The sequence below is a fragment of the Rhipicephalus microplus genome, chromosome 1, assembly GCF_043290135.1.
Source record: "Rhipicephalus microplus isolate Deutch F79 chromosome 1, USDA_Rmic, whole genome shotgun sequence".
Classification (NCBI taxonomy): Eukaryota; Metazoa; Arthropoda; class Arachnida; order Ixodida; family Ixodidae; genus Rhipicephalus; species Rhipicephalus microplus.
In genome coordinates, this window is record NC_134700.1 from 138,000,318 (window position 1) to 138,144,496 (window position 144,179).

A 144,179-nucleotide genomic window follows, 5' to 3' on the forward strand; every position below is an offset into this window, starting at 1 on the left:
TTTGCCAACAATACACAGTAAGACTGCTTATAATGTTGATAGTTGTGAGGTGGGCCCCAATTATTTCTGCTGAGGAGTACGATAACCGTGAAAAGCGAACGCACGTGCTGACGTTGAACAAGTGATCGGTGAAATCTAGTTGACAGTTGAACTTCTTTTTTGATATTTTCAAAATTGGGCAACACGATACAGTGTAGTGCTCGCGTGGACTCATTATTTCTCAGGTCACATGGGGCTAACCCAGCAAGAGTTAGAGACTGACACAATTAAAAACACATTGATATGTGGGCGGTGACCTTAAGTGATCCTTAAAATGGATCTCTCTTCAGCAGTGAAATGAAGTTGAACTGATTCCATGAATAGTTCCGGGATACTTCCTGAAAGTCTAGTCAACCGCCCCCAATCTAAACCACAGAAAACAGCAACTTCAGGTGTATGACTGCGTACTATATTCTGAACTGATTCGGTAGTCTCTAACTTAGGTATTCTGGCAGGGTTCCCACGGCATTCAATTAATGGCTTATTCGGTTGCCCACTCTGGCCTTCTGGTTCAGCACCGCCAGATGCATAGGCAACCCGCAATCGGAGCGTGAAAGACAGCGTACCAACCGAATACATCGGCGATCTAAAGACTTAGGTACAACCGAATACATCAGCGAGCTAAAGACTTAGGGGCTTTAGAAAGCAGCGCGCCTGTAGCGTCACCGTGCAGCCAGCGCAGGAAGCCGCCGGGTAAACATTGCTGCGCCGCGTCAAGAAATGGTGCCGATCAGTTCAGTAGACATCTCTGACAAGTCTGAGCTTTCTTATGTTCTTTCTCTCTCTGAGATGTCTGCATGTAGCGAAAGCCTTCTGAGCGTTGTACATAAATCTGGCGATCGTCCTCGTCCACGCTGCTATCTTCAAGGCGAATCACGAGGCTGTGTACGAACTGCTGTAACGACAGCATGGACGTTTCCTCCACCTTTGCTAGCCGCCTCTTTATTGACATGGTCCATTTATCGCTTCGTAGATGGGAATTCGCACCCCCCCCCCCCCACACACACACATGAAAAAACGCCCTTAACAACGCACGTGCACGAAGTATTACACTCCTAAATGCACGCTCACTCATTAATCTGTCAGCAGCCACGTGACTGGCTGGCTTGTGTCACGTGATCTGTCCTGCCGATCAGTTCGCGCCACGCAGGTGTACTGTGGCAACGCTCTGACTTGGAAGTCGGAGCAGTCGGGAGTGCTCCGAGTCAGACGCTGACGCTGCGAAAAAACCATTCGAGGGTAGTCCGAGTGCTCAAATTCTACCAACTGAAGGCGCATCCACTTTTCAGAGCGCTCCAGAGTGCTAGAAAACGCCCGACCGAATACGCCACAAGATGACTCGAAGGCATACGCATCGACTGCAAGCCGTCTCGTTAGCCTCTGTAGCGTTACACCGTAAATAAACGAAGTGCACGTTTCCGCCATTGAAACACATAATGGCTGCTATAACCACGGCAATGATTATGGCGCACGCCATACAGTGGAGGGCGCCGGCAGTGTCGACGGTCTGGTGTTTTTCAACGTGCACTGACATCGGACAATACACATGGGCTTTTCGCCTCCATCAATATGCGGCTGCCGCGGCCGTGATTGAATCTGCGTTTTAAATAGACTCGACTTTTGGGGCACGTAATCGGGCGAGTGTTTTGCGAGCGTTCGTGCGCGTTGCACATCGCAATGCACTGGCCCTGTCAGGTCAGGACACTTTAAGGCAATGTGCGGTGTTGTCGGCACGTCTCATGTGTTCAACGATTGTAGTCAGGGATGGTTTGATGCAACTTGCTGTAAGTGCAGATAGTATTTACAAAAAAATATCCGAGGGCACCGAATAACGACCGTGCCAACGTCGAAACTATGCCATGGATCAATAATTGCAGCAACAAAGTCACGTGATCAGCGTCGACTGCACATCTTCCCGATTGCCCCGCCGCGGTGGTCTAGTGGCTAAGGTACTCGGCTGCTGAGCCGCAGGTTGCGGGATCGAATCCCGGCTGCGGCGGCTGCATTTCCGCTGGAGGCGGAAATGTTGTAGGCCCGTGTGCTCAGATTTGGTTGCACGTTAAAGAACATCTGCAGGTGGTCAAAATTTCTGGAGCCCTCCAATACGGCGTCTCTCATATTCATATGGTGGTTTTGGGGCGTTAAACCACACATATCAGTCAATCAATCATCTTCCCAACGGCTACGTAGCCTTTATAAGCACATATTCATAGCGATGGTGGCTCTGCTGAAGGTCTATTTATTGCGCGGGATTGTCAAGCCATGTGTGACATCACAATGTGACGTCATCAATAACGATTGTTTTCGTAGAAGAATATAGAAAACTGTGCTGGATAATTGGCAATGGATCATTTTCAGTTTAGAGTAATGACTGCGCACACTTGTTTCGTTCTATCTTCTTTCGCAAGTACCTTTCGCACCTATATGCGTTTTCACGTATCGAAAATACTAAAAATAATTGATGGAGATCCATGTTCACCTATTATTTTCAGTGTCATATTCATAACTCATCTCAAGACACGAATGACTGTAGGGTAGCTATACGTACAGTCGGCACGTTTGTGAGCACGTTTGTCACAGCGAGTTGCAAGAGTGCCTGAGGGCCGGCGGCAAACAATCGAACGTCTTGATTAATTATGAAGGGGGAGGCTTTGTGAAACAAACACGACGGCGAACGAACGTAGCCTTTTGGCCCAAAATTCGCAAGCGAATCGTGGCAAAAATAGCAGTGATATGACCCATATTCTGTCTTGGCTGTCATGTGCCTCATGATATTGATGATGATTTTTTTACATGTAGTGTTTGACGTCCCAAAACAACTATATGATTATTAGAAACGCTATAGTAGAGGGCTCCAGAAATTGCGACCACCTGGGGTTGTTCAACGTGCGCCCAAATCTGAGCACATGGGCCTGCAGCATTTTCACCGCCATCGAAAATGCAGCTGCCACAGCCGGGATCCCATCCCGCGTCCTGTGGGTCAGCAGCCGAGTATCTTAGCCACTAGACCACCGTGGTGGGGTAAGGACCATGCAACCTATTTTGCTACCTTCATAGCGGCCGTGCATATCCGCTGATGAGCTGGGTGCCGACGCCATGACGTCGTTCACACTGAACAGGAGCCTCGGGGCTGGCGGCTTTTTCGTGAGCGCAGAAGGAGAGAGCTTCTACTATACAAGTTATACTATCATATTTTACCATAGAGGAAAAAAAAGAGAGAGCGTGACATCATGCAGCCAGCCGTCAGCCAAGTTGTTTTGAAGGCACCATAGGCGGCCCAACACATGACATTTCCCGGCAAGATAAAGCTAGCAACGACACTTGCTGATACTTCGGGTTCTGACTGCAGGTAGCTGTCAATCGAACAGGGCTGGTTCGGTGAGACCAGCCGGTTCATGCATGAAGTTCCAAAGCGAATAGTTACCAAGACTGCTCAAGCCTACCGCAAGCTCTGACATTGTGATCACATGTGGGGCCGACATGGTGGGCTTCACTCGTGTGACGTAATGCTGCCTCCTTTCTATTTTTCTTCCTCCATGCATTTTATATTCCGAGGAACGTCGCCTAGAAAGATACTAAGGTGAGCATCCCACCATCTGGAGATCATTCCTGTGTACTTTATAGCGCAGTGGTTTTCCCATTTCGCCTTTAGCTAGAAGAAGCCGCCATGACCGATAATCGAGTGCACGTCCCTAATGCTTTGTGGCACAACCTGGTGGCCACAGAGTCGCCATGGTGGATCCTCCACTGAACCAGCACAAACGATGCTACTCTGAGAAATAGCAGGCTAAGCCATGCTGGTAGATGACGCAGTCCTAAATTAGAGCAATGGAAACCCGAAACGCTGTCAGAAGAAGGAGGAGGAGTAAAAAAAAAACTTTATTATAAAATACGGTGGCCTCGGTGGTGCAATCCCGGCGTGCTCGGCCCGTTGAATTGCCCAGAGTTGTTCCTCAGAGTCGGAGCTGAGCAGCATGGTCTCCCGTGCACTGCTCATCATTATCAATTGTGCGATCCTGTCGGACCACCTTTGAACAGGCCCACTGGATGTGGGGTAGGTCCGCCCTTTCGTTACATAATTTCCACCTGTCGGTGTATTGACCTGTGTAGTAGTGGCTATATGCCACCGGGTTCGAGTACGTGTTTGGTTGAAGGAGGCGTCAGGCCATTGCTTGCTGCTTGCTAAGTGTGTGTTGTGCGGGAAGATACTGGGCCCTTTCCAATCAGTAATGGTTTAGGATTTCCTTGTAGCCGACCATGCGATATCCTCTCCTGCCTAGCAGGGGCATCTCAGTGGCTTGGCTTGTGAGTCCTCGGGCCATGGTGTGAGCAGCCTGGCTCCCATGAAGAAAGAAGCGTGCAGGCACCCAAAATGTGTGGCATTTCTGTTGTCTAGAGAGTTGACCACGCTGTCAGAAAAGGCTTGCTATAAAGCGTTAGAGAAAACATGAGACGCTAGGATGAGCACCCCACAGGAACGCGGGTTTTCACACTGCCATAATGAAGTTCCAGAAATGCTTAACAGCAATAAAGTTCGTATCGTTGATCAATTGTATTTGTGAACGCTGACGAAAGGGCAGAAATAACCTGATCAATAAATTATGCACTACTGACGTCTTGGGAATAACTTTAACTAAGATAGCTTTGTGCACAATATTTCTGAGCAACTACTAGCCGAGGAGTTTGCAATCGCACTGGCACTAGCGATCCCGGATTGCCGCACGGTCCTCAGCGACTCGAAGACGGCAATAGTCAACTTTGCTACAAACAACGTCCATGGAACCACTGCAAGAGTATGTTCAACTATAGCAAGACTGGAAACCAAGATTACCGTCAAGTGGTTCCCTGCGCACGCCGGGGAGCTGGACGTGGGCTGAACCGCAACGAGGAGGCAGATACGAAGGCACACGCGCTAACTAGCCGCGGGTCTCTGTCAACGCATTCCTCGGAGCCGCAACGACCCGATGCCGAAGACGGAAAGTATTTTATCACAACCTACGCCGACGTTCTGCAGTGGTACAGAACGAGCAGACGCCTCTACCCACCGCCTCATCGAGACCTACAACGCAGAGAAGCAGCCACACTACGGCAGTTGCAAGTACAAGCCGTATGGACCCCCGTCTGGGCAAAGCACATTTGCCCGGAGGTTTACACTACCGATGTATGCCAACACTGCAAGAAGGCGCGAGCCACCCAGAGACACCTCCTCTGGGACTGTGCACCACCGCCGGGTAACCAAGAAGTAATGCCAACTGCCATAAGCAGCAAAATCATCAGCCGAGAGCCAGGCAACCAAAGAGACGTGGTCCAGCACGTGCTTAGCATCCTGGAACGCCAGTGGCCGAAAGCGGCACCCCCACGGGTTTGACGCGAGTAGGTTGCTGCTCTGGGACGTCCGAGCACACTAGTGTCTCGCTTTAATCCTCCTACTTTTCCCCCTTTATGCCGGATCGTCAATAAAGTTGTTTCACTCACTCACTCACTGAGCAACTACTACTTTTTTTTCGATATGACGATAAAACAAATCTCTGCAATGCACAACCTCAGTTACGTCGACGCGGTTGTGTTGTTATGCTGACGTTTTTCATTGTTGTTTGCGCGTAATTTGAAATAAATTGCTATGAATGGTGATTGCCATGTCCGGAAGGATTGTTACACTGTCGAAATACAGGAGGCGAAGTCATGTGAGTGCCACATTTCATTTTTTAGTCACGTAAATGCCACATAGAAAAATTGACCGCTCAGTTCACGCACATTTAGCCACGCGATATGAGCTTGATCTTGTGAATGATGCGTTGTATTGTTATACACGCCAGCTTCATCATTCTCATAAAGCTTTTGTAGCTGAGGCCTTAATAAATAAATAAATAAATAAATAAATAAATAAATAAATAAATAAATAAATAAATAAATAAATAGAAAGATAAATACATAGATAAATAGATAAATAAAACGATGAATGGATAAATCAATTGTGAAGAAGAAAATGTGCCTGCAGCGAGCAGCATCGCCATTATATTTCCATTATTTTCATTATATTCCATTATAACGTAGTGTGGCCAATCGCCCTTGTGGGTATGAGCTAAGATCTTCTAGGCGACAAGACAAGACAAGGCTCTCTCGGTTCGTGCTTCGGTTCGCTTCTGTTAGAGTGTACTAGAACAAGGTATACTCTACTGCTGTGGCGATCTCTGGACGGTTCTCCACGCTGTCTTGACGCTGTCCTTAACGACTAATAAACGTCTTCACATTTAGCTGAGGGTGCTGTTTATCCCCGTCGCCACACCCTGCTTATACTGCACCATGAGCGGCACCACCAGTCGCCAATTCTTGGAGGGCGCCCGATAACCGACCTGATTTGCTACGCCTGCTCCCCTACCGGACACGTTGCCCGCTACTGCCACCATCGATCTCAGACGTTCGGCAACTATGCCTGCTCGTCGCAACCCGGACACCAACCCTTCGCCCAATATGGGCCGGGCTCGTCACCTCGCTATGCCCCTACTGACCACCCCGACTTCCAGCTGCAGCACGCACCCTCTCCTCGTCGGCGATTGCCCTCCCCTATGCGTCGCCGGCCTGGACTCTCCGACCAGGAAAACTAAGCACTGCAGTTCAAGAGGCAAGAACTGCACCATTTTCGAACTGCCTAGGCCCTCGCTCCTCTCCTGCTAACGTGGTCGCAGTAACTGTTGAAGGTTATTGTACTTTCGCCCTTTTCGACACCGGCGCCGCTGTTTCTGTTATTGCCGCTAATCTCTGCCGTTTATTACGCAAAGTGACGACTCCGCTTTCGGGACTGTCGCTCCACACCGCAAGCGCACATCAAGTAACGCCTCTCACAGCCTGCACTGCAAGAGTGTCCATTGAAGGCATTCTTTCCATCGTGGAGTTTATTCTTGTCGCTGTCCGCATGACGTCATCCTCGGGTGGAACTTCCTATCCCACCATAATGCCGTCATCGACTGCGCACGCACTGAAGTTTAGTTTTCACTCTTGTGTGATGTCACATTACTTGACGCTCTTCATCAGCCGCCAAAGTTGCTCGTTCATGAAGATACCGATATTCCACCTGGAAATTTCGCACTTGTTCCCGTTTCCTGCAACGCCTACGCTAACGCTACAGTCCTTTTTATGCCTTCCGATATCTTCACGAGTCGTTGAGCTCTGCCGCTGCCTTTCGTAACGATTGACCTTGCCACCGGAAGAAGCAATATGTTCGTACTCAATCCACTTTCCACATCTGTCACTTTGCTTGCGGGGGATTGTCTCGGCCACGTGCAGGATCTCGACCCTTTGTCTTTGGTTGATGTCCCGGATGACTACTGCGACCACCCAAAAGCACTGTAGGCACTCGAGGAGTCGTCCAAGGATACGTTTTCTAGCACCATCGCCGACGCCTTCACTCCCACTGAACAGGCCGACTTGCTTGATTTGTTGCATGAGTTCCGGAATTCTTTCGATGTGTGGCAACCTCAACTGGGCCGCACGTCGCAAGTCAAACATCATGTTTCTCCACTAAAGAGCGCCGCGTCATGAACGATCAAGTCGAAGATATGCTTCGTAGAGACGTCATTCGACCATCTCACAGTCACTGGGCGTCTCCTGTCGTCCTGGTGCGTAAGAAAGACGAATCTATCCGATTTTGCGTGTGCTATTGTCGTTTGAATAAGATAACCCGCAAGGACGTCTATCCGCGCATTGACGACGCCATTGACACCCTTGACGGAGCGGAATTCTTCTCATCACTTGATTTGCGGTATGGCTACGTGCAAGTCTCAATGGCTGAAGCCGATCGCCAAAAAACTGCATTTATTACACGTGACAGACTATACGAGTTAAACATCATGCCCTTTGGGCTTTGTAACGCGCCTGCCACGTTTGAACGACTTATGGATAATACGCTACGTGGCCTCAAGTGGAATATGTGCCTCTGTTACCTCGACGATGTCGTGGTTTTTCCCATGACTTCCCTACGCACCTCCTTTGCCTCAGGCATGTTTTGACTTGTCTGACCAACGCTGGCCTGAAGCTTAACCAGAAAAAACGCCGCTTCGATGCACGCGAGCTCGTCATCCTAGGCCACATCGTGTCCAAGCACGGCGTATTACCTGACCCAGCAAAACTTCGAGCAGTCGCAGAATTTCCCAAGCCGACGACCATGAAGGAACTTCGTAGTTTTGTAGGCCTATGCTCCTATTTCCAGAGGTTTGTTCGCAATTTTGCATCCATCATGTCACCATTAACCCAGCTTCTTCGCGGTGACGTGAACCTCAGCTCCTGGTCCCCAGCTTGTGAGGTTGCCTTCACTACTCTGCGCCGTATGCTCACCTCCCCACCTATTGTTCGCCCCTTCGACCCGACGGCTCCTACCAAAGTGCACACCGACGCCAGCGGCGTTGGGCTAGGCGCTGTTCTTGCTTAACAAAAGCCCGACTATTCAGAATACGTGGTAGCCTACGCTAGCCGCACTCTGACGAAAGCCAAAACTAATTACAGCGTGACAGAAAAAGAGTGTATGGCTCTGGTGTGGGCGTTTGGAAAGTTCCGGCCGTACTTATACGGCCGCCCGTTCGGTCTAGTTACTGATCACAACGCGCTCGCTGGCTCTTCACATTCAAAGACCCTTCTGGCCACCTTGCGCAATAGGCACTCCGCATACAGGAGTACGATATTCGCGTCGTATACTGCTGCGGACGCAAACTCTCTGACGTTAACGCCCTGTCCCACTCACTTTTACCACCAGATCTGACGTACCGAAACACTTGCCTCCAGACCTTGTCATCGCCAAATCTCGACCCGATTGCCAGCGAACAACGTCGTGACCCGTGGATCACATCTCTTCTAAAATATCTATCCGGCACGCCCAACCTTCCGGTATCTCGATCCCTCCAACGTCAAGCTTTCCATTTCACCATCTCTGATGTATTTCTTCATCGACGCAACTGCGCTACCGATGACCGCTGGTGGCTACTGGTCATTCCACGGACTTTACGATCGCAAGTATGCGCCTCTCTTCACGACGATCTGCAATGTAGCCCTGCCGGGGGGCTCAAAACATATGAGCGCCTTCGGCATCGCTATTACTGGCTCGGCATGTACAATTTTGTACGCAAATTTGTGCAGTGCTGTCCTGACTGTCAGCGACGCAAATCAACACCGCTACGTGCGACTGGTGCATTGCAGCCGCTTCCACGCCCTGCCAAGCCATTTGATCGCGTTAGCGTCGACTTCTACAGCCCCCTTCCATTGCCACCAGATGGAAATTGGTGAATTGTAGGGGCGGCTACGCCGAAACAGCCGCTTTGCCGAGCGCCACCGCTCAGGATGTCGCCTCTTTCATTTTACGTCACTTTATCCTTCGGCATGGCGCACCTCGAGAGCTTCGTAGTGACAGATGCCGCGCTTATCTCTCCGAGGTCGTCGAAGCTGTGCTTTCGGAATGCCACGTCCTTCATCGGAAAACGACAGCATACCACCCGCAGACTAACGCGCTCATGGAACGTTTTAACCACACGCTGGGTTATATCTGATCATAGCAACTGGGACCGTGTTCTTCCATACGTTACATTCGCATTTAACAACACTGCAATACAAACAGCCACAGGATTTTCACCTTTCTTCTTTATGGACGTGAGCCTTTCCATACAATCGATACCCTACTTCCCTACCATCCTGATGCTTCGTAGTGTCTACCTATTTCCGATGCTGCTCGACAAGCCGAAGAGTGCCGCCAGCTCAGCCGTACGTTCACAAAATAGACAAATAAATAAATACATAAATTAAGAGATGAATAGTTAATAGAAAAATAAATGAATAAATAAATAAATATACAGATAATTAAATATATAAATAAATTGAAGCATCCTCTCGCATAAAGCTCCGCTGTACAGCGTGTTTACCCAAGTAGATGGTCACATGAGGCACCTTGCACGGGCATCATGGGTGAATTCCAGTCCATTGTGCTTCATACAGTCAATGAATGCGATTTAACGGTTCACAGCCTGGTATAGAATGTATATACTGATGATTAACAAACGTTAAATAGTAAAAAGCTTGCGCAAAGAAGCAGTTATTTGAGATTTGGAAAGCAGAATTTGATGTTTTGAATTTTCGGAGTATTCATAAAAGCTGCATGAAAAGAATTGCCACAGTTGGTTCAGTTGTAGTGTGTCTTAGAAAAAGGGTTTTCCGACTGATGCATGAAATTGCAAGGTATGTGAGCCGTATTGACAAAAATTGGGGTACCCTTAAACTTTACCTTTAAGCCTTGAACGCCATAGCTATATTTCTTTCCTAGTGCATACTCTATGCACTTAGCGCATAAAATCTTCTGGAACTTGCTATGCACCCACTATGTAGTCCTGAGGGTACAGTAGCGGTTGTGCTTTTTGTAGTGAGTGACTGGCTTCAAACTAAGAAGCCATGGAGATAATGCCATGTTGTGACGCCCAATGGCAATGTACGCTTGTACCCCGCATTATTACAGCGATATTTCATGTTGTAGTGTGAGACATGTATACCGAATGCGTGTGTTTGAAAAGAATGAAAGTTGCGTTCACTGAATTTACAAGCAGATGAAGTTATTTTCACTGTATTCACAAGAAGAAGCGTGGCTGTGAAGCAATCAACAAGTGTAACCTGCTGACTGCTTCACAGCCACGCTTGTTCTGGTGAATATTAGATTTAATTGTTTTATCAAACCTCTCCGAACGCCCATGCTTGTGGGGATTCATGCAGGAAGTTTACCTCGCAATTCAGTTCTTTAAAGCTCGCTTTTCTGTAGACTACCTGTACTCAGTATCACTCAAGGTACTGTATAAGGATCTACTGAGTACACTCTTCCCACCTCCGTTGTACCGCTCTCTGTACACCAATCTTCCAGGCAACGATGCATGTGTTGAAGTGAGTGCGCAAAACGTACATCCCACCAAATTCAAAAACATTCTTCTTTAAACGCCACTCTGAAACATTGGCGGTAAACGCATGGTTAAAAAGAAAGGGTATTTTTATTCCGTCTGTTAATTGCCGTCTGTGTGGTGTGCTGGAAACGATTGAGCATTGCTTTGTTAACTGCAAAGACGTCATACTGTTTGGGATGTACTTCAGCGAGCCCTAAAAAAAATGTTTCGTCATTAATTCTCGCACAATACGTTATCTTCTACCAGCAGCGCTTGATGAAGTGCCATATAATATGTTTTTCCTCATGGGTGTGCACAGCTTGTGGAAGACACGAATGCAAGGCCGCAATGCAGAGCCCACCACCTCTTCAAGCACACACTTCATTCAAATGACTATCCCCCTCAAAAATATTTACGACGAGCTAGACTTTAGACAAGACTGGTACTCCATCTTAGAGAGCTGTTTGACCTCACCCCTTTCTTGTTTGCATAAAACAATGTGAAGAACTCACGCTGTGTTAGCCATTGAGTGTTTATGAGTAACGCATGGGCGCTTATTGTCGCCATTTGATTGTACCTTTGTTTGCTTGATTTGTCTTTATTAGGCAAATACTTTATTAAACACCATGAAATAAAAGAAGCGTGGCTGTGTTGTAGAACAGCCGCTTGCCACGCGAACGACCTGGGTTCGATCCCCACTTATACCTGCAAGTTCAATCTATCCGTGAACCAGTATTTCTTTATGATCTTAGTTTGCTTGCATCATTATGGATTTTTCAGTCATGCACAGATCATTTTTGCTCACAACCAACGACACCACCATCGTCATCAACTCCGACACCAAAATTTCTATGAAACGACCTCTTTAACACTATCACCTTAAAATATCCTTTATATTCGAGGGAAGAGGAAATGAACTCAGCCTTAGAGCTGCAAGTAAAGCGTATCGAGGAAGGTTTTAGGTACAAAAGGAATGATTGAGTTGGTGTGTGATACGGAAAGACAGACAGGCAGGTAGGCGGGCAAGTAGATAGATCAAAAGATAGATAGATATCAAAAAGACTTACATAAAGCTAAAGAGAGCTTGGAGAAAACTGAAGTTCGCCTGGTGGCATTCGTACAGTATGCTGTACTGCAGGTGAATAGGATTAGAAGTGACACGATATGAGCAAGGCGTTTAAGACGGGCTCCGAGCGCCACGCAACCCCTTCTTGGTGAACTACCGCAGTCCTTTGCATTGTCTCAGTGATACATCGACATTGTGATCGATAGAATTTTTAGCGGCGAAGCAACTTAAGCCATGGGTTGTGCGTCCGCGATGTATGTATGTATGTATGTATGTATGTATGTATGTATGTATGTATGTATGTATGTATGTATGTATGTATGTATGTATGTATGTATGTATGTATGTATGTATGTATGTATGTATGTATGTATGTATGTATGTATGTATGTATGTATGTACGTATGTATGTTGTTATGCCTGCGAGTCCACAGCGAACATCCATGCCTCTGAAAAAAGGCAATCTGTGTCAAGGCCAGCCCGCGAGCCCGCCTGACGCGAACAACTCAACGGTGTCATCACGCGGCGGTGCCTTTCTGCCGCGCACGCACAGTGAGTCACCTCAGCGAGCGAGCCCGTCAAAGCAATCGGCGCCTTCCTGTCTGGCGAGTCTGACGCAATGCGTGGCGACGTCACTCGTCCTTTGGTACAACCACGTGCAGCACAGCGGCTCCAGATTCGATGAGAATGACGCGGCCCATCGGTGACCCCATTGGAGGATTCTCTCACGACCAGCGGCGCTTCTGGTTGGACATTTGGTTACTCAAAGAATCCACCCGGTGCATATAAAAAAAAGCCCTGCGGCGCGTCGCGAGCAGTAGACCTATGTGTCAGAGGAGAGAGCTCGGCTGTCCGAGTCTCTAAGCTGTCGGCGCCAGTGCCGAATTTGTAACGCCTCTGTATATATGCTGTACATAAACCTTGTTTAAATCACCGTCGTCTCGTCCGCTCGTCTATCAGCTCTGCGCAGAAGCAGTCGCGAGCTGAGAAACCTACGCTACCAAACGGCTGGTGACCTTCCCGGCGGAGTTCGAAGCAGTGGCGCCTTCGGGACCGTGTTGGCGTCGCCGTCCTTCGTAACAGTGGTGGCAGCAGCGAGGTTTGTTGCGCACTTCGTAACGTCGTCGGAGGCGCACTTCGTAACAGTGGTTAACAGCTGCGAGATCAGCCGGCGTCAGCGACATCGATGCGGTGAGTGTCTGATGTTTTCCCCTCAGTTCACCAGACTACTCTAGCACAGGTTATAGTAGTTTAGAGAAGGGCTGTGTGAAGCATTAGAGTGAGCTTTGATCGTTTCAAGCCAAGTCGAAGCGCTTTGAAACCAAAGTTAATGCGGAGGGTATAAACACGGGAGTGTTAAAAATTGCTTGCGCGTCTTGCTAGTTGACTTATAGTGGGTACGGCAAGTAAATTGTTAACAGGGGAAAAGAGCAAGAGGCTAGTGTGAACGATGGAGAACCTTAAAGTGAAGGAACTCATCGAAATTTGTGAGGAACTCGGCATTACTTTGGGCCGTGCGAAACGAAAGCAAGCAATCCTTGAGATCATGAGGGATGAAGGAGTGTCGGCTGAGGAAGTCGATGAGGCCTGGGCGGATATCAAAGCACGCCACGAGGAGGCCGAAAGGCGAGAAGTAGAAGCTCGCGAACGTCAAGAAGCTGAAAGGCGCGAACGCCGCGAGCGCGAGGAGGCCGAGAAACAGGAGCGCCTTGAGTTGAAACGAATAGAGTTGACAATCCTACAGTGTTCGCAGGTGCCTAGCGTAGCTTCTCCGACGATTCAGGTCAGCGGTTATAGAATTCGGGACCAACTGCCACCGTTCGTAGTAGGCGAGGACATGGCGAAATATCTCGTCAAGTTTGGACACGTCTGTGTTCCCACTCGGATTTTAAGCACAAGATAAGAGGTGCACTAGACTGTGACTCAGACAACGTCATATACCTTTTGAAATGTGGGGTATGTAACAAGCAATACGTGGGCCAGACAGACACTCCGTTTAGAATTAGATTCAACAACCATCGGGCACTTGTACAATCTCTGCCAGGCCTTCCACTTTCAAAACACTGCCCATTAAAAGACCACAGCTTTGATTGACATCAAGGTTACACTACTAGAAAACAACTTTCGAACAATCAGAGAACGGGAACAACGAGAATCTTATTTTATCTACAAATTTAACACGATAAAATATGGAATAAATGAATACCCAGGCACTCTGTCAGCGTTACGACCGCTAAAAGACGCAAACGCTTCTCTCTAATCAGTCCGGTTTCATTACGGCAATAATATTACCCGCTAACAAAGCTTTTGGCCTATGCTTTTGACAACATAGAAATGATTTGCCTCATCAAGCACAGCCGGAACGCACAGATAAGTGGTCCCGGATGTCGTACGGTCCCCACCCCCCCTTTTTTTTCTTTTTTTTCTTCTTTAAGTTTTAACGCTTATTCTGTTCCTTCACCGACAAGGAGCTGACAGCTAGGTGGTTTCATTAACTTTTTCATACATGTGCGCATGTCTTCCCAGTGAGCCGCAACTGTGTGGTGACTGTCCCGGATGTCGTACTCCCCCCCCCCCTGTTCTTTTTTTTCTTCTTTGATATTTAACGCACATTCTGTTCCTTCACTGACAAGGAGCTATTGCACATAATGAATATCGATGGCGGCGCCTCAATCACCGGCTTTTTCATTCCTCCTGACGCCACCAGCACGCACTCGAAGCGCTTAAGCTCTCCTCATTAAATTGTCTTAAACTTCAAAGAGGAACGAGCCGCCAGTGGACTACACGGAAAGGTGCAATACAAGAACGGCGGCACACTGCCCACTCGGGGAAGAGTGGGTGCGGGGGAGATATTGTTGACAATGATGACATTGCTCATCTACCTCTGCCCTACTCTGTTGAGATGCTGCCCCTTTCTAATTACGCCGTGTCGGTCTTGCTTCTTCTCCTAGATTTTCCATATTTAATTTATAGTTTCTCCTCCCGTTTCGCTGTTTCTTCTTTTTTCTCTCTCTCTCTTTTCTTTCTTTTTTTTCTTTTTTTACTTTTCTTTTGACCCCTTCCCTGGTGTCTCGCCAGGCTATAAGAAGACACGGAAGATGTGTAAATATTATTATGCCTTGAAAAAGACGGGGTCACCGTCGAAACGCTGGCACAATAAACAGTTGTTATGTGAAAGCGCATCTACTTTCATATATATATATATATATATATATATATATATATATATATATATATATATATATATATATATATATATATATATATATATATATGGGATATCGCACAACGAGAGCGTTGTCAACAAGGATAAATATATTTATTCTTGTTGACAACGCTCCCGTTGTGCCATATCCCATACCTTCACGAAGACTAACTGGTCCATTGAATTATTACTCCCACTATATATATATATATATATATATATATATATATATATATATATATATATATATATATATATATATATATATATATATGCTTCATAAAAGAAATTCTGTGGGTCCGGTGCAAGTATGATTAAGAAATGAAGGAGCACACTTACGGAAACGTTGAGTAAACAACTATCAAATTTCCGTAAGTGTGTTTCTTTATTTCTTAAGTATATATATATATATATATATATATATATATATATATATATATATATATATATATATATATATATATATATATATATATATATATATATATATATATATATATATATATATATATATATATATATATATATATATATGGCCTACAACCCGGGAGACTCAAGAAATTAAAACAGAGTGTCAAAGCTTTCATCCGTATTCTAGTAGTTTTAGGCAGAATTTCGAAGTGTTAGCTGTGCTACGGTGTCTGAATCCAGCGCATTCTATTATCTTATTACGCAGGGAAAATGAAAAACGGAAGGTGTTGTTACTATAAAAGTATTCCTTGTACTTTTGGGGGTGTTTTTGGCGCACTATCCCTTCTTAACGGCGAAAGCTGAGGCATCGCTTTTAAAGTGGCCATTCAACAATTGGTAAAAAAAACTTTCAATGGTGTATTTTTTCTCTATCGCGGAGCGTAGGCAGCTCTGCTGTGTGCAGACGACTGGAGGGGGAGTCTGTTCGCTTTTGCGCTGTACGTTCTCGAGCATGTCTGTGTCACTGTTTATCAAAGGACACCACACTATATTCGTGTATTTGAACATTGGTCCTATAAAAGTAATGTAAAATAAGTGCTCAGTATCGGTGGTAACGTGACGTAATGTCCGTTTTAGAAAAAAACTTGTTCCTTGCCTTCTTTGTCACCTGTTACCATGCGGTGCGCGTTAAAGAAACTGGCCCGTGGTTGCAATGAATGGGACAGAAGTATCATACGATTTACGTACAGTTACAACTTTCACGATTCTCCAGTCGGCCGGCAGACGGCAATCACCAATGAACTTTGTATATATAAGGTGAAGGTACTTGCTGATGGGTTCAGCATAGCGTTTAAAAAAAGCGCTTGGTATTTGCCTGGACTACTACTTTTCTTTTCATCAAGCTCTAAGAGCAGTGAAAATATGCCGGAGGTTGTAATATTCAACGATGGAAGCGATCTGCCATGGCCAACGTGACGGGTACCCAGTATAATCTTTAGGCCGTTATCAGTGCTAAAGACTGAGTGAAAGTATGCATCGAAGTTATTCGCCTTTATCTCGCTTTCTTTAGCCGGAAACGCGGAGAATGTCGTCCGTTTTATGCCTATGTAGGGCCAGAATTTATCGGGTGTGCTCTTGACGAAATTTTGTAGAGTGTGTTCATAAAAGTGCTGTTTTGCGTCTCGTACCTTCCTTTTAAGCTTAATGTTAGCGTTGCAGATTGAGAGCTAGCACTTTCCAGCGTTTTTTTAATCTTTCTGGCACGCTTGATTTTGCGCTTGAGGTGAATAATGTCGCGGATTCGGTACTCACTAGCAGGCAAATATTCTTAGCTCTAGAATAAAGAAATGGCTGGGGAACTTTCTGACACATCGTTATAATTTCAGTGAGGCTGAGGAGGAGGGAAGGGAGCACAGTGTAGTATAGCCATGTGCAGTACAGTGCCCAGTACATGTGCAGTACAGTACAGTACAGTACAGTACAGTACAGTACAGTACAGTACAGGGATATGAATGTGGATATGGCTATCCATGCATGTGTACATATGGACTGTCGGTTGGCTAGTGTTTCGCCGGAGCTCAGCTTCTTTGACGCCAATATTATTGCTCGCTATTCGTTTGAGGATATGCCTGATTTGACTTATCAGTTTTGGAGTTCGTTGCATTCGTATATCTATTTGCCATATTGCTGCTAATAAATTCCAAAATACGTATACGTTGTTTTTATTGGTATCGGTTGGCCTTGCAAATGAAGCTCAATGAGATGTAGTCGTTCTTTTGCTGCTTTTGTATGGTAATTTCGGACAGCTGTGTATTCGCATTTATTAAGGGAGGACTGCAGTGAAGCCCAAGACGGGCGAGGTACCACGCAACGGTGTTTATTCCTTACTGTAGTGCTTTTTGTTGCTCGCCAGCGTTACGTGTCGTGCACCAAAGCGTGATATCAACCGCGTAGATACAATGCATAAGCGCCGGATTAAGTTTAATTAGTTGGGAATATCTTTCAATGCAATATTAAGGTGTTGGAAAAAGTATCGCCCCTTGGGGCGGTTACCCGTCTTTGCGCATGCTTCCTTGTAGTCAAATTATTCACAGCTATTTGTACCTGTCGGCCGCTGAGAAAACTGCGGATGCAGTCTGCTAAGAAGCGCCGGCTTTGTTTAGTTTCATACACCTCCTCCGATAGAGGAGTGTGTTTTATATTGTCAAATAATTTATGTATATGAAGGCCAACAAGAATGCGTGTTTGAACTCTGCTAGTCTGACAGTAAACATGCTGTTTTATAAGCTGTGCCGCGTCCTGAGCGGAAACAATGCGGCGAAATCTAATAAGTGTTGCTGGGAGTAGCTTCTGGTTTTCAAAGTGCCACTCATACTTAAGAATGATCATTTTTCCATGACCTTGCGAGCATATGAGGTCAGAGAAATGGGCCTCGGATATGTAAGAGAATCCAGCCTTTTCGCTGTTTGAGAAAGACACATACAGTGGCAATCTTTTATTCAATAGGTAACTCACCAATGCGCCAGATGTCGTTTAAAAAACCTCGAAAGAATTGTTTGTTGCTCAGATTAGAGGTTCCGGCCCCGCCGCGGTGGTCTAGTGGCTAAGGTACTCGGCTGCTGACCCGCAGGTCGCGGGATCGAATCCCGGCTGCGGAGGCTGCATTCCCGATTGAGGAGGAAATGTTGTCGGACCGTGTAGTCAGATTTGGGTGCACATCAAAGAACCCCAGGTGGTCGAAATTTCCGCAGCCCTCCAGTACGGCGTCTTTCATAATCACATGGAGGTTTTGGGACGTTAAACACCACAAATCAATCAATCAATCAATCAATCAATCAAACTAATCAGCTGAGAGGTTGCGCAAAATAGAATATGGAATTTTGTCAGCGCCAGAAGATGACTTCCAGGACATGAATGCGAGTGCGGTGGAAAGCTCTGCCGCAGTGAAGACTTAGTCCAGTCCCGAACGGCTGCTCCTTGCGTAACTGGGCAGCTTCCCTAGTTCTGTAGGCGGATAGAAAGAATAAGATATTGCTTTGTGAAGTTCGTGGTCGCCCAGTTGTAAAGTGAGCTGAATATTAGCTAGAGTATGGCAATCCGTCGGGCGTCCGAGAAAGTTTTTGAGTATAAGCCAAACACTCGACAGGTGTAGATGTCCGTCAATGGTTTCGCAGGTTTCCTGACAATTCTGCCTAGCCAGATCGTCAGCGTATGTCTGTATGTTTTCGTTTCACCTTGCCGTTGCACCTCGCCAGTTCAACTTGAATACGACTGTGCGAGCTATCTGTTCTACTAATATATTAACTAGAGCCAGTCATGCCCGGACAAATGCAGGGCTATTGAGACGAAGACAGGAGACACATATAAAAACACGGCGCTGGTTTGTGTTCCACGTGTTTCCTGAATTCGTTTAAGTCGTGCTGCATTCGTCCGTACATACGAGCAAGTTGGCAGCCGAGCAACAACCTTTCCAACAGTTTTAAACTTCATCAGAATTCGTGCTTGTCCGTCGGGCCTATAGTGTGAGCGCACAAGAATTGCGACAGGCGCAGCACCTTAAGGAATCCATAAAGAAATTTACTGCGCAAAGCTGCGACGTGTGAGTCTGTCAACTTTCCGAAAAGTACGCATCAGCTGGAACGGAGTAGCTGGTAAAGAAGTGACGATCGACCTTTTTCAGAGAAACTGAAACACGGACACGAGGTGACGAGGCGGCGAGATGCACAGAGCCACAGACTCTCCGAAAGGGCAATCACGACGGCGTGTCTACAAGGCTCTTTGAGTTCAAGCGTGAATCGTAAGCTTAGTAGATGCGTCATTGGTGGGCCATTGGTGATTCATTAGGAGGCGTTGTGCTCGTCAATCATCCTGCGAATGCCATTCAAGTAAGCCAGCTTCATGAGCTTGTGGCACTATGTGGAGTTTTAGGAGTCGCCGCCAATATCTTATGAAAGGTAAGAAGATGCATCAGCATGGAACCTACTTTAGAATACTCATTAATCGTAGATATCAGCACTCATGGCTCGTAAACTAAATTCCCAGCCTTCTGTTTTAGCGAACCAACTAGCCTAACGATATGCCCTGAGTTGTTATTCGGTGAAATCATCTCTCACGAAGATATATTGTTAGTGATGAGCTTTAGCGCCACGTTCACCGGGCCCGTATTACCAAACACCACACACTTTGCCATCATATTCGCTTCACGACGTCTGTCAGTCTATGTTGTGAATACTGCGTTCGAATCAATACACGTAGACTGAGACTACGTGAGGTTTATTGTACCCATTTAGTTTGGAGCCATGCATGTGACAAGTGGAAACCACCGCACCAAGGAACACACTAGAAATGAGCTGTCCTTCGCCGAATTAGTCCTTGGTGTCTTTGTAAATTTTCATCTGACGTCTGTGACAAAGGTGTGACACCTGGCGGCGTAGTCGCCTCTACAGTGCTTAGAGGGAAGTGCTTTGTTTAGTTCATTTAGTAAAACAATGCATTTTTCTTTGTTTTCACGTCGACGAGCAGGCATTTTTTTTTTTCAACTATTTTACACGTACTGCGCATTGCCAACTCTAGGAAGCGGTAGACAAAATAAAATGACGTGGGTGCTATTAAACAGCGCTAACATGTAGGTGATTTGATAAATCTGTGACGATATTGTGCTAATAATGTAAACAGTGGAGCAGTTCCCACAGAGTCGATGTCTCAGAAACGTCGCAGAATTGCTAAGAAAAGAATCTCTCCGATGGAATTCAGTAAGTCACCATTATTTTTTTTTTCATGTAAAGCTTACTCTTGTTATGAACCTTTTATTCGACGCATGTGAGTCTGTGAGAGAGATGTCGGTTTAATTCAGCACTTAACGTTCGTAGTAGACAGGTTGCGCCTGTGTGCGGACGCGTTTCACAAGCAATAAAAAGTGCACGATGATGTACATAGCGCAGTAGATAAGGTATGTCACGCATAGGAATCTTGATATCTCATCAACGATCACTGTTAAGAGAAACGCGTGAAATGTTCGAGAAAAATGTGCTAGTTTTCTAAAAAACCCACATTTTCGCTATCTCTCGCGCAGTAAAAAAAGTTAACCCTAACTCATGCTCCCGCATATTTGCATTATTTTCGAAGTCGACGAAGTACCGCCATAGAGCCAAGACAACGGTTGTATCCAGAACTTCGCTAAGGCTAAGGCCGACCCGACTAATCATTCTTCGTCGATTGCCGTATTCGATCACTGTGTACTTGTTCAAGGCAAGCGTTTTCCGGTGGCAAACCCCGTTGTGGTACTGGCACAAATAAAAAAGAAATTAGAAGCTCCATGACGTTTTAAGTTCAACTGACGCCGAGGGCACTCAGTTTTGCTCTACAGCGAGCAGATACAATAGTGGGGGCGCGTATGCGGTATGGTGGCCTTTACTGCTGGAGCTAAGCAGTTTGCTTTGCCATTTCGAGAAATAGAGTAGACAGGTGACAAGTGCGATTCACTTCGAGAGTCACACGATTTGCCATGCACAAATAGGAAAAATAAACTGCGTTGGACGGATCCATGCCTAATGAAAGGGGCATTGCAATACTTTTGGAGCATGGTCCGAAAATGCTGCCGATTGGTAGTAGAGGCTCTCGACAACACGCGAGCCAAGTAATATAGCGCAGCACGTGGCCTGGAATGCACAATAAATTATCAAAGTTAGCCAAAAATAGCTTTCTCTTCTGTCGACAAATCACGAAAACTAAGCTTATTAAGCCTATCTATCATACATTGGCTGATTTGAACATGGCGCGCTCGGTTGTTACAGAGGTCAGAGCGAGAAACCGTCACTTGTCCACGCGTGCGCGCGCGATCGCACTGAAAAACCCACGCATTAGAAGAAAAAAAAGAAAGAGAAAATGTTCAAGGTCACGAAGCGCAAGTGACGTTTTTTGTTTGCCTTTCCCGTCCCTCCCTGCTCAGCTTCCAGCGATTTCATCGGGACGAGAGAAGGGAGAATGTGACTGCAGGGTGTGACAAATCTTTGTAACTCCGCTCGTACTGGACGGATTCTCAAAACACTTGTGGCGCTCGATTTGAGAGGTAATACGCTTTTTTTTAATTGATTTCATGGTAACTCAAAAAAGTGTTTCAGGGCCCCTTGAAGAGATAACTGCAGTTAGTAAGCGACTAAACTTCGCACTTGTTCAAAATGCGACCGAGTACGTGAGATGCGTCTGATAGTCGTTTGCTGATAAGTAAGTTCCTACGTTTTGCGGTGAGTTAAAACCTCGGCCCGCCTGCGATGTCTTGCGTCAAAGGCAACTACTATGCCTGCCGATTTACCTCCACCAAATAATTTTTTTGAACTGAACGGACTTTCCAAACTAGGATGTCGCGGACGTTTGGATGTAAGCTAATGTGGATTGATTTGATTGACAAGTGGGGTTTAAAGTCACAAAATTACCACATTTATGAGAGACCCCCTAGTGAAGGGCTCCAGAAATTTCCAGCACCTGGGGTTATTTAACGTGCACGCAAATCTGAGCACACGGGCGCAGATAATTTTTGCCTCTATCGAAAATGGAGCCGCCGCAGCCGGAATTGTATCCCGCAGCCTGTGTAAGCTAATGTTGCTACTATAGTCGGGGCGTGGTTCTCGGTATTCTTGTTGAGTGTGAGCTGCAAATTCTCGTTGGTTTTGTTGTGCCATTCAAAATAGTGTATGTTTCAAAATGTTTCTATTTACATAGAAAAAAACTGGTACCGAGGTGCCGCTTTAATGCTCATGCCAGGCGGTGAAGCGTTGCTTGTTTTTTTTTTGTGAGTCACAAGTGAAGGCGTAAACCTTTCTCAGTAAATTTTAGTTTTTTCTTGCGATAAGAGCCAGCAGGTGTACCAATACAAAATGGATGCCCGTGATGTGAATAATCCCTCTATAAATCATCTGTTAAGTAAACCTTGCTATTTCGTCTAACGTCACCTGTTTCCATGAGCGACCTCAGCTAGCATATAGGCTGGCGTTCCAATGTATGCGTCATGCATATTTTTTGACATTTTCGCACATAGAACATCGTATTAAAGAAGAGAGAACAATATCGGACGCAGATGTAAAGCGTACTGCGCTGATTTGTAGTCGGGACCAAGATGTGCTGCGATGACCTTTTAGTCGCGAAAAAAAAAACAACTTTGCAGCCTTCGCTAGCACTCCCCACCACAGCAACATGTGGAACTCACTCGTAAGACGAATAGCTAAAGGATTGTGCCCAAAGGTCAGCAGCTACGCACTTCCGGCGGAGGAGACAACATGAGGCCGTAAACAAAACAAACTCATGAAAGGCTGCGGATGCAAAAGATCATCCCCATAAAACTCGAAGCTGACGTGCTGTCATCCTCGGACTGTAAGCTCATCCTCATTTGCTTCAGGTACATTTGCAAAACAGTTTCGAGCAGCCGCTGTGTGTGTGTGTTTTTTTTTTGCACTGCAGGCGTGGACCCATGCACGTGTGACGACGCTGCCAGAGCAGCGACTAGTGACACTAGATGCGGCCCTGCGTCTGATATAACAAAACAATCAACCCAATGCTGCTAGAAACTTGCCGAGAAAGCCACCTCCAGACCTTATACATGCGACGGACCTTCGAAAACATTTTTTTGTAGAATAAATTATCCATCACTTCTAGCAACAGCTTTCTCTCGACTAGCTGGCCTAAATTTCTGGCAATTATTACTGCTAAACACTGTCAGGCTGCAGAGCGGGCACATTTATTAAATATTTGACAGAGAAAGGTTGTTTTGATAACAGATCTTTGATGTTAAAGCATAACCATGAGGGACACGAACTTATGTGAAGTTTGATAGCCAGGTTATTTTCCCGACAACATTACGCATATTGACTCGTGCAAAGGTCTGTAGCAAATCACTATGTTGCCAAAACGGCCAAAATTTAAATTCATTGTGAAAGTAGAGTGGCTGGAATAACTACAACAAAGTTCTGGGTGTACGAGAAATAACAAGAACAAAAAACATGCCAAAACAGATAATTCAAAGCGTCGATCATCAGAGATCGATTTGAATAGGCATGGTAACGAAAGAGTTAAAGAACGTCGATCTTTAGAAAGTAGTGCCACTATTCGCACTCCGCTGCTGCCACACAACCTTATCAATTTTTCCTCGCCCCTGCCGTTTGTTTCCTCGCGTGGATCACGCGTTTTGCTTCCAATTTCTCGCTTTGACATCCCGTGGAGAAAGTAGCGCTAAGTTTATTGTGCCCACAATATGCATGCTGAATGCGTGCGTCCCACTGGCAATAAGCGTGGTTTCCCTATCAACTCCGGCAACTATCCATTGCCAATCGCGGAGACCATCTCTGCCGCCGCCGGTAGCTTAGTGAGCTGTGCTACGTGACCACGCGTCCAGATCGAGATTCGGAAGGGCGGTTCATGCGCAGTCTTTCTCACCCAGTTTATAATGTGATCTTTTACGTATGACTTTGATTGTCTTTTTCAATGCCCTTTCGCACGCGTACCGCATGCGGATGTCTTCAAAAATGGCCCTAGGTCTATCGGATCAAATGCTGAATTTCTCGCAACAAACTTCATACTTTTAACGTCGACTTCAACTGTATTGAAATGCTGCATATTGCTACGATTGAAATGCTCCTCACAAACTACAGCGATCGGGGTTCACGTAACTAAACTACCAGACAATGAAGTCAAAAGAACCATACAGCACATTGTTTGTCGCTTTTAACTATAGCGTAATAATTATGACACATTAAACGGAGAGGAATTAAAGAACATTAAAACAATTGGCCTGCAGTAGTAGGTCAATCTACAACTTTCAGATACCGCGTCCAATGCTCTACTAATGGAGATACAGTGGCGGCTATTTTTTTACATATATATGCTTATCTAGTTCAATGCGTGTAAATCTGGTAATGTATGTCATCACCTATTGTATATAGCCACCACGACGGTTGTTAAGCACTCTTTTTGTCTGCTGGCGTCACTTAGCACGGGACAGTTTTTGCGCACTGGCAGCTAATAAAACCTCGCTTGCTTCCTGAAGCCATCATCTGCCTGGTTTAGGTCTAGTTCGGGCTGCCTTAATGCGGCAGGCTTGTTGATTTATCATGCTGGCAATGCACAAGAGTCCAATTCAATTCACAGACCAATGCTCGAAAGCTGTATACATTAATTTTAACACGACAAAGGCACAAACGGACGTGACATATAGACATTTTGTGATGAATCGGGGACTTGATGAATTGGGGACTAGTACACTAGCTCCCGATTCATCACAGAATGACACGCTGAATACCCGTGGGGCACATGAGTGCATGGAAAAGCCAAACACAGAGGGATATGCCGCAAACATCTAGATAAGATGCAGTTATGAAGATTTTAGGGGCGAAACTCCTTATGGAGTGGCTTGTGCATCCCTCGTAGTACGTAACCACCAGTGGCACATACCCGAAATAGCGGTCATTACGATTTCGACCTCCAAGGTGGTTGCGGTGAGAGATTTCTTCTGTGCGTTGTTGAACAATAAAAGATGGTGCTCAATGCACATGTTAATGGCTGCTAAGGGGGAATGAGAGACAGGAGCATTCGGCCTTTAGGTAACGCGCACGCTGCGATCCCCATTAGCAGCTATTGGCATGTACATTGAGAACGATCTGACAAAAAAGGGTTGCTACGTTATACTCGCTGGGTGCAACCTCTTTGGTTTTAGAAAGGTTTAACAAGCGTTGGGCCGCATAGCCATGAATACAGCGAACTAGTATATACCGTGAACTCGAGGTGGTTAAAGGTGGGAAGTAAACCCGAAGCGCAAGCCGTAAGAAGCGGGAGGTGGCATGTGCCACCTCCCGCTTAGTCCTTGAAATGTCCGCTGGATAGTGGTGCTTCTTTATGGAGAATATATGATGAAAAGATGCGAGATGGTGGTACTTGGAGTGCTGAATAGATGGACGAACGGACACACAGACAGATGCATGGATGGACGCATGAACGGACGCAGGCGCGGATGCATGGACGAACGCAGGGACGAACGCACGAACAGACGCACGCACGGATGGGTGGATGGACGCATGGACGATTACACAGACGTACGCAGGAACGGACGGAAGCAAGAACGAATGGACGGACGAATGCTTCGTCCCACTCCCCATCATTCACTCCGTGGATATGCTGCCATTTTTTTGTGCGGCATGAAAAAATGCATGGAGCATATAATACGGCTGGGTTTCTCCGACCATCATGCCCAAAAGGCCTTGGTTAAGAGGGCCACTGTGGCGGCTTCGACCTATGGGGTCCCGGACTAGAACCAGTATGTACAGGTCAGAACTGGGCAGTATCAAAGATACATGTATCTTAGATGCTATCTTAAATACTCTTTGGGTATCTTGTATCTGTGTCGCGATACTTCCAGCAAGACGAGTACCAGTATCTGTATTTCCACTACATTGAATAATGTATCGTGCACCCGAAGATACAAGATACTGAGATCGGAACGCTACCATACGAAACATTGATCGCTGCCTGAATTCCACTTTTCAAGCCAATAGGGGTGGCAGTAAGCCAACTGAACAGAACTACAGGCACTGGCACTATAGTTTATGTTTGCGCCCGACGCTACCAGTGAGGGCATGCAGGTGCACGATAAGGTGTGCGCCTCCATATTGGTAAAACACATTAACGTGACAGAAGCCGCGTGTTCTCGACAGGTATTACGGTCGCGTGCTTGCTTGTTCTGTGCATCTTTTTCCCGACTTTTCATATGTGAGGCTGCTTATGGTAATGCTTAACCTAATGGCCTTAGTCCAGTATGTGGCGATTGTTATTGCGCATGTGCTACAGCTGGCCCAAGCACTGCCAGAACGCGCTCACGCGCTAGCGTGTTCGAGCCTGTGCAAGGGCATGACCGCTAAGGAGCTGGATGAAACACTGTGGCCTCACCCGCTCGCTTGCACTCTCTCAGAAATCATGTGATGGCGTCAAAGAATGAGATTCTGGAAACGTGCGATAAACCAACGCGTTGCATCCTAGACAGAACGCACTGGCACGCGCTAGCGTGTTCCGACCTGCGTAAGTGGCTGTGTAAGAGGCTGTAGCCTCCCCCCTTTACAATCCCTCAGCAGTCACGTGATGGCCCAGGGGAACAGAGATTCTGCTGACGCGTGATGAACCAACGTGCTCTCGCGTGGCGTCGCGTGGTGATGAAACCACGTGGCGTGCTCCAACGAGAGTTCGGGACGAGTAACAGCAACAAAAACTACATTGAACTCTTAACAGGCTACACTTGCGAGGATGCGTTAAAGTTAGGCAAGGTGCCCTTGATAAACGGAATTTTAAGTCAACCATGCACTCGTTCGCATGCTACTCATAGTTCTCTTTAGAGGGAGATGATGTAACTTTTAGGAACGAAGCTCATTAGGCTGTGGGCCATTCCCTCCTCCGTATGTAGTATGTAGCCTTGCTCAATAGATGGCGTTGTGTGTATATGTGCTTGGGAATAATAAAACTAGATGGCATGAGTGGTTTTCGCAGGATATCCTCGCATTGAATAATGATGAGTAGGGCGAGGCATCCGTCCGTCCATCAGTGTGTCCAACAAATCCATGCGTCCGTGCTTCCGTCCGTCCATCTGTGCGTCCGTGATTCTGTCCGTCTCGCTGTCCTTGCATGCTTCCATCCATCCATCCATCCGTCCGTGCTTCCATCTATTAGTCCGTGCTTCGGTCTGCGCATGCGTCCGTCCATGCTGCTGTCTATCCGTCCGCCTGTCTGTCTGTCTGTCTGTCTGTCTGTCTGTCTGTCTGTCTGTCTGTCTGTCTGTCTGGCTGGCTGTCTGTCTGTCTGGCTGTCTGTCTGTCTGTCTGTCTGTCTGTCTGTCTGTCTGTCTGTGCTTTAGTTCATGCATGTGTCCGTCCACCCGTGCTTCCACGCGTGAGCCCGTCCATCCATATGGCCGTGCTTCTCTCCATGCGTCCATTCAAGCGTCGATCAGTACGCCCACACTTTTATCGTCCGTGCCTTTTTCTGTCCATCCGCCTTGACGCGCGGACGGATGCACATGGACGGACGGATTTTCCCACTCATCATTCACTCCGTAGATGTGCTGTGAATTTTTTTCTTTGTCATTCCCACACTTCCTTCCAAAAGCTTCATGCTGCTAACGTGTTTTTTCACTGCCTCCAGCATCACCGACACTGTGAGTATTTCTGCTCTTCTACTGGTTTTACACTGCCAACCTGAACAGCTCACTCTTAAACTCAGGACATTGTTATATGTAGACTCATTCTGACGCAATAAAAGCACTAGGATGAAAGGGCAGAGAAAGGGCACAACACGAGCGCTCGCGTGCAGCATTGGGCCATTTCTTGTCCTCATTGTCCTAGCGCTTCTTTTGCGTAAGAATGAACCAGTAGTACCAGCTGGCTTGCCTTTACCTTTTGCTCATAAAATGATGCCTTCATATGACGTTCCACTCTGTTACGAGACGGAAAAGTGACAAATTTTGGTTATTTGAGACGCCATGGTTGCGTCACTTGGTGATGTCTTGACGTGATGATGGTCTCAGGCATCTCTCGTGTTAATGCCACCGACGCCCCCGACGGTCAATTTTCACGTTCGACTAAGCATCTGAATCCTTTCACCTTATAGCGACCCTGAAAACAACTAAGGAATTGGGATATATCATAATAGTATAATGCGATAGTATAGAAAGTTGGTTGAGTTGGTTTGAGGACAGTCTTGGGAACATCGGTTTCCAAAATAATTGGTTTAGATTGATCAACTGCACTCTGAGAACTCTAACATCGTATGTTTCACTGTCATGTAGGGAGAAATTCCAAGTTTCATTTTAAAATTTTATCGCGAAGCTGTAAGCACGTGACGTGAAAATTGTCTAAGGGCATTTTTCGCATTTTCGCGACATTGGCTAGGTGAAATGTCCCGAAACTCTTTATGCTAGGTCTATGGCATCGACAGATGACAATGTATTCCATGGTCATTGATTAGAAGCTTCTGAGGACCCAGTGGACACCTTCAAAATTTAAGACATCATGTTTTTTGGTGCGGAAAACTCAAGGTGGCGTCTCCACCCACATTTTCTTTTCGCGAGCATTCTCGCTTACTAAGCGAGCGTCGTGTCTCGGTAAAAGTGCTGCTTTCGGGATGGTGAAACTGTATTCCACTATTAGGCGAAACATTTTCTTTACTCTTTAGTGTCCCTGTAATCAGCAGTGACAACGCACAGAACACAGCCCTCTACCATTTTGTTTCCACCGAAATGCGACCACCACGGCTGCAACATGAGCAAACAGGAGTATCGAACGTATGAAGAAATCTAGATGCTTCATACTGCGTATTTTATCTTACATATGTTCGTACTACTTGCTACCACTAGTATTGCGTCGGCCAACACCAACAAATGAAATCCGCGACCGAACGAAACGCTAGGCGCTAAACTTGACAAGACCGTGTGAATGTGATCTGTTTTCTTCGACAGACCTGGCCTGCAACGTGTAGTTATATCAGTGAGTTATTTCTGTCTTCCGCAGCGCCATGTCTTTCAAATCTTCGAAACGGATAATGCGGCACCCAGACAGAGCCACTGTATTATTCATAATTGTGACGGCGTCGGTCATTTACTACTCGTCATGGCTCTACTACAACAAACACCGCGATGAATCCACTGAACTACTTCCGCCCACTGTAAAGGACGCATTGCCACAGAAGGTTAGCCAGAAGCACGAGGCTCCAGTGACCACAACGACTGCAAGGGTCACAACAACCACAACAACCACGACAAGTACGTATGCATACGAGAGCACGTAGTGTTACGTCACTGCGTGCAAGCTCTTTTGCTGTTTGGCCCACGTCCGATGTTCTACCAACTGAGCTATGGCGGCTGCCATCTCTCCATTTACTCTATCGACAGTACATACGTGCATTTAAACGTAGAATTGGCCGTAAACGCCGCCAGCAGCCATTACTGGCACCATTGACTGCCACTGCCAGGTTGGAATGCACGTATATACCATAGAGTGAATGGAGGGTCGACCACCTCCGTAGTTTAGTCGGTAGAGCAGCAGACGCGTTATTTGAAGTCTTCTGGTTCGTATCTGCCCATGGCAAGTTATTTTTTCGTTTTTCGTGCACTCTTGTTTTTTCTCTACATTACAAATACTACTAACACCCAACTTTTGTATTTTCCTTACCATTATTGTCAGTTAGGTCTCATTATTATTGGGCCTAACAAAAAAACGAGCCTTTAAGTTTACTAGTCCCGTGAGTACCAGGTGTCACATGGCTATTCATGTAACACTGGTCACGTGGCTGTAATCACGTGTAGTAAGTCACGTGTAACGCGTCTGTTTAGGTGGGAATATCACGTTTTTTGCCGCGCGACATTTCACTGTCACGTAGCATCGGTGTGATGTGAGGCTATTCATGCGAGTCACTAGCCACGAGACACTAGCCACCTGACAGCGACATCCCAGTGTATGTGGAGGTAGTGGTAACTATGTCGAGTCGTGCCTACATCTCGCACAGTAAGTGGGACCAAGCTCAGGAATCAGCGTTTGCTCGGCAACTCAAGGCGCTCACAGGTGGTTTTGTAGTTAAACGTTTTATGCGAATACTACTGGGATGAGCAACGCGATACCACGCTTGTTCAGTCAGAGGAGGTAAGCCCTGGCGTGATTTATTATAATCGCTGACTATAACAAATGGCACGGCTGCCTCTTGTGTATATATTTCACTAAGGGTGTGTTTAAGGTTCTCATGGTTTCTCAGTAAATATAAACTGCAGGTGATCCACTGTGGCACATAGCCGCATACCATGGGCCTTGCTTGGTATGAGGGTGTGTTCCACAGCTGACTGGGGAAGGCTTTGAAGACTAACTTTGCAGGCACGTTAAGTTATTCAAACCGTCGTACACTCATGTCCATCGTGCACTCATTGTCCTCCTATGTTAATTTTGGTATATATCAGGTTGAAGAGGTGACTACAACAGCACGCGTACAAAGGCTGCTGGATGGATGGATGGATGGATGGATGGATGGATGGATGGATGGATGGATGGATGGATGGATGGATGGATGGATGGATGGATGGATGGATGGATGGATGGATAGATAGATAGATAGATAGATAGATAGATAGATAGCAACAGTAAACGTGTCTTATTTCTTAGGAAATATGCTTCGCATATACGGCAGCTTTATTAAAAATGATGCATGCTCGTAAGCTGGATGGTATATGAGTGAGACGGTTCAGAAAAAAAACGGAGATGAGGTGATGTACTGTCCTGTCATCTTTTTTATCTTTCTCACTTTCAGCACTGTTTGATGTTATGGCTTCTCCAGAAGTACGCATAACATACGCTGAGACATGATTTGTCTCTCCATGGTCGCTGGTGTAATACCTCTTTCTGAATTTTTGTGTGAACTTTTACAAAAATGTGAATTGTATCGTTGTTTCGCAGCCATTCCAGCCAAAGACAACGCGTGGACGCCCTTCCACAACCGCACGATGAACGACGGGAAAACAGACCTGCTGAGAATCCTGTTCTGGACAAAAATTTATGGCTCGTGGTTTTCGGGTTTGACGGAAGAGGGAGTGGCGGAGCTCGAGTACAAGGGGTGTCCAGATCGCTGCTTCATTGCCAATCACCGAAGCATGCTAAACGTCAGCGACGCCGTTGTCTTCTACGGCCATGATCTAGATCCAGGAAATAAGCCCGAAATGAGGGCCCCATTCCAAAAGTGGGTCTACTGGTCCCTAGAACCTCCGTGGCACACTCCCTTGGCCTCGCTCAAAAGCCTCAACAACACGATCAACTGGACCATGACTTACAGGTGGGCGACAGCGCAAGCGATTGTAAGCTTATTTGTAAGATGAAGATGTGCGGTGTCTTTAGTCGTAGGCCGCCATAGTTCCGTTCTAAAGAGCGTGAGTTGTCACATTGGGCGAGACTGGTGTGCGCGTGCATTGTGGAGACCATAGCATGAAGAGCGCGCAGCCGAATTACATCAGTTAACCAATGGTCTCGGACGCTTTTACGGGGTGCGTGTGTGGCCAGTCCTTCTAAAATGAATGCAATGAGCGGGTTCTTAGTTGAAGTGCCTTTAATTTTATGACGTTGCTACCCATTTGTGAATTTCACACTTTCTTGATATTTATAAGACAAAACTGGCGTACTTGCGAAATATATTGAAAGCCTCCGTACGATTCGTGAAGGCTAGAGCGTCCCATTGAAGTTCCATGCCTCCGGTCACATCTCACTGTATTGTTGCGTCAAATATCGCAATTCTCCTTGTATATCACACGCCTTTTCCGTGTTACTCTGGGGTAGCGAATAAGCCGAGTCACGCAAATGCTGCTTACCTTATTTTACAGATTAACTCTAATGGTGCACTTCACTGAATTTCCTCCTCCGTCAGTGTGCAGAAGAAACTTATAGTGCTAACCGATAGACCAGTGGTGCATTGCGCGATTTGAATAATTGAGGTAGAATCCCTGGTATCATGCATGTAGTGGCGAAATAAACTAATGATGCTGAAAAAAAAACACAGAGAATTTCACTGAACGAAGGTGGGTCAAACATGGAGCTTACTTGCCCAAATTCACTTAGGAGAGGGCCTAAGGCATGAGGTATGCGCAAGCGTAGAGTTTTTGTGTAGCTTGTGATCAGAAAAAGTTTAATTAATCGGATGATTTGAACACTTGGGCTCGTTGCCAGCTGCATCGGGATTTGTAAATATGCCTTATTTCTTCCTCAAACGCAGGTGCACTCAAGCATGCACCAATGGGTAAGCACTCCAGAGTGACGTCATAAGCCGAATGAGCTCGCCTTCGTGGAACGGCGACGAGGGCGTGAGCTTGAGTATTTCTTTAGTCGTGGTGGAGATCGGCTTTAGCGCTTCGGTCGTTCACGTAGATCCTATTCGGACATTTTATCTTATATCCGATAGTATACGGCAGTAAAATACACAATGTACCAAGCAACATTTCCATGAAACATTTTTGCAGAAATGTTTGCTTGCGGGTGGCATCGGCACGGAGTTCCTCCTTTATTTAACACAACTGTTTCATGCCGGGGTCCACCTGGCTCCACTGACGTGTTTCCGTCATGAACATGGCGTTGCCAAATATACACTGACAGATGTCAGCAAAAAAAAAGACATCACAGATTCCTCTGTCATCGAAATCGGTATAACACTAAAGTGAAACATGTCTTCAGAGAGGTAGTCAAGCGTTTATTGAGAACTGTTTCGCCACAAAGGCGAATGAATGAATGCTACAGCAACGAACTGTAATGTCACGCAAAGAATGGCAAGCAGCTCGGAACTTGCAGCGCACACGCCAACAAAAAAACATGCACGAAATGACCATACGCAGGACGAGCGGAAACTAACAACTGTCACAGCTTAACGCTTAAAGTGGGCTAAAACAACGAAACGAAATACGCACGAAACGAACAAACAGGTACAGACAGGGCGAGAGCAAACTGTCACATTTCTTCTTTCCTCGTGTGTGAGCAGCGCGCTCCTTCCGTAAACGCGGCCGTAGCAGCTAGCGAAGTGACCTTGATTTGATTGATTTGTGGGGTTTAACGTCCCAAAACCACCACATGATTATGAGAGACGCCGTAGCGAAGGGAGCTGGAAATTTAGACCACCTCGGGTTCTTTAACGTGCACCCAAGTCTGAGTACACCACTCTATACATTTCAGCCTCCATCGAAAATGCAGCCGCCACAGCCGGGTTTCGATCTCGTGACCTGCGGGTCAGCAGCCCAGTACCTTAGCCACTAGACCACCATGGTGGGGCAAGCGAAGTGACCTTTGCGCTCTCTTTTACCACGGTAACGTGAAAGTAGATGTTTCGCTGGAAGGCCACAGGGGAGATGATCCGCAACAGGGCCGGAGGGAATGGACGTGCGTTGAGTCGGCTCTGTGCAATGACCATTTTCTCGCGCGCAAACGACAACGGCCTGCTGATGAAGTACTTTATGTGTTTTTGGCGGTGCTCAGAATCATGTGGGTACCATTTACAGGACTGTAAGTGGATTTTGGAGGATTCATTGTGCCTTTGGTGTTCAGCCCCGTCGTGCGTCTCGCTAACTCAACCGTTCGGCTTAGCGCCGATGCGGCAGGAGCGGCGTCCGAGGGCTCCAGGCGTCGGCTCGTAGAGCCTCTGTGGCATTGCTTAGACGATGGAAGCGAGTGTTAACGGTGCAGATTCTGATACAGCAAAATTGTAAAGCTTGGACTGCATGACGAAAGTGTCGAAACGTGTGGCGCCGCTCCAGGAACGTCATCAAAGAGAACGCAATGGCGTCACTAGGGAGGCGTGTGCCAGTGGTGGATGCGGAAAAAAAGACAGGACGGTGCCGGCCGGCTGCAAAGATGACAAGCCTGATGTAAGCGAGAGACCCTTCTAGAAAGCGGCGGGGGAAAAGCTCGTTCATACTGAAAGCGGGGTGGCCAAAGCGGCAAGGCGGCAACGCGAAAAGCGGGGAAAAGCTTCTCTCCAGGCAGCGAAAGCGGAAGAAAAACCAGGCGGCCAGGGCGATCGCTTTCGAAGCAATTTTTCGCCGCCTTTGGAGGCTCGCCGCTTTTACTCAGCCAATCACAACGCCACGCAGCGGAGATGCGGTGGTGGCGCTGGTGTACGTTTGGGAGAAGCACTGACACGTCATAGCGACACGTGCGCAAAATCGCGAGATGCTCTCTTCGGCCGCGCGGCCAGACGAAGGAGGCATGTGGTCTGAACAGGTTCACGCATTCGCCGCCTTGCCGCTTTGGAAATCGCGCTTCGCCGCTTTGCCGCGCCGCCTTCGGTGTGAATGAGGCTTTAGGGTCGCACATACGGCAGTCTTCCGAACGCGGATTACAAGGTTAGGCCCAAAGAAGGATTGATGCTCACCAAACTCTCGGCTCCCATGATTAAAGGAGCAGTCATGATGGCAGCAGGCTTTCCATGACCGAAAGGTCTGGAGGACGACAGGATAGTTGTCAATGACAAGCAAGGAACATTGATATACGGCACGCCCAGTGGGGATGATTCCAACAAAGTCTTGGTCCTGAAAGTCATAAAGCTCGACGGCAAGGAGTGCGAGGTGATGACACATATGGCTGCACCCGAAAGCTGTGGCAAAGGAGCGGCACGTGGACTTTATATGAGACTCTCTGAGAGGGAATTGGAACTGGCTTTCTCACACGAAGAGGATCGTCCTATTCTTGGTGTGAGGAGGATGGGCAACTCCATCTCGGTAATCATCACCTTTGTTGACGACAACGTGCCGAGATGGATGATCTGTTTTGGGACGTCAATGAAGCGTTTTAAATACGAAGCATTTCTTGACGAACTTCGGTGACATTGAGCGTATCTATCTATCTATCTATCTATCTATCTATCTATCTATCTATCTATCTATCTATCTATCTATCTATCTATCTATCTATCTATCTATCTATCTATCTATCTATCTATCTATCTATCTATCTATCTATCTATCCGCCTACGACTCTTCACTCACCTGTCCGTTTGGATAATGGTATCGATACCAAGCTTGGTATGATATAACATGACTGTATGTCGAACATAACTGACTAGTCATAACAAGAAAATCATGACATGTATAATATAAATGTCATGATTTACATGTCATGGTCTTGCTGCTCTTGCGGCGGTTTCATTCACACGATATGTTGCAAAACTGGTAAGGTTTGACATGACTGCATCGCGAATACAAGCTACAGACCCTAACATCAAAATCATGGCATGCGTGTCATGTAACAACATGACTAGATGCCACACTCATGATGTGCTCGTGGCTGCTTGGCTAGCTTTGCACATACCGAAATTTGGTATAACTGGGCGTGAATGGATGACGAAGGTATGGGCTGCTGCAAACATGATAGTCATGAGATGCGTGTCATGTAAAAACTTGACTACATGCTACGGTCATGATACGCGCGCGGCCGTTTCGCTACCTTCTCATACGCGAAAATTTGGTAATACGTCATGTGAATGGATGGCAAAGATATGTGACTGTTGCAAACATGATAATCATGAGATGCGTGTTATGTAAGAGCTTTAATACACGCCACAGTGAAGGCGCCAATACACTTCGACGTGAGCCGGTGCACGTGCGCACCAGCGCTCGTTTTATCGCATCATGCCGGCGATGCCAGACCAGACACCGATATTCCCCTAGTAACGATCAGTGGATCTGCCCACTGACTTTCATAGTGCATCTGCACGCCATATACTCGCAGGTGGGCGACGCGCTGCGTTGCTTTCACGCATGCGCGTTTGAGTGCACACGGCGTCCCTTCGCCACGAAGAGAGATAGACGCGGCGCTGTCTAAGTAACGTCGGCGGCATGAAATGCAGCATGTCGCATTTCGCGCTGGCTGCCACCGGGCCACGCCGACGGACGCCGGTCGCGCCTGGCGTCACCCTAAGGCCGCGTTCACACTGAGCATTCCGGCCGCCGAAAGTGCTCCGAATCCGGTTCGGCGGCGGCGAGATTCACCAAATGGGCCCTCTCTGCGCCGATCGTTCTCAGACCGACTTTTGCGGCGTCTGCCGCCGAATCGGTCACCGCGGACCAATAGGAGCGCTAGTCAAGGAATTTTGAAAAATGGCGGCCAAGCCCTACTCACTTGTTATGCCGCAGTGCACGTAACTGAGTGTTGAAACCAACGGGAGTTTAACCTACTCTGTGCCTACTTCGCGTCCGTATTTCGTGGAAGAGGTGACCGAGCTTGCTGTTGGCGTGACCGCGCTTGTTGCGGTCTCGCAGAGCAAAACGAACCCACCAACGCCGCTGGTGTCGGTGGTTTTTTCTGCTCTTCGCGCATTACAGGAGAGCCACTTGCCAGCAAAGTAAGCAGTACTGCTTCTTCTTGCTTCCTGCGTACGAGAATCAAAGTATACACCACCGGATATCGTAGGGACGTTTGCGAGCCGTGACAACAACCAGCTAAATGTGCATCCATCCCGCGTTCACCCGGTGGTAGATGGCATATTCGGCGGCTCGGGGCGCGTCTAGTGTGAACAACGCTGCGTTTTGGCGGCAGGGGAATTTCGGTCGCTGTAGAAAGCGGATGTTTTAGTGTGAACTAGGCCTAAGAGTGCTCGCGTTTTGCTAGCGTGGCGTCACTGCGCCTAGCCTGCGCCTGCGTCAACGTTGGGTCGGAGTATAATGAATCATTCATGACGCGCTCGCCGCCGTTGCGCTAACTCCACATGTACCAAATTTGACATCATCACCATCATCATCAGCTTGACTACGTCCACTGCAAGACGTAGTCGTGTTCTGGACGAGGTCATGCTCTTCCATGTTCCGCCAGTCAACTCGGTCCTGTGCTTGCTGCTGCGAATTTGTACCCGCAAACTTCTTAATCTCATCTGCACACCTAACCTGCTGTCTCTCCCTAACCCGCTTGTCTTCTCTGGGAATGCAGTTAGTTACCCTTAATGACCAGCGGTTACCCTGTACACGCGCTACATGCCCGGCCTATTTACATTTCCTCCTCTTGATTTCAACTATGATATCCCTAACTTCGGTTTGTTCCCTTATCAAGTTGTCTCTTCTGGTTACACCTACCATTTTCCTTTCCATTGCTCGCTGCGTCGTCCTCAATCTTGTTTGTAAATCTCCAGCTATCTGCTCCGTAGCTAAGTACCGACAAGATGCAGCTGTTATGCACCTTCCTCTTGAGGGATAGTTGCAATCAACCTGTCATAACTTGAGAGAGCTTGCCAAATGTGCTCCACCCCATTCTTATTCTTCTAGTTACTTCAATATTATGGTTCAGCTACGCGGTTATTAGCTGTCCTAAGTAGACGTTGCCTTTTACAACTTCAAGTGCACTATTTCCTATCTCGAAGCGCTGCTCTCTTCCGAGGTTGTTGCACATTACTTTCCTTTTCTGCAAATTAACTTTAAGACCTACCTTTCTGCTCTCTTTGTACAATTCCATAATCCTGAGTTGCAATTCATCCCCTGAGTTACTTTGGTATCACGGGAAGTGAATAGACGAAGAAAGTAAATGACACGTCCAAACCTGATTATCATAATATGCGTTTCATGTTAAAACATGACATGCTACGCTCATAGCGTTCTCGCGGTGGTTTCACTAGTTCCACATATAACCAAATTTGGTAATACGTGAAGTGAATGGACGATTAATGTAAATGACAATATGATAATCATAATATCATCATCATCATCAGCCTGACTACGTCCACTTCAGGACAAAGACCTCTCCAAAGTTCCGCCAATTAACCCGGTCCTGTGCTTGCTGCTGCCAGTTTATACCCGCAAACTTCTTGATATCATCTGCCCACGTAACCATCTGTCTCCCCCTAACTCACTTGCCGGGTCTGGGAATCCAGTTAGTTGCCCTTAATGACCAGCGGTTATCCTGTCTACGCGCTACATGCCCGGTCCATGTCCATTTTCGCTTCTTGGTTTCAACTATGATATGCTTAACCCCCGTTTGTTCCCTAATCCACTCTGCTCTCTTCTTGTTTCTTAAGGTTCCTCCTACTATTTTTTTCCATTGCTCGCTGAGTCGTCCACAATTTAAGCTGAACCCTCGTTGTAAGTCTCCAGGTTTCTGCTCCGTAGCCATGTAACGGCAAGACACAGCTGTTATATATCTTCCTCTTAAGGAATAGTGGCAATCTACCTGTCATAATTTGAGAGTGCTTGCCAAATGTGCTCCACCCCATTCTTATTCTTCTAGTTACTTCAATCGCGTGGTTCGGCTCCGCGGCTATTACCTGTTCTAAGTAGACATAGTCTTTTACAACTTGAAGTGCACTATTAACTATTTCAAAGCGCTGCAGTCTTCCGAGGTTGTTGTACATTACTTCTGTTTTCTGCAGATTAATCTTGAGACCCACCTTTCTTCTCTCCTTGTCTAATATGGATTTCATCTAATCAGTACATGATACGCTCGCGGTCGTTTCGCTAGCTCCATACATACCAAAGTTGAATCAGGTGACGTTAATAAATGAAGAAGGTAGATGAAACGTCAAAACATGATAATCATGATATGGAAGTCACGTTCCACATCATTTACCTCCACTTCTTAACGTTGTGCTGATTTGAAAGTGACCTACCACCCTTCCTCATTCGTGTTTCGCATATCATCGATTTTCACTGTACATGGGATCTGCAATTTTTTTTCTGCAAGAAGAGATATGAAGTGTGTTACAGGTTCTGTGAGCTTGGACATCCATCTGACGTGTGCGACAGATCACAAGCAGAATGCAGAGGTTGCGGGCTGGCCTCCCCATACAATGACCATGAATTTACAGCCACGGCCACGTCTTTGTAGAGCACGCAAGCAGCCGGTTTTCTCTCTGTGGGGTGAAACCTTGAGGCAGTATGGGGCTCTGATGTGGTCGGCCTCACAACTAGGACAAGAATGCTCCTGATATACCACTTAAGAGCCCGAAACTGTCTCAATGTTTTGCACCGTGGAGCAAAAACTGGCTGCTCGCGCGCTCTACACAGACGTGGCCACGGCTGTACACCGAGGTGCCACCTGTGTGGAAAGGAGCACGTAACCGGAGACAAAAGATTCAAGGAACTTTTGCAGACACCTTGTATATAGTGAAGAAGCGACAATGGGAGGAGACGCTCCCTGGATTTCGTGCCGACCGGTTGTGCGCCCGCGCGCTCCGCGCGCTCGCGACCTTCGGCGTCATCGTAGCGCTGGCCGACTGGGCTCGTCCTACGTCATCTCCTGTCGCCGACGACCTTCGACGACAGCGCAGCTCTGATTTACTGGTCCTGCTCTACGCCATCTACAGACGCCGACACCATCTCTCGCAAGTGTACCCCGTCCTCGGACTCCAGTGACCGTTCTTCCATCTTTCCTGTCTCTCCTATCCCCTCAGTTTGTTGTTGCTTCTTCTTCCTCTTTCCTATACCTTTACTTCTACTCTTTTATCCCTCCTTCCCCCATCCCTTTGTGAGCTCTGTGGCGGTGTCGCTCACTGAAGCAGACAATAACGGGGCTCACTTTTCTCTTCCTTTCTCTCAAGAACCACTTCAGAAGCGACAATGGGAAATGAAGCTAGAAGAAGCACGGGGGCAAGACGGACGACGCTAGGCCGAAGCGGACACGCAGCGGCACATCAGGACAGACGGGGTTTAAGATCGTTCGAGGCTTAAATCCAAACATTGCAGTGGATCGAGAGGGCGCTCGGACACCTTCTCCCGATTGTCACCGCTGGAGAAGCAGAGTTTTTCACAATGCGCTCCATGAAAGTGGTGATTGCGCCCCCGAGAAGTCAAAATCCACTGGATCACAGGTGGGTTGGATAACTAAGGTCTCCCAGGATGCTAATACAGATATCATTGATGCTCTTAAAGAGCTTAACCAGATATTACTGGAGCAAAATGTAGAATTACGCAAACAGCTTGCTGAGATTAAACCACAACTAAACAGTAAACCAGGGAAGCACTGGAAACACCTCGAGTAGCGAACCAACCGCCTTTAATGAAGAAGGAGCCTAAAGAAACCAAAGTTGAAGAATAACACGGAGTGAGAATCGAAGCACTTGAGGTGAAAACAAAGTCATTACAAGGTATGCTTCAAGTTGTACTGGAACAGATGAAACAAGTAGGCAACGGTATTGAGCAAATGTAGGATGAATTTGCTAGCAGGGACCGACCGATAGAATGGCTATGTCATGCGTTCAAGCTCAAACCTGATGGCTCTGCACCCCTGTAGTAATACGATTTGGCAGTGGACCTGTAGGGTTTTTCGTGCAAACGCACGGTTTTACAATCCCTTCTTACCAAGGGTGATCGACCAGAGGTTATTGCGATCCATAAGTGTGGGACAAATGCTATATTATAGCCGGTTATAAATCTTTTGCGAGAAAGATAATGATACCCAACTTAGAATCTTTGTAAACAGAAAGATTGCAAAGTTGCAGCATGAGACGGGGGATGCACATGTTGATTATGTGTTAGTCGAACTCATGCCTCGTAAGCATAAAAACGATTTTTATTCTTAATGTGTATAGTTCCCGCAAGCAGTGCAAAATTAACTTTGGTGATCTTTTCATGAAAACAAAGGTTATTCTATCAAACAGCTCACTTTTGATTTAGGGTGGCATTAACGTGCTTCATACGGTATTAGGTTAAAAATTAACGCGAGTTATGGGCTGATATTTGTGGAATAAAAAATGGCAGCATATCCACGAAGTGAATGATGGGGAGTTGGTGAAGCATTCGTCCGTCCATTCGTTCTTGCTTCCGTCCGTTCCTGCGTACGTCTGTGTAACCATCCATGCGTCCATCCACCCGTCCGTGCGTGCGTCTGTTCGTGCGTCCGTCCCTGCGTTCGTCCATGCATCCGCGCCTGCGTCCGTTCATGCGTCCATCCATGCATCTGTCTGTGTGCCCGTTCGTTCATCTATCCAGCACTACAAGTACCACCATCTCGCATCTTCTCATCATATGTTCTCCATATAGAAGTACCACCATCCAGCGGACATTACAAGGACTAAACGGGAGGTGGCACATGCACACTTTCTTACGGCTTGCGCTTCGGGTTTACTTCCCACCTTTAACCACCTCGAGTTCATGGTATATACTAGTTTACTGTATTCATGGCTATGTGGCCCAACGCTCGCTAAACCTTTCTAAAACCAAGGAGGTTACACCCAGCGAGTATAACGTAGCAACCCTTTCTTGTCAGATTGTGCTCAATGTACATGCCAATAGCTGCTAATGGGGATCGCAGCGTGCGCGTTACCTAAAGGCCGAATGCTCCTGTCTCTCATTCCCCCTTAGTAGCCATTAACATGAGCATTGAGCACTATCTTTTATTGTTCAACAACGCACAGAAGAAATCTCTCAACGGAACCACCTTGGAGGTCAAAATCGTAAGGACTGCTATTACGGGTATGTGCCACTGGTGGTTACGTACTACGAAGGACGCACAAACCACGCCATAAGTATCGTTAGGGCGGACATACAAATGTACAGACAGACAGGCCCAAGCCACGCCCTTGAGAGGTAGACGAAGAGGAAGTGATCCTGTTGACGTCCCTGCGTGTTCCACATCAGGGACGTCCTCCTCATCTAGCCATGGCGCCATCGACGTCGTGGACGCCTTCGAAGGCGCAGGTCTTCGACGTTGTCGTCCCTGCGGGGACTAGTCCGGAGACCGTCGTCGACACGACGGCCTCAATAGTTGGCCTCTTAGAGGTACACTGCGTTCAGCACATGGGAGGCATGAACTTCTAAGTAACTGTCAAGAGCCTGGCTTCCATGAATCTCATCGTCGCGCTGGTTACCTGACCATCGGTGGCGGGCGTATCCCTGTGGTTCCCGTCGGCCCGCAGGTAACTAACGTAGCCTGCCTGTTTTTACCAGCCTTCGTCTCCAACGAGGTACTCGTCCAGGCTTTGTCCCCATACGGCAAGGTATTGACTGTGACCGCTGGCGTCATGAGCGCAAGACGCGGAGTTCTCACAGGCATACGCTATGTCCGGATGGAAATGAGTCCCACAAATCGCGTCCCCCACTATCTTCGCGTTTCTGGTCATCGAGTCACCTTCGACTACCGCGGTCTGCAACGTGTTTGTCGTTGGTGTGGCTTTAGTGGTCATTATCGAGCACAGTGCACAGCACCATTCTGTGGTCGCTGTGGTGTGCACGACACGAAAGCGAAGGTTGCGACCGCCCCTGTTGACGTTGTGGAGATAACCACCCTACCACCATCTGCCCTGTGCGTCGTTCATATTCTGATGCTACTGCGGGGACCTTTCCTGCCCTACCGTCCGTGTCACCAACGGCAACAGATGAACGAGAACCAGGAGCTGTGCTAGAAGAACGCCAGAATCCGATTCTGAGAGCTCCATTAAACGATGAAGAAGTGTGCAGCTTGGCCAACCCGAGCGTGCCACGTCTGCCAATCTCAGCGATAGAAACAGCCACCGCGATTGACCTCGCTTCTGTCCCAGGCAAACATGTCATGCCATGTTCGACGTCGGTGCAAGCCGAGAAAGAAACGCCAGTAGGCACCGAGGCACCGGACTCATCGTTAAACTTAGCAGCTGAGTGCCCAGAAGACGCCGACGTTGAGAGATCTATGGGCGCTGGTGTCTCGCCAGGAGCAGAATTAAAACCGAATGAGCAAAGCCCATTGGATCATTCCGAAAGCCAGGCTCGTGACTTCCTTGAACAAGTAGCAAGACGCCATGGGAGTTCTTTACTGACGCGTCTCGACAAGCAATCCATGATCAAAGTCGTTGGAGGCGGCAACAACGTTAACGCTGCAGCCCTACCACCATCTGATTCGTCAGACAGCAGCTTCAGCCTCGAAGCCGACAGTAGCATCGGACTCCCTTCTAGCCCAGACGGATGTGACGTGAAAATGCAAACCCCGTGAGAGGCCAAGCGTGCTCACAAGTCTGGCACCAGCTCGGACGGCACCCAAGATAGCCGCTCCGAGTTCCAGCAACCGAAGAAACCTCGACCCTCTTCTAGAGGGTCGAATTGTGCTGTGTAGTGTACGTACTCCAGTTCCCCCGGACCGATCCCCGGGGTATACCGAATCGAACAACACGACCAGGTCAGTCACCCACCTTTTTTCGATATGGCTGACACCCTGAAAATTCTTTCTTTAAATGTTCAAGGGTGCCGTAACCCAGTAAAGCAAGCCGAGGTTATCAGCATAGCCCGCGCAAAGCATTGTGATATTCTGTGTTTACAAGAAACAAATTTTTTCACCATTGGCCACGTTCGTGCATTCAAACGCGCATTTAATTTAGACTGTTATTTTTCCTTTGCGACATCTCGCTTCTCTGGAGTTGCAAATATTATCTTTATCTGCGCTCTCTTGCGCAATCATGTTTTCTATGACGGGTTTGGACGGGTATTGGCTTTTGACTGCGTCCTACCATCCTTCAAGCTGCGTGTTTTGTGTATTTATGGGCCAGCTCAAGTAGCGATGTCTAACGATTTTGTCCGTGACCTGGACGTGTATTTTCTAGACGGTCGTCATGTCATACTCTCTGGAGACTTTAATTGTGTATTAGACACGCGAGCTGACGTGCAAGGTCCAGGATGGGGTCGCTCTGATTGGAACGCGCGAGAGCTGCGTCACCTACTGCAACATTTCTCTTTGATAGATACGTACAGACTAGTGCACGGACCACAGTATGCCTGGACTTGGCGGCGTAGCACGTTGTCTAGTCGTTTGGATCGTTTCTATGTGCCGAGCGCGCTAGCTTCTTGCGTATCGCACTCTGATGTAGTAACATGACCATCATCGCCTGTTTATATATCAGACCACCGACCAGTGACGCTCGAGGCTCACTTTACCTTTTCATCATCAGTGAAACCTTGGCGTCTTGACATCCGCATTCTGCACGACGCGCGTACACGCTCCAGTTTATCTAGAATCTTGCGCGCCTCTCTTTTGGGATGCAGTCCGGAGGTGTGGGACGCGCTCAAGACACAGTGGCGTTTACACTGCTCAGTAGCAGGGCGGGCCCTTAGACGCCGTACGTCCGAAGAACTAGCGGACACTGCCACAAAGCTGCGTATTGCTCTTCGGGTTGATCGACTAACTCCCTTGATGTGCGCATGGCAGCGAGATTTGAGGGGTCGTTTTTAACGCCTCATTGCAGCTTCGTCATTGACGGCGGCTGCTTGGCGTTGCAGGCGTAATCCTTGTGCTCACCCTGAGGTTCTACGCTTTGCGAAAAGCTCGCTTCTCAACCCGTCGAGTCGACTAGGAACTCCAGCTGCCAGATTCTTACACACTGCGTTGCCGCCAACACGTAATCAATCAGTTTTCCTAGCTCACTTTGCCAAGATGGCTCGTACGACAATGTAATCACATCGCGGTACCACCGAGACAGCCACAATGTTAAGTAGGCTCCCTCAAATTTCATCTGAAGTAGCTGAACAACTGTGCACAAGTCCGTCAGCTGACGAAGTGAAAGAGGCACTGTTTTCCATGAAGCGTGGCTCGGCCCCCGGGCCGGATGGGTTGCCTGTTGAGTTTTATTTAACGTTTTCGGACGACATTGGTGCTCTTTTCACCTCTGTTATTTGCCGCTGTTTCAAGAACTTTGATTTTCCTGATAGCTTTCGGGATGGTCGAATTGTTTTAATACCTAAACATGACCCATCGTCTGTTCGCCCAGCGGAGTGGCGACCAATAACGCTCCTCAACGTTGATTATAAAACCTTCGCGGCAGTTATCACTTGGCGTTTGAGAAGCCTGATGCCCTCCTTAATAGGTCATCATCAGGCATGCTCTATTACTTGAAGAAAAATCCACAGTCTCTCCTTTGTTACGCGCGATATAGTTGCGTACACGTTAACAAGGTCAGCTCGGGGACTCGTGGTTTCACTTGACCAGGAAAAAGCATTCGATCGCCTTGAACAAAGCTTTATATTTAGCGTAATGGCAGCATTTGGCTTCTCAAAAAACTTCGTTGAGCTTCTCAGAAACGCATACCGAAATATACGCAGAACGTTGTTTCTTGATGGTTTAGAGAGTGCGCCATTTCCGGCTACCCGTGGGGTTCGCCAGGAGTGTCCTTTATCCCCTGCACTTTTTGTACTCAGCCTCGAACCATTCCTTCAATCGCTAATTGCTGACCCTTATGTTAGAGGCCTTCCTCTTCCAGGTAGTGGTACCGTGACAGTGACAGCATTTGCTGATGACATCACGTTGTATTTGAAGAATGAGGACAGTTTATCCCGTAGTCTACCACTTTTTACTACGTATGGCACAATTTTAGGTGCTGCGTTAAATTTTTCCAAATGTCGATATTTATTCATTGGTTCCCCAGACGCATGTCTAAGTTCCTTTTTCGGTTTTCAAAAAAGTGACTGTATTCGCATTCTGGGGCTTGATTATACTTGCTACGGCATATCAGCCTCCTTGTTGAATTCAGTTGTCGAAGATGTAAAACGACACGTCCGGGAGGCACAAGAGTATGATTTACCGATGCTCGAAAAAAGGTATTTAGCACAGACGGTGTTTTGCGGCCGGGCATAGTCTATATCTCATGTCTTACAGCCCCCATTACGAATCACCAGGTCGTTGCAATCCCTCATTGGCTCCTTTTTCTGGTCATGTGGAACAGAGCTGGTTTGCCGAGCAGCTCTTGGGCAACCGAGAAACTGCGGTGGATTCGCATTCCCATCCGTCTCTGTTCGCTGCCGGCTACTTGCCCTACGATTCTTACTTCGGTTGTTGCATGGTGATCACTGCCCCGCGCGTGATCTTGCCTGCTATTTCTTAAGCACCAAGTTACGCTATTTACTACCAGATGCACGGCTTAATTCTGCACCGCAGACACTGCACGTGCCTGCATTTTACTCAACGGCAGTAGCATTTTATCGACACGCGCAGCAGGTTTGCCCGATGTGGACATTCTTGAAAGCCGCATTGTAGATACAACGGCGGCTCTTCTGCTTCCTCTGGTTCCTCCAGCCCGTATAGCACGATCGAGACATGTGTCGTGGAGCGCGATAACGGCATCGTTTTTGCCTGGTCACCTCCGTGACTTTATGTGGCGTTTTGGATGGAGAGTACTCCCAACACGAGACAGACTAGAGAGGTGGGGCATGGTCCCATCTTCCACTTGTCCTAACTGCCCGGTACAGGAGTCTAACCAGCATATGCTGCAGCAATGTGTCATTGCAAAGGTGTTTTGGAAGTCAGTTAACACTAGTTTTTGTGGCCTAGGTGTTAATCGCTTTGTAACATCTGGTCGCTGCTCGCGTAGTCGCTTTGCACGCCTTCTAATAGCTGCGGGAGCTTTTTGTTTATGGCGTAATAGGTGCGAAGCTATTGCAGCAAGTCATCGTCGTCGTGCTCTTTTTCCGATTCTGGAACGCCTCTACTCTGAACTCTTATTGTTTATGTCAGAGAAATTGTTCTTCCTTGGGGAGGAAGAATTTCTGCGACAATGGTCGTGCCGCTTTCTGTCCGTAGTTGACAGACGCGTTCGATTAGTCTTCCACCTGGCCTGGTTCCTATAGCCAGGTCACCTGTCAATGTCTGATTGGTGCATGTAATCAGTATGTCTTTACTGTTTTTATGTGTTTGTGTATGTCCCATATGAGTGTGAGCTCTCCTATATATGCACTTCATTCTAACGCTGTAAGTTATGTAACTTTTATGAATATTGATACCTGTTGTACATATTTTCTAACATCTTCGCCAAATCTTGTAAATTCTGTACATATATCATGTCCATTGTCCATATTGTGATTAGTGCATTTATATAGTGTATGTACAGTTATTAGTACAATGAACTATGGACATCCAATGGACTTGGACACTTTTGTTTACGTGTGTAATGTATGTTGTGCTTTGTCTTTTGTTTGTTATTGTGCCTGTTATACAGACGCTTGTCCCTTAGGTTTGTTGCGTCCCATGAGAGAATAAACTTTTTCTAAACAGGAGCTTCGCCCCTAAAACTCAACAATATGAGGTGATGCAGATTACATTTACAAAAGTGCTTATAGCAATTTAATTAAAGCTAAATTGATTTTTTTCCATAGGATGCACTGTGTTTAAATTGAGCGTCTATCAACTTTTTCTGTTGAGTAACGCAATGATATTGCCCACCGTGTTTTTATTGAATATTCATTTTGCGGATGAATTGAGCGCCTTTTAAGCGAGTCAAAAGCAATTATTGACCAGCTAGTGACTTTCTGTACCAAGTGCCAATTTAAACAATTTATGGGAGTGTATTTAGGGGAGTGTAGGGAAGTGCAGCTTCTTGTTCACGTACGGCGGGATCTTGACGACGCTGCCTTGCTGATGTGGCTTCTTTTTCTCGTGCAGCAGGAACTTGGCGGCGACGTCGCGCAGCTTCCCGGCGCGCTTCAGCCTCGCGTGCTCTCCCTTCAGGGTCGTGTTTGCGAGCGAGCGCCACCACTGCCCTGCGCGCCCGCCTTTCGGCATCCTTATTCATACGAGCACACACCAACGGCAACGAGCATCGGCAACTACAAACCTGTATCGATATGGTTTTGATTATAAAACCATTCATTAGGAAACACCTAGCGTCTTTCGTTAAGCAGCTGGTGTCTTCTTTTTCTTTTGCTTTAGAAACATCTGGCGTCTTTTCGTTTTGCTTTTAGAAAACATCTGGCGTTTTTCGTTGTTTTTTTTTCGTCAATCAACGGCGTTTTGAACGAAATTTTTTATTGTTTAATCACGCACACGAGAAATCTCACCGGGCACTACCTTGGAGGTAAACAATGGCTGCTACAGGGAATGAGAGACAGCACAATTCGGCTTTTAACACTTCTACTTCTACTAACGCTTCGTACTGAAACATGCCAATGGCTGCTAATGGGGAATGAGAGACAGAAGAATTCGGTATTTAGTTAACGCGCAAGCTGCGAAATTTTTTATTGTCCAACAACGCACAGGAGAAATCTCCCACCGGCACCACCCTGGAGGTCAAAACGTAAGACTGGTTACACACTATGGCTACGACTACCACTACGAGCGACGAACAGGCACCGCTATAAGGAGCTTCGCCCCTAAAAACTAAAGTAGCGCTATTCGTGTCAATGTGCAGGCTCTTCTCGCCTAGCGGGCATAACTTTTGTGAAGGTATCGCAAACGCCATATTGTTTGTCCACTTTCGCGAGCGCGCGCTTCATGAACAGACGACACCGTCGTACCCTTTCAGCATACCCGAGTCACGGCCACTCGACGAACGCACGACGCATGCAGCAGTGCTCGAGCTGCCCAAGCGTCTGGCACGTTCACGGCGGCCGCGTGCTTTCGCATTCGTAGCGTTCGTAGTTCCTTGGTGGACACTCTTGAGGTGCTGCTGCGGTTGCTGGGAGACGAGGCAGAGGCGAAGGGGTGAGGTTGGCGCTAGTAGTCTTTCTTGGGGACCTTCAACGCAATAACTTTGGTCTGTCTGTCTATCTGTTCATTTGTTTGTTTGTCCACCCTTGACGCAAACCGGGTACTCTAAACAGCACCAGCTGATGCTCCGAACGGCCGACCCCATCCGCAGCGCCCGCCAATGTTGCTCAAGCTCTCAAGCTTCAGCGTTCATACTTGTGCGATTGTCAATTAAAAAAAATTTTCAGATCTCACGTACAGTGGGAATCAAAGATATGCGAAGCACAAATGAGAAATGTTGATATGCCACTTTAAAATCAGCGCAACGTGTATACATGACTTCCGTGACATGATTATCATGTTTAGATGTGTCGTTCACCTTCGTAATATAATCACGTCACGTGATACCAAATTTAGTATATGTGGAGCTAGCGAAACGGCCGCGAGCACGCTATGGGCGTGGTATGTTTTCATGTTTTTATAGATGGCACGCGTGTCAGGATTATGATGTTTGCACCAGTCATATATTTCGTCATTCATTGACGTCAGTTTGGTATATATATGTGGAGCTAGCGACACAGCCGCGAGCGCATCATCAAAGGCCCAGTATACTCCAATGTAGCGTTGTTACGCCCGCACGCTGGACACAGCGACGCTACGTTAATAAACGTGACTACTCTGTAGACTGACACCAGGCGCGACCAGCGTCCGTCGGCGTGGCCCGACGGCAACCGGCACGAAATGCGACATGCTGCATTTCGCACCGATGCGTTACCCAGACAACACTGCGTCTCCCTTTTTTCGGGGCGGAGGGACGCCGGACGCGCCGAAACGCGCATGTGTCGGAGCAACGCAGCGCGGCGCGCACCTGCGAGTATATGGCGGGACCGGTGCCTGGCGTGGCAACGCCGTACGCGACGAAATGAACGCCGGCGAGCATGCGCACCGCGTTACGTCGAAATGTATTGGCACCTGAACTGTGGCATGTAGTCGTGTTCTCACATGAAACGCATCTCATGATTATCATGTTTGCACCAGTCACATATACCTTCGCCATCCATTGACGTCACGTAATATTAGCACATGGGAAGCTAGTAAAACGGCCGCGAGCTCATAATGAGTGTGGCATGTAGTCATGTTGTTACATGATACGCATGTCGTGATTATCATGTATGTATGTGTCATTTACCTATGTCGTCCGTTCACGTCGTGCAATACCAAGTTTGGTACATGTGAAGCTAGCGATACGGCCGCCAGCGCATCATCAGCGTGGCATGTAGTCATGTTATTACATGACACATATCTCATGATTATCATGTTTGCACCAGTCACATACCTTCGCCCTCCATTCACGTACCGTAATACCAAACTTGGTATATGTGACGCTAATGAAACGGCTGCGAGCGCATCATGAGCGTGGAACGTAGTCATGTTGTTCCATGACACGCATGTCATGATTTTTATGTTAGGGTCTGTCACTTGTGTTCGTCATGCAATCATGCCATACCATACCAGTTTCGCAACATATCATGTGAACGAAACCACCCCAAGAGCTGCAGGACCATGAAATGTAAATCATGACATTCATGATATACATTTCATGGTCCTGCAACATTCATGACATACGTGTCATGATTTTCATGTTATGACTAATCAAATATGTTCTTCATACAGTCATGCTATGCCATACCAATACCAAGTTTGGTATGGATACCATTATCGAAACAGCCAGGAAAGCTAAAAGTCGTAGGTGGCTAGATAGATAGATATGCTCAAAGTCACCGATGTTCGCTAAGAAATGCTTTGCAATTAAAATCAATTATTGCGCCTATCTGAGGTACCATAACAACACGTTTATATTCTTCATGTGCGTCTTTTACTAGAAAAGCCATACATAAGTAATTCTAAGGACCGTAGCGTTTATCAAGCTGTGCTGACCATGCAAAGCTTGCACAAAGAAGCGAGTGTTTCCAACGCTTTGCTAAGATGACACGGTGGCGGCACCTACCCGTCGCCTTGCGTTCTACACCCTATCACCTCTGAGACTGGCGCACACGCCTGTCTCCAGACCACGCGCTTCGTTTTCCAAAAAAAAAAAACTGCCTGATGGCGCTCATGTCTCACGTGTGACGTGACTTGACGCGCTCGTTCGCCTCCACTGCACGCTCGAGGCACTCTAACCCAGTGCCTCCTGAATAGCGTTCACCAATTTTCTTGCTCAGAACATCAAATAAATGTTTTGTTCACTCTCTCCACACGTGAGACTATCGTCTTTCGACGACATTTGCAGATTACATGCAGATGCGGGGCCAATTTTTTTCAGAGACTTTCAGTACCACGGGACTACCGCATCACCGCCACTGTCACCCGTCGGAGAATCAGCCGAAATGCAGCGTGGCCGCCTTCTTCATTCCACTGCCTCTTCTTGTGCACTGCACTAAAATCTGCAAGAAACGTTATGTCCCCAGGAGTCGAATCTACGACTCCTCACCTCACAGCACAAATCACCTAGGTCACAATCTATACGTTCTTGGTTGTGTGAACGGCGAGCTATTTATGTCCACCATTTAGCGTCGGTGATACCCAAAGCGTGACTTGAAGGTGTTCTCGTTATGATTAGCGAGATCGCGTGACAGGAGTGATGGTGCGCTTTAAAGGTTGCCGCTCTACGCACCACAATGCGCGAGTGCTCATCTCGTAATCTGGGCAGTTTGTACGTCTTGTGATGTCGTCGAACTAGTCAAAGTTTCAGAGAGCTTGAAGGTTGCTTTGTTCGCCAAAGCAGCTGTGATTGTGAAAGAAGCACGCTGCTCTGACACAAAGATGTGACTGCGGCAGTTAGTTCACACTCGCCCGTGTACTTAGATGTGCTATATATATCAGGAATGATAGGTGGTCAAAATTTTCGGAGCGCTGCCCTACAGCGTCATATTCATGTCGTTGTTTTGGAAAATAAAGCCCAGATATTGTTGTCAGTTCGCGCTCGTCCTGTTTATACTTTTCAGTCATTTCATGCGTCTTTGTTAGTGTTTAAGCGGTATGATTTAAGTGTATATGGCTGAGACAGTTGTTAGTTCCCGCTTGTCCGGCGTATGTTCTTTTCGGGCTGCCTTTCTCTTGTGAGGTGCAAGTTTCGAGCTGCTTGCCATTTTTGCGCGTGAAATTACAATTTGAAGCTATAGTAATTTCATTTCTTTGCCCTTATGGTGAAATAATGGAGAATAATCACTTAAAAACCGCTGTGAAGACCTGTTTCACTTTTGTGTTTTACCATTTCCTATAGTAGAGGGATCAGCGATGTTTTTTTTTCTTTTCCGCGTTCCTTGGTATCTTGAGCGTCCCCCTAAAGAGCAGTCAGTCTGTGTATTATGCCTGGAACGTGAGCCGCGAACGTGCCGCCCTATCCTCGGATTTTACCCTCCCCCGCCGGCACGGAAGCACCTCCGAGCAGCTGTGTTGTTACGTGACAGAGCGGTACAGTAATGTCACGTGACAAAGTGGTACGGAGGCGAGTGGTCCCACGCGGCGGACGGTCGCAACACGCGGTAGGAGGCATGGCCTCCAAGATTTCGTGCTGGCAGCAAGCTCTCAATCGAAGAGAGAGCCGCGTTCCAGGCATAGTTTTTCTAGGAGGCGTTGGCGAAATGCACGTTTGGCATTACACTTTCGCTAAACCAGAATTCTCCTGATGTGTGTGGTTCTCCGTGTCGGCGTCACAGGTTCTCTTTTAGTAGCCTTGTACTTCATCACCGGTACACCATCTTATAAGCCTTGAGAGCTGCGTCACCATAGTGGCGAACGGTGAGGCTGCAATCACCGTTTAAAGGCCCACGCAAGGAACGATCCCCTGGAAACTAGCATATAACAACGCCCAAGGGTGGGCTAATCAGGGAAGCAGTGCGAAATAAGGCGAGGTGCTTCCTATCCTGGATGTGTAGAAAGCTATCAGATGGTGGGGACGCAGGAGCAACACACCAACCGAAAAAAAAAAAAAACCTCAACGCCATATTTTCAAATTGAATGATGTTACAGGAGCTTGCTCGGATATGATCTGGTAACATGCGAATTTTCAGCTTCTGCTTCGGGGGCACTTGGCACAGTGCCCACTTGTCGACGAGCCCGTGCTTCTCTTGTTTCGCTGGACCTCAGCTCCGGGTTTGTTTGACGGCTTGCCCACTTCACTGCTGTTTCGCCGGCCCGCCGCTACAGGCTTGCATGACGGTGGGGCCGCTGCACTTCGGTCTCCTGGGCCCTCACTGCAAGGTCTTAGCGGTGAGCTCGAGGTGCTGCTGCGGTGCGAGCCCGCCACGCTGCTGCCTTTGCATTTGAGGTGGAACGTTCATGCTGCAAAGTGGTGACGACCACGCTGCAGAGCGATAACAAAGAGTGTTCACTGAGTTAGCTCCCAGCGAAGAGCTCCCAGCGCCAAGTGTGAATTTCCGGAACGCGCACCGCTTGCCTAAATCACCGGAAAGAGCGAAGGTGCAAGAGAGCGCGCCGGAGCCTCTAGCGGGATCATTGAGAACTGGTGTATACTGATGTATAAAAGGCGCGAGAATAAGAAGCTTGACGAGAGAGATACTAAAAAATCAAAGCATGTCCCCGGTGTGAACGATGATGTGTGGGGCGAAGCTTTGGAGGTTTTATCAGTAAACCGTGAATCATCCATGCGTCGGTCCGTCCGCTAGCCGCGTCAGTCCATCCGTTAGTTTGTCTGTCTGTCTGTTCCTCCATCTATTTGTCCGTCCGCCTGTCCGTCCGTCCGTATGTATGTATGTATGTATGTATGTATGTATGTATGTATGTATGTATGTATGTATGTATGTATGTATGTATGTATGTATGTATGTGTGTGTGTGTGTATGTATGTATGTATGTATGTATGTATGTATGTACGTATGTATGTATGTATGTATGTATGTATGTATGTATGTATGCATGTATGTATGTATGTATGTATGTATGTATGTATGTCCATCTATCCGTCCGTCTATCTAGTGAACAATCCATGCAAGCACCGCCATCTCGCATCTTTTCATATATTCATCATACTCAAGTGCCGCCATCTAGCGGACATTCCAAGAATCAAGCGAGAGGTTGCTACCTACAACAAATACATACATAGAACACGCATGGTACATGGCTTCGCCCCTAAAGATTGCTTCGCCTGTCTTCTTAGGTATGTGCAAAGGGGACCCTATTAGTTTTTCTTAGTGGAAGTAGATTTGAGCCGCGTTCCCCATGCTGCGAAACTCGAGTGTGTTCGCTACTAGTGCCGTTACACCGCTACATGCGGGAAGTTGATATATCTGGAGCTTTTAGTGCTTGACAGCCACGTTGTAAACAAAGAAGAACAAAAATTTCTAAAGGGTTCGTGTAATTTTGTGGTGGTGGAGTAAAAGATAGCTGCAGGACAACGTACCAAGCCAAAATGACAAATTGCATACGTGAGGCGAACTTTGCGTTTGCGATAGTTTCATGCCAAGCATGTGTTTAAACACAAGCCTTTTGAAGGGCCATTCTGAGTGCCGCTGAAACGGATGGATACTTTTATCTGAAACAATCCAAGTAAATGTGCGTGGCTGGTCCTCTTGATGCTTTACATAGCCGCTTCATGAACTGTGAAGCTTTTGGGACGGCTTTCAGCTCTCCCATAGTAGTGTACGAAGTACTGTAAATTGTGAACCACTTTTTCTAAACACTTTTCTAAAGATTATGAAACATCTCCCCGAAAGGAACCCCAATGAGATGCGAAGCAGCAGGGTGCGCATGGTGATGACCCCGTTGAAACAGGCGTTGACGCGGGTGCTAGAAAAACAGTTTGAGGCGAAACTTGGTGTAGCGTTTACTCGAGTAAACGTTTGTTTGAAACAGAAAGACACAGGAGGCGGGTTGGGTTTTGTGTAAGTTTCATCGCAAATAAAAGAGCAGGAAGAGTAAGCAGATTTAGTCATGCGTCCACAGCAGCTGTGCGGACGCAGCCTGCTAGCTATTGGCAGGCCGCGTTCGTACGGCTGCTTCTGACAGCTACTATGTCTGTCTAGTGTTTCCACTGGACGCGCGGTCGAGCGTTGTGGATGGTGCAGAGGGTGAAGTGAGAGAGAAGTGTGTTTCGAACTGGCGGAGGAGCCAGCAGCTGGTGCGGGGGAGGGAGAGAGTGACGTGAACTCGCAGCAGCGACTTGACCTACTTGCCATCGTTCCAGCAGCTACGGTGAGATGAGCGCGGTGCGGCGTGTTGGTGCGGGAACACGAACTTTTTTTTCTTTATTTGTGCGGGAACACGAACGGACAGCGTTCCACAGGCTAGTCAGCTGCTTTGCATCTAAACAGTTCGTGCACAACCGGGAAAGCTTAAGGCTTTCGCATAGTAGTGTGCGTCCAGTGCTCCAAAGCTTTCACAATTTATTTTAGGCACAGACTGGTCTTGCCCTTTTGTAGGTCTGTGACGGACGATGAAAACTTCGCCTTCAGCAGGCCTGGTATTAGTAGGCTGACGTATCGGTTGTCAGCAGTAATGGCATGTCAACATGCAAATATATATATATATATATATATATATATATATATATATATATATATATGTGTGTGTGTGTGTGTGTGTGTGTGTGTGTGTGTGTGTGTGTGTGTGACGCTATGATGAATGGGAGACGTGGCCTGGCTCATACGCCATGTTTTTTCCGTTCTGCACTTCTTTTTCGGCTTCTATCTACCATCACTTCATACGTCACATGATTCCCCCTCCCCCCGAAAGATGGCACAGTTTATAACCTACGAAAAAAAATTGAAGAAGCCAATAAACAGACAATGTCTAAATTCACAGTATCACGTCCCGACAGAGTTCCACAGTCTCTTTAAATTTTCAAGCCCGAGGGAGCTGTCCGGTGAACTCCATAACAACTCTGGTGGGCGAGGCTGACGGTTGCGTTCCGGACAGAGCGAGATACACGTGGATACTGACAGTACTGCTAGAACTCTTGTTCGGGCTGACCAAGGTTGGAACGCCTTGTTGCATTGGCAGCTCGGATGTCGTCGGGGCTGTATTTTTGGCCGTGAATGGTGCAATTTCGATGCTTCTTGCTTGCGTGCTTCTCGACAGACTGTGATTGAGTGCCTGAGTGCTTGCGGTTTGCAAGCAGTGCTTCCGCGTCTTTCTCGGCGCTTTCTGTGGTGTTGCAGTCAGCGGAATAGCAGGCGCTGGAAGCGTTTCTGGCGACTTTTCTTCGTCCGAAAGTGTCTGACGTCTTGTTGGTTTGGAGATCTTATTTTTCGATGTTCTTCAAGTGGTGAACGCGCTTCCATTGAATTTGGCGTTCGCCGACGCCCTCGTGGCAGTCTCTCTCGTTGTTTTCTGAGTTGGTGAACTTCGTTTTGCTTGCTTTGCTGGTGCTACTCAGGAGATGGCTGTAGTGGCGCCCCTTCTGGAATCGGGCATTCATTTCCTTCGAGGTTTGATGGGTCCTGTAGACAGTTAATGCATGGTGAGCTGGTGTCTTGCTTATCGGGCATAGTTGGTAATGTGCCATCATTATGCTCTTCAAAGACTTCGGTAAGGTGTTCCAGTATGGACGCTTCGGGCAGATAGCTGCGTGCGAGGTTTGGTGTATGTATTACTTCTGCATTTTTTCGGTTCTTGGAGCTGTAAGCACTGTATGTGGATACCACAGGTGACGTGGCATTACCAGGTTTTAACTGCAGATTTTGGCAAGTCTGTGGTGCCGCAGAAACAACACGAAGCTCTTCAGGGGCTTCTTTGCAGTTCACTGCGAGTGGTTCTTGCGCCTGGTAGCGTGCGACGTTCGATGCGTCTGAGCCTTCTGCTTTGCTTCGACTGTCCAGTGTGTGTGCACCGCACGGTGATGAATGAACATGTTCGGAAAGAGCATGGCTTGACAGGGTATTTTCGTGAGGCGTTAGATCGTCTACCGAGGTTGCGGCGTCCTTATGAAGCGAATGGTGAGTGATAGGAGCGCTTGAAAAACCACGTGACGAAAACCAAGGTGGTGGACCCCGTATGCGAGACGAGGAGGGCAGGGCATCAGGTGGTTCAGCAACGTCTCGTGTCATATGCTGAAGCGATGACTTCGGAGATGCCGACTTTCGTGTACAAGGGAGACGCGCTTGACGGTTGGGTTTTTCCCAATGTATGCATGGCCTTCTGTAAGTAAACGCATGTGCCACTTCGTCTTGAGGAACTTGTCGATTCGCGCTGGACTTTCGAATGCTTGAGGACTGGTTAGGAAATGGACGATAGTGTGCAGTTGTCTCTAGATGGTTGGCAATGAGTAAATCTTTGTCATAGTCATTAAAACGGGTAATCATCTCCTCTTTGATTTTTTGCCATGACTCGTCGTTCTCGAATATGTGAATTAGGTAAAATTTGAATGCCTCACCGGTAACGTAGTCGCTGAAGTTCGTAACCATCTCCCGTTCCGACCAAGATGCAGCGGTAGCGTGGAGTTCGAACAGGTTGAACCAGTCCTGTATGGGTCCGTCGTCCGCTGATCCGGTGTACTTGGGGATGTCGAGGTCAGCCGATGGTTCTGTCATGGTGCTGGTCGTTGTTCTCCTAGGCGATGATTCGGTAGTCAACGTACGGTCAGGGCGTCTTCTGGGGAACTGCGTCGATGATGAGTGACTGATGAAGGGGCAGGCAGGTCTCCATCCTGTCGACTCGTGTGACGCTATGATGAATGGGAGACGTGGCCTGGCTCATACGCCATGTTTTTTCCGTTCTGCACTTCTTCTTTCTCGGCTTCTATCTACCATCACTTCATACGACGCATATATATATATATATATATATATATATATATATATATATATATATATTATAATGCGGCGTTTTAGAGTGGCACTCTTTTATAAAACAGGAGAGCGGTCACGACACGTCAAGTGGTAATGGCGGAACTAGTTTGAGTCCCCAGCCAACCAAACGTCGTCTTCTTCACCGACCGAGTCATACCCCCTGCCCTTCTGAGTAGCATTTATCTTCTTCACTACATTTTCCTCCCCTCCGGAAAAGAGCCATCCTGGCGACTCATGGGCAGGAGACAATAGAGGGATCGTAATACGGTTTTAGGCGGTCTATGTGGACGGTCTCACGTCCACGGCGTCGTTGATCATGGGGCTACTCAAGCGGCTCCACTATGTAATTGACGGGTGAAGTTTGTTTAACCACACGGTAAAGTCCGTCATACTTGTACATCAGTTTCGTTGAGAGACCAGGGCTGGTTGAAGGGATGCGAAGCCAGACAAGGTCATCCGATACATAAGAAGCCGGAGGCGTCGGGCTATCGCGGTGGTGTTTCTGGCGTTGTTGTTCAGCACTTGTGAAGGAGCGGGCAAGCTGACGACACTCTTCCGCGTATTTAGCCGCTTGTGACATCGTCGTCAACTCAGCAACATCCGGGTGGTAAGGAAGGATGGTGTCTAGCGTGCAAGAGGGCTCGCGACCATAAAGGAGGAAATATGGCGAGAAACCAGTGATTGTCTGGACAGCAGTATTATGCGCGTAGGTTACAAAAGGGAGAATACTGTCCCAATTGGTGTGAACGGTTGCGACGTACGTCGACAGCATATCTCCTAATGTACGGTTGAATCTTTCTGTAATGCCATTTGTTTGAGGATGATACGCGGTGGTGGTGCGATGAATTACTTGGCATTCCTTGAGAAGCGATTCGACAGCGTCCGACAAAAACACACGCCCTTGGTCACTCAGGAGGTCACGTGGTGCACCGTGACGTAAAATGATCTGATGCAGTATGAAACGACCAATGTCGCTGGCTGACGCAGAAGAGAGTGGTGAAGTTTCTGCGTAGCTCGTAAGGTAAGGTGATCGATAGCGACGATTACCCAGCGATTTCCAGCCGGTGTAATCGGAAGAGGTCCATACAGATCAATACCAACACGGTCAAACGGTCGGGCAGGACAAGGTAAGGGTTGTAGTGGAGCTGGAGAAGTTGGAGTGGGATTCTTCCGGCGTTGACAAGCGAGACAGGAACGTACGTAGCGACGGACGAAGCGATACATTCCACACCAGTAGTAGCGGTGGGACAGGCGGGTGTAGGTTTTTAACACTCCAGCATGGGCGCATTGCGGGTCGGCGTGAAAGGAGGCGCATATGTCTCAGCGGAGACGTCTGGGAATGACTAGAAGCCATTGGCGTCCTTCGGAGAGATAATTACGTCTGTATAGCAAACCATCTCTGATAACGAAGTGCTGTATTTGACGGCGCATACCTCTAAGGATATTTTGCAAGGGAGTTCGATTCAACAAGTTGATAAGTGAAGCGATCCAAGGATCTTTTCGTTGCTCCTGTCGCATGTCACTGACACTAAGTGCAGATACGTCAGGGGCAGGCGAAGACGGCGGCTGGTCACTACATCGTAGAGGTGATCGGGACAAAGTGTCTGCGTCGGAATGTTTTCGGCCAGATTGGTAAACGACATGGATGTCGTACTCTTGTAGCCGAAGCGCCCAACGGGCAAGCCGGCTGGTGGGATCTTTTAACGAGGAGAGCCAACATAATGCATGATGATCGGTAACCACGCTGAATGGGCGCCCGTAAAGATATGGTCGAAACTTGCCTATGGCCTATATGATGGCTAGACACTCTTTTTCGGTGACTGAATAGTTGGCTTCTGCTTTTGTGAGTGCACGGCTGGCGTAAGAGACGACGTACTCATCAAATCCAGGTTTACGCTGGGCGAGCACAGCACCGAGGTCAACTCCGCTAGCATCCGTGTGTATTTCCGTCGGCGCAAGAGGATCAAAATGTCGCAGTATAGGAGGTGACGTAAGAAGGTGGCGGAGTGTGGCAAATGCGTCATCACAAGCTGACGACCAACTAGAAAGGTCGTTGTTGCCGGCAAGAAGGTCAGTCAAGGACGATATGATGGAGGCGAACTTGCGAATAAAACGACGAAAATATGAACATAAACCAAAGAAGCTGCGAAGTTCTTTTAAGGTCTTCGGCTTGGGAAATTTGGCAACGGTACGGAGTTTTGTCGGATCCGGAAGAATGCCATCTCTAGATACAACATGGCCTAAAATTAGGAGTTGTCGAGCGCCGAAGCAGCACTTCTTCAAGTTGAGCTGTAGACCAGTGGCGGTGAGGCAAGTAAGCACTGTCTCGAGCCGCTGAAGATGCGTTGAAAAGTCACTTGAAAATATTACGACATCGTCTAAATAGCACAGACATGTCTGCCATTTCAGGCCATGGAGGATGTTGTCGATCAGGCGCTCGAAAGAGGCAGGCGCATTTCAGAGCCCAAATGGCATGACGTTAAATTCATATGAGCCATCAGGGGTAACAAAAGCCGTCTTGGGGCAATCAGCCTCATTCATGGGAACCTGACAATAACCTGAACGCAGATCTAGTGACGAGAACTCCGCGCCTTGTAAGCAGTCAAGGGCATCGTCTATGCGAGGTAGCGGGTAAACATCTTTGCGCGTGATCTTATTCAACCGGCGGTAGTCGACGCAGAATCTTATTGAGCCATCCTTTTTCTTGACTAGAACAACTGGGGAGGCCCACGGGCTGTTAGAGGGCTCAATAACACCTCGCTTCAACATGTCGTCAACTTGTTCCGCGATTATGTGACGCTTAGATGCCGATACCCGATACGGACGCTGACGTAAAGGAGCGTGAAGGCCAGTGTCGATTTCGTGGGCGTGACCTTATCTGAGGCTGCTGGATGGATGGATGGATGGATGGATGGATAGATGGATGGATGGATGGATGGATGGATGGATGGATGGATGGATGGATGGATGGATGGATGGATGGATGGATAGATAGATAGATAGATAGATAGATAGATAGATAGATAGATAGATAGATAGATAGATAGATAGATAGATAGATAGATAGATAGATAGATAGATAGATACGCTCAAAGTCACCGAAGTTCACTAAGAAATGCTGCGCATTTATTAAATGGTTTAAACACGTTTGTTGCTGTCCATGTCGTGTACGCAGGTGCTCTTAGAGTTCTACGTTGAACTAAACTTTCTTTCTAATACAGACACCCACAAGCCTGCTTGCCGACACCTCTAGGCATGCAGGCCCCGTCTGTAGCAGCCACAGCTGGTTTTCAGAGCCAGTGGCCTGAGGAGTCAGAAAGAAATGCAGGGACTGCAAATAGGGTCTATTGCCAAGGGCATGGGGAACTCTATAAACAGTGGAAAAGATTCGCATAAGACGCGTGGCAGATGGTGCTTTGTGGTTGATGGAGAGTGGGGTAAAATCGGTGTGCAATATAAAGGGAATTGTGTGTTTTGTTCCAGAGCTGACCCCATACCAAGTTCCAGGGGTAAAGGAGTGGGGAAAGGCGCCCGTTCAATCTCTTCTGCCGTTTGTGCAATATGACACAAGCATATAGTAGGTACAAGTACGCTCTCCTGGTTTCAGACAGATTTCAGTGAGCGCTCTTCCACGTTCCCCACTGAAAAAAAATTGCCCGCAGCTTCCCTCGGGGGAACACTGAGGAGGATGCGGAGCTTGATTCCGTACTGTATTGCCGTGAGTCAAGCGTCGTATACTCATGAACGGGAGTCGAGGAGCGATGAGTCGTTCTTCAACCGCGTTCAACTCGGGTGGATGTTCGGGTCGGGGCGGGTAGCGGTAGCCGTAACTCACGCTAGCCGAGGGAACTCGACCGGCAATCAACGACTGCTTGCACGTAGCACACACGACGTAGTCGGCATAGTCGGTGCCCTTTCCAAACGTATCGCAAAGAACCGACAACGCTTTGGAGTTGTTCTGAATGTTGCCGATCCGAGTCAAGTTGTTATCGAACCAAAGACGATCACACACCTTGCAGGTGTGGCCGAAGCTTCGGTCGAGGAAGTCGCGCTTGAAGCGAGCGTTTGGCGTGGCATACTGCTTGGCGCGCCACACCGCTACCTCGGCGCGCTTGCGCTCGCGGGCAGCATCAGGATCGGCCTCTCGTCGCCGACGCTTGCACTCGGCTTCCCGTTTTCGAAAGTCCGGGTCCTCTTGTCGACGCTTACGTTTCAAAGCGGCCGAATCCGGTGCTGCTGCTTGACGCTGACGTCTCTCAGCGGCTTCACGTTCTCTAAGTTGAGCATCTTCCGCTCGACGCCGACGTTTACGTTCGGCGTCGCGAGCTCTTCTCCGCGCTGCCTTGTCTTCGGACGACGACTTGGTTGCGGTTCCGCCAACACTTTGGCCGGCGCTGGTCGAAGGGACGTCGATCATTGCGACCTCGGATGTCGACGCGCCGTACAAACCAACCGACGAGCGGCAACTGAGCGAGCGAGCACCGACCTTGAGTATATATACAGCGCGACGGCACATGCACTGTCAGCTGTCGAATGTTCGAGAAGGGGGAGAAGCGCAACGGCGCATGCGCGCGCGTCAGCTGCCGATGTTCTCGAAGCGCGACGGCGCATGCGCGCGCGTCAGCTGCCGATGTTCTCGAAGCGTGACGGCGCATGCGCACTACATTACACAGCTAGCGAATGTTCGTGAAGAGGAGAAGCGCACGCGGTGTGTAGAGGAGGAAGGGTGCACAGATGGTGGAGGAGTGAAGCGCGCGTGGTGTGTAGAGGAGGAAGGGATGCACAGATGGTGGAAGAAGGAGGGGGAAGCTTGCGGACGGCGCCGCACTACAAGCCTCGAGTATTAGACGCTCCGCATCTAAAACCTCGACATGTACATTCACGTGCTCATGCCGGGGGTACATTGACGCACAAGGCACCCGCATCATAGTCACCGGATGGCGAAGGAAGCAATGTTTTGCAAAATGCGTGTAACCTTGTTTCGCCGTGTGCCTTGAAGGAAGTATTGATATTGACTCTGCGAATCCGTGCAGATTTCTGTGATCAGAGAATCCACGGCTGCATGCGCCAATGCTTGACCTATTGCGACCTCCTCAGACACGTCGGAGAAAGTGGTTTTAATCGATCCGGAGATACTATTGCGGCCATACTGCGTCAAGACAACATTTATTGCCGTTACTCTGAGGGGGCGTACTGCGGTTTTTACATTACGAACGCCTTCACTTCTTTTGTATGATCAAATGTCAGTCAGAATGAGCGCGTGCCGTGCGCAGACTCAGGTGACGTTGTGAACCTGTGTTGCGTGGCATTGGTTTGCGTTGCAAGTGAGACGTGAGATTTATTTGGCATGGGGAACTATGTTATTATTCACATATCATTCTGCTTGGCTGAAACCCCAGTAATTGAAGCAGCTTCTGTTTGTGGGAGTCCAAAAGAGGCGCAGGCTTTGACTGCTCTTTCGTGACACTATAATTCCGTGTTCCGTATTATACAGACCGGTCTGTAGGAGGCGGGTAGTGCCAGATCCTGAGGGCTCTTCTAGATCCAACATTAACCTATTCTGCATATGTCTTAGACGTTCCATTTGTTAGAGAGCAAGAACGCAATACAAATAAACTGGGCAAACACCCAACTCCCACCGGGCGCAGCAGGAAGAAAGAGGAACATAAGGGCGTCGAACACTAACGTATGCACACAAAAGACAAGATGACATACCTCACTGCAATGAAAGGTTAAAATGGAAAAATTTTGAAAAGGTTGTGCTAAATTAAAGAGAGAGATATCCCGAATTATACCGAGGTTTTGTTTTGGGATGTGTTATCAGTGGCAGTTCAAAGTTATGTGACACATCTGATTGACGAGAAAAACTATTTCGCTTTTCATTCGCCTTGACTGAATAAAATGGAGTGTGAATTTTTCGCCCTGATCGTGTGAACGTCGCACACATGAAGTGAATGTGGTGCTTGTGTTTTATAAGTCACGTAACTTCTTTTTCGTGGTATTATCCTCACGCTAAGTTCTGCGCCTGGTGGGGTGTATAAGGATTTCGCCTTAAAAAGTACACTGCGTAGAACATCCTAGTATAATTTTCGGCACAGGTGGTCGTTTTCGTCGGCAGTGCATGACGTGGTATGAAAGCGTAGGTTAAAAGAACGGGAGAGAAAGGAAGACGCAAAAGACGTTAGGCAGAGAGGTTTACTAAGGCCTTCTTTGCTGGTCACCATCGGTGCACAAACGTTTTTATCGCTCTCCCCAATGCCTTTTTTTTCTATCTATGGTCAATTTTATCTACAGGGAGTAACCATTATTCCAAAGAACAAAAATTTAGTGCCCTGCATTGCATAAACATTGCACTGTTTTTCGTTGTGTAATATTTTATAGCATTTTTTTATAAAGTTAACAAGAGCTTTTATTCTATTTTTGAGACTTGATGCTGCGAGCAGCGTGCCTTCAATGTCATCCCGCTTTTTTTACTGCATATGGTTGTTACTTTATTTTTTACAATTTTTCATATCCCGCCGGCGTTACACCCATCAATTTAGTGCTAGAGGCCCACAGTTCAAATATTTTTATCGTAACATTTCAAAAATTTCAATAACGTTCCATTTCTGTTTATACGCTGTGCAAATACGCTAGCGTAGCATTCCTGACGTTTCTATTGTGTGTGTGAGATCACCCGACCTTCTGAAATGAGTCACGGTAGCCAACGAAATGTTATTCTGTTTAAAATCATATGTATAGAAGAACGATTCGAAATAAGAGAACATATCTTGTAGATCACGGTGACGGGTTCATCAAGCATTCAAAAGGCTGATTTAGGCAAAGCCATTTGGTTTCGCTGGAGTGGAAGGCAATGGTGAAAGTATGCTATGGCTACTTTAGGGTTTATTTGCGTTTATCTTGGTGTTTTGCAGCTTACCAGCTGATTTATCTCCTCAGTGTTTTGGGCGTTTGACGTTGTTTGAGGCATAGTTGCAGGTCACTCCCGTGAAACAATTTTATTCGTCGTTCTCTTGATTCACAACGTTATATAAACAATGATTCATATATCAGTAGAATCTATGAATATTCATGACAGTCAAATGTTTAAACGACGAGTGAACTCATTGGTGGTAGCGAAACTTTATTACCCAAAAAGGAGTCATGAAGGACACTCGGCTAGACCCCAGGTGTAGAGGGCATCTCTCACGTCGGGACAGAGAGCCCCGAGCCCTCTGCCACATCGCGGGCCTCCTGGACAAATAAATAGGCGCTATTACAGATGCGCTTTGCGCTATTCTTGAAGCATTTCTCAGTATTTATTCGCGTTCACCGCCGCTGAAATGAGACTGTTCTCTACGTTTTGTGCAGGCTCGACTCGGATATCTTGGACAACTACGTCAAGATCACGAAACTGGTGCCAGCTGAACAGCCGTATGACAAGGATCCCCTGGAGAACATCTGGCAGAGAAAGTTCAAGATGGCAGCTTGGGCAGTCAGCAGCTGCGAGACTTCCGGGAAGCGAGAACACTACGTGCGAGAGCTGCGGAAGTACATCGACGTGGACGTCTACGGAGACTGCGACGAAAATAAATGCCCTCGAAAAATGGAGACCTCGTGCTACAAGATGTTCGCAAGAGACTATTTCTTCTATCTGTCCTTCGAGAACTGCATATGCAGGGACTATGTGACAGAGAAGCTATTCAAGCCACTGACGTACGACATCATTCCGGTGGTGTATGGTGGAGCGAACTATAGTGACGCTGCGCCACCTGAATCGTACATCGACGCCCTAAGCTTCGAGTCACCGAGGCAATTGGCTCTTCACCTTAAAAAAGTGGCTAGGGACTTCAACCTGTACAAGAGGCACTTCAGATGGAAAGGCAAGTTCAAAATTAAGCCGTTCACTTACTACAACTTCTGCGCACTCTGCCGGAAGCTGCACAGCACCGACTTCAAGAAGAGTTCTGTCATACTAGACATGCACCACTGGTGGAATACGACGTCGTACTGCCGTTTCTGGAACAAAGACACGCACAAGTTCGAGTACTGATCACTGGTCTCGAAGAAGTCAGTGAACGTTATTAGGAAGAATCGATCACCGACTACAAGCACTAGGAAGGCGAGAAACAAGAGATGAGATTACACGTGCAGAGGCCCACACCGCATTGATTGTCCAATCATTACAGACCAAGCTAGTTAAGTGGCGAAAGTATTCTTCTTAAGACTGTCAAATCATCCAAGTCTTCGGAACGTGCGTACTCGATAAGCGTGAGGTGGTGGAAACATTGCTTGCGCTAAGGAATATGATGTGTTATATGAAACATGTCCCTTCGATTTCTTAACAAGTTCGACGACCGACTTTTCTGGAAATAATCTTACGCCATCGTCCAAGCCAAATGTTCGCAGGAGGCTGTGAAAGCGCAAATGGACGTTTGGCCTGTCTGACCCACCTGTCTGAACGAGTTTGAGTGGAACGCCTTCTCTTTACCTTTTGTTTTATTCTATCTCCTCTCTTTGTTCTTTTTCTGACCATCTTTCCGACAAATACTAACTGTCGAATAGATTACATGTTCTGGCACTACGGTAAAGTCTAGAAACCATCAGCGTCAGGTGTCCCTGTTTTTAAATTTTGGTTGCCAGGAGGAGCTCACTGCTATGATTGAAGGGTATTCAGTGATTTCATGAAAGTGTTTTACTAAAACAGTATTTGAGTGTTCTTCGTATTCATTAGCATTACGAAACACCACATGCTTCTTTTCAGTGTAAGTCAAAACGGCAATAGAAAAGTTTACTTACATTCATTTCTACAAAATATAACATTTTTGTCAATCCAACCCAACGTTCCGTCTTTTTTACATGAAAATCTGGTATGAAGTACCGTTTGCAGTTGATAGATTTTCGAAAAGCCCGTATCGTGGTTCACGTACATACGCATCTCTCTCCCCTTATCATTATGACCTTCATTCCTTTTTTATCTCCTTTCTATTTTTCCATTTGCAGAATCAATAGCAAGCCATCAGAGTGCACAAACTGAGGCCAAAGTTTCTGCCTTGTAATAAATTCTCAAGATCTATTTATATCTTCCTCATATTTGCTAAATGGTCTTTTGTATATAGATCAATCGATATACTAATGTTGCAATGTACATAAGTAACAAATATGAACACCGCCTTGATATATCCACGTGACCCGCCACGGTGGTCTGGTGGCTAACGTACTCGGCTGCAGACCCGCAGGTCGCGGGATCGAATCCTTGCTGCGGCGGCTGCATTAAAATGCACCCAAATCTGCGCACACGGGCCTACAACTTTTCCGCCTCCATCGGAAATGTTACCCCGGGTGGTCAAAATTTCCGGAGCCCTCCACTACGGCGTCTCTCATAATCATATAGTGGTTTTGGGACGTTAAAACCCACATATCAATCAATCAATCCATCGGAAATGTTGTAGGCCCGTGTGCACAGATTTGGGTGCATGTTAAAGAACCCTTCGTGGTCGAAATTTTCCGAGCCTTTCACTACGGTGTCTCTCATAATCATATCGTGGTTTTGGGACGTTGAACCCCACAAATAAATCAATCAATGTTGCCACGTGTGTTTATGTTGGGGCCCACTTTTTTGCGCAGCACCGCCTTCGGCTTATCTACAGTGCGGCGTCGGTAGCACGTCGTTCCGTCGCTCGCGCGCTGGGCATGTATTTGATAAGAACTGGGACCATGAGCAACTGATACGTGTCGGCCCCACTCATCATTCACTCCGAAGATGTGCTGTGATTTTTTTAAAGATGGTAGTCTTTTTCCGGTCACTCCCACACTCCCTTCCAGAAGCTTTCTGCCGCTAACTTGTTTTTTACTGCCTCCAGCATCACAGACACTGTGGGTCTTTCTGCTCCTCACCTGGTTTTGCACTGCCAACCTGAACAGCTCACCATTAAACTGATTAATTGATATGTGGGGTTTAACGTCCCAAAAAGACCATATGATTATGAGAGACGCTGAAGTGGAGGGCTCCATATATTTCGACCACCTCGAGTTCTTTAACGTGCACCCAAATCTGAGCACACGGGCCTACAACATTTCCGCCTCCATCGAAAATTCAGCCGCTGACGCCAGGATTCGAGCCAGCGACCTGCGGGTCAGCAGCCGAATACCTTAGCCACTAGACCACCGTTGCGGGGAAAGGCTCAATTTGTCGGCTCCCCGTAAGCACGGCCACTTATGCTAGCAAGTAAACGCTCACAACCCCAATGAGCATGTATGCATCAATAAGCACTGGACGTAGTAGGTAGAGTGCGTTAGCAATGTCATTTACGACATTCTGTTGTCATGTGGCCGCACCCATTCGTCACGAGATCAAGTGGAGTCGCCGCCTGGAGGCCGCTGGCTTAAGCGCGCCGTGTGTGAATGGCTCCCAGCGTCGTCTGCTAGCCACATACGGCTTGTATGTGCATCTACGTCACGCTCATCCTCAAAAAGCAGTTTGGCCCGCTCTGTTAGCGCACGCTTAACAGCTTTCACGTTTGCATGGCCCAATCTACCCACATATTTGGCTTTGCTCGGCTGATATGCATTGCATGAAACCAGTTCGTGCTCTTGCCGAGAGTACGGTGTATCGTCGTCGTATCCTCCGTCCACCAGGATCACTTCGGTGCAGGTGACACTTTGCAGTTGAAGCACATTGTAGAGGGCATTTGGCATCTTCTCGAACAGGAGGAGTAATTAATGCTGTGTATACGGGCACCATTTAGCGACTCGCTGATAAAAGAAGCTTTGCATTGTAAGAAGTCTAACAGCGGCGCCGTTTATCAGTTATGCGACGAGGTTTAATTGTGCTCGAGATAGCATTTTATTGTCCGCTCCTGGTGCCACTGCTACGACATATTTCAGTCCAGTAAATTGTGACGCTCCGGTAGATAAGTTGTCCCTTAAAAATAACAGAAAATGGATTGACATGGAGGTGATGAACTTGAGTCGCTGTGCGCAATTTCATTATTGGGCAAATTTGTACAGACACACCAGTGGGTTTACCTTTCTATATGCTTCGTAAAATCCAGATGCTCAAAAGTAATACAGAAGGCGTGCCTCGCACTTTTCTTGTATAATCTAACGCTAAACATCACGCTCTTTTTTTGCATTAGGTTGGGTGCTTTTGTGGCAGTATTAGTATTAGTAGTGTTGTGGCAGTAGGAGCAGACAATATTTGTTTCAAAAAAGAACTTAAGTTCAACCCTATGGCCGAAGCTGTGTTGCATCACTGTCATGCAGACAATCAATAGAAGAAATGTGCGTGCTAAACTTTTACCTTTTTATACTGAAGTTGTAGTTAGAACAAGCACGCTAAATCAGTGTCAGCCACGTAGTTTTTCTGAATATACTTATCAACCGTCTTTAGTCCATTTCATGAAGAAATAATTACAAAAATGTTGATGCGTATTCGTTGTTATTTTAGGTCATTACCCAGTAATAAGAAATTTGTGGCTCTTTTTTATTACCAGCATGCATGAAGCAAAGTATGAATTTTTTCACACTATGGCAGTGCGTAGCGGAACCCAAGTTCAACACTCACATATAAAAATACAAGAAACGTGACATAGTGCGACAACGCAGACAGTCGCCAAGCACGGACACGCCTTTTTATCGCAGATTGCGTTCCTCTCAGAAGTAATCGCAATGTTCAGTGTGCTTTTTGCATCTGTGCACTGGATGACATATATATTACGAGTGCCCTCAGCACATTTTATTCCCCGACATTTGGCTCACACCATTCACAAAAAAGCGCCGCTGCGTACATTTGTATGAGCGCCGCCGGCCACAAATACCCACACTAGTGCGGTGATGGTGCTGCTGCCTACAGCCTGATCTCTGAGTGAATACTGCACAGACCCGTCACAGTTTGAACGACCGCCTGAGAGAGCATGCGTAGAATCTCAGGACTTCAACGATCAGTACCTTAGCAACTTATTGCTCCTCGCGTGGCTGCTCTTCCGTCCACCTGTCAGTAACCCACGCTATATGTATATACACCCTGGCGTAGCCGAGCTAAGCCACTGCCAATTTTTTCCACCGCTTTCGTTTGCTGGCCTCTACAAGCTGTCCCTGCGGCTCGTGCCTCTTCGGCTCTCTCTGTAGGAACATGTACCACGTACTACATGCATGTGACGCAACAACGCCCTTCTATTCGCTCATCAAACCACAAGCGACCTACCGCTCCGGCAACCTCGCATCCTGACCTGTCCGCAAAATCAGGCTCTCCTTATACGCGTGGTGCATACTTTGAGTGACTACATATTGTACATTTCTTCCTAGGTGACTTACTCGCTCGTGCTCTTCTCGTTTTTCTCATTCCATGATACACTTCATGCCCAATTCTCATGTGCTATGCTCAGTCGTGGCGCGTATGCATGTGACACGGGGACCTTCCATTGCGGGGCTTGCTCAGTGACCATTACTGGGGTGCCTTTCGCGTGGTGTTCGCGGGCAGCTTTGCAGCTGCTGTGCCACCTGTCACGTGACCGCTGATCTGTCACGTGATCACAAATCAGAGAGGGCGGTGGTGAGCTTCGGGCTGGGCGAACTCTGCGTCGCCACAAGCGCCACGGTATGTCGACGGCGCCTACCACTGTATACAAGCATGTAATAGGTCTATATGAGCCATTTTGTGAGGTCTATGGAGTTAACGCGCTTGATAGCGTTTAAGACCGAGCCCTTATGATCAAGGTTTCTGCTCGAGAGACGCAGCCCACGTCCTCCGCCCTACTCCAGTGGCACCAAAAGACTGGTGGGTTTCCTCACTGCTCGACGGATCATCGAAGCAATGCGTCCCCCGCGGGGCCATCCTATCCACTGTGCCCCTCGCGGGACTGAGGTAGCGGGCTCTTTGCAGGTACCCGAGCTCGTCCCCAGCACTCGGGTGCTTTCACGGGCGCGCAGAACAAACGATGCGGCCGGCGCTGATGTCGATTCGGACTCCATACGGTGCACTGCGGGGACGGCGAAGATCCACCGAGTCAGTCCATATAATTGCTATCACAGTAACAGAAAAATAAATAACTGATGTGACATCGGAAGTTGCTTATGGAGCTGCCGTATAATTTCGATCAGCGCGTTTGAATCTTACACTGAGGCGCTGACTTTAGGAGAATGAATTTTTTCGTCGTATTGAAAGAAAATGTCTTTGCAGCCTATTTGAGCCCACTGCAAGAGATGAGAGAAAGGGTGAGAGAAAAACAAAAAGGTTAACCAAAAGAAAATATGATTGCCTCTCCCAATAAAATCATGTTCGCCTTATTCTGTGCGAATGACACAATGCAGATGAACATGTTTTTTATGAGAGAAAGGCATAAATATTTCAATGAGTAGGTGGAGATGTTTGTCTGGCTTTTCACCTGGCATGCTACTCTAGCTGCTAGGCCGTGATTATGACATATAAAGTGATAAACAAATGTCGCATACAGCCACACACGTAAACTACACTACTTAAAAAGTTTTATTCATTCAGTCTTGTGGGCTGCAAGAAAGTCAGGAGTGCTTTCATGGCGCGTGACGCACTGTAGATGCTGTGTCACGGGGCCAGAATATGTCGAATATTCAAGTTAGAGCCCTGTTGGAGATTTAAGGCCACCTTCAGAGACTGTCTCTGTGGTGGTGCGTATAGCCCACCTTCACAAAGGTCATGACTGAGATCTTCTGGGATGTCTAGCAGAAAAAAAACAACCACAATATAACTAGTTAGTTTACGTGGCCGTACGTCAGGGATAAAGCGATTGACAGAATCCGTGTCCTGATTTGGAGGAGCTGATTGAATTAGGCGGGGCATGCAGTTATGTATATATTCGCCATAATTACCTTCAGTAGAAAAACCTTTGAATAGCATGTACTTATCAAAGTGTATGGCTTAAAATGTTTTATAAGGCAGTAATAAATATGTGCAAAAAGATGAAGTCAGAAACATAAATGTTACGCAATACAAACTATGAACCATCATTTATATAGTAAGGTAGAACGACGGGGACGTCACTTGTTCTGCAAGAAAAAAAAAGAAAAGCTGCTTCTACTTGCTTACACTTAGAACTTATTAGTTAGGAGAACACTAGATTTATGCCTTCAATGAAATCAGCAAACATGAGTTGTGTAAATGAATGAACAGTTTTCGTAATTTTTCCGTCTATTGCATATATAGAAACAGCCGAGATGGAACGAAGACTTCTCTTCTGCCTTTTAAGAATAAAAAATAAAGAAGACAACTAGGAACATATCTGTGAAAAACACGCGCACAACACTAACGAGCACACCATACAGGAGATGTGAAAAGTACCGCAAGTGAAAACCACCGAAAAAATCAACTTATTCTTGAAAAAAAAAATTCGACGAAATTAAATTCATAACTATAGGATACATAACGCATTTCTTCATTCAGTGATTATTTTGTCTAGAGCGCTGAATTAAGTGAGCGGAAATTGCAGTATTTTGAACGTGGCAACGTATAAAATGGTATAAGAGTCTGAATAGATCTGTAAGGTTGCAACTGAAACATAGTTGAGACAGATTTTTCAGGTGAGGCGACATTTCCACGAAGGGCTGTATATCGTCAAAGGTGTGACTTCGCTGTCGGGCATTTAAGCGGGCGTCGGTTTCGTCGGTCTGAAAGCATTTCTCAATCCGACGGAAAATCAAGTACGTAAGTTAAAAAAAGAACCCATGTGCTTTCACGAGGCAGCTGTTGGAGAGACGGAACGTGAGGAATCCGGAGAAGTGACGAGGTGACCTGGTCGACAGATTCTTGGACAGGGCACGACTGCGCGTGTACAAGGTGCTTTGAACTGAAGTGAGTAAAGTAACGTGCAAGCAAGTATAGGATGGAAGTTTTATAAAAAGAACACGAAGTTCGTGCAGGCGAGAATAAAATGGCTTTATCTAGGTCATTCTTGTACAATATTTACCATAAAAGTCATCTTTTTGAGCTCGCTGTTCAGAAGCACGAACGTCCAGAATTCACCTTCGTAACGTTATCGAATGAAGAAAAAACTCGTGATTGTCTGTGGCACCCCGCATACTATTTGAAGTGCACAGACATTCGGCGGGGCTGATAGTCTGTGAGTCTCTTTGTAATTAGCCAATCGGGTACTCTAGTTAGGTCTATCATCGCGTTTGCTGTTAAAAGGGGCCCTGCGAGACTTTTTGAGCGTGGTCAGAAAACTCTGCCGAATGGTAATAGACGACCCGAGAACACGCGAGCCAAATATTACAGCGCAGCACGCGTGCTGGAATTCACAATGAATCATATCAATCAGCTAAACCTTGCTTTCTCATCTCTCAGAAGATGATGAAAGATGCTCAAAAATTACTCAAAAAAGGCCATCTATCAACCCTTGGCTTATGTCAACATGGTGCACTCAGTCGTGATGAGGATTGCTATGGAACGCGTCATTTGTCTACGCGTGCATGCGCGATCACACTGAGAAAGCCGCGTATGCGAAGACAAAGAAAAAGTGCTCAATGTCACGAGGCGCGCGTGACGTATTTCGTTTACCCCTGCCATCCATTCCTGCTCAGCTTCGAGCGCTTTTGTAGGCACGAGAGAAGAGAGAATGAGATCGCAGCGTGTGACAAATCTTTGTAACTCCGCTCGTACTGGACGGATTCTTAAAATTTTCGCAGCATTGAATTCGTGACGCAATAGGCACTTTTGGTGAATACATTCCATGGTCACTTAAAAAGTGTTTCAAGGCCCCTTCAAATGTTTTCTTGCAGACAATTCAAGCAGTTTTAATAAAAACGTGACTTATGCTTGTCTCCACTAAGAAATCACTGACATAATTTCCGCCACGGAACTGACGTCGTAAAACGTACGTGAACAGATGACAAAGAAAAACTAGAAGAAACAGCTTCGTTGACCTGGATGACACAGAAGTCGATCACTCTGCCGGTGACGACGAGTGCCAGACGCTGAACCTCTGCACCACCTACGCACGTGCGCAAGATTTCACAAACGCGCCTCATATCTTTCCCACATTCGCCCTCTACAGATATCTTGTTATGGAGATAGTGCCGACATCTGCGAGTGGTGAAGGGAAGTACTGCATCATGGCCACGGCCTCCGAGATGGCGGACGCACTGCGGGTTTCTCTCCGGCCATCCCAATCACACGGAGAGAGGATGTTTCTGGAAGTAGGCGTGGCCCGATTTTTTTTTCGGCACCTCCGTATCTATCCTCTATATGAAAAGACTGCCACGCTGTTTGTGAAGATGGCATGTGGCGACAAAAGTAGTTTTCCGCTTTTATGTAACTTGGCGCTCATTTGGAAATGTCGGGCCAAGGTGTACGAGAGGCAAAGCCAATGCTTGGACGTATATATTCCAAAATAGGCTTTTCTTTGCAGCAGATTTGCGCCACACTTATGAGTGCGATGCCTCCTCGCATGTACTGTAAACTTACTACACATCGAAGTTTTCAGGCTATATAGTATAAGGGGCCACCGATGAAGAAGAAAAAAAAAATGACAGCCTGATCCGCAAGCAAAGCCAGAAAAGTGCCGCGTTCTTCGTTCACGGGCTACGCTGGATCACTTAAATGGTTTCTTTTTTCCCTTCATTAAATTAGCGCTCCTTTTCATTGTAACACCATATTAAGAATTCTTGCAGACGTGCTGATGCAATCACAGCAGCGCAGTGGCCACAGTGTGAATGGTCGCCCGTTTGCGCTGTCAGTTAAAAGCACGAGTGCACAGGCGACGACAGCTTCGACAAGTTGCCCCAACGTATCAGTCAGCTGTACCTCGTTTCACAGTGGAGATAAAACGCAAGAAGTCCATCTAATTTAGCTACAGCCTTTTTATTCTTCTCAATTAGGAACGCCTCCAACAAAGCCTATTCAGAAAGAGTCTTCGCATACACCACTGTCGCGCTGATATCACGAAGCAGTGGGGCCGACACGTGCAGGCAGGTGAATGTCTCACTGCTTCTTTTTTTTTCTCTGTTGATAATGCAGGCTGCTGCGCTCAGCCACTGACAGAACGTCCGGTCTCATTCACGAAGGTCTTCGCCCGCGATGTTAGCCGTCACCGGCGGAGACATCGGTTAACAAGACCGGACGTTTTGTCAGCGACAAAACGCGGAAGCCTGTATTATTTGGTTTCCATCTAAACGCTGAAAAAATGCAGTCAGCACTATTTACCACTAATATAAGGGCACTGTATTCGTGTAGCGGTATCTTCACTTGGTATATTTTAACGGTGTGCAATCCACAAGTAAGTTTTTTATGCAGAAGCAACTTAGCACAAAAACATATCCCTATGCCCATGAAGTCCGCCTTATATGTGGGCAACTATTTGTACTCATTCACTGCGCACTATCTCGGGTAATTTAAAAACGCCGCGTGACCGATAGCACAATCAGCGCAGCCTTTCGGCACGCCTGAGTGCGGCAAGGCTGATGGCCCACCGCGATATGCTCGACCAATGTTTCTTTTTTTTTGGCAGGCCTCAGCGGGAGCGCCGATAACACTGCCGTCGAATTAGTCACTCGTGCCACGTGGGACAGGCCACGCACGCGGATTGACAGCATGCTTTGCTTTTTATCAAACGCGACCTTTTGTTTTGTCGCTTTTTAAAGACGATAGTCTTTCTCGCGGAGCTTCGACGCGAAAATTTTGGTCTGTCTGTCTGTCTGTGTCTGTTTGTCCACTCTTGATGGTACCGGGTACTCGAAACAGCACCAGCCGATACCCCAAACGGCCAACCCTATCCACAGCGCCCACAAATGTTGCTCAAGATTCGGCGTTCATATTGGTACAAGACATCGGCAACGAAAGAGCATCATAGACGACGAAGACGATGAAAGCGACCGTGCTCGTGTTGTTGTTGCTGCTGTTCTTCCATCTTGGCTGCAGCTGCCTCTGACTCTCCCTGTATATTTTGTAAATATATTTATTTCATTCAGTCTCTCACCCCGGGACAATATTTGTGCAATCGTCAATTAAAAAACAATTATTGCGCGTATATGAGGCTCCCTAACAACTAGTATATATTCTGTATGTGCGTATTTTACTACAATATGCATACGTAAGTAATTCTAAGGACCGTAGCGTTTATCACGCTGCGCTGACCATGCAACGTTTGCGCCGTCTCAGATCCGCCCGCTTCGTTTTTCAAGGAAACCGCGAGATGGCGCTCATGTCTCACGTGTGACATCATTTGATGCGCTCGTTCGCCTCCGCTCGTTCGCCTCCGTGTAGGCACTCTAACACAGCGCCTACAGAATACCATTCACTGATTTTCTTGCGCAGAACATCAAATAAATGTTTTGTTTACTCTTTCCACACGCAAGACTATCGTCTTTCGACGACATTTGCAGATCACATGCAGATGCGGGGCCGATTTTCTTTTGTTTTTGTCATCATCGTCGCTCAGTTATCACCGCTGCTTTAACAGCTAGAAAACAGGGCTGATCAAACATCTCACCGAATGGCATTGTTTTACGTCAGGAATAAACAACATTGATAGGATATGGGAGTGGAACTGAGGGAGCCTGGCTGGACGCGTAAAGAGCGCAGCTGGCAAGCAAGCGCCGTCACGTGGCCAAAGCTGATTTCTTTCTTTCTTTCTTGCTTTCTTTCTTTCTTTCTTTCTTTCTTTCTTTCTTTCTTTCTTTCTTTCTTTCTTTCTTTCTTTCTTTCTTTCTGTCTTTCTTTCTTTCTTCCTTTCTTTCTTTCGAGTTTGTTTCTTTCTTTATAGCTTCGTGTATTGGCTCTCCTTTTTACCCTTCTTCTGTCCCACACATCCCTCCTTTTTACCCTCCGTTCACTTTCTCACGCCTTGCTATGCTATACTCTCTCAGCATGCCTAAGTCATGATTTCTCTTGTTGCCTCCTATTTTTCTTTCCTCATCACTTTCACATCACTCATTCTCACCTTAACGTCTCTTTATCATCCCCAGCTATGCTTCACTATACTTTCTATTACTATATTTAGTATAATATAATATACTATAATATACTATACTCCGTATGGCTATGCTAGGGCCGGCGCTGCTTTTCACATATCCACTCCACTGTCTGTGGCGCATAAACAATACCATGCAAGGCTATGCTATGCAGTAGGACACTTTCCAGTGGCCCGACCACGCCTCTCTGCCGGACGCACGCAGCGGGAGCTGCAGTGGTGGCGCGGTGATCGACCACTTTTGAAAGCTCGTCCTAGTCATTCGATGAGCGCCGATTCACTTCAATTAGTGGACCATTGAAGTAATGGGGCCATTTGGGGAGCATTGACTTTTGCAAAGCGATGGTTGTAACTGAACTGAGTGTTCGTGTGATCTTCGCGATCAGAAAAAACACGTTGTTTACAGTGTCTATAGGGCGCACAAGCAGAAAAATCAGACAATGTAATGTTGGTATCATATTTACACGCGAAAGCAGAACATTTTACAACAGTTGGCGCACAAACGAAATCGCACCGAACGATCGTTCAAAGACCCGAACTAATTTATTGTAACCACTTTTCGTTTGCACAGAAGTCATTTTTTTTCTTTCCTTGCGTTGCCCAGAAAATTAGTGCTATAAACTGCACTTAAATGGCATCTTATTGCGAAAATTTGTTCAAATATTTACTTCACACGTCCAAACTGTGCAAAGACGATAGCACGTTAGAAACATAGAACACGCACACACAGGCAGCAGCGCGAGATGTGTGTTAGGCTTCTAACGTCTTATCTTCTTCGGATATAGTTAGGCCGCGTAAACTGCTCTTGCCTCCATTTGGCCTTGCGTTCTTATTGTCTGGTTGGTCGTGAGACCACTTCCACGTCGTTATGCTGTGCTTTTGCTGGTATGGATGTCACGAGTATCATGTGGCGTGGTTGTGTATCACCTTGAAAAGCTGGACGCACCGTTAAGCTGCTTGCAGCACGAACGTCCTTGAGCGCAAAGCAATGACGCTGCATTCAGCCAAGAGCATGGCCCTTTCCTCAGTGACCACACCTGAAAGTGACTCCATATAACATGAAGTAAAACGTACTGAGTGTTCGTCTCGAAGTTCGTTGAGCATCCAGCGTTTCCTACGCACGCGTATTTCCGTAAACGAAGGCCGCCCAGGCGTCATGGCCACTCGAAGTTTTTCTACATTCCTCACCTTTGTAACCTTTCTGTTTACCTTATTTTGCCTTCTTGTGATCATTCCTCTTGGGAGTGGGCTGCTTGTGGAGGTAAGCTGGTAGATTCGACAAAATCGTAAGAACTGCGTCCGTACTGAGCGTAGGCATCCTACGTGGACTGCAAACTTCCTCCATATACGGTGTACATAGGGCCGTACAATGAAGTGCGGCTTAACATAGAGTTCAATGACCACGATGCCTGTAACTAGCGGCTTGTTCGCTCTGTGTACATTTCTCCCTCGCGTGGATCACTGCCCTGGGTCTGCAGGTACCTTTAATAGCCATAGTAAACAAAGACAAGTGCAGAGTTCCAAGTGAGCTCCATCACAATATAATGCCTTAAAATTGTGAGCACTTCTCACATCCTACATAAAGGGGCTGTAAACTGCCTAATAAAACTGTACCATAGCTTATTTAAATGTGCATCTTATATAAATACAAAGTGAGTACCCTATGAAACCTGTGTAGAAACAGATAATGACTGTGGTTCACTACTCAGAGGGATGGGGGTGTCACCTAGGCTACTTGTTATGCGTTCTATATCCATCACACAGAGTCATTAATACCTAAAGACACTTCTAAGTTATATCCAGAGAAATATTTCGCATACAAAAACACTAGGCCAGCTTCTTAAAAGGAAACTGTGAATTCTAGTTTCAACCACCTGCCGCACTTTTTCTTGTACGGTGTAGGTACGAGCGGAAGTTTCATAGACAGCGTACGCGAAAAATCTTATTGTGCGTCATATATTTATATCCCTTCTATCTATTTGTTCCTTTATCTTTTTTTTTGCTCAGCTTACTCCACACGTGGAAGGTTGAATGGGTTCTGTCAGCTAATCAATCTACAAAAACAAAATGGAGCAGCCCTCATTTTGCTTTTGCTCTTCGTTGGACCACTAATCAATATAGGTCTATAAGGCACAAAATCTATGCGTCAAAACACAGGTCAAAGAAGTTCAATGGGGATATCGAGGGGAGATATGGGGTCGCCCGCCAGAAAGGCTTTATCGTACCAAGTGTAACGCGTGCTGCTACCTGTGCCACACGACACGACATTTTCTCTTATTTCCCACACTCAGCGATATCTTCTTATTGTCAGACTATTAATGGGCTGGCAAAAGCGCCGGAACACAGCTACAGGTACGTCGTGTTATCAGCACGCTAATAAGGACGCCCTTACTGACTGTTCGAGACTCACACGGCGCTGCATTTATATTTTGTCACCACTGGACCTGCACTGTGACCGTCACTCGAACATCTTTGAGCTATGAGTGATGACAATGCAACTACGCAAGCGCGTAATTGGGATTTGAGGAAGTTTTACCAGCGCTCCTGCATTCCCGAAGTCTCGGATGCAATCAGTAGTGTCGTGCACGGAGAGCTACCACAGTGGCTCCGAGGAACACTTCTGCGAAATGGTCCCGGTCTTTCCGCGGTTGGTCCGGACCGATACAACCACGTATTTGATGGACTCGCTTTGGTGAGGCAGTTCAGCATTGAAAATGGTCAAGTATTTTACAAAAACCGTTTCCTGAGGAGCAAAGCTTACATCCGCAACCACAGGGCCAACCGCATTGTTGTCTCCGAATTCGGAACTTTGGGCCACCCCGACCCTTGCGCCTCTTTGTTCGACCACCTGACCTCGTATTTCACTGTGGACATATCGGACAATGCGCTCGTGAATGTGATGCCCATAGGCGATGAAGTATACGCCATGACGGAGTCGCCGTACATATTCAGAGTGGATCCTGTTACTCTGGAGACTGTTGATAAGAAGAAATTGACAGACTTCGTAGCCGTACATACTGCCACGGCACACCCTCACCAAGACTCGGACGATGGCTCTACATACAACATCGGCACGAAAATGGGCCTTCATCCAGGGTTCATCTTAATTCACTACCCTTCCAGTGGTCTGAGTGGCGTCAGAGCAGTGGGAAAGATACCGTTCAGCTCCCGCACCTCCATTCCCTACGTGCACAGCTTCGGTCTCACGGAGAATTGGGCGGTCGTTGTAGAACAGCCTCTCGCCCTCCACTTGCCGACGATGCTTCGGTGTAAATTACTCGGTGACAAGGCATACGTGGATGCCCTCAAGTTCGACCCGACAAAAGGCCTCCGCTTTCACGTGATGAACAAAAGAACTGGGGAGCTGCATCCAGCTGAGTTCGAGGCCGCCACTTATTTCATATTTCACCACATAAATGCATTTGAGCGAGGCGACGATATTATCGTGGATGTATGTTGCTTCGACAACGACAACATTGTGAGGAGTGTCTCCTACTCGGAAATAAATCCAGGAAAATTCGAGTTGGCTCACCTTCTCCGCTTTACGTTGCCGCTGAATCGAGGCAGCTGCGAAAGAACCATTGTCGTGCCGCAGAAGCTCGTGAAGGGAGACCTCTATGGTGAGCTTCCACGTGTCAACCAGGCCTACAATGGGAAACCATACCGGTTCGCCTACTGCACCAGCAATGTGCCGGGCCAGGAGCACAGAGTGTTCCTCTCCAAGATCGACGTCACCACTGGTGAGTGGCAACGCTGGGAAAGGCAGGGCTGGTACCCGTCCGAGCCTGTCTTCGTCTCTCGCCCCGGCGGCGTCGAGAAAGATGACGGCGTCGTCCTCAGTTCCCTGCTGCATGAGGACGACGATAAGCAACTGGCCCTCGTTGTTCTGGACGCACAAAGCTTCCAGCAGCTGGCTATGGTTGAGTTTGACTGTCCCTCCTCGGTTCCGGGTGACTTCCACGGCTGGTTTTTCCCGGACCAAGAGAACAATGAGTAGAACGTGACTAAGAAGCGTGGTTGCATTATGCAGATTCTTATTAACCTGATATATTTCAGTGGCGATGTCGGAGTGCATATGAGTGTGGTGTAACCTGCGCTGGCGATCTAATTTGTGTGCTGTGAGTTCGCAAACACGTAACCAGAATCACACGACGAACATAAACCTCATAGTTTGCCAGCCAAATAATCTTTTTTTCAGCATAGGAACCTAAATAGAGAATAGAACCACTATATTACACTTCAGTGGTAGTGATAATGTTTATGCTACAGAGCAATAAGTCCGTGTAGTGCCCTCCAAACATTTTGTCACCACACAATAGTAAAAACATGAAGCTAAATAAAAAGCAGACATGTGTTCATTATCTCAATACAATAAAATATATTGAAGATATTTATGAAATTTATGACATTATTGAGCGCGCAGGTAGTCAAGCTCTTTCTACCCACGCTCTTGAGCACTGGTTGCTGTTTGTAAATGAAACATGGTCAGCTAATTAGTATTCGCCATTATTTGTAGAAAAACAAGAAAGAAATTAAATACAAAGCATGCAAAGGTCATTAGGTGACCAATTTTGCTTTTATGAATGTGATGAATGTGTCCTTTAGCTCTATGTGCAAACGCAACTTATGAAAACACAACACTTGTTTATGTTGTTAATAATAATGATGCATGCAGACGTCTTCCTCAAATTCGGTTGTCAAGTTGGAGACGAGAATCGGTTAATGCAAGGCCGCTGTTAGATGGTACAAACCGAGTAAAAGTGGAGTTTTCAGGTAAGACGATTTTCTACTTCAAAAAAAAAAAAGAAATTACATCCGCAGTATCACAAGAGCTTGGTCTGCACGCACAGTGGTAAGTTAGTGATTAAAAGAAGCCGAAAATTCGGCAGATCTAACGAACCTTGATAATCGATATTATGCACAGCAGGCGGATGGAAGGTGACTGTGTTGTAACCCTTTCATTGAGCAAAGCGTTACAAAGTGGCGCTAAAGATATGTACAAATGCATGCACAGAGAGTCGTTTAACCTGCCCAGCCTTAGTTATCTAGTAGCTAAGGTACTCGGTGGCTGACCTGCATGTCACGGGATCGAATCCCAATTACGGCGGCTGCATTTTCTGTGGAGGCAAAAATGTTGTAGGCCCGCGTGCTCATATTTGGGTGCACGTCAAAGAACCCCAGGTGGTCGAAATTTCCGGAGCCTTTCACTACGGCGTCTCTCATAATCATATAGTGGTTTTGGAACGTTTAACCCAACATATCAATCAGTATGTTAATCCACTGCATATGTTTAGGTTGCAGTGGCGTAACGATGCAACACCTACATATTAGCACCACGAAATCCTGGATTCTCAATGTTTTTTCTTGGCTGCGCATTTTCTTAGCCGAGAATTCTCTTATCTTGAGGGGGGGCGAAACGATAGCAATTGCACAAATTTAACTTACTCAAAAAATTTGAGAGCAAGAACGAGAGACAAAAGCTTTTGAAACGACAAGAAAGAAGTGTCTGCCTACGATAGCAAGGTGGCAGGAGAAGCGTCCAGCATCAAGGGAATCTTATGACAACCAATTGTTTGCTGCATATCAGCTTTTCAGTTCCGCTAAAGCATCTGCTACAGCTTATGCGTGCTGCCGCGTTGTAACAGACGTCAGGCTGTCCTGCGCAAAACCAAGCGCTCACGTTTCACCAATGACAGTATAGCTAGAGGAAAGTAAGAGGGCCCCGCCGCGGTGGTCTTGTGGCTTAGGTACTCGGCTGCTGACCCCCAGGTCGCGGGTTCAAATTCTGGCTGCGGCGGCTGCATTTCCGATGGAGGCGGAAATGTTGTAGGCCCGTGTGCTCAGATTTGGGTGCACGTTAAAGAACCCCAGGCGGTCGAAATTTCCAGAGCCCTCCACTACGGCGTCTCTCATAATCATATAGTGGTTTTGGGACGTTAAACCCCACATATCAATCAAGGAAAGTAAGAGGAAATTAATAGCTTAATGACTTTAAGCAAAAAACTGTGCGCCATCCCGCCAAGTGCAAGCAAATAACACTCAAGGTGCAGCACATCAATGAAGCTGCGCTAAAATTGATGCATGCAATGTTTGAAGGTGTGCCCCAAATGTCTTCCTCTGTTTACCACGACTAATGAAATATTAACAAAGCTGTGCCACTACTCAACTTATCCGGCCTAATTAAGCATGGTATTCACAATGTTCATATACTGTCGCGACGCCTAGCAGAGCTCAGAAACGTCCTTTAGAGAATGATCAGTAGGCAGACGAACGAAAACCACTGTAAGTTTCATTCGTGAGTGAATACACCGGACCGTTCGTGACACGACAAATCTTATTCGTTCTTGCGAGACGCGAAGTTTTCGTGACAATGCGTGGAAAGTCGCGCTTTAGATTATAACCCGCCGAGCATTTAGGAAACTCTATACCACAGAGTACACACATCAGCTTCGCAAGATTTTCTTCAGCCACTTTGTAAGTAAAATGGTATCGTTGAACCTTAGCAGTTGAGATAAACCTTTTTTTTTCTCATACGTATAGCATTCGTCAGTGATTATCTAGTGCGTGAATCCCATAGCATTCATTGTACGTGGAAAGTAGCGTAGACTCGCGGTTTGCTCTTTCAAACCTTGGCCAACATGGCGCCTCTTGATTTCTACGTTCGTTGATAGATGACAGCACACTGCCAGTGATTCACTCCTTGCTGGATTCAGTGTGAATTGTTCTTCTCGTCCAGAAAAACCTGGTGAGTGACGCCGTGTTGGTGTTGTTGGTGCTTTCTAAGTCGTTCGGTGGAGAGAATTCCTCAGCTTATATTAAGCAGTGGTGTTTAAACAAATACGCTCGCTCACCATATTGAAAGCCATGGCGCTCTGTTAGTGATTGAATGGTGTCATAATATGCAGCAATAAAATAGCAGCTGAAGCGTGGAAATGCCGCTGTTGAAATCCACGAAACTGTTAATGACTGGAATGGTTAGCGTTTTTCATACGTTGTTTTTTTTTTTACTGAAACCAACAACCTCCCGTTTTCATTGATTTCCATACGATGAAACAGGCTGCAGCACGTTCGTCCTGTGAGTAAATAAGCCACACGTGTTTCACAACCAGCAGTATCCCCGGGTAAACAAGAACTCGGTGGTCGGCGTCGAGGCTAATGTAACACACGCTCCTTCGGTAGCACCCCGGGAGCACAGCAAAACCTTGTCAGGGGCAGAATGCTACCGATGCGTCGATCTCTGGGTAGTAAAAAACCACGCTGGCTGCAGGGAACATTTTTGGAGGGGTGGATCAAGTGTGGCTTTGCGATGATCGTCGATATCATCAATTCTTATTATACTTGGTTTTCGCCCTTGTGACGGAAACGGAGAACATGCGAAATCTGGATTTCTTGTTTCGCTGTTGATTATCCACGTCGTATTTGATGTCTGCAAGGCTGTTTCTGGTGATTCACTAGTGCGCGTCACCGACCATGCACTTGTCGACGTGGAGGCACTTCACGTTTAACAGTCAGACAAACTTCACACATTCAAACAATCACCGCATTACTAAACCAGTCGCAGGTGCCTCCACCGCATAGTGGCACAATGCCGTCAGCAGCTGCCTGATCCTAAGGATACCGTCTATACAAGGCAGCGAAGGAGCGATCGAAGTTGCTTCCGCTAGATGAAACAGCCATGAACACTCCGTGTGTGTGTGCGTTTGCAGGCACACGCGTCCCCAGCTACGTAACATTGACAGGAAGGACCAATAGCGCGCGAGCCATCGTGACGGAGCGGCCGCCTTCCCCTTGCTCTCTTTCTTTTCTCTCACACGTAAGCTGCGGCAGCAGCATTTCAATACACGCTTCCCGTTCCACTGGTACACCTACAAATGGAGGCTTCAACAGACTTACGAACCTTCAGGTGGTCCAAAAGGAACTTAAAGCCTCATTGAACCATTTCCAAACCATCAAAGATGTGCTTTGTTGTGATCGGCCCTAGAGTCTTGGCGCTGTTTGAACGCGAAAAAGGTTTCTGGCTTCGCAGCACTTCCTGAGGTGTTCACAATCGGCGACAGCACAGAAGTAGTGCACTGCGAATTTTTTTAGGTCTGTTGGTTCACCTCCTCAAAGCTCTTTAGACACGCACGACTGACGGATTGCCTGGAAAGAGCTGTTTTGCTGTCTGGGCTGCCTTGAACGACTGATCCCCTCTTTGTTGCCGGAGTCGTCAAAATGCACCCGACAATGTGCCGAGCGCCAGAGAATCATCTTCGGGCACGTGTTTCGCATTCTAGGGGCCTTTCCGGTCTTCATTTCCTGTGCACCCCGGCCTGCCCAGCAGCGAAGCAGCAATGCTTCCTTGTCCTTGATCAGTTAACACTGAACCTTGACAATCGGATGGGTAGAGTCTGCGCTTGGGGTTCCAAATCCTCGCACCGTGCCACTGTGCGTGCTGCCACATAGCGTATTGTGTGTAACCCCTTTCCTGTGTGACGAACTGTGTGTGCCTATCCTGCTCCTTTCTTGGGTTCAGAGGGAGATGGTGCGTGACTATGCTTCTTCGGGGGCGGACTGAAAGACGATGATCCCATTGGAGGGTCGTGAATTCAACTGTTTGCCCTTACGGGGAATTTCGGGAAGACAGAGGACATAAAACGCGAGTGCAGAGATGCTCGAGAAAGGTTCTTTTTTTTTCATGTCACGCAACCTAAATAATGTAAATATCTGAATAACCGTTCCTGTTTTTATCTCCGGCTCCTCGGTTCGTATTCGCCCTGACCCTTTGATGGCTCCCGGTCCCGACAAAGTCCTCCATCGCAACAGTGCCTATTCGGGCGAGGAGGTATTGTGTGTAGGTCGCCGGACCAGACATAGGTGCAAGATCTACTAAAATGCGCATTGTTTGCCACTACCCCGGTGAATTCATTTATTCCGCCTCACCTTGCATGTACCAGAGGTCTTGTATGGGGAGTCGTCTCTAAGGTAATTCTAGCTGAGGCCCTAGACAGGCTCTCTGGAGCAGGCGTCATTTCGACTTACCGATGTAATCGTCTAGTGATCAATGAAAGGATCCCAACCGAAGCTATCACTGCGACATTTGTGGGAACCCTACGCCCGTCAGAAATAAAGTTACGGCCATTGATCTTTCCAGTAGAGCCCTTCGCTTCTCGTCCGATTCAGCGCTGTAGGATTCAGTCACAGTGCGGAAGGATGTAATCCCTGTTACACGGGCACTCGCGAACACCGTTTAACTCTTTAGTCCTTACAACACTAGAGATGCAGTTCGTGTCACATGGCCACCCTTACGCAAACGAAGTTAAACAGAGTATTTCGCAAGGGACGTTCGACAATCTACTTTTACAGTGGAACGACGTACTCTCGTCCACAGTAGCTGCAGGTCAGAAAAAAAAATCAGGTACTAAATTGCTGCAGTGAGACCAATAACGCATTTCGACAATAATAAACGTTCTTTTGTTGAAGTAGTCATTCATAACTGTGTTTCTTTACATGTATACACGTCCGCTAGAGTGCAGTTACTCTACACACTATGCCTCGCGAGTCGTTCCGGGCTCTGCCCCGTCACCGTTTTTCCGTTTGCCCGTGAGAAGAATGACTAGATTGTAGAATGAGGGACAGCGTTTCATCATCGTCACCTGCTTCGACAGCTGCAAAAATGGGGGATGGGACCCGACCTGATTCAAGGGTAACTTGGAATGCACTCACGAGGGAAGAAAACAGAAAAACTTTTCTACACAGGCTTAAAAACTCGTCGTCGAGCATGGCACAATTGTAAACAAGCATACAGCTAGGCACAAGGCGGCCAGCGTCACTGCGATTATTGCTACAGTTAGCACATGCGTTTTCATTTGAAATAATTTTGAATGCTTTGTTTGCTTCAGACGAACTTGATACTGTGTTTTTGTAAAAACCAAACAACGAAGATTAAAAAAGCAACTAAAGATTAAATTGAATACTTCTGCGAAAATGAAACACCTGGCGGCAACTATTGCAACTTTGTCATTGCCGTGTGACACTGCCACAACTCCGTCTCCGTCGAACTCCTTAGGGAACATTTACGTTGACGTAGTTTAACAGAGTTTGGTGGGGGCCGTGTGAAAGGGGTAGTCTAATTTTCATTTCCGCGCCTGCGGAGAGGGCCATTCTTCAATCGAGTGTAATGCAACAGCGGGAAAGTTTTGTCTTTATGAAAGGAGTCGCTGTGCCGAAAACTCTGACTGTTATTCTCGCTCTCAGGAGGTTCGAATTCTATAAATTATTGACCACCACTGCTGTTCTGGAAGGAAAGCCGTTGGCATGGTTAGAAACAGAGCTTTTGGATCATTTGGCATTACAGCACTCTATACTTCTTGTATAGATCGAAATTTATCGCAGGCTATTGAAAATGGCGTGGGAGAGGTATTGAGTAAGGCTATGGAAAAGCTCATATCTAACTTTTCTGACTGTTTGATGTTAATTATTTCAAATCACACGGTTCAAGAAGTACAGACCAGAACGGACCCTGTAGCATCAGACATTACCAGCGATGCCACTCAGCTGCATAATCTAGTGTTGAACTGACTTTCTGCATCTGCAGACAAGGCTAAGAAGTCAGCGTTACAGCTGCACTTGAACCGACCTACGTTTCAGCCTTGCACAAATGCTACAACGAATATAGAACTCGGTATGCGAATCAATAAGCGTACTATATCTCCTATCTCTGCCGATCTCAAGTCAAAAACTAAAAGGAATGAATGCGCTATTTTACGTAAAGATGCCAAGTAGGACGTGGCATGCGTCTTTGCGGTGCGCTAAACACCATTGGTCAGTTGAGGGTACTACATCGGAACTACCGTTCTATATTCTCAGCCTCAAATGATTTATATTACTTTTGCAACCATTTTATTCTTGATATTATAATTTTCCAAGCAACTCAGCTTACACCAAATAAAACTTTTTTATCTTCCAAGTTTGCGTTCTTTTCGATTTGATCGCCAAACACGTGGTGGTGGTTTAATGATCCCTCTATCAAGTAAATTATAACATAGGGTGAAAATTTCTTCCAGAATGTTAGACCCGGGTTGTGATATTGTAGCATTAGACTCGGTCTCCCCGTATACCACCCTTTTTATTTATAAATTGTTATTTCCCCTCCGGTGTGCAAAGTACGAGTTATCATGACTGTGTTTTTGGCAGCATGTAGAAATGAAGTTGAAATTACAAGAATTTGGTTCACATATTTTATATTACAGGCTAAGGAGACATTCCTATAGTAGGTGACTGAAGAAATGTACTATTGACCCCAACCTCTCCTATCTGATTGAAGGCCGCGTAATATTTGTCCGAGGTCAGACTTGCTGAGTATTAGCTTTAAGGTTTTGCTCCGATGATATCACGGTTTCGCCATGAGCTAATGTTGACTTTGAAACTATCAGTGACCACCTTCTTATAGTTCTTGATATTACTTGTCCAATAATAATAGTATATCAGCCATTACGCACATATAGCAACCATAGCGAATTTCAAGTCCACCTGCGTTCTACCATTTCTAAACCTCGAAATGCCAGTGGTAAGGAGATTGCATCTACGGTTGGCTCAATGTTGGGGGGATCTAGGAAAAATTCTCAATTTTCTATTTCATCGAATAAACGATCCGCCTCTCGTTAGTGGCACTATGAGTGTATGCTCGAAGATATAAGACCAAAAGTCGCATGTATAAAATTTTTTCGTAATCAATGTCCAACAAACTAGAAGGACCATTAACTCCTTGCTAGCGTATTGAAGCGTACAGTTAAGCGCGTGAAAAGAGAATACGACAGTACGATTATCTTTCTAAATAAAAAAAATGTGTGATTTGTTCGCATATCTCCGGACAAGAAAGGTACTGTCATCGCTTTTAGCATTATAATGCGCCTTGACGCCGCAAGAAATGAACACCTCTAGCGCGAGGTTTATAATGCCACTTCCCTGCTAATATTTTGGCTATTTGCCCCAAGCTCGTAAACTCGCATGAATTTCCAGAGCTTTCTTTAGCTGGATTGAGGCAGACAGTAACATGCTTATCGAGGAGAGCTCCAGGACCAGATGGATTTACGAAGTTGATGGTAAAGGTTTTACTCTAGGAATCATCTAATCTTCCGCTAAAGTTGTGACTTATTCGTTCGGGAACGCATGGAGGCCTCCAGAATGGAAACTTGTGAAAATTACATTGTTGCTCAAAAATTTAAATGAAGCGTACAAGATGCGTAACATAAGGTCAATCGCACTGAAATCAAATATAGTGAAATTGGTTGAGAGAATAATAAATATGCGAATCGGAAATTATTACCCAGAGGTCAATTCTAAGCATCTGTCAAATTGGGTTCAGGGCTGGCTGTTCAATTCTTGGATGCCCATGTTTATTTAGAAAGTCGGTTTCAACTAGCTCGGCTACAAAATATATATGCAGCTTTATTTACCTTAGACATCGCTAAATCATACACTCTTAGAAAAAATTAGTAATCAGTTAGTAAACTCGCGTGTTTACTAGTTTTCGGAGCATTTTAGTACCTTCGCGGCGTACTTTTACTAGCTACCAGGTAGTATAGCTAGTAATTTAAGCCGCTACTAACCAGAGAACCTTTATTAGTATTTTTAACACTAACCCGCCTACGTTGCCAGATCGGTCGTATATGCCGCAGTACATTTTGACATAATAGTGACATCGTAAGCAACATTCAGGCAAGCTCTAAATTTATTGACTACCTTGGAATAGGAGTTGTGTGCTACGTAATGGCACACACTTAAATAGATAGGACACATGAGGATGCATAGAAAACAATAATTATTTTGTAAATTCTGTGACTGCTAACCAGTACGCCGTGTGCGGTCCCAAAGCAGGGGTATATATATTCTTCAAGCTGCTGCTTGTGTACAATTCTGCTATGTTGAAGTCCTGAAGATTTACTTGTGTTCTCGTGATCCGCTCATATGACTTCTCATACTCATATGAGCATATGAGATTCTATATAATCATACATAAGTGAATCTGATTTGAGCACATGATCATGCTGTAAATTTTGCATAAGTATGTTGCTGTGATGCGCAATTACCCCAGTCTAGTTACATGACGTAATTAAAGCCATTATAATTTACGAGGGCCACGTCAATTTGTTTTTCCCAATAATTTTGTAATAGAATCATATTTATATGACCACGCACCCGAACATTTACCAAAATAGGCGTACACCTCAATTTGCGGGGGTTACTAACAGTTTAGTAATGAACTAACCCCTGGAGTCAGCACTATTCACTTTTTCCTACTAACTTGGTAGTAGTTTTAACTACCCAATGACGTAGTGCTTTTACCCAGTCTTTGGGCTAACGGCCCAACGAGGAAGTGCCTTTCACTAGAGGTACTTTTACTAGCTGCATTTACTAGCTGGTTAGTGGATTCTGTGACAAGTAACGGGCTAGTACTTAGTGAATAGACCGACCTTTTTTCTAAGACTGCATGATACCGTGGAGCACTGTATTTTGATAGATCGATTAGAATACCTTGATTTTCCGTCATACATACCAGCATGGGTTCAAAGTTTTCTCGCAGACAGGAAATTTTATTGCTGTGAAAATGGGTTTCCATCATCTAATCACACACAAACGAGGGGAGTGTCGCAAGGCTCAGCACTTTTGCCAGTGCTATTTATTGTACTAATGAGTGTCATTCCACGTCAATAGGACATAACTTACGTTTACGCAGGCAAGATTGCAATTTTTGCAATGAAAGATAATATTCAGACCTTTTAAAAACGCCTTGAAACTTACCTTATTATTTTGGAGAGCTGGCTGGACGGCTATTGCTTGCTACTTAATTTGAGTAAATGTGTCCTTCTTATTTTCCCGATGCAATACCCCGCGCGCGTCTCCCTGTCTTACCATCGTGAGGATGTATGTACCACAGCTATAATCGGCTAAATATCTTGAAGTAATTCATCATACATCGCTCAACTAGCGACCTCACATCAAATATATCACCGGAAAAGGTGCGCGGGCCATTGGCATATTACGTAGGCTAAGCAACTACCCCACAGGTATCAGAAAAGACAAACTGGTTAGGATATATCGCATGTACGTTTGTCCTATTTTAGAATATGGTTGTGTACTTTTCACTGGAGTTCCAGCTTACAAGTTACGACCTCTAATTCTTTTGGAAAGAGAAGCTTTGCGCTTATGCCTTGGCCTCCTTAAAACAGTTGCTAACAATGTGTTGTATCTCAAATTGAGGGTCCCTTCTCTTTCTCGCCTAATGCGCCTTCTGACTTTTCAGACATTCTTAAGAATTTATGATCAGACAATCAGAAGCGGCCTTTATTTCCCCCCACTGAATCATTTTTGGTGCAATATGGCCGTGATTTTACGCCCCACAAATGCCGAGTCGTGATAATTCATATCCCGTGAAAATTCATTTTGATGGAATTTTTCCTAATAACGCCAAATTACTTCCCCATAATATTTTGGATGGTTTACTACAAGGCCACCTGCGCAGTATTACAACAAACATTGTTATTGCTACAGATGCATCACAATGTGACGAAAAGCCAGGAGTTGACCCGAATCAAAATTGCCATTATTCCCTTTGACTACCTAATTTCATACCCGTTTATGTGGCTGAATTTCTGGCAGTAGTGCTCGCCTTACGCAAGTTATATGGCAAATACATCAGCTGTTATAATAACAGATTCTCAATCTCTCTGTGCGGCCCTTTCTGTTCGTGCTGAATATCAAGTAATAAAGGCATTCCGTGCATTAGTATCTGCTAATTTGAGAAAATTATAATAGCTTCGGGTGCCTGGGCTTGTTTCTCAATGAATTAGCTGATTCCTTTGCAAATTGGTCAATGAGCGAACCGCTTCTACCATACTTTCCATCATCCGCCTATGTGACTGCTGCTCGATTCCGCAGTTGTGCGCTTATGGAAGTATTTGAAGGCACATCACTGACAAACTCTACTGAATATCGCCGTTTATAATATTCCTGGCGAAGAGCCTTTTGCGAAACTCGTAAATTAGAAGTAGCTATCACAAGGCTGTGCTGCCGGGTGCTGAATCTAAATTTCTGCAAACACACTGTCTGCTCAGGCACCTTCTACACTGTGAGCGTTTTGTGGTGAACTGGAAACAATAGATCATTTCTTTTTGACCTGCAGGTGGTTTACTACAGTACGAAAAATCATTTCAGATGCACTTGTACGTGGTATTGGTATGAATTTATCTGTGCCTGTCATTTTGTCTTTCGGAGCCTCCATTTCTGGGTTCTTCATTGTAAGAGTATGCGCAATGTGAGATACTACATTACTGAAACTAATAGGTTGACTAATTAATTTGTATTGTTATTCTCTCGTGCCTACAACTATATATATGAATAAAATAAGTGTATTACTCTAATTTAAGAATAAATTCTTTTTTTGAATAATAATATGCATTAGATCAAACACCACAATTTTCAAGGGCATCTTTATTCTTTTTAATATTTAAACTTCATTATTCTATAACTGCACATTATTTTAAAAAGACACCTCAATTTTTCGCCAATACCCCCATTCGGTATGCGCCACGGACAATAGGTTAACAAGAACAAGAACGCGTGTTGTATCTGTCTCGCACACTACATTGGCGCAGTCCGACAAGTTAACCTATGAATGAAGCAACCGGTACGTGTCCTCGTGGGTTGTCGGGATCACCGGCCATCTCCATCGAGGAACGCCGTTCACGCTTCCTTGGCGATGGGGTCTCGACCGCCATTTCAGCTACCCATCTGACCACCAGTGGACGACGGCCAAACCTCCCCTGTGGTTCTGGGGCATGACCTCATGGACACCCTGCCTCCGCTTCATGGCAGGGATCCGCACAGGCTCCTGTCCTTTGGGAATGCCGTTTAAGTTTCCCATGGCCTACATTCCCGCTCCAGGACTCTGCCATAATACGAGCCGATATGGAACGCCAACTAGGCTTCCCTGCTCGTGAATCTCGCCGGCATGAGTGCTGCCACCATGACTTACTAGGAGGCCGTGATCCCTGACTCTTCGGGCTTCACACCCGACAGCGCCGCCGACCTGCGACGTACCATCGCGCGACTTGACTTCATGGTCAGCGCCCTTACAGCGACGGGCACCGCGCTGTTCCCTGGCATCCTGCCGACCCTTAGTGCCAGCACCACCACCTCGGATGCAGCCACCTCACGAGACCTTGAGGCCTGCTCCTATGAACAGCGCAGAGAGCTGAAGCGCGCCCTCCTGCAGCACTCGGACAAGCTCGGCTGGTGCGCCTCAGCTATCTCGGCATTCTTGCATGCCGATCTACCATTTCCGACCATCTGGGAACTACCGGAATTTGACGGGTTGCAGAATGACGTCGACAGTTGGACGGCAATTGTGAACACACTGGCAGTGTGTAAGGCTTGGATGGATTCTAAAAAACGGTGCGTGGCCATAGACCACCTTCGGGAGGGTGGTGCGGCGTGGCATGAGTATGAAGGCGTGAAGCAGCAGGGCTGGGCGTACTGAAGCTGCAATCTCACAGCTGCTTTTGGTCGTATTCCTTACCACCTCTCTGTCATTAGCCTGTGCAACCAGACCACAACCAAAAGTGAAACTCAGGAGGGGTTCCACCTCGAGGCTGCCCTTCACTGTGGCAGTTTATCTCTTGAGCTTCTCGATTCGTAGGTAGCCGACTCAAGTACAACAAAGCCATCGACTCCCAATGACATGTCTCGTCAAGGGCGCCACTGTGAGATGGCTTAGAGTGTGGATTCCACATGGAACCCCTTTCCCAAAGCACCTTGAAAGAGACCTTATGGCAGTCATCGACCGAGTGTGCAAGTGAACCAATCACGCAGGCCAAGAAAGCCGAGGCCTTTATTTTCCGAACGTTTGCCCGTATCTTCAAGACCCGACGCAAGCAGGGCCAGGCCTATCAATGCGCCCCAGCCAGATTGAGCGACCATCTGCGATTCCGGCTACATGAAATGGGAGCCCACTGACACCAAGCATTTTGTTCTAGCTTCTAGTTTACCACGAAAAGACCGTGTAGGTAATCACGAGGCTGGTCTCCTCGCAAGCACTTCCGGTCACACGTACAAGCGTGGTGCGGATCAGCCAGACGCCATATTTTGTCCTAGTCGCCTCAGAGCAAAATACAACAATGACAACAAAGACAAAACGGCCATTTTGAATCCCGATGATCACGTCCCGCGGCTTGTCCGAGTTCGCAGATATTATGTATCGCGACGGTGGAACACGACGTTATGCAACGCGAATCAAGACCAGATTGCCAGACTGAAGGATGTGCTAGGCGTGTGATAACCACAGCATCGCAGTCAGGGCTGGCTGCTGGAACCATCTCCAAAGAAATCTGACGCAAAACGACGTCACTGCAGAAAACTTCGACTACAACAAACTAAGTTAATTTCATCCGCCTGAGCACGCTGAGGCATCTCAAGCCAAGCCGCGACGTTTCAAGGACCAACCGCTCAGAGGCAGCCAGCATCTCCCACCGGATACATCGTTGGCAAGTTTTCAGAAGACGTTGCCATGAGAAAAAGACCAGCCATTGTGACTGAGCCAATTTGTACCTTCAGAAAACAGAGAGGCAGATCTTCAAGCAGAGACGCAGCGTGGCAGAACAGACCACCGTGATTCAGTGAGTGCCGGCCACCAGAAGCATTGACAGCTGCTCCCCACGCTTCGATATCATGACCAACTGTCATGAGCAACAAAGACACTGGGGCTCGGGGCACGGGCAGCAAGATTGGTTAAGAAAAGGGAGATGGAATAAGAACAGCTTGCCTAAGGAAAGGGTGTTGTTTCTCTCGCTTATTAGTGAGTATGAACGTGAGTGAGGACCTGTGAGTGTGAGTAGGTGTGAGTAGGTGTGAGTTTGAACGTCAACGAGTACTCATGAGTGTGAGTAGTCGTGAGAGTGAGTGAGGGCCTATTAGAGTAAGTAGACGGGAATAAGAACGTGAGTGAGGGCGAATGCTCTGAAAATTGCAGTGAGTGAGTAAGAGCGAGTAGTGTCTCAGAGGGCCGACCTATGTTTACATCTCGATAAAACAACTCAGCTTGCTGAAAAATAGGAAGCTAGCCCTATTACCGTGGCTGTATACAAGAATAAAAAAGTGGTTATCCAGGCAAGCTCATAAACCGAAGTTCATGAACAAACTTCATGTGAACTTAACACAGTCATTTTTTGTAGCGCGTGACGATAACTTGAACAAACCGGAGTATACAGTGGGCTGTTTGAGTAACCATGTTGTTCAGTACGAGCAACGAATACGCCGTGTTTAACGTTTTATTTCACTGAAGTATAGAGTTTCTCGATCGTACCTCAGCCCGACACACACGTTTCATTTAAATTCTCTCTTGGTTCACTCAACTGGCTTTTTATCTTCTTCTCGACCAAGCCACCAGAAAGGAGGCAATGCCTCGGTTTCTTTGGGGCCCAGAATCAATGCATCTGCAAAGAAGATATAGTAATGATCATGTCATGTCCAGCTTGAATGGTTGAGGCAAGAAATATTTGACACAATCAGTTAAAACAGAAATATTTATCTACGGAATGCAACTGTCCGGTTGTTATACACTGTTATAATTAGCATTGAGATTGAAAATAAATTGGCTTCCGGATATTGATTTTTACCTAAGAGATTTCTCAAAAGAATACACCTGCCCTAAGAAATTGTTGAATGGCTTATTTCGCTCCTTGCATCAGTACGACGTCTAATAATACCCTAAATGAAGCACTCTATAGAGAACCTATAGAAAAACATGGGTACCTTATGCAACGCCTTCTTGGTTGCAGCCCGTGTTACACCAAAACAAAAATGCCGAGAACATGAGTTGTGTGTCTTCCTAATCCCAGATTTGCACTCATGTATGCGTAATAAGGATTTGTCTACTTCCTGGCATCGTTTACTAGTGAAAAAAGATTTGATAACAAACAGAATTAAATGAACAACACATATCCAGGCTTTCAACAATGTTTAAATTCACAATTTGTGGACAATGGCTACGAAGCACATAACTGTATTATTCTTAATCCTTATAGGGTTGCAAAATTAAAAGCAATCTTATAAGTAAAGGCTGAAAAGCCAGTTCAAAATCTTAAGACCAAATAGGAACATTTTCAACATACGTAAAGGCAGAAAGCAAGCCCACGATTTTTAATGGCTAATAAAATTCCTAAGCTGTCGCAATACGAGCTGGAGAATCTCAATAATCATTTCAGTGTTAAGTCTACTTACCCAAGTCACATGACATCCTATATAATCGCGTGCGGTTGTCTATGGCCCCGATTATGGCTGCTGATGTTGAAGTGAAATGATCTGAACGTGTTGATACATTACCCACCATCTGCACCTGATTATCTTTCCCCTACAAGAGTCATATGGCTCTCACCTGCACAACGGCAGCTTTTTGTTAACCTTTGCATTTACGGAAAAGCTTTTTACGCGTCTCAAATCTACCCACTCTGTACTGTCAGATATCGGCGACACCACTGCGGAAAGCTCTTTTTAATTGTGAATTACCAAGCGTTAACATACAACTTGTATTGGCTTTCTACGTTTTCACGCGTGCATTTCTCCCATCCGCTCATTCGAGCTCGACACAAGTGAAGACACGCCTGGTTTACGTTTTGTCAAGAGCTAGGCGAGCCTCAGTATGCCGCCACCTAGCTCACAGCATGACGCGTCGATTACGTCACTTGCGTTTCCCATGTGTGTTCAGCCGAACAGCTTTTTTTCGTTGAACCACATAATTTTCTTGATCCAACTAAAGGCTCGTTTTAAACTACACCTTCATGCCTGTCATGCGATGCAGAGCTGGTAAGGAAAAAAGAAAGCTAGAGACGACACAGAGCGAACAGTCGTCTCTGGTTTTCTTTCCGTACCCTGCAGCTTGAAGACGTATCAACTAGCCTCCATTAACACATTATTGAACTCCGCCTATTGTTTTTGTGGACAGCTAGCCACCTGGGCTTCGATGCGGCTTTAGCCTACAGCACCACCGATGTCATTGCGGACTTGCTAGCGGGCACACCTAATATCATAGCATACGGTGGCGTGCAGCGTGAACGACCATGGATGACTACCGAAAGGCCACTCTTGGTAATGGCTATTTGAACACAATAATACAATAAGTCTACTGCATACACATCACAGATGTGTGGCATATTGTCACACAATAAATGTGCCTGGTATACCACGAGCCATGCCGACACGTTTTACTTCTGCAAAAGGTGGCGATTTGTGTAACGCGAAGAAGATATTGCCCGTTTAAAAAGCCAGGCGGGAAAACAAAAACAAGCAAGTTTTCTTGTTTTTTTTTTTGCCGCCCTGTTTACATGGAAAACTCGTCGCATGTACGAAGCCAAGATAGCAACATCCATACAATTTGCAATGCGACTGACGTCTTGCAAATATACAGGGTCGTTTTAAGTTTACTGGACGTGTTTAGCGCATTTGGTCCGAAATGTGCTGCGCTAATGCGATTAGTCTCGAAACTAATGCCAGTGGCTTCAAAATGGTGCGTCCTACCATTATTAGCGCAACATGCATCTGCGTTGCATTCCTAGCCGGTTTATCAGCAGCACTCTCTGCTTATTTGGACAAGTTTTTCACAACCACGGGCATAAGCAGCGGATATTCTTAACAAGTCAACCATCGGAATTAAATTATTGTTTATGCCAAAAAAAACTAGTCAAAAGTGGCTGTAGTTGCGTTGCATTAAGAGGAGGCACGTGTGAAATATTTTTTGAGGTGGTCAGAGGCTCATATGGTGTCGGGCACTGCTAGTAAACAAGTACGCTGCTATCTACGCATTCTTTCGTCGTCCCGAAAATCCAGAAACATTTATTTGCATTGAAGAAAGCGTTGCCATACATTTTTTTATTTGTTTCAGTCATACTTGCCAAATTATAATTCAGCATGTAAGTAACTCTTGACCTCGACTTATTTTAATTCACTGTGTACAATGAATAGCTCTTAACTGCGCATTTGCGTGACGCTTGACTGAATCTTGCTAAGCCATGGGTGTATACATCAGCAGCAGCCCGAGTATACGCCTACTGCCGGGCAAAGATCTCTCCCATGATCACACAATCAACCCGGTCTAGTGCTCACTGCTGTCACGTTATACCTGCGAACTTTTTATTTCAGCGGCCCACGTTACTTTCCGTGTCCCTTTGGTGCTTGTTTCTTCTCTGGAAATCCAGTCAGTTACCCTTGATGGCCAGCGGTTATACTGCCTACGTAGTATATGTGCGCGGCCCATGTTCGTGTCTTTTTGATTTCAACTATGATATCCTTAACCCCGATTTGTTCTCTGACCCACTCTGCTCTGTTCTTGTCTCATAAAGTTACACCAATTATTATTCTTTCCATATGTAAAGCGCATTAGAATATGAAAATTCGGACACCTAGTAAATCAATCACAAGTGGCGTGGTCCTGATACGATGCTAAAGCATGATCTTTCTTCGAATCATGTTCTGAATCAGCTCTGTTACGCTGTCGTGTAAGTTTTTCAATGAAAGGGTTGATTTAAACAGTGCATAATTTGCGTCCACCCGTACACCCCGAAAGCCACGGCCCGCAGGTATTCGCCATACTTGACTAGTTGAAAGGATATGTGGACGCTATCATGAGTGTGCATAATAGAAAGTACTTCGTTCAATAATTGAACTCCAAGTGAATTTGTGCCCTGTGATTACATCGCCAGAGAGTGCGAATTCGGAGCAGTTCCCGCAAGCGGGCCCCCCATACCGTGCAGCAGAAGACACGAAGTTCCCCCCGACGCGGGCCCCACGTTCGCGGCGCCGGGCAAAGCTCAGTGTTAACAGGGTGCACACCGGCGTGCAGAAAGAAATGCTCCTCTCTTGCAATCAACCCCCGAAGGAATCTTGGGAAAGGGTCGCAATATTTCAACGAAGCTGACCTGGAGATTGAGGCAGTCGAACCTTGGCGTGGGCGAAAGGAAGACGCACTCCGACTCCGTCTGGACAGAACCCACATCGGCTACGCTCCGGTTCCTGCTGTCAAGTAGCTCCCCCGACTACTCCTCGAGGGCTCCAGCAAGTGTCAACTAGTACTGCTCCGGACCCCAACTGCCACCAACGAAAGTATATTCGGACTTCATTGTTTTTAACGAGCAGCGAAATTGAGTAGTGATTTGGACTCTTAATTAGTGATGTAGAATTCGAAGCAACAACTAGAGTTGTAACATTGTTGTCAGTATTCTGTGCCATCATATGACAAAAACCAGTATGTTGGCCTGACTGTGAAGCAAAAAAAAACCTCGCCTTCACATTAGTTTGTGTTTACCTATACTCTTCAGCTCATTTTGATCGAAAAAAAACTGGACGACATATTTGTGAGCGTACCGTGTCCATGGATAATTCAGGAGACTTCAACGCCCACCACCGTATTTGGGGAAGCTCAAAAGTCAAAGCCACATGGGGGAAACTGGCTTCATTTGTGTCGGCCAATGAACTTCCTCTACTTAATGATGGGAGCCCTACATTTCTACGAAGGTACACGAACAGCAGCTGCTTGGACTTGACATTTGTGTCCCGTCGCTTCGCTTTAAGCGACAAGTGGTTTTTAAACATTGAGACGCATGGTAGCGAACTCATCTCCCGTTATCTCAACATCAAAAGCTTCGCCAGTGGTCAGCCGTCAAAAACCATCCGGAGGATTGATTTGTCTGCATTCACAACCAACATATAAGACACATGCACAAAAGGGTAATTCTCTGGCATTGGGCAAGCGATTAAAGAAGCAGCGCAGAGCACGATGTGCACGCCGACGTGCTCGTCAAAGCCCTCGCAAATGGATGTTGAGTTAGAGCGACTTCGCGCGATTTGTCGGCATGCAGAGCGCAGATATTGGCGCACAAAGTCCATTGATGATCTACGCATAGCAAGGCACATGCAAAAGAAGATCAACTGCCGTATGGATAAACTGGAGTTCAACAGTGGGGGAAGTTTTGCGATTCTCTAGACCCTCGCAGACCACCGTGCGAGAAATATGCACATTTCCCGAACAACGTCTTCCGTTTAAAGCCCTGGCACTTTTGCAGCGTAGAAAGGACACCGAGATAAAGGAAGACTTTTGTAAAAAGATTGCAGGCCCATCACACTGCACAGGGGTCCTTATTGCTGCTACCGCAACACACTCCCTTGATCCGTGCATGGACCTGCCTTTTTCGATGAAAGAGCTGGATGCAGCTCTTGCTTCTTGTAATCGGTCGTCGTAGCCCGGGCCAGATGGTAATCATACCACCTATTGTGCCACCTCAGTGATCGCGCACGTAGCGCTTTACTGAACAAGTTTAATGAGTCTTGGCGAGCTAGAGCTCTTCCAAGAAAATGGAAAACAAGTCGTTTGGTTCCGATTCTAAAACCTGAAAAATCACCTCTAGAGCTGACGTCATACCGACCAATAGCGCTGGCTAGTTGCGTGGGCAAGGTGATGGAGCGAATGATTTTTGCCAGACTCGAGTGGCTCTTAGAACGATACAGTCTATCTAGACGCCATGGCCGGCTTTCGTCGCCTTCGTACCTCCATTGACAACGTCAGTAATCTCGTGACATACGTACAACACCAGATAATGAGCCGACGGCTATCTGTAGCATTATTTTTGGATGTCAAAGCAGCTTATGACAATGTCTCCCATGAAGCAGTACTTGATGCCCTCGACTCCGTAGGCTTGGGTGGGTGAGTGTGCCGCTGGATCTGCTGCTGCCTTCATATGAGATTATTGTTTATGGAAACTGATGATGCGCCGACATCTGAGCTTTACATACACCATGGTGTTCCCCTAGGTGGTGTATTGAGCCGCACACTAGTCAGCATTGTCATGATCGGCCTCTTGGAAACTATACCATAGTCTGTGCAGATATCTATCCATGAAGACGATATTGGTGTTTGGACATCTGGTGTAACACGTTCGCAGAAACGTGCAAAACTTCAGAAAGCCGCGAACTCTATTTCGGCGTACCTTAGAGAGCGAAACCTCAAGTTTTCTCCAGACAAATCGGTGCTGGTTGCGTTCACGCGGAAAGCTGTGACGTATCACCATCAATTGACAAATTGTCTGCTACACCTGCACACTCAGATTCTTGGGAGTCACCATTGATCGAAATTTCTGCTAGAATCCCCATCTGGCCACTCTGAAAGAGCGCCTAACAGCCATCTCGCAACTTTTCAACTTACTCGGAGGAAAAGAGTGGAGCTCGTCAGTACACGGAATGTTGCAGCTATACAGGACGTTGTTCCTGGCGTACCTGTGGTACAGCTTGCCTGTTTTGACGAACACCTGCAAAAGTAGCATACGCACAATCGAAAACGCCAAGGGTAAGGCACTCAGAGTTTGTCTTGGATTACCACGCTGCACATTCACAGCGGAAACCATCGTAATCGCCAAAGATCATCCGGTCTCAGTTCTCATTACTCTAGAGGTGCTTAGAGAGCACATCAGGCACCTTGCTCACGCCCCTGCCCACTACTTAGCTCCGCTTCCAGAAGACCGACCGAGTGCCTCAGCCTGTAATAGAGTATTGAGTTACCGTGAGTGCCTTTCACCAGGCAGCACTCCTTCCTAACGTACCCTGGCACCACCTTGGTGTTTAGACCGTCCAAACCTACGCTTGAGAGTGCCAAGAATTTGCAAAAAGGCGGATCTCTCGACACCAGCTTTGAAGCAGCTGACTCTGCATATGCTGCACGAAGGATGCAAACACCACGTTGAACTTTACACGGATGGTTCGACAAATGTTAGTGGATCCGCAGGAGCTGTGCTCTTCCCAGCAAAAACTGAAATCATCCAATTTCGAACGTCTCACAAAACAACATCGACAGCCGTAGAGTTCGCAGCACTCCACAGTGCACTCTGCAGGATTGATCAAGAAGCACCTCTAAATTGGTGCATTTTCACCGATTCAAAACCAGCTCTGTATTGTGTTCGAACTGTGCTACATCGTGGATATCAAGACCAATTCGTGCTGGAAACAAAACAATTGTATCAGCAAGTACTACAGAAAAGACATGATGTAACTTTTCAATAGTTACCTGGCCACTGCGGAATCATCCATAACGAGCATGCAAAGGACGCTCACGAAAAGGGCATCATGGATCTCATTCCACTGTCAAGAGGCGACGCGGCAACAAGGACTAATACGCTCACGCATGATTTCACCAGGTCCATGTGGAACACGCTCGGATTTCTACGCACCCGTCTTCACCATCTGAACCCATACCTACGACTTTTCATTCCATCTGGGTTATCCAGATCTGAGACAACCGTTCTCTGTCGCATGTGACTTGGGTTGTCTTTTACGAACGTCTTTGCTTGCCGTATCAGATGGTCAGACAGTGCTGAGTGTGATCACCATGGCGCTGACGAAACCACCGAACATATTTTGTGTCAGTGCCCTCAGTACAATTCTCAGATACAATCCCTGTCAACAGTGCTTTCCGCCTCGACGACCAGCCACTTTCCGAAAAATTAATTTTGGAATACCGGAAAGATCAAGCTTCACGACAAAAAGCGATGAAGGCCCTCCTGAAGTTTCTGCGATCGACCCGCCTCGTGTAACGTTTGTGACGTTTTAGTGTGTTTGTGTGCTTTCGCTTCCATCCCGCCCTCTTCCTCTCATTCCCTTTTCCTTACTTTTCTGTCTCCCATTTTTCCTTCTCCATTGCAGAGTAGCAAGCCAGACACTTGCTTTCTGGTTAACCTCCCTGCCTTTTTTCATACCATATATATATATCCCTCTCTCTTGATCGAAAGTAAATAGTTAAAGCGAAATGTGTCCATGTGCATCCCTCTGGTCTCCATCACTTTACGGACGGTGACAGACGCACATTATAAGGAATTGCGCTGTTATTTCACGGCTCGATAACAGTGTTCGTGAAACGCTCATGTCTTCCAATAGAAGATTCAGTGTGCGCAAAATTAAAGGTATGACCCCGAGAACACCATGGTGCAGCTAGTCAGTTAGACAGACAGACAGGCAGACAGGCAGACAGACAGACAGACAGACACAGACAGACACAGACGGACGGACGGACGGACAGACAGACAGACAGACAGACAGACAGACAGACAGACAGACAGACAGACAGACAGACAGATAGATAGATAGATAGATAGATAGATAGATAGATAGATAGATAGATAGATAGATAGATAGATAGACAGACAGACAGACAGACAGACAGACAGACAGACAGACAGACAGACAGACAGACAGACAGACAGACAGACAGACTGACAGATAGATAGATAGATAGATAGATAGATAGATAGATAGATAGATAGATAGATAGATAGATAGATAGATAGATAGATAGAAAGAAACAATTCCACGGTGCTCCGTGACACGTGCTACGGCATGCGAAAAGTAATCTGCCTGAGTCACGTATGCTAAAAGCGTATTCTGTTAATCAAGCATTTGCATAGAAAAGAATAATTTTTGCCGACAATTAGAGAGATTTCTCCCTTTTAACAAGGGCAACTGTTTAACTTTCATATCTGTTTCATTATTTTATTATACTACCGCCTTCTTCCGTGCCTGCGAACATGGAATACGAGAGTATTGAATAATTCAGTAAAAGAACAAAAACAATGGACGTTTGCAACGAAACTGACTGATAATTGCGGCGACAACTACGGCAAGACTGATTCCATGGTGGCCTCTCATGATGTATTCAGTCCTGAAACATAGATTAGGAACATCGCAAATACGAATGAGCAAAAGTCACAAAATATTATGAACTTTGTAGTGTACAAATTGGAAGAAATGAAAAAGTTTCTCAGGAATTGCACGAAAGGTGTAATTTTTCTGTTTGTAGCATCCTGCGCCAAACAAACTTCATTTGGACATCTCCGATGATCGCTGCAATGCTCACAAAGAATTCGAGCAATTCCTGCATGCTCAAGTATTCAAATGTCCCAACAACATGGCACTTAAAGGATTACCGGACAAGTTGAGCTGACCGGACACTGTGATGTATTTGCATCTTTGGTGAGAGAGAATAGAGATGTGGTAAAAAAAAAAGCGGACGGGGATTTAATTTTTTCTCTTCGTTCTAACTACATACACTCATTTGTTGTTTTGCATTTTAACACCTTTGCAGTGCCAAAGAGAAACAATACTTCGAAGCACAAGGACGCCAAACAGTGCACGTCACTGATACCAAACGCCGAAATTTCGAGAAACAAAATTAGGAAAATAGAGATCGTTTGACATAAGCTCCTGCGCAGGGTAAATTTACCATATGCCATAGTTTGCCAGATGTTTTCAGGAAGGATTAAAAAAAATTTCAAAGCACTGCACTGAGTTTTTTCCCTAAAATATTATAACGGTACGTTCCATGCAGACAACGCTCGTGAATGTGCTCAGAAACGTCGTCCAAGATATCGTAGCTTCGTAGCGTGCATATGTAGACGTGGTTCTTGAAACACGTCTCCGTGGCATCCTCCACGTAAAAGTAGGCGCGGCACAGTTTTTTTGTTTTTGTAGGGGGGGGGTGCCAGTTGTTAAAGGCAGCCACTCAGTGATACGTATCTATAAGAATGGTTATGCGCAGAACGTTGGTCCGCAGGAAGTTTGAGCCTATGTTACTAGATCCTGTGTCTAGTAACGTTGCGTTTGGGCTGCCGTAGCAGGATTGGTGTGGGTGGCTCAGTGGTGGTGATCATGCCTGCGGTTGGTGTCAGTCTTGGTTTGCCTGGTGTTTTGCGCCAGAAGCCCGTGTTCTGGCTCTAGGCCCTGCAGCCTGTGACTGGTTCGACATTGAGGGTTGTCCTTTGCGTGGTCTTCTGCGTGGCTTGAGCTGGGCTCACGGCTTCATGGGGGTGGCCGGTACATGGACGATCAGCACCTCAACCTCCACCAGATGTCGCGTGGGCCGTGATGTTAACGAAAGCAGCAGCCGGTATGTCCAAGATCAATGTTTATTAGGTCGAACTTGAGTGGCCGGTAAACTGAAAGTCTGATTACAGCAATACAGTATGGCACTGATAGCGGCGAACAGAGCGTCAAGTGTTGATCTAGTGACAAATGGTGGAGAGCATTGGCATTTATACATGTGCCATCGAATATTTCAGCGTTATCGCTTGCGGCCCCGTAGGTTCCAGAATAATCTATAATGTTTCCGTTGCACACATAAACTTAACAGAACGATTTTCTACAGTCTCAAAGCTTATTCGACACCACAGGCGCGGTTTGCGCTGACCATTACTCACAATGTAAGGGGGCGGTAACAAAACTTGAGGAAAGAATTTGGCAACATCAAGCCTATATAGGCACAAAACACTACCGCATGTACCTTTATTAACTCATATTCCAATCAGCGTGCACTTTATGGGTTGACATGTAGGCTGTCAATATGCTTTAAGTGTTGTCAGGTAGCATTATTCACTCACCAACCAAGTGTTGTATTTCTTATAGTGTTCGACTGCTGACTGGAATGCCACGAGACTGAATCTTGGTGACGCCGGCCGCATTTCGAAGAGGGCCAGATGCATTGAGCTCATGTGCTTGTATATATAGGTGCAATTAAAAAAATCCAAATGTTATAAAGCTTCTCTGTCTTCCCACTAGTGTATACCACCATATACAAATAGCGATACCACCACAAAAGTTTGAGAGACGTGTCTCTAACTATTGTGGTGGTGTTGGTATGCTTCTTTGATATGCTTATTCAGAGGTCTCTGCTGTTAATTTGTAATATAAAGTGCAATTAAAAACACATCAAAACCACAATGACATCACGGCATGCTAGATGTCCCTGCCACATCGGTGACTATCTCAAATTATAGAAAAAAAATGCCGCCATATCCACGAAGTGAATGATGATGAGTGGGCGAAGCTCCGGAGGTAAACCTGGTAAACCATGAATCCTCCGTACATTTTGCCCACTCGATTTTATTGCAACGCTCCCCCTAGCGTACTTCGCCGCACTATATCGAACGATGACACGCGCCATATGTGGCATCATTCCTATTTTATAACACCTCGCATCTTTCATAATCAACTACACGTACCGCCGTCTAGTTTATAACATCTTGCATCTTTTGGACGGACGGACGGACGGACGGACGGACGGACGGATGGACGGATGGATGGATGGATGGATGGATGGATGGATGGATGGATGGATGGATGGATGGATGGATGGGTGGATGGATGGATGGACGGATGGACGGATGGATATGGCTGTACCCTTTAGATCGGGCGGTGGCTAGCGTAATACTTAGAACTGAACGAGAGGTGGCTACATACAGGGGACGCACAGCCCACGCCTTAAGGAGCTTCGCTCCTAAAAATGCGAAGACTTCTTGCATACAAGATAAAAGAGTTCTAATTGCTGATGGTTAACGTTCTAAAATCACTGCATGGGTATGCATAGAGATATGCCGTAGTGGAATACTCCACAAGGGTTGACCACATGGGGTTTTCTAGCGTGCGTTTTATTTTAGGTAAATTAACCTGAAGCATTTTAGCGAGGATCAAAAATGCGACCAGTATAATATACTTCGTGACCAGCGCATGCGCAGTCAAGCACCATAACTACTAGATCACCGTGCACATGGTTGGCTCTTTGCTGTTCAATATATATATATATGTGTGTGTGTGTGTGTGTGTGTGTGTGTGTGTGTGTGTGTGTGTGTGTGTGTGTGTGTGTGTGTGTGTGTGTGTGTGTGTGTGTGTGTGTGTGTGTGTGTGTGTGTGTGTGTGTGTGTGTGTGTGTGTGTGTGTGTGTGTGTGTGTGTGTGTGTGTGTGTGTGTGTGTGAATATCTTGGAGACAGACGAGTTTTCCTTGCCATGGAAGCCTTTTAAAATTTGCTGAATGTCGTTTGAGCGTTAATTTTTTTATAAATGATCACACGTCATGAAATTTATTTTGGAAGTATCGTTTCGCTTTTCAGCATAAAGCTTTCATTGAGTACAAAGCAGGAACTTTTGTATCAGGTGCTTGGGGTTAAACAATGTATGGCATTATTTATACTAGCTACACCTAAAAAAATCTGGCGCTATGGATGAATACCTGAGTAATGAATATTGCAGCGAAAGCTGTTATGAGATCGCAACTCGGGTCGAACGCAGTGCAGCACCGCAGTTGTCCGCCGTGCGCGCCGCCGTCCGTAACAATAGTGCGCGAAATTATAAAAGAAGAAACTTCGTATTAATAACAGAATCCGGGTCCGCTAGGAGCCAGCTCAGCATTATGCCACTGGGCCACACCGTAGCTTCGAACTCTTTGACAAACTTGCTTTAGGCAGACTTGATGTCAGGAAAGCAATCGTGTCAATACGACTTACAAAGAGTTTTAAAACAGCGAAAGAACAAGCAGTCGTCGCACAATGCGAATAGCGTAACTAGTTGGTTGTCCAATGTTCCAGCCCATTACACAAGGTTGTTTTTGTTCAGCTATTAACTGTAGCGCATACCCACTTCAAAAATATTTCCTCATCGTCGCCAGACACTGCATCAACAGTTGGTACGAAATTCCTCGCAATAGTTTAGCGGACACCACACTTCTCAGAAAAATGGTGAAAAATAACATAGCGAATGCCAGCCTACGACCTTAAATTTTACATTCTTAATGCTGTAATGGGCATCAAGCAAGTGTGTTTGCAGCAGTTACCTAATAAGTGTTTAGAAAAGGCTCTGAAAGGCCGATCTTTTAGCTTTCGCTGTGACTGTGCTGCCTCTTCCACGCAGGCCTGGCGTTTTTTTTTGTTCTACTGAAAGAACAATTTTATTAAAACTGTGAGGAACCGGTTTATTTGGCCAGGCTCGAGCTCAATCACGCCGGTGATGATATTCTTAGATGAAGAAGATGTACAGGTGATGATGATTACAAAGAGAATAAAGAGTCATTCGCTTGTCGCACTCACACTAATTCCCCCGCGCGGTGAAAGCGGCCGCCTGGTCGCTTGACAGTATTATGAAATGCGTCGCGCATAAGGCTTTAAACGAGATACGTGCACTATCTCTGTTCCTCGGCAACGATGATCAGGACTAGCGCTAAGAGGGGAAACGCGGTAATTGACAGGAGATGTCTGTTCGACCACCGTGTATGGCCCAATGAAGCGACTGATGAATTTGTCGCATAGGCCGGGGACGCCTAGTGGAGTCCATAGAAGAACTTCGTCACCAGGGGAAAAACTCACAACACGGCGAGACGAGTCGTAGTGAGATTTTCGAGTGTCTTGACAGAGGCCGGTGTTAACACGGGCCTGGTGACGGCAGTGTGCGAGACGAGATTGGAATTCTTCAGAGAAAGGAGCCGTCGAGGGTGCAGGGGCCGAAAGGAAAGAGACATCCAGACCGAAACTAGGCGAGCGACCATGGACGAGAAAAAATGGAGAAAAGCCGGTAGTGCGTTGAGCAGCCGTATTATAGGCGAATGTCACGAAGGGTAGAATTGCATCCCAGTTCGTGTGGTTGGGGTGAATGTACATGGCGATCATGTCCGATAGGGTCCGATGAAACCGTTCAGTCAATCCGTTGGTCTGCGGGTGGTAGCTAGAAGTGGTCTTGTGAACAGTGTTCGAGGCACGCAAAACTTGCTCGACAATGAAAGATAGGAAGACTTTGCCACAATCACTGAGGAGAATGCGTGGAGCTCCATGACGCAAAAAGATGTGGCGAAGAAAGAAATCGGCGATCTCAGTGGCAGTCCCAGATGGTATAGAAGCTGTTTCTGCGTAGCGGGTAAGGTGGTCGACTGCCGTGACAATCCAGCGATTCCCATTGAATGATATAGGAAGAGGGCCATACAGGTCGATTCCAACGACTTCAAAAGGTGAGGCGGGACAAGGAAGAGGTTGCATTAAGCCAGCCGGAGCAGTTGTTGGTCGTTTTCGCCGTTGGCAATGGACACAGGAGGCGACGTACTTAGCGACGGCTGAAGAGAGGCCAGGCCAAAAACAACGACTTCGTATTTTGTCGTAAGTCTTGTGGTAGCCTAGATGAGCAGCAGTTGGATCATCATGAAAGGCTTCCAGAACTTCACGTTGCAGAGAACGTGGGATGACGGGTACCCACTTGTTGCCATCGATGTGGTAAACGTAGCGACATAAAGCATCACCGACAAGCTTAAATTGTTTAAGTTGTCGACGGAGTCTGGTGTTTGGAGGAGTAGTAGAGCCGGTCAAGCGGTCAACAATGGTGCGGCAGTATGGGTCGACACGTTGTTGTGAAACAAGGACGGATAGGGTGGCAGGTGATGAACTTAGCGCTGCGATTGGAGAGGTGCTGTTGTTTTGGAGTATCGATGGTGAATTGCTTCCGCTGGGCAAAGGACAGCGCGATAGAGCATCAGCATCTTGATGCTTCTTCCCAGATCTGTAGGTGACATCGAAATCATACTCCTGTAAGCGAAGCGCCCAGCGACCAAGGCGACCCGATAAGTTTTTCAGCGATGAAAGCCAGCATAGGGCGTTATGGTCGGTCACGACGGTAAAATGACGGCCGTGAAGATATGGTCGGAATCTTTGCACTGCCCAAACAACAGCAAGGCACTCTTGCTCTGTGAGAGTGTAGTTCTTTTCTGGAGCGGTAAGAGCACGACTTGCGTAGGCAACGACGCGTTCGCGTGAGTTTTTGTCACGCTGCAAGAGTACCGCACCGAGACCATGACTACTTGCGTCGGTGTGAAGGATGGTGGGTGCGGTGGAATCGAAGTGGCACAGTACCGGATCCGACGTGAGGGCTTGCTTCAATGCCGTGAAAGCGCTTTCGCAGTCTTCGGACCAAATGAAGGGGACGTTCTTTGCGAGGAGTTGATGGAGCGGAGACACAAGTTCCGCGAAACCACGTGTGAAGCGCCGGAAGTAAGAAGATAACCCAAGAAAGCTGCGCAGGTCCTTCTGACGTAGTGGACGGGGAAAATCGAGGACAGCAGCAAGCTTCTCGGGGTCGGGCCGAATTCCTTCTTTGCTGACAAGGTGGCCGAGAACCTTGATTGTCTTGCTAGCAAAGGTACATTTCTTGGTGTTAAGCTGTAGACCGGCTTTTGCAAGGCATGTGAGGACTTCGTAAAGACGTTGTAGATGCTGCGAGAACATGGATGAAAACACTACTATGTCATCGAGATAGCACAGACATGTTTTCCATTTCAAACCACGCAATACGCCGTCTATCATGCGTTCGAAGGTGGCGGGCGCATTACAGAGTCCAAAAGGCATCACATTGAACTCGTACAACCCATCTGGCGTTGAAAAGGCGGTCTTCTCTTTATCAGACTCCGACATTGGTATCTGCCAGTAGCCTGACCTAAGGTCGAGGCTGGAAAAATACTCTGCGCCCTGTAATGAATCCAGTGCATCGTCGATCCGAGGGAGGGGATAAACATCATTGCGCGTTATTTTGTTTAGCGCACGGTAATCGACGCAGAAACGCACTGTCCCATCTTTCTTTTGAACGAGAACAACTGGGGATGACCAGGGACTCGAGGAAGGACGTATGATGTTGCGTCGTAGCATGTCTGAGACGTTTTCCTCGATGATCTTGCGTTCTGCCTGAGACACGCGATATGGACGCCGATGTACAATACGAGAGCCGTCAGTCTGGAGGCTGTGAGTAGCGGTGGTAGTCATGCTGAGGGCGGGCGAGTTCACGTCAAATAGAGAACAGTGTCTATTTAACAGGGCGAGCAAATCTGCAGTTTGATCAGGTGTTAAGTCATTGCTTATTGTCGCCGACACGGGTGTGGCAGAGGCATTGAATGGCAGTGATTGTGACTTCGGAACATCGTTGTGGTTGTTGTTCGCAAGAGTAACAATCGCAACAGGCTCACTGTCGACCGCGCAAGATACTGTTGAGCCACAGGGGAGCAGTACACACTCGGGCGTTTGATTTATGGCGGTTAGATACGTACACCCATCGAAGAAGCGAATAAGCCCCGGTGTGATCACGATGCCCCTACGTAGGGTATGACCGTAAGGGAGAATTAGTACGTCGCCATCCGCAATGTCGGTGCAATTAACACTTATAATTTCTTCGATGTATGGCCGAAGTACATAATCTGACTTGGTGACAAGGTGGATGCGTCCATCTTGTTCAAGCGGAGAAGAGTCAGTGGCGTTTAGATGCAGGAGGCGCTGATCACATGATATGAAAGCGGACGCAGAAGACAAGAAATCCCACCCAAGAATGAGAGCGTGGGTGCACTCACGAAATACCGCGAAAACAATGTGATGACGAATGCCTTCTATGCAGACACGAACGGTACACTGTGCAAGTGGACGAATGAGAGCGTTGGTTGCCGCACGTAGAGGTGGGCCGCCATAAGGTGTGGTGACTTTTCGAAGGCGGGAACAAAAATCAGCACGAATAATCGAAACGGCAGCGCCAGTGTCTACAAGAGCCTCAACACGTACACCTTCTACAAACACTACTATCAAATTCGATGGCCGCTCTGGAGGAATTGTTAGCTGTCCAAGGGATGCAGTTTCCCCTCCTAAAACTGCATCGGGGAGTTTTCCGCGTGGGCGTTCGTGGAATGGGAGGCGGGCCGTAGAGGCGACACTGAACGGCGACCTGGCGAAGGCGACCTGCGGCGAGACGTACGGGAATTCCCAGGCATGTCCGTATGGTAAGTAGGTGACGGTGAACGGTCATAGGACGATCGGGGGGGGGGTGGCCGTAAGTAGTTCATGGTCGGACGGAAGCTTCGATGTTCTTCGGGAGCGTAGCCGCGTTGCTCGTCTTGTTGGCGCCTTCCACAAAACCGAGCGATATGTCCTCGATACCCGCAGTAGTAACAGGTTGGCCGAGGTGGGCGCTGAGGTGCGTAGTAAGGTGGTGCACGCACTGGCGGTGATAACGAAGCCACAGGCGTATGGTCTGCTGTTGTAGGCACAGAAACGGTGGGTGCGGCAGAGAGCGCGGCAACTTCGGCGTACGTGCGCGTCTGGCGCACGCAGGGACTGTTGGAACACGTCGCACGCGATGCGGAGGCGATGTCTTGTTTAATCAGGTCTCGCAAGCTATCTTTTTCAGGGGGTGAAGTAACTTCGACAGCACAGGAAGAGCAGCGCCCGTGCAGCTCTTCACGAACGATGTCGCGAATAAGCGCACGCAAGTCGAGGGGTGCAGGCAAAGGAACGTCGGTGGCATCGTAGCAAAGGCGAAGAGACTGAAGCTCGTCAAGTCGCTGACAGATGGTTATCACGTCCTGGGTGGTGGCAGGATTTTGCGTGGCGAGGGCGTTAAAGGCGACGGTGTTAATGCCTTTAATAATGTGGCGTATTTGGTCGTTTTGAGACATGCCGGTGTTAACGCGCTTGCACAGTGCAAGGACATCCTCAATATAAGAGGTGTAAGATTCACCCGGCAGCTGCGTGCGTTGAGCGAGTTTCTTCTTTGCTGCCTCAGTGCGAACTGCAGGGGCACCAAATACCTGACGAATTTGCTGCTTGAAAGTGTCCCAGTCGGGAAGATCCGGGTGGTGGTTCCTGAACCAAGTTTTCGCAACATCGGACAAGTAAAATGGGACGCTGCGCAACTTGTGTGGATTATCCCACCTGTTCAAACCGCTGACGAGGTCGTAGTTCTTGATCCAGTCTTCGACATCATCGCCTCGGAGACCGGAAAACACAGGTGGATCACGCAGGCGAGTGTTGTTGGGCGGAGCGGGGGGCGGTGGCTGCAGTAGGACGGCGACGTTGGATGGGCCAGGGTTTTCTTGGGCCGCCATGGCAGGGGGTTGTTCGCGACGACCCGAGCGGAGCTCCAGCGAGAACGGGCGAGAGGACTTGAGGGAACGAAAAGCACAGTCCACCACTTGTGAGGAACCGGTTTATTCGGCCAGGCTCGAGCTCAATCACGCCGGTGATGATATTCTTAGATGAAGAAGATGTACAGGTGATGATGATTACAAAGACAATAGTCATTCGCTTGTCGCGCTCACAAAACCAACGATCAAGCGTACATCTTCGGCCGAGCTTCGTCGGAGTTTTTGCCGTGTTTCACTGGATGGTGCGAGAGCTATACATGGTACTCCCGCTTCAGCATAAGAATGTGAAGGAGCAGCGGAAGTCCGTTAAACAAGGCGTGCTGCCTAATATGTTATCTGGACTATATATCTGACTCGAAAAAAAAAAGACGACTATGGTTTCCGCACTGGATTACCGTTCTACTAGCAGAAAAAGTTGGGCTAGTGATGATTCATGCTTAGAATTCGTCCTTATTTTTGTGCTGTTTTTACATCCCAAGGATGATGTCCCCTTATCTCGAACCATATGTCGACAATAAAGAAGTACCGAAAAATTCGTTGGAGGCATTGTAACCAAACTGGAACCAAGCCCAAAAACAGATAATTATTTATTCGTTCAACTTCTGTAACTCCTAAACGCGACGTCCGCTTGCCACCTCCGACCGGCACAACATCGTTGGTAAAGGATATATATTATAATGTCAAGCGAAAATAGCACAGTAAAGTCTTCGCGAGAAATACCCTGCTTAAATCTACAGAAAGAAGCTTTCAACTCAAAAAGAGCTTTATGTGTTAAATTGAAGAATAACAATACGTTCGAGAGCAATATAAATCAAGAGATGAACTAGAAAGCAGTGTTAATTCACCAGAAGTTAGCAGAGACGCCCGAAGTTTGCTCCAGTAGGTGATATCTGGGAACTACGACTGCTGACCCCTTCACGAGTCGAAAGGAAGGTATTGTGCTCTCTTGCGGCCAGCGCAAACAGTTTATAAAGCTTTTGCGTGGCAGCATACCTGATGCAGCAGGGCTTACAGGTGGAATCTCTTGATAATTTAACTTTCTGCACAGTGACTTGAAAGAAAATGAACTATGTCACAAAAAACTCCTTTCAGTTCATTCTCATTGACTGATAACATCAAGGCGAAAATCATTACAGAGGGAAGTGGGTAATAACGAGCAAATGCAGCAAACAATAAATGAGAGCACAATAATCGGCCCCATAGACTGCAGGCTATAAATTGGAAGTGGGGTGATATGTAAGAATAATGTTATCGTAAATAGTTTTCTGTTTATTCAGCTGTATATACGTATTTCAAAAAAGTACACGAGGTTCAGGAGTTAGTCATAAATTTCATCTAAGTTACCACATCCTACAAAGGTAAAATGTTTTTTTTTTCTTTTTTCTACTTCCTTTACCGGTACAAGTTCTACTGTGCGAAGACAAGTGTTACAAATACGTGAGGGTGCACGCATAGGGTTGATGTAAAGCATTCTTTAAAGTTGTTTAGGCAGCGTAATAAAACTTACACCATCTCCCAATAAAGGCAAGCATGAGAGGTTATGAAGCTGCGCTAGTGTTCACGTGTGTTTCCATTTGTTGTTTCTATTTGTATGTTTCTGTGTATGTTTCATTTGCTTGTGTAGTTGTGTTTAGGTTGCGTACCACTTACATATCCCCCATCTCATTTGGGTGTATTATGATGTGTGTAACGCAAAGGGAAACACCCACTGCTGCTAGGACAGTGCGATGAAGGGAGAGCGCGCAACAATATATACGAGCGCACAGAAGGGGCGGAGAGTTAAACAAGAAAGGAGAAACGAAGCAGCGGCAGTGCTCTGCCACCTTCTCCACTCCACCTACTCCCCCCTTTTCACACTCACGAGAGAATATCGGAAAAGTTGGTGCACGTGCAGTAAGGATGTTTAAGCTGCACACCGAAGTGAGCTCCGACCTAAGCTGCTTCGCATCTTAAACAAAGTGAAGAGAGCGTTCTGTTCTGTCTCCTCTGTTTGAATTGCACTCCTTGCTGAAACGGAACTCATGCTGCAAACCATGTGTGTGGACAGGGGCACGCATAAGGGAAGCTCACCAAGACTTGCCAAGTGCTTCAAGGTATGATGAAACACACGTTGGTACCTCCCGAGACGTAAGCTTCCCGGCTTCATGAATTAGACGAAATGCTTTAGGAAGTCAAATCAATGCATTGTGGCGCTGCGACTGAGGGAACGTGGCAGGGCAGATGACGCTTTCTAGTTTCGTATATTTGTGAACAGGAGTAAAAGCCAAAGAGGAAAACCAAGAAATTGTACAGTGCATAGAAAATGACATTGACGAACCAGGAGAAAAGTGCGAGGTAACTATATTAGGAGATATGAACGCGCACATAGAAGCTGCGGGTGCATATACTGACTCAACAAGCAGAATGTTAATGAATATGTGTGAAAGACATCATTTAACCATTTGCAACAGTACCGCGAAATGTGAAGGGCAGATAACATGGGAGGAGGGAAGGCTGTAGTCGACGATAGATTACGCAATGATGTAACATAGAATGTATGATCGGCTAAGGGTGATGTACATAGATGAATATGGGTTTAGAAGCTTAGGTAGTGATCACAAACGTTTCAAGCTGAGTTTTCGAAGAGAAATGAAAATGGAAAAGTAGCATTAGGAGTAACCACACGGTATTACTTATTTTGAAAGGCAAATAGAAATAGCATCTAAGGATAGATGGATGAAAAACTTTATTGGGGTCCCGAATGATTCCACCACCGTTTTATGGGGGTAGGATCGTGGGCCGCTTCCACGTAGGGACGGGGAGGCCTAGCCTCACTCCCGCGTCGTGGGACTTCTGGACGGCCTTGAGTTGTTGTATGAGAACCGGACTCGTGAGCATTAAACGAAAGAAATTTTCGGAAAATTCTTCACTTCTTCTTTGTAAAAAGGGTCACCTCCAGAGCATGTGGTTAAAATCACTGCAATTGTGGCAGTCCGGACAAAGTTCTGAAATATCAGTGTTATGGCTATAGGTTACGAGGTTAGCATGTGTTCCCGTCTGAAGCATGCGAAGGGAGATTGCCTGTGGCCTAGATAATTTTTCGTGTGGAAACGAAAAGGACCTACGGCATCATTGATAGTGCTTCGTGATATCGTTGAAGGTAATCAAATTGTTCCTAAAATGAAGGTCGGAAGCTGATTTCTCTGTCTGAGAAGCACAAGTCCCGGCGTGGTAAGTGAAGCCTCGCGCCTTCGAGTGGGCTAGCTCGTTGACATTGGGAAGGCCGCTGACCTTCAAGCCAAGATACTCACCCACCACACTACAATTTAGCGACTAAAGATTTTGAGAAAACAATCACCGAGTATACTGAAACAGAGTGGACATACACAAATCTAACTCGATTGTTTGAGTTAGAGCTTGCTAAGGTACGAGGCAAATCAACCAGAAAAAGCAGACACAGATCCAAGAGCTGGTGGGATAAGGAAGTTAAGAGAGCCATAGTAAGACGTCAGGAAGCCTCCAGAGAACACAGGTATGCTAAACAGAGTGGTAAACCACTCTGTTTAGTATTAAGCATCTACGATAGAGGAGACGCTCGAGACGCGCACGCGACAATATAACCGTAGCTTCTCGTCTACAAGCTACGCCGACATTCCAGCGCTCGGAACCACTGACTTGCGTGATACGATCTGAGCGATCGTGCAAGAGGAGCTGCGAAAATAGTAAACTTCCTTCAGCGCAGCCTCACGTGGAATCCATCGCGGACGTCGTACGCCAGGAGATCCAGCAATCGCTGGGCGTTCCTCAGCCTCAAGAGCCGCAGCTGCAAGTAATGAGCTATGCTGCTGCAGCACGCCGCCACGCCCCTCCTCCACGCGCACGCCAAAACGCCGCCCCATCGCACTTCCGTCGCCAGACACCACCGCCGCCACTACCGCCGCCACCACCCCCACCGACGACCTACCGTTCGCCAGCGGGCCGGCGCAGTGCGCCGAGGAAAACCGACGTTTGGCGCACCCCTGACCACCGCCCACTGTGCTACTATTGCGGCGAGGCCGGGCACACTTACCGCCGTTGCCAGTGCCGACAGATGGGACTGCGTGGCTTCGCCGTCGATGCACCACGTCCGCAGCCAGGGGAACGGCCACGTGACATCGCCGACTACCTGACAGGAACTCAATGGACACCACGAAGTCCTTCCCGTTCGCCGTCGCCCAGCCGCCGCATGTCACCGCACCCCCGGCAGTACTCCAACCCAACGCGGGGCCGGTCTCCTATCCCCTATCCGGGAAACTAAGGGCAGCAACCAGTGGAGGTGCGGTTGCTGTGTGACGAACTACCGAAGATCCTCCGACGACGACGACGCCGCAACGGAGCTTTCCGAACACAACGCCAACCAGGCAAAGCCCTGACGGCGAAAGCTCACTTACCGAAGGTGGCCTGACGACACAACATGGAAGCAGCGGAACAAGCCGACGCAGCCGTGACCCGACGCAGCCGTGACCCGACGCCACGCCCTAATTGTAATGCGAGACGGCGAACTAGCGACCTCGACGTTCTTATCGACAGCCACAGTGTGACCGCTCTCGTCGATACTGGAGCCGACTATTCTGTCATCAGTGGGTCGTTCGCCGCGAAGTCAAAGAAAGTTAGGACAGCTTGGAAAGGCCCTGAAATACGCACAGCCGGAGGTCATCTCGTAACGCCTCCAGGAATCTGCACAGCGCGAGTCACCATTAACAGCCGTATTTGTCCTACAGACTTCGTAGTCCTACAGCATTGCTCGAGAGATGTCAACCTTGGCATGGACTTCTTATGCCTCCATGGTGCTGTCATCAACCTAAAAACAAAGTCAATAACGTTATCCACAGAAGAAGCACTACCGCCACGCACGCCGTCAGGACACCACGCCTTGAATGTGCTGGAAGAACAAGTCACCATTCCGCCTCGCTCAAGCGTCATTATTTGAGTCGGCGCTCCTAAATCACCTGACTTGGAAGGCGTCGTTGAAGGCAGTCAGCATCTGTTGGCCACCCAAAATATTTGCGTCGCAAGAGGAATTGCAGAGCTGCGGGGAGGCAAAGCAACGGTTATGCTCACGAATTTCAGCAATGAGTACAAACATGGGAACAAAGGAACAATGGTCGCATACATCGAAGAAATTGTCGAAGCCACCAGTGCTTTCGCCCTCGCCGATTCTGCGGAACCTGCTCAGAGGAACCAAGCGCCTCCCATAGCTTTCGACGTCAATCCCAGACTTCCGAACGATAAGCAAGAACAGCTCAAGGCCCTGCTCCTGCAATACAAAGATTGCTTTTCGTCGTCATCGAAAATTCGGCAGACCCCAATCACGAAACATCGCATCATAACCGAAGAAAATGCCAGACCACTCCGTCAGAGTCCGTACAGGGTTTTGACGCGAGAACGTGAGGCCATGAAGAGACAAGTTGATGAAATGCTGCGGGATGACATTATCCAGCCGTCCAAGAGTCTATGGGCATCCTCCTTGGTGTTAGTGAAGAAAAAGAATGGGACACTACGTTTCTGCGTCGATTATTTCCGCCTGAACAAAACCACAAGGAAGGACGTGTATCCTCTCCCACGAATAGACGATGCACTTGATCGGCTCCATGACGCCAAGTACTTTTCGTCAATGGAACTCAAGACTGGCTATTGGCAAATCGAAGTCGACGAAAGAGACCGAGAGAAGACGGCGTTTATAATACCGGACGGCCTCTTCGAGTTTAAGGTGATGCCCTTCGGCCTTTGCTCAGCGCCTGCAACTTTTCAACGCGTTATGGATACAGTACTGGCAGGATTGAAGTGGCAGACTTGCCTTGTGTACTTAAACGACGTCGTCGTGTTTTCCTCGAGTTTCGACGAGCATCTTCGGCGCCTTGAAGCTGTACTTCAAGCCATCAAGACGTCCGGACTCACACTGAAGCCAGAAAAGTGCAGATTTGCGTATGAGGAGCTCTTGTTTCGGGGGCACGTTATCAGCAAATCTGGAGTTCGTCCCGATCCACGGAAAACAGCCGCCATCGCCGACTTCCCGCCGCCCCCTGACAAGAACGCCGTTCGCCGATTTCTGAGCCTGTGCGCCTATTATGGGTGGTTCGTGAAAAACTTCGCCCGCATCGCCGATTCTCTCACTAACCTTACCAAGGTCGACGTGGAGTTCAAGTGGGAAACGCCACAGGAACACGCTTTCCAGGAGCTTAAACATCGCCTCCAGACGCCTCCGTTACTTGCCCATTTCGACGAATTGGCCGAGACAGAAATACATACTGACGCAAGCAGCGTAGGTCTTGGCACCGTTCTTGTGGAGAGGGCTGACGGACTTGAAAGGGTTATTAGTTACGCCAGCCGATCGCTATTCAAAGCAGAAGCAAATTATGCCACAACAGAAAAGGAGTGCCTCGCCATCATCTGGGCTACGTCGAAATTTCGGCCCTACCTCTACGGCAGGCCCTTCAAAGTTGTGAGCGACCACCACGCCTTGTGTTGGCTAGCCACCTTGAAGGACCCTTCAGGTCGCCTCGCACGATGGAGCCTGAGACTTCAAGAATATGACATTACTGTCATTTACAAGTCCGGCAAAAAAAACACTCCGACGCCGACTGTCTCTCTCGTGCGCCTGTCGACCAACCGCTACCCGACGACCCGGATGACGACTACTTCTTGGGAACGATAACTACCGACGACTTCGCCGCACGACCGCAGGCCGACTCCGAACTTAAGGCCCTAATAGAATACCTCGAAGGCAGGACCACCGAAGTCTCGAAGGTATTCAAGCGCGCACTTGCGTCGTTCTTTCTACAAAACGGTCTGCTACAAAAGAAAAACTTTTCACCGCTTCGAGCTAAGTACATCCATGTGGTGCCTTTAGCTCTGCGACCAGAACTCCTGCAGGCCCTGCACGACGATCCGACGGCAAGGCACTTCTGTGTTTCTCACACGCTCGCGAGAATACAAGAAAGGTACTACTGGCCACGTCTTACCACCGACGTCACTCGTTATGTGAGCACATGCCGGGACTGTCAGCGACGAATGACACCGCCGACAAGGCCAGCGGGACTTCTGCAGCCAATTGATCCACCTTGCCGACCTTTCCAGCAGATTGGCATGAACCTACTGGGGCCGTTCCCGACGTCGGCTTTCGGAAACAAGTGGATCGTGGTAGCCACCGACTACCTCACCCGCTACGCCGAGACGAAAGCCCTGCTAAAAGGCAGTGCATCCGAGGTAGCTAAGTTCTTCGAAAATATCGGCCTACGTCACGGCGCCCCGGAGGTCCTTATCACCGACAGAGGAACGGCATTCACTGCCGACTTAACTCAAGCGATCTTGGCATACAGCCAAACAAACCACCGCCGGACGACAGCGTACCACCCACAGACCAACGGCCTCACCGAGCGGCTTAACAAGATGATCGCCGACATGCTGTCAATGTACGTCGATGTCGAACACAAGACGTGGGACGCCATTCTTCCGTATGTGACCTTCGCATACAACACGGCGGTGCAGGAGACGACGCAGATATCTCCATACAAATTGGTCTACGGAAGGAGCCCGGCAACGACTCTCGATGCCATGTTACCCAACGTCACCGACGAAGAAAACCTCGATGTGAGCGAGTACCTTCAACGTGCCGAAGAAGCCCGACAACTTGCGCGTCTCCGTATCAAGAATCAACAGACGACCGACAGCCACCGTTACAATGTTCGACGACGCTTCGTGGAATACCAGCCCGGTGAACGTGTTTGGGTGTGGACGCCGATACGCCGACGTGGACTAAGTGAAAAGCTTCTGCGACGGTACTTCAGACCGTACAGGGTGGTTCGACGTCTCGGCCCACTTGATTGCGAGGTTGTCCCCGACGGCATCACGAACTCTCAACGACGCCGATCGCGACCTGAAGTCGTCCATGTCGCGCGCCTCAAGCCGTTTCATGCGCGTTAACAAACTGAAACAGTGTTTTTTTTGTATTATTGTTGTATCGTAATTTATTCATTGTTCTCTTTTGCATTATTGTTGTACCTTCATTTTTAGTTAAAGCATCGGGATGATGCCTTTTTTCAGAGTGGGGCAATGCCACGTTCCATTTCTCAAGTTTTTGTTATCGTCCCAAAACACCACACGATTCTTAGCGCAAACCACGCCTGCAGTTTTCGAGAAGGTTCCGGACTGTAGTAGATCATTTCAATAAGATCACGCCCACTGCGCGAACGGTACAGATTGTTCTGGAACCTACGCCACCGCCAGCGATAACGCTAGAACATTCGACGGCAAGAGTATAAATGCCGACGCGCTTCGCCGCGTGTCAGTTGTTGATCGAAGGCTGACGCTCCGTTCGCCGCTATCAGTCCGAGACTGCTATCTGTGCGAGACTGCTGCTGTAATTGGACTTTCCTTTTACCGGGCACAGGTTCGCCCAAATAAACAGTTACATCCCAACACGAAGTCTCCTGTCTTCGGCCACGTCACGACCCCGTGACAATATGATGTGAAAAGAAAGTGGGAAAACTTTTTCAGCTGCAGAAGAGAAGTGTCCGATCTGATCAGTGAAAAGATCATAAGAAAGGGGGCCCAATGAATGGCGAAAGTAAACAAAAAGGATAGAAAGGCAGCTGCAAAGTTTTGGAACCATCTCAATTCTCTGAGTAATATGACAAGCATGGGACAGAGGTTTATAACTACCGTTCAAATGGTTAGGCTAAAAAAGTATGAGACAATGGAATATATAAAATCAATGATGACAGAAAAATTTAAACACCAACAAAACGCTGCATGCACCGTACCAGATGAGGATGGACCAATTTGCTCAGTGACTCCACTGGGACAACAAGAGGGGGAAAGGGCAGAGAAAATGGTTCCCTAATAGCACATCAATAGGCCCTGACGGCATCCCGATCATGCTTATAAAGAAACTAGGACCAAACTCTAAGTAAACGTTAAGAGAGGCAGCGAGCAAAGCAATAATGGAGGGTGAAGCTCCCAATGGGTGGAAACTAAGCAGGATGAGCATGATCTATAACGGAAAGGGGAACAAAGCTCATATAAACAATTACCGTGCTATAACAGCGACATCAGTAGCTTACAGGGTGGTGATGCAGATAATAAAAGAAAAAAATCAGACATGGGTGGAGATTGAGCGGGTGCTGCGAGAACTACAGAATGGGTTCCGTAAACGAAGGATGTAGGAGGACGATCTGTTTTCATTGATGCAGTGTATTGGAATAGCGGAAAAGGAACACAGGCTCCTGTGGCTGGAGAGAGAGAGAGAGAGAGAGAGAGATACATAGAGAGGAAAGGCAGGGAGGTTAACCAAGCTTGGCTCGGTTGGCTACCCTACACTTGGGGTGGGGGAAAAGGGGAATAATAGAACGAAAAGAGACAGAAAAGAAGAGGAGTAAGAAAGAGAAGCATAAATAGTCAGCTCGAAACTACACAGCACGGCCTCGCACAGTTCTTTCACAAGCGGTCGTGAAGTTTGGTGTTCCTTAAAAAGTACAAGAGGGCTTTCGTGGCTTTGCGCGTATGGGAAGCTGTTGGCCAAGGTCCCAGGATCTTCTCTTCTGTAAGCGGCCGTGAATCCAGCTGACAGAGCTTGGCTTCCATAATACGTCGTTCGGTCTGGTATGCCGGGCAATGACATAGAATGTGCTCAAGCGTTTCCTCGCAGGCGCAGATATTGCATGCCGAAGTGCTCGCCATTCCAAGGAGACGAGAGTACGAATTCGTAAATGCCACGCCCAACCTCATACGACACAGTAAAGTTTCAGCGCATCGTGGGAACCCGGATGGCAAACGAAGTTGCAAGTTTGGGTCGATCGAATACAGGTGCGTGTTGGAGAAACCCTGCGTATTCCATTGTATACGCCGGGTTTCTCCAACACGCACCTGTATTCGCACCTGTGGCTGGAATTTCTGGATATCAAGGGAGCTTACAATAGTGTGATACAAGAAAACTTGTGGGGAATACTGGACACACTATATGTGGAAGATTGGAAGATGGAAAAGGTAATCTTCCAAAGTATATCTGTAAAAGTAACAAGGTAGTTGTAAAATGGGAAGAACAAGTATTTGAACCTTTAGAGATACAAGGGAGGCTTCGACAGGAATGTCCCTTGTCACCTTTGTTATTTAGGCTGTACCTACAAGGACTAGAAGCCAAATTAGAGGAAAGTCGACTCGGCTTCAGCCTCTCTTTAGCCAAGCAAGGAAAAGACATTGAACAGTCATTACCAGCATTGATTTATGCAGATGATATATTATTAATAGCCGACAACAAGGAAGATCTGCAGGGATTCATAGACAACTGTGGTAATGAGGGAGATAGGTTAAATATGAAGTTCAGTAGGGAAAAATTGGCAATCATGATTTTTAATGATGACAAGGGCAGTGAGCATAAATCACAGGAATTCACGCTAGAAATAGTAGGCAAATACAATTATTTGGACGTATGGATAAGTAACGGGGCTGAGCACCTAAGGAAGAGTGAAAGATACGTAATGACTAAGGGTAACAGGAATGCAACTGTAATGAAAAATAGGGCACTGCGGAACTACATTAGGTAATACGTTGTGAGAGGGATTTGTAAAGGTGCCATGGCATCGGGTTGAACGTTCAGCAATGTGGTCTTGTGCACGAAATCAGAGGTTAAAGCAAGATTGGAAATTAAACAAGTGGCAGAGGTAGACTTCCTTTGGGAGCACACAGGAATACCCCAAATCACGGGGTACAGGATGACATCGGATGGACATCGTTTGAGTGCAGGGAAGTTAGCAGCAAGATAGAATTTGAGGTGCGATTGAGAAAAAATAGGAGAGGAACGTTCGGCTAGGAAAGCTTTCAGCTACTTGTACAATAAAAATGTTGATACTAAATGGAAGAAGTGAACTCGAAAATTGTCACTCAATTATTTAGGCAACAACAGAATACTACGACAAAAGGAAACATCAGTTAAAAAGAAGGTGGAGGAAACAGGGAGGGACATGTGGAAGATGGCAATGCTTACGAACTCATCACTGGAGACCTACCGAACTTTGAAGCAGGAAATTACAAAAGAGAAGATCTACGATAATTCTCGAGGTAGTTTTCTGCTGTGTGAGGACAGGACGGAAGTATTGCGGACCAAGACATACCGAGCCAAATACCAAGACATACCGAGCCAAACACGAAGGCACAGACACGTTATGCAGTTTATGTGTATATGAGGAGAAAACGGCTGAACACTTGATGATGTTCTGTAAAGGGCTTCGCCCTATAGTCCAATGTAATGGCACGAAATTTCTCAAAGCATTGGGGTTTAGGGACAGTGAAGGCAAAATATACTTTAAACGGGTAGAAAGAACCAGGAGGAGACCAACTGATTGGTCGCTACAACCAAGGCGCGAGCGAAATTCAATCTTTAAACACATAATGATAGTACTTAACATTATGGCTATGTGGCGTGAGCCACCGCCCTTTCTAAAGGACACATCCGGATCCATCCATCCATCCATCCATCCATCCATCCATCCATCCATCCACCCGCCCACCCACGCATCCATCCATCCATCCGGCCGCCCGTCCGTCCGTCCATCCACCGATGCATCCATACATCCATCCATCCATCCATCCATCCATCCATCCATCCGACCAGGTGAAACTTTTTTTCGGGGTTCTCGTCGGGCCCTGGTTTCCCATCTGAGTCACTGGGCAGAGTTCAGGCGGTTACAATTTCAAGATTGCTAGACTCAGGCCGTGCCCGAGCAGTACTGCATTCTGAACGCATGCGTTTTCATCCATTGACATGTGCGATTAGGTGGGTTTAACTCTCCAACACTACGCCCACTCGACATGATATAAACTGTAGATATGCGTGCATTTCGTGTAACGTATCAGGACTTCGATCACAATTCCAATTTTTTTTTTCTTAGAGCCAGGAAGTATAATTTCTTTTGTTTGCAGTGGTAATGCCATAAAAATGATTAACATTACACAATACTTTCCATAAAAATATTACCATAAAAGTAGTAAAGAAACAAGAATATATAAAAACAGTATATAAACAACAATATATATAAAAACAATAATGCCATAAAAAATCATTAACATTAGACAAGTCAGTGGCGTATTCCACGCCAAACGTCCCCGTCGTGGTGGCAACCATATCGAAAAAGTTTCTGAAAATATTGTGCTGATTTACTGCGTAGGCAACAGCGAGTTGCTCAAATACTCCGAAAAAATAGAGGTTTTATTTACAATGCTGCCTTACCAAATTTGGTTTATGTATAAAGTAAGGACTTTTGTGGAAGTTTGATGCACTATATATTTACTGCAATATCTCTGCCAAATATGTTTTCATAAGTTTTGTTACAATTTTTTATGCGTGCAGTTTTGAGCTCTGATATAATGCTATGTATGAATGTCTTAAAAATTGGTGTTTACTTTACGGAAGGTATACTTTACTTTAAATTGCTCACAGAGTCAGCACACTGCATAGTTTAAAAACAAAATAAAGGATTTTGAAAATAATCATTTATGTGCACATTGCGACGCTATTTACACAACGTGGTCATCCAATAAAAAATGAGCTTACACCTCTACTAAAAGAATATAAATAGTTTTTACATTACAAACTTTTTACGTTATTGTTTGTTTAAGGGTAAAATATTTTTTTTTCATGAACGAACAACATGGTGCACTTCAATGAGGAGAACACACGTAACCTGAAGGAAGATACTGCAAATCATTACGATCAGCAGGGAGCATCAGCAATGCAGCAGAAATAAAAAAAAAACGAAGATAGGTTATCATGTAGTGATGCTTTCATCAATTCTTCCTCTCATCAGCTTGTCTTTGCATAGAGCCGACGAATAGTAGACAAGAATTGAGAGTGTTCTATTGACGCGAAACAAGAACTAGTAAACAGGATGAATCGTGAGAGCCCTCATATGGACGAAGAAACAACAGCGCTTAACAAAGTCAAAATATATACTTAAGGTAATATATTGAGGATTACACTTTAACTTTGGCGGTCGCTGTGTTTTCTCTGTTGATGCCCTTGCCCGACAAGGTGGGATTCTGCCGAACTGTACACTTCAAGAGCACTGTTACCGTTAAACTCGCGGAGCACCAAGCAGGTAGCAGTCGTTGCGTTGTGGGTTAATTGAAACAGTCACTTAATACCGACCTTTATATACAACATTTTGCTATGTCCATAAGCCAGTATATAATTAACTAGTCCGACAAACCAATTACAAAGGAATAAGTGTGTTGACCCTGTCACTACAACAAATTGGTACCATAGACTGCGCCTGCATACCTGTCCAAATGACAAGATTTGATGAAGACTATATTTGATTGCCAACCTCTCCATGCTTCTCCATGAAATAGGAAATACCGCTAAACATATTTAATTTCTCGTATTATTACAAAACGACTTGACCAAATGTCAAGATCCCAAAACTAACAGCCCCTGGTATAATTTGTACAGAAACCATTACTAATAAAGAAACTCCTGCACAGAAAAGCGAATAATTTAACACTAGTGTTTTGTTTGTTAAACCAAAAATAATTATGGAAAAAGTCATCACACTATCATAATCAGCCAGGCAACGCTCGCAGAAAAGCGAAGGCAGCTGTACCGCCAACGCGGTCTGGTGCTTGCTGCAGCAACGGTGCTTAGACTTATTTGCTTACCAAATAAGTTGTTTCTCTCTCACGCGATTCCCTTTTCTTCGATACTAATCGCTTACCATTATTGGCAGGTGCTTCACCTGCCCACGCGCTACAATCACTGTACATTACCAAGTCTTCTTGACTTCAACAACGATGTCAATGATGACCCTCGCGGGTCAATATAGCTATCTTCCTGTCTTTTAGAGTTACTCGTACCAGTTTCATTCCCATTGCTTATTGTGTAGTCCTCAATTTCGATAGAACCCATTTTATAAGCCCATTGGGCTCTGCTCCACAGGTAAATACCGGTCAGATGCACCTGTTCTACACATCCTTCTTCATGGTATGATGGAATTCACGGGAATAGAGAGACAGAACAGGGCTCTCCGCGTCGCTTAGAGCAACGTCAAAAAAGTTATGAGGCAAGGTTCCTTATGTTTTTCACTTAATTACAAACAGGAACCTAAGACAAACAACAAAAGAGTAAACAAACGTTACAAGTTTTTCAGAAAATGTTCTCAACGTGGTCAGCCTGGCCTAATAAGTTCTTGGCGCCTGCAGCATCTTGATTCTTAGGTAAAAATAGCCTTCCAAAAGAATAAAAACTATCGTGCTTATTAGTGCTCAGAATCGCTGGAGGGGATTCTCCTCACATTCTGCAATAAATCTTTCGCCAGCGAAGAGGTCATTGGAAAGAGTAGCCTAATACCACTTCTCGTATTGTTCCTGGCACATTTAGCCGGCTATGTCATAAACATAATTCATAACTTTTCTGGTACTTCAACTCAGTTTGCTATGCAAAAGTTTTAGTGCCTATGAGCAGTGATCATTTGCAGTATTTCGGGCATCTAACACGACTATTCGAAGCTGCAAGTTCAATTAGTGAAGATTATCTACTGCTACGCTAACATAAACTCTGCCTCCCGGACGTGTTTCTCTCGCTCGGCCTGCTAGCGTTAGATATGGTTCTCCCTAACAGCCTGTTCACCCGAAGCTTCGTGTTCAAAATGCGGATATTTTTTTGTGCATACTTGCTTCTAGTGATGTCGAAAACAAGTTTTTCATTTTTTCGTTGAGACTAAACTATTCATTCGGTCAATATTGTGATCACCCTGTTCGTTTGAAAGCAACGAAAATCAGCCTCTCCTTCGGTGCTTCTGTCCTATAATACTGCTCTGCCAGAGCACTAGCTTCTGGGCTATCTCGCAAAGTCCAAGACTATCTCTAAAAGGCAGTCATTAAGTTGGTCATGGGCGACGTACGTGGCTCCTGTTATCATATCCGAGTAGTACACAAGTATTGGCGGCCATCACTTCAAACTTTCTTAATCACGTTCACCTTATAATCCGAAAACAACGTTGAATGATCCTTCGATGGAGCAGTTAAGAGGCAATGCTTCTTCATTAAATGTACTTGCGCGCTTGCAGGTTTGAAAGCACAAGTTACTCTGAGTGGAACTTCCCTGTTTTATATTTGAAAAGTTGTCCTCCGCTACTTCATGCTCAGCAAGATTCGTATTTCCTTGGATGCCCACCTCTGCCATCCTCGAAGTGAGCCCTTCACTCTAAGGTCAGGTGATGGTGAGGTTCCAGGCAATTCTCACTGAAATCCCATTTACTCCAGGAAAAAGAGCTACCAGATAAACATCATTCGCATGCTCATGCCTCTGCCTTTTCATGTTTTTTTAAGAGCGAAGCACTTTTTGCCTACTGCACGCACTTTTAACATCTATCTATCTATTTATCTATCTATCTATCTATCTATCTATCTATCTATCTATCTATCTATCTATCTATCTATCTATCTATCTATCTATCTATCTATCTATCTATCTATCTATCTATCTATCTATCTAGCCACCTACGACTTTAGCTCTCCTGGCTGTTTCGATAATGGTATCAATACCAAACTTGGTATGGCCTTACATGACTGTATGAAGAACATATTTGACTAGTCATAACATGAAAATCATGACACGTTTGTCATAAATGTCATGACATACATTTTATGATCCTGCAGCTCTTGCGGTGGTCTCGCTCACATGGCATTTTGCAAAACTGGTATGGTATGGCCTGATTGCATGACGAACACAAGCGACAGACCCTAACATGAAAATCATGACATTCGTGTCATGTTACAACATGACTACATGCCAAGCTCATGATACACTCGCGAGCACTTCGCTAGCGTCACATATACCAAATTTGGTATTACGGTACGTGAATGAATTATGACGGTATGTGAATGGTGCAAACAAGATAATCATGAGATGCGTGTCATGTAACAACATGACTATATGCCGCGTTCATGATGGATGCACTGGCGGAAATTTCGTTAGCTTCGCTTATACGAAATTTGGTATTACGGGACGTGAATGGATGACAAAGGTATGATACTGGTGCAAACATTATAAACATCACATGCGTGTCATCTAACCATGACTACATGCTACGCTCATGATGCGCTCATGGCTGTTTCGATAGCTTCACATGCACCAAACAGGATATTACGCGACGCGAATGGACGACATAGGTAAATGACGGATCCGAACATGATAATCACGACATGCGTGTGATGTAAGAGCATGACTACACACCACACTCATGATGCGCTTGCTGTCATTTCGCTAGCTTTAGATATGCCAAATATGGTATTAAGTAACGTCAATGAATAACGAAGGTATGTGACTGGTGCAAAACATGATAATCATGCGATGCGTGTGATGTGAGAACATGACTACATGCCACAGTCAAGGCGCCAATACATTTCAACGTGACGCGGTGCGCGTGCTCACCGGCGTTCATTTCGTCGGGTCACGCCTGCGTTGCCACACCGGGCACTGGTCCTACCATATGCTCGCAGGCGCGCGCCGGTGGTGGTGAAAACGTATTTATTTATTTATTTACATGAAATTTTCTGCGGATAAGCTCCAAGTAGTCGGAGATGCTTGGCTTGTGGTGGGGGGGGGGGGGGGGGGCTTAGTCTAGGGCTCCGCTTGCAGCAGCCGCTCTGCGGGCCCGGTTGATCAGACTCAACTGATCTTCCAGGTTCTCGCTGGCCAGCAGCTCCTCCCATCGCTCCGCTGTTGGATTTTGTACTGGTTGTAAGGTTGTAATGGCCTGACACTCCCGCGTGACGTTGTACAGAGTGGCTTTAGCTGAACACCATGGGCAGAGAGCAGAGTATGCCAAGGGGTGCATTTTACTCAGGATGTGCAAATTTGGAAACGTGCCGGTTTGAATTTGCCTCCAGCTGAGCGATTTCTCTTTATTTAGTGTTCGGTGTGGTAGCGAATAAGCTTTCCTAAGTCCTCTGTAATGGTTTAGGATGGCCGAATAGTCGCAAGGGACCGGAACGAGTTCCTCAGGGGCGGAGTTGGAACGTGCTCGGCTCGCATACCCTCGAGCTACCCTATCCGCTGCCTGATTCCCCTCCAGTCCCATGTTGCCCGGAGTCCATATAATCCGATGCCAAATTCTGAGTGGATGTGTAATGGAATGCTCGCCAGTGTCTGTAACGCTCATGATGACGTTGAGAGCGGGTTGGCTGATGCGCCCCTGTAGGTAGTTGCGGCAAGCTGCTTGAGAGTCCGTGAGAACTGTCAGTGACCTTCGTTGTCTGTAGCCGAAGACGAGAGCGAGCGCGATGGCAGTTTCTTCAGTATCGATGATGATGTCGCACCGCACGGAAGCGCTGGTACGTTCTGTGAGTGTGTGGTCCACGACTGTGGCTACAGCCTTATTGTTTGCATGGTCGTAGTTGGCGGCGTCAACATAGTACGTAGTGTTCTTGTGTGCATAAGTTCGCTCGAGGGCTTCCACTCTGGCTTCCCTCCAGCCCTGATGTATTCGGGGATCCATATTGCGGGGGATGGGAGTGATCTTATAAGTGGCACGAAGTTGGTGCAGAATGGGCTTGCGACGAGCTGCGTCGTGAAACTGGCTGATGTAGCCAAGGCGTAGGAGCAGGTCACGGCCTGTAGGTGTTTGCGTGAGCCGTTGCAGTTGTGTGGCGAGTTGCGCTTCACAAAGTTCTTCAAAGGTGTTGTGTAGGCCCAATGCGAGGAGCTTGCTGGAAGGAGTACCCGGTGGTAGCTTGAGTGCCGCATTGTAGGCCTTGCGGAGCATTGCGTCTATTTGGCCCTGTTCGCTTTTGGTGAGGCGTTGGCAGGGCAAACTGTATGTCACCCTACTGAGCACGAGGCCACGTATGAGTTTCAGGGTGTCCTCCTCGCGCATTCCATGGCGACGAGTGGCTACCCGAGATATCGTTCGGGCCACTTGCAGTGTAGTGGTGCGGAGAAGGGAAAGTGTGTGATTCACATGGCGGTTCGACTGTACCCACATGCCTAATATTCGAATGGTGGATTTCTCTGGGATTTGCTTGCCAGCAAGGATGACCTGGAGGTGGGAGCCTTGGTTGTTTTGCACCGATGGTGGGAGCTTGCGTCGATAAATTTGTAGAAGCTCAGATTTTTCTGTTGCACAGACCAGGCCTCGCGCCTGCGCGTATTGTTCGACGCATGTGGCTGCCGGCTGCAGGTTATATTCTTTTTCTCCGAGGGACCCCCACGTGGCCCAGACGGTGATATCGTCCGCATACATTGCGTGATGGATGCCATCGATGCGGTGGAGTTTATGTGCCAGGTGAACCATAGCTACATTAAAGAGTAGCGGGGAAATCACTGAGCCCTGCGGGGTGCCCTTGTTCGGAACCCTGATAACATGTGATCGGATGGAGCCGAGACCGAGGGTGGCAGTGCGGTCCGACAAGAAGGCGTGAACATAACTGTAGACGCGCTGCCCACAATGAAGGGCCTCGAGGCCCTCAAGTATGGCCTGGTGGCTAACGTTATCAAATGCGCCCTTAATGTCTAAAGTCAAGATAATGTTTTCTCCTTGCTGGGGGGCGTTATCAATGAGTTCTTTTAATTGTAGCAGTACATCCTGTGGTGAAAGATGTGCCCGGAACCCGTACATAGAGTGCGGGAAAAGGTCATTGTCCTCGAGGTAATCTTGCATGCGATTAGTGATGACGCGCTCGAAGAGTTTACCAAGGCAGGAAGTGAGAGATATTGGTCGGAGGTTTTCGATCTGAAGTTTTTTGCCCGGCTTTGGTATCATTATGACCTGCGCGTGCTTCCATTCAGGAGGAAGCGTGCCACGTTGCCAATGATCATTGAAAAACGCCGCGACTTCTTGTACGGCGCTTTTGTTGAGGTTCCTGATAAGGGAGTACGTGATTCCGTCTGACCCAGCAGCTGTGTTGCGATTGCAGCTGCGAATGGCTGCGTAAACTTCGTCCACCGTTATTGGTCGGTCGAGAGTGTCATTGGCACGTCCACGATACGCAGCCTGAGATGCGGGTGGGTAGAAATCGCCAAAGCATTTTCGCCGGACTTGATCCAGCAGCTCATCGTCAGTACCCTCAAAGGCGTGTATGAGGCTCATGACTGACTTATTCGTCTCATTTTTTGTTCGAGTGGGGTCCATCAAAGAGCGCAAAATGTGCCACGTGCGGGCCGTGTCCAATGAGCCTCGAAGAGAGTTGCTAAACTGGGCCCAATTGAGTCGCGCCAGTTCTGTAGCGTACTGCTCTGCCTGAGTGGTGAGTGTGGCGATCCTTAGCTTGAGGTGTCGGTTATGTTTTTGCGTCCTCCATCCGCGGATGGGGCTCCTTCGGGATTCCCACAGATGTAGCAGATGGCCGTCCAGTTCCGGCAGTGCAGGTGTTCTGTTAATGATGGTGGTCCAACGCTCTCGAGTTTCTTTAAGTTGGGTGCACCAGTCGGTGAGGCTTGTGAGGCTGTCGAGTGAATATTCGCTCTCACGACGAAAGGCGTCCAAGTTTGTGATGCGTGCTTCTCCAATAGACCGACGCACTGCGCTCTCTGTAACTTTTGTGCGGAGAATGAAGTGGTCGCTGCCCAAGGATTCCTGCAGGTTGTTCCAGTTATAGTTTGCATGGCCACGGGCGAAGGTGAGATTGGGGCAAGTGTCCCTGCACACACTGTTGCCGACCCGCGTAGGGAACGCGGGATCCGTAAGCAGTTCAAGCTGAAATTTTTAAGTGGCAACCGCAAGCTGTTTGCCTTTGACATCCGAACGGTTGTAACCGCAGCGTTCGTCGAGAGCGTTGAAGTCGCCGAGCAGTAAGAGTTCTTTTCCTTGGGCCAATCGGCAGGCACCTTGGACGAGGGCATGGAAATCAGTGGTTTTTTTGCTTTGGGGTGCTATATACGTTGACAATGATGATACTTCGCTTTTCTCCTTACTTTTTTTGCCTGAGAACTAGCTCCACAATCACATGTTCTATGTTGGTGTCTGGGATGTTGTCTAAGCCAACGGCGGTTAGCGCTTTGCAATCAGGATGGCCGCTTTGCCCTTTGTTTGACTATTATAGGACTCATAACCTGAAAATATGAGTGGCGTTCCGGGCTCCTGAAGCGCTATGACATCTGGCCGAGCAAGGTGTGTGTTAATGTACTGTTGGAGGAGGCTCCACTTTCTGCGGAAGCCACGGCAGTTCCATTGCCAGACTTCTAAATGTTCGCCGATGAGTGGGGCTGTGCTGCCCATGGTTAATTCGTTGAGTGGAAAGGCGTGGGTATCGGAATCTTGGCTTGCGACGCCAATGTAGGAGTGAGGGTGAGGGCGCTGGGTGTCAATGCGGGGGTAGCGAGGATTTCGGATGCATGTGATTCCAATCCTAGTCTATGGTAACCTTGATCTGTCGTGGCGTGCGAGCTACGAGCGGCCCTCTTCCTGCGTATGTTTTTGCCTGTTTCAGCAATTTGCGCCTCGAAGCGTGTCTCGAGAGAGTCGAGGCGTTCTCCGAACTGCATGAATACGGCACTGAATTGTTGCGATAGCTGCTGCGCGAGCGTTGAGAGCATTTCGCGTAACTCTTCGCGTGTGATGGTGGTGCCCGACGCAGCAGGAATTGATATCGCCGTTTAAGGGATTTTCTGTCTCTTGGAGGAGGTGGGTTTTTTTTCGGGAGAATCGGGCGGCGATCCAAGACGCGCCATTAGGGCATGAAGTTGAGAACTGTCCTTGGCTTGACGTGCCCTGACGGCCGCCAGCTCCTGTTAGAGTTTTATGTTTTCCGCGAGAAGGTGTTCGTATGTGGTGGACAAGGTATTGAGTGGAGCGATGGGAGGATCTACGTTTGCTGACCAGCTCACCTTATTGTCGTCACCGGCTGATGGAGTGGGATTGGGCTTCTCATCATGTTTGCTGGAGGCGTGCTGGGACTGTTGACAGGCGGGTTGCTGCTGCTGCGGCTGCCCCTTGGTCATCTGGTTTTTCGGACGCTGTGGCTGCTGCTGCTTTCGCTGCTGTGGCTGCTGCTGTTGGCCAGGTTCCACAGAAGGGAGGGGCGGGAACGACTGTGACCTCGAGAGTGAGCGGGAGTGGCTGCATGAGGTCTCCTTTTTCTTGCTGAACCACCTGCGTTTGGGAGTGGGTGGGTTACGATGGGGGTTGCGGCACCTGGCTTGTACGGGTGGCAGGCCACCACCCCACCGTAATACAGTACATATCGGGGCAGAAGGGGGTCTTCAAAAGTGATTACGGCATATTTGGTAGCACCAAGCATTCGTGCACTGTGCACTATCACTCCCTGCGTGCGCACGCGGAGGTTGGCGGTGAGTTCTTCCGGAGTTGGGCCAGGGTCTATCCCATGAATAACTCCCCGCAAGGTGCCCTCAGGGGCCGCCACATAGGTATTGAATTCGTAGGTCTTCCTCTCAAGCGTGAGGGTGGGGATCCGACGAAGAATTTCGGCCGTCTCAACATGTGACATGCTGGCAATGATGATGTTCGACCGGGGCGAGTACGTATAATGAAATGATCACCAGTACAATGTTGTCGAGAATTGCCCGCCACTGCTACAGCTCGGGAGATTTGATGCGTAGTGAAGTTCCGAATGGCCAGGCCCTTTTCGGGCGCATGATGATCTTTATGTCCGTGCGTGGAAGCGGCGGCGGCTTCCGTCGTAGCTGGCACGGCTTCGTTACGGGTGGTGGTGTTCGCGCCGGTGCGACGCCAGCCGCGTCTGCCTGCGCAGCAGGAGCGCTCGCAGCCGCAGCTGCCCCGGCGTTGACGTGGCTGGGCGGAGTGCTTGCAGGACCGGCCGGCTGCATCAATTCCGCTCGAGCTTTGTCAAATTTTTTCTGGCGTTGACGCTGGTGACGAGAAATCGCCGGTTTCCAGTTGGCGTCGGTGTCGCTCGCCGGTCCCAGCGATGCAGACAATGTGGGATGGTGCACGGCAACTTCATCTTCGCTTGCCGAAGTGAGCTCGTCGAGGTCGAGAGATTCCGTGTTAACATGGGTGTCGTTGGGGCTGAATGCAGGTTGAACGCATCCGGTAAAAGTCATGTCAGCAGTTGGCGTAGTGCTAGCGTCCACATTGTTGTGGTAGGGGTCCCGCCGTTCGGCCAAGTCACCCGTACTCGCACAAGCGAGCTGGGTCGACGCTTATGTCCAGCGGCCCAGCGCTCACATGGGTTCTTTTGAAGGCGATAGAGAAAAATGGAGATGCTCTACAGCCTCGGGAAGGGTGTGCGGTTTCCAGGACAGTTAAAACTTGATGATCTGACACAGTGCCGGTGACGATATTGGAGTAATCCGGTCAACGAGAGCACACGTTCGGCGGAGCGTATGCGACGCGCGTCCGCTCGCTCCGGCGTCCACCGTGCGTCTCCCAGGCGCGCGCCGCGCTGCGTTGCTTTGACGCATGTGCGTTTCAACGCGTCCGGCGTCCCTCCGTGACGACTAGAGAGAGACGCAGTGTTGCCTGGGTAATGCATCAGTGCGAAATGCAGCGTGTCGCATTTCGCGCCGGTTGCCGTCGGGTGGTGGTGAAACATTTAATAACCATTAAATGGTTACAGAGAGGTGATTGGGTTGGGGCCTCATTGGCCTCCTACCCTCACAGCACTAGGTGGAACCCCTATTCCGGGGCTTCATTGGCAAGCAACGCCGCCCGTACCCGTTGAACCAGAGCCTCTTGGGCCTTCAGGTCTTGACAGCCGAGCAGGGCCGCCTCCCAGTCCTCTCTCGTGGGATTGGGGTTGGGGGGGATAGATGGATTAGACTGGCACGCCCAGACGATGTGAAAGGTGTCAGCCACCTCACCACAGAACTGGCACGTGCCATCAAAGTATGAATCGAAATGTTTTAGCACCGCCGGGCACAGTACAGTATTGGTAAACAGTTTTAAAAGGAGGCGCTCGTCAGCGCGATGCAGTCCCTTACAAGGGTAAGGATAGCTCCGGTGCTCCTCCTTGTAGTAATTGGTAATATCTTTGAATGAAAGGGCCGAATTGTCTGATTGCGAGTAGGCTTCCAAAGACAGGGAGATAGCCCGGGAAGAGAGTACGCGGGCGGCCTGATCGGCCTGTTCGTTACCCCTGAGTCCTTGGTGACCGGGTGCCCAAACCAGAATTCGCGGAGTTGGATTAACGTATCGGCAGCTAGGTTCCAGTATGCGCTGAGCCAGCGGTGAAGCCCACCCTAGCTGATAGTTCCAACAGGCCCCTCGTGGGTCGGTGATATGTTTAGAAGAGGGATAGGTGAGAGCCAGAGCGATGGCAATCTCCTCCACGTGTGTTGCGCTGTAGGCTTTGAAAGTGAGCCCGTTTACGGTGTTTGCGTTGTGTATGACTGCGGCTGTATACCACCCCCCATGGTGCGGGCCGGCAACGTCCACGTAGCACACGTGTTCCTCTTGACCAAAGTGTTGCTGCAACGCTTCCGCGCGCCTGGCGGCGACCACTGTGGTTTTCTTTGGACATGTTGCGGGGAAGGGGTCAGACCCGGAGGGCGCGTCTCCAAGGTTCTGGCACTTTCACCATTTCCTCAATATAGTAATCGTGTTTGATGTGTATTCGGTCCAAGAGGCGGCGACCGGAATGAGTCTGTGCAAGGCGCGTGTATTGGTTAACGAGGTGGGCTTCTCGAAGTTTCCGGTAGGTATTCACCACGCCTAGGGCCAGAAGTCTCTGGTCGGACGTGGTGATAGGGAGGTCGAGAGCCCGCTTGATAACTTTATGGTGGATGACCTCGAGTTGATCATCCTCGTATTTGCGTAGGTGCAAGTAGGGAGTCGAGTAGAGTATTCTACTCGTTACGAAAGCATAGGCAAGCCGCATTGCATCCCTGCTTCGTAATCCGCCCCGCTTGTTGGAGACCCAGCGAACCATACGGCCCACCTGGTCTCCCACCGTGCGAAGTTTGGCTACTGTGGTGTCGGCCTTGCGTTGGTGGTGTATGAAGAGGCCAAGGACGCGGATCTCCTTGGCCTCATGGATTGGTCCCGAGGGAGGACTGGTATGGAGCTGAGTTGTGTCCTGAGGGGAGGGACGTACGTGCACAAATTCTGACTTATCCGAGGGAAGACTGGTATGGAGCTGAGTTGTGTCCTGAGGGGAGGGACGTACGTGCACAAATTCTGACTTATCCGGGGCACACTGGAGTCCGCAGTAGGTTGCGTAGTCGTCGACTACAGTCGCTGCTACTTGCAGGCATGACTCCATGTGACCCAGGTTACATTGCGTAGCCCAGATCGTGATATCATCCGCGTAAAGAGCGTGATGTATCCCTGGTAGAGAAGCCAATTTGGGGGGAAGATGAAGCACGGCTATATTAAATAGGAGGAGAGAGAGGACCGCGCCTTGAGGAGTTCCCCTCGAGCCGATGACGTAAGGCCCATGTTCCTCATCTTGTATGCGTATGTAGGCTTGACGGTTTGTAAGAAACTGTCTAACAAAATTGAATGTTTTATAACCACAGTTGGTCTGACTGAGGTAGTCAAGGATTACATCATGCTTCACGTTGTCGAATGCCCCTTTAAGATCCAAAGCCAGGACTACCTTGTCATTGTGGGGGCATTCAACAGGATCTAATATGTCATGGTGGAGCTGTAGAAGTATAACCTGGGCTGACTTCTGAGGGCGGAATCGAAACATGGGGTCCGCAAAAGTGCGCTGTGTTTCTAGAAACTCGGAGAGTCTGTCGCGCACCATCGTTTCCATCAGCTTGCCGACACAAGACGTTAGGGAGATGGGGCGAAGGTTCTCCACGTCAATAGGTTTACCTGCCTTCGGTATGAAGGTCACGAGAGCTGATTTCCATTCAAGAAGGCGAGGAGTTTCACCATCCCAAATGCTATTGATGTATTTGAGGAGCGTGGCGTAGGCTGCGTCGGGAAGATTGGCCAACAGTTTGACCGTAACCTGGTCACGCCCTGGTACAGTGCCACGCTTCATCTTGCGTAAGGCCGCCTGGAGGTCGTGAAGCTGGAACGGGGTGTCCAACTGCGTGTTCGTTTTGCCTTCGTAAGAGTATGCGGCCATCCGGGGGTCCTTGGTGGTGCACAGATATCGGTCCCTGAGCGTGTTTGCCAGCTGTGTTGTCGTTCCTGTAAAGTTGTGCATGACCTTATGTAAGTGAAGTTGAGTTTCCGTGCGTGTTTGTGTTGGATCGATGAGAGCGCGAAACAGGCGCCACGTGTTGCGACCAGACATCTGGCGTGCAGCCATGTTGCACCTGTCCACCCAGTTAGTGTCGGCTAGCTGAGCAGCATATTCCGCAGCTTGCTCCGTGAGTTCTAGGATGCGTTTCTTGAGGCGTCTGTTATGTTTCTGTTTTTTCCATCGTTTGGTGAGGCTGTGGCGGGCCTACCAAAGATGGAGGAGGTAGTTTTCCACGTTCGTTTGAGTTTCCGTGAGCTGTATCAGCCGTCCGTGTTGTTTCAGTGTAGACGTCAGTGATTTAGTCCAGGTGTCGTATCCCGACTGGAGAGGGTCTACAATAGGTAGAGTGGTGCGGAAAGTTGTCCAGTCTGGGATATGAGCTTGTGTAAGTGGGCGTTTTAAGGGACGCATGTACACGGTTGTGTTTAATACACAATGATCACTACCGAGAGTGTCCTGTATGTTCAGCCAGTCGGCATGGCGTATGTTGCGTGTAATTGTGAGGTCCGGGCAAGTATCTCGTTGAACAGAGTTGCCTACACGTGTTGGGCTGGCGGGATTGGTGTGGAGGGTGAGTCCAAGTGTACAAAGAAGTTCCGCAAGCTTCCTTCCACGCGTGTCCTCTCGTGGGTAACCCCATAACCTGCTTGGGACATTGAAGTCACCGACGATCAGGAGGGGGTCCCTTCCTGCCACCTGCATAGCTTGTGTGAAATTTGCGCTGAACGTGACGTTCTTAAGCTTTGGGGGACAGTAAATGTTTAAAATATGAACAGGTGGGTCAGATCGCCTTATAGGCAGCACCGACACCATCGTGTATGGGAAAGGCGGTGTTGTGGGGAGTGTGATTTCCTGGGTGGTATATTGCTTGTGAACAAGTATACATGTCTCCGGGTTGTGTTGGAATGTAGTGTAATTTGTGAGTTTGACGTCCGTGCCGGGTTCTTGAAGGGCAACCACGGCAACGAGGAACTCAAAGGTCTCAACATAGATGCGGAAATGAGCCCGCTTCTTGTGGTTCTTGAGACCTCTGCAGTTCTGCTGTGTTAGTAACAACGGCTGAGTTGCTCTGCCGTCGGGCCGCGCCGACGGACGCTGGTCGCGCCGGGTGCGCCGGGAGCGCCTGGCGTCAGACTATAAAGTGCTCGCGTTTTCCTAACGTAGCGTCGCTATTCCCAGCATGCGCGTGCGTCAACGTTACATTGGAGTATATTGGTCCCTTCGTGATGCGCTCATGGCCCTTTTGCTTGCTCCACATATACTAAATTTGGTGTTACGTGGCGTCAACGGATGACGAAAGTGTGTGACTGGTGCAAACATGATAATCCTGACACGCGTGTCATGGAAGAACATGACAAGCTCATAGCGTGCTCGCGATCGTTTCGCTAGCTCCACATGTACTATATTTCGTATTACGTGACGTGAATAGACGAAAAAGGCAAACGACACAATTAAACATGATAATTATGACCCGGAAGTCATGTACGGCATCATTCAACTCCATCTCGTAACGTTGTGCTAATTTTAAAGTGACATAACAACCTTTCTCATTCGTGCTTCGCGTATCATCGATTGTCTCTGTACGTGGGATCTACCAATTTTTTTTGGTAGAATATTTTCGAGACGAAAAATTGTTGATGCCGTAGAAACCCTCTAAATTTTGCTAAAAGTCATCCAACCATTTCTGAACATTGAAATAATTGTGAAAGTATTGTTGCTCTTTGCAGTACCAAAGATAGTTTATTTATAAATCAGGGAAGTTTGCATTAGTCATGAATGTTAGGTAATCTAATGCTATATTTCTACTTTCTGCGCCTCCAAAAATCCAGCGCTTTGTAATAATACACAAGTAACGAATAATTATTCTACTGAAGAAACACTTTTCATTAAAACTACTTCAATACCACCAACGTTTAAAAACTTGACAATTACATTGCAAATTTGAAAAGGCCGCCATTTCGGTCCACGTTCTGAACCAACAGTTGCCATATGAGGCTCTAAATTAAAATCAGCTTTATCTCATTTAATTAACATAAATTGATAATTTTATATTCCAAGCTTTACGATCGACTCTTCTCACTTTCGGAACATGTCCTTGTCAGCTCCCTGTTGACGGCTATCATCGCATTTCGTCATACGGTTTTGTCTATCGTCGCATTTTGGCAACATGAGCGCGCTCCCGCCCGCAAAAGGCAACGCCAACGCAAGCAACCAGCTATTCCGGACGCGAGAGATTGGAAACAGTGGCAAACCGGCTACGCCGACAACAAGGAGCTATCCCGGAGACGATAGCACGGCAAGGGGCAGCTCGACGTCTACGGAGACAAAGTTACAACGGAGCAAGCGGATAGTTCCAAAAGCAGCGATTAATCCCTGCGCGGCTCCTGATCACGAGAATCAGGCGTTTAACGCACGGCAACGTGCATTACGGAGTCAAAGGGAAATTTGTTTGATATGTGGGGTTGAACGTCCCGAAACCACCATATGATTATGAGAGACGCCGTAGTGGAAAGCTCCGGAAATATTGACCACCTGGGGCTTTTTAACGTGCACTCAAATTTGAGCACACAGGCCTACAGCGTTTCCGCCTCCATCGGAAATGCAGCCATCGCAGCCGAGATTTGATCCCACGACCTGCGGGTCAGCAGCCGAGTACCTTAGCCACTGTACCACCGTGGCGGGGCATCAAAAGACAATTGATCAACGTCCCTATAGAGGTTCAGAAAAAGGTCTACAGTGCCTTTCCAGAAGCATATCCGGTGATGCAGCCATCGCCGTGCACATCAAGCGAAAGCCGATAGGCAAGCCTTCGCACTTGTGTGGCTTAGTCAAGAAACAAAGACATTCACACGTAGTTGAAGTACCCGGAAGACTCACCTATCAACAAACCTAAATGAAGAAAACTGAATAGAACTTCTCTTTGCCGAATTCATAGTGGATCGCATCGAATAACCATCGGCTTAACGTTTCAGGGAACACAAAGCGATAACGATGAGGGCAAAACAAAATACAGAACTGAACGCAACATACAAGTTATGACCAATACAATGTATTTCTGTACTAGAGCACTGCCCGTGCTCGGGCCAACCCGTAACCGCGGGCCCGGCCCAGACCACCCTGTGTTCGAAATGGCACTAATGGACATCTTTGCTGCAGGCTCGCAATTCTTGTTCTTTTTCACCTATCGCCCGTGGTGCATACCCACTGTGAGGGATCGGCCAATAAGTGAGTGGTTTTGTAAAATATTGTTCAGCTTTTAAAATAATGAAGATTACAGGATAGAAAGATTTCCGATGACCTAGGAAATTGTGGTGCTTAATCTAATGCATATAAATATCTGAATAAAGAAAAGAATGTATTATTAAATTAGAGCAATACTGTTTTTTATCTGACCTCCTCTTTCTCTTTGTCATGCTAGCTGGGCTCGCGTCAGTCCCTGGGCGCCGCGCTTGCATCTTTACAGCATTTGATATTACACAAAATATAAACACCACGCAGGCATGAAGATAGAGCTGCTGAGTAATTCGGCAGATATAGAAAACACAAATTTAAAACCGAATTGCGCTCACGTACACAGATGGGATTGGACCATAAAATATGTTCCTTTTTGCTGGGATGTAAAATTGAGAACAGCTGTTATCTAGAGTGGGAAAGAGATGCTGCCCGCCATTGAAATGGCCAAACTGGGCAGTTTTGAGTGTAAATAGGAACCTTTGGGGCTTTAGGTCAGTTCTGCCAAAGCTCGTAACGTGGTGGAAGGATTATCAAATCCTGCATGAAGACGAATGCTTTCACAACTAGGAATAATTCATTCTGTGAAGTCGTCATAGGTATGTATTGCAGCATAGCGTTACAATGCTGTCGGATGGCATTTATCCTTCCAGAAAAGTACGCTCAGACAAACTAATCAATAAAGGAAACATAGAAATAAAAAGAGTAAAAATATCCTCCTCCAGCATTGAAACGCGAGGACTCAAAATTGTGTAAGCTAAATTTAGCATGCATAATAATCACCACTTCATTACAATTGCAGCTGTAAGCTCTACTAGCACTTGAAATATAATTTTAAATAGAGTCAGTATGATTCGCCGGACTCTTGGCCGATCCCGCTGAGTGGAAGGGGGGAGGGGGGTAAGTGCCAATCATCCAAGGAGCATCATCGTCATCATCAACCAGACTTAGACTATGGGAACGCCCACGTCGATGTGTGCATTGATGCTTTCATTTTATAAGCCTAGGCTTACAGGGGCCATGGTCAGAGTACGTTGCTGATCAGTAATCGGGGCCCCTGAGAACACTGAAGGGAGACATTACTATAGTGGAGCAGGTGGCCTGGAATTTACGACCCGCTTGTTGAATTCCGTGCCGAATGCTAGTGTGGTCCGCGATCTCCAAGGCGCCAGCATGTAGTGCTCGCCTGAAGTTGGTCGTTTCCGGCGTTGACAAAGGGTGCAAGAAGCGACATAATTAGCCACAAAGCTAGAAAGATCAGGCCAGCAGAAACGGCTCCTAATGCGGTTGTAGGTCTTTTGGAATCCTAAGCGTCCAGCTGATGGGTCGTCGTGCAATGCTTCGAGAACTTGTTTTCGCAGCGAACGGAGAAGTACTGGCACCCACCGATGCCCATCCACATTGTAAGTATAGTGCTGCAGGACGTTGTTCTCTAGCTTGAACTGCCGTAGCTGACGACGTAGTCTGGCATTAGGTGGAGAAGACGAGACACTCAAGTATCCGATGATGCGGTTACAGAAGGGTTCGTCACGTTGGCACGCGGCAAACTGGGCGCTGCTGTTTAAAGATAGTGACCCAGCAACTGCCAGGGGTGATAACGTGGGTGAAGAGGAAGCCGCTTGATCACCTGAGGGGCATTGAGGAATCGTGGGTGGAGATGAAAGTGGCAGAGGGCAGCGAAAGAGAGCGTCAGCATCCTGATTCTGTTTTCCAGACCTGTACACAACGTCAAAAGTGTACTCTTGCAAACGCAGTATCGAGCGACCGAAGCGCCCGGACAAATTCTTCAGCGAGGACAACCAGCATAGGGCATGGTGGTCGATGATCACAGTGAAGTGGCGTTCATACAAGTAAGGGCGAAATTTCTGGATGGTCTATACGAAAGCGAGACATTCCTGCTCTGTTATCGAGTAGTTCGGCTCCGCAGGTGTTAGTGCGCGGCTGGCATACGCAACTACTCGCTCACGTGATGTTTCATCGTGCTGGAGGAGGACAGCACCGATTCCATGGCCACTGGCATCTGTGTGCAGGAAAGTGGGTGCACTCTCGTCGAAGTGAAGGAGGATGGGGTCTGATGTCAGAGCACGCTTAAGGGCTTGGAACGCACACTCGTACTCGTCAGTCCACGTGAAAGCCGTTCCCGACGTCAGAAGCTTGTGTAACGGCCCACCATTGGCAGCAAAGTGACTGATAAAGCGGCGGAAGTAAGACGCAAGGCCCATGAAACTTCGCAATTGCTTTGATTGCCCGGACGTGGAAAATTAATTACGGCAGCAACCTTGTCTGGGTCGGGTCGAACGCCATCTTTGCTGACAAGGTGATCCAATACTTTGATGCTCCTGCTGGCGAAGTGAGACTTCTTTGTATTGAGTTGAAGCCCAGTGTTCGAAATGCTCGTAAGAATTTTGTCCAAACGCTTAAGGTGCTGAGGAAAAGTAGAAGAATAAATTACGATGTCCTCCAAATAGCATAAGCAGGTTTTCCACTTTAGACCACGTAAGACAGTATCTATCATGCGCTCGAATGTTGCTGGAGCGTTGCATAAGCCAAAAGGCATGACGTTGAACTCGTAAAGCCCATCAGGCGTTGCAAACGCTGTTTTCTCCTTGTCTGCTTCGCGCATAGGTATTTGCCAATACCCGGATTGGAGGTCAAGGCTGGAGAAATATTCTGCGCCTTGTAAGGAGTCCAGGGCATCATCTATGCGTGGCAATGGATATACATCTTTTTTTCGTTATCTTATTTAGCGCTCTGTAATCAACACAAAAGCGGACAGAGCCATCCTTTTTCCGGACCATCACCACAGGAGACGACCAAGAGCTGGATGAAGGTCGAATAATAACCCATTTGAGCATGTCGGCGACGTTTTCCTCAATCATTTGCCGTTCCGCCGAAGATAGACGGTATGGGCGGCGGCGCACAATGGAGCTGCTTTCGGTTTCGATTCTGTGCTCTGCAACAGATGTGCGACCCAAAACTTTCGAATGTACGTCGAACGAAAAGCTGTGGTTTCGGAGAAGGTCTAAGAGGTTTCTCGTTTGCTCAGCAGTGAGGTGAGGACTTATGGTAGCATTTAAAGCAGCAGAGGTTGCCTTTGTATCGGTTGTAGCAGACAGAGGCGGTGATTCTGCGTGAAGAGGAACCAGCGAAAAAGGCTCGCTGTCAGCGAAGCAGCTAACAGCAGTGCCCTGGGGCAGCATCACTGGCGATGAAGTTGGGTTCATGGCGGTGACCAATGCCTTACCGTCGTTAAACCGCACAAGGCCGGGTGCAATGGTAAGCCCCGCAGGTTTGGAGGGCAATGATGGAGCAACGAACACGTCACCGTTAACTATAGTATCCGAAGCGATCGTGAGAATTCGTTCATCTCCTGGCGAAATGAAACAATCCGCGGCAGCAACGAAACTGAAGCTGTATGTATCGGCATCAGATGAACCCTCAGTAGCTGACATATGAATTACTCGCTGTCGACACGATATGAAAGCTGATGCCGAAGAAAGGAAGTCCCATCCTAAAATGACTGTGTGAGTGCACAAAGGAAGTACAAGAAACTGAATGTGGTGAAGGATGCCATCTATGAAAACACGGACTGTACAGACACTTGAAGGCTGAATAGGGACTCCATCTGCCCAACGAAGGGGAGGGCCATCGTATGGCGTCCTAACTTCTTTCAAGCGGGTACGAAAGTCTGCACGAATTACGGAAAGTGATGCGCCTGTGTCTACTAGTGCCCCTGTCTGTATACCTTCAACATACACCAATAAAACATTTGATGGGCAGTCTGGAGGAGTTTGACGCAGTTCGAAAGATGCAGCTTTCCCTCCCGAAGCTACACTGCT

General features: G+C 47.3%; 2 protein-coding genes across 5 annotated transcripts; both read left to right on the forward strand.

Moving 5' to 3' along the window:
• The first annotated feature begins 19,359 nt into the window (after positions 1 to 19,359).
• Positions 19,360 to 66,366, forward strand: LOC119178361 (alpha-(1,3)-fucosyltransferase C). Of its 4 annotated transcripts, none has more exons than XM_075887422.1 (5): positions 19,360 to 19,575; positions 21,570 to 21,689; positions 29,155 to 29,405; positions 31,084 to 31,456; positions 64,647 to 66,366. In XM_075887422.1, the coding sequence occupies exons 3-5, from the start codon at positions 29,159 to 29,161 to the stop codon at positions 65,326 to 65,328; spliced, it is 1,302 nt and encodes a 433-aa protein (XP_075743537.1). In that variant the 5' UTR covers positions 19,360 to 19,575; positions 21,570 to 21,689; positions 29,155 to 29,158; the 3' UTR covers positions 65,329 to 66,366. The 4 variants fall into 4 exon arrangements, with proteins under 4 accessions (XP_075743537.1, XP_037285456.2, XP_075743539.1 ...); XM_075887423.1 differs by lacking the exon at positions 19,360 to 19,575 and adding an exon at positions 20,254 to 20,373; XM_037429559.2 differs by lacking the exon at positions 21,570 to 21,689.
• Positions 66,367 to 78,565: 12,199 nt separating this feature from the next.
• On the forward strand, positions 78,566 to 80,603 carry LOC119178121 (beta,beta-carotene 15,15'-dioxygenase). Its single transcript, XM_037429282.2, has one exon. The coding sequence runs from the start codon at positions 78,693 to 78,695 to the stop codon at positions 80,208 to 80,210; it is 1,518 nt and encodes a 505-aa protein (XP_037285179.2). The 5' UTR covers positions 78,566 to 78,692; the 3' UTR covers positions 80,211 to 80,603.
• The last annotated feature ends 63,576 nt before the right edge of the window (positions 80,604 to 144,179 follow it).

Excerpts from the sequence above, each read along its gene's own strand:
- LOC119178121 (XM_037429282.2), top strand. The coding sequence starts at position 78,693 with ATGAGTGATGACAATGCAACTACGCAAGCGCGTAATTGGGATTTGAGG.
- LOC119178361 (XM_075887422.1), top strand. The coding sequence starts at position 29,159 with ATGTCTTTCAAATCTTCGAAACGGATAATGCGGCACCCAGACAGAGCC. Across the intron at positions 29,406-31,083 it reads AACCACAACAACCACGACAA|CCATTCCAGCCAAAGACAAC; the intron begins GTACGTATGCAT and ends GTTGTTTCGCAG. Across the intron at positions 31,457-64,646 it reads AACTGGACCATGACTTACAG|GCTCGACTCGGATATCTTGG; the intron begins GTGGGCGACAGC and ends CGTTTTGTGCAG.